At 47.4% G+C, this 143,436-nt stretch overlaps 2 protein-coding genes across 2 annotated transcripts; one reads left to right on the top strand and one right to left on the bottom strand.

The window, feature by feature from the left end:
- Positions 1–39,093: 39,093 nt before the first annotated feature.
- On the top strand, positions 39,094–106,754 carry MAST1 (microtubule associated serine/threonine kinase 1). Its single transcript, XM_055003408.1, has 27 exons — positions 39,094–39,176; positions 58,762–58,850; positions 59,929–60,004; positions 65,393–65,471; positions 67,028–67,188; positions 70,254–70,329; positions 71,873–72,082; positions 72,379–72,480; positions 73,432–73,564; positions 76,140–76,207; positions 84,770–84,855; positions 86,969–87,177; positions 91,734–91,872; positions 92,077–92,209; positions 94,141–94,306; positions 95,635–95,736; positions 96,033–96,155; positions 97,631–97,740; positions 98,524–98,687; positions 99,516–99,784; positions 102,244–102,447; positions 103,765–103,994; positions 104,105–104,227; positions 104,331–104,467; positions 104,805–105,006; position 105,242; positions 105,562–106,754. The coding sequence occupies exons 1-27, from the start codon at positions 39,094–39,096 to the stop codon at positions 106,662–106,664; spliced, it is 4,578 nt and encodes a 1,525-aa protein (XP_054859383.1). The 3' UTR covers positions 106,665–106,754.
- A 10,710-nt stretch (positions 106,755–117,464) lies between these two features.
- LOC129346119 (nuclear factor interleukin-3-regulated protein-like) lies at positions 117,465–135,914 on the bottom strand. Its single transcript, XM_055003409.1, has 2 exons — positions 135,819–135,914; positions 117,465–119,802 (listed from the first exon to the last, which is right to left on the bottom strand). The coding sequence occupies exon 2, from the start codon at positions 119,290–119,292 to the stop codon at positions 117,940–117,942; it is 1,353 nt and encodes a 450-aa protein (XP_054859384.1). The 5' UTR covers positions 119,293–119,802; positions 135,819–135,914; the 3' UTR covers positions 117,465–117,939.
- Positions 135,915–143,436: the final 7,522 nt, after the last annotated feature.

Below are 143,436 nucleotides of genomic sequence, written 5' to 3'. Positions count from 1 at the left end.
TGTTACTGAGAGAAGAAAGCTCGCTGCCAGTTAGTTGGATTAAAAGAACCTTTCAAGGCTGGGAGGAAACCACAAAGCAGAGGAATGGGTGCTGCTGAATGTAACTTTAAGCACGTTCCTAGGGAAGGGAGAGCGTTCCCCTCCCACGGAACCCAGAGATATTCTTGGTTCGAAACCCACAAGGTTGCCAAAAGTGACATCGGGGCACCATTGCTAAATGTTACATGGACCAGAAGAATGGGCAAGAATGAGAAGCCCATTAAAGAGATGTGTGGGAAAGGAAGGGAGATGTTCCTTCTAGAGATAGACCAAGGACAGATAAGATAAGCAATGGCAATCGGGTAATATTGTAATTGTGCTGTTGACCTAATTTGTTTCTTCCAGTAAGAATACCCCAGGACACTTGTATCATGAGAGGTGGTCGCCCGCTTGAGCCAATGGGGGCCACTGTATTTTCTGAGCCAGTAGAATAACAAATATTATAATTAATCAAAAGGTATTAATTGCTTTGCACTGCTATTGTAGCTTTGATGAGCGTTGGACATGAGGAGACGTTTTACTCTCTGTGTAACCATCGTTCCTCCAGCGTTTAATAAACGGTTATAGACCACTTCATCCACAGGACTCCGCGTCTGTCTCTTATTATGATTGGCTGAGGGACATTCGGACCACAAGTGTGGAACAATAATTAGTGTCAAGGAAACCCAGATCTCTCAGTGAGCTTCATGACAATGGAGGGATCCGACCTTCTCTCGCCAGGGGTCTTGGCAAGTCCAGAATTCTCATTTGCTTTGCCACACTGGCACCCAAGAATGGGGCTTGAACTCGCCGTCAAAAATACTGGCTTAGTACAACTGTCCAGGCAACCCAAACAGTCCCTTTAGAATGGTGATGTTTTTAGGCAGGGCTTTTTTTCTGGGGAAGGAGGTGGTGGAACTCAGTGGGTTGCCCTCAGAGAAAATGGTCACATGGCTGGTGGCCCTGCCCCCTGATCTCCAGACAGAGGGGAGTTTAGATTGCCCTCGCACGGAGGGCAATCTAAACTCCCCTTTGTCCGGAGATCAGGGGGCGGGGCCACCAGCCATGTGACCATTTTCAAGAGGTTCCGGAACTCCATTCCCCCGCGTTCCTGCTGAAAAAAAGCCCTGTTTTTAGGGAGTCTCTTTAGCTGACAGCCGGGGGTTGACCAAGAGATCTGCACAACAGGGCCAGCCGTGGCTGTGATTGGGAGTTTTAGGGGAACCTCCAGGTTTGCAGAAGAAAATTAAAATAAAACTAATTTGGTGATATCCCCTCCCAAGCAAACAGTGACTTCTGTGCATGCACAGACACCACAAGAAAGAACCTTTGGCATGCAAACCCCGGTGGCAAGCAATGGTGTAAGGAGCAGGCAAGCTGGAGTGAGGGGTTATGAAAGCGGAGAGCAAGCAGCACTGGGGGAAGCAGGGCGGGGTGGGGAGGAGGATTCCCCCTCCCTGTGAGGAGGCCTGGCTTGCACACGTTGTCATTATCGCCTTGAGTGGGGCCATGTGGCTCAGCCAGCTCCAGGGCCGTTTCAACCTCCCAATCTGCCCCAGCTAAAATTAACAGCAGCAGTGAGCTAGTTTTCAAGTTTCAGAGAACTTTTCCTCGGGCTTGATGCAAAAGGACAACAAAAAACGAGGCAGAAAGAGGGAGCGAGGAAGATGTTGCTGTTCGCGGGTATGGCAGAAGTCCGTGGCAGCTCCAGCATGGTATCAGGGTGCCTTTTGTAGGCCAGCTAGCTCTGTTTACACACTTTGCACGAGATCACAAGTTGCACAAAACCGTACAGGGACGGAAGAGCGACAAAGCTGCGTGCCACATCCTCCCTTTGAGGTTAAACGTCAGCCGTTACTCATATCTATCTCGAATGCTAATTGGAACTCCTAGGCCCAGAGAGAGAGAGAGAGAGAGAGAGAGAGAGAGAGAGAGAGAGAGAGAGAGAGAGAGAGAGAGAGAGAGAGAGAGAGAGATGCAAGTATTTAGACCAACAAAGTTGTTTTCAGGCCTGTCAGTTCAGCAGAAGGGGTTCTTTGTAGCCTGTAGATGATCTACAGATCTCTTGCATGGTTCCAGGAGTCCTGGTTCTGAACACGGTTTAGGCCCCGTTCGTTTTCCTCATGGGGCAGTGTTACTTCCGTGCTGCTTGGATTTGGGCTGCTGAAGACATTTTCTTTCTCTCTTTTAGACCAGGCTGTCTGGGGGGCCAGGACCCACTCGAGCCAATGAGCCAGTCTCGCTACCTCTGAGGCTTAGTTCTCTCTCGAGTGGTGAGCCGAGCTCTCATGAGAGAATGATCCTCTCGGCAGTTTTTTCTCCCTTCCATGCAGAAATCTAGACTGTGAGATAGTCAGGCTAGGCCAGTCCTCCTCTCTCGCACGCTAGTTTTCTGTGTACGGGGCTTTTCTTAAGAAAGATCACTGAACTGTGTGTGCAGGGCCTGCAGTTTGCAGTGGTAACATGCGTCAGACCGCCTCCAAGAAAATTGAGCTAGTAAGGTTCAGTAAAAAAAGGGTGTGAAATGTGTGCATATTGCACTGTTTCACTTTTGTGCCTGTGTGCAAGTGTTTAGCAAACCAACCTTTTGCATCTGGGTTGCAGATTTCCCCTTCCTTTCTATGTTGGTTTTTATCTGTTTACTCACACAAGATTCTGCAGACATTCAGCGGTGGGTGTTCTGTCCATTGCCCTTGGGCTTTACCTTCATTTCATGGGGTTTTTGAGAGTGCTGTATGTTTGTCCCACGTCAGCTGCATTTTCCTTCTTTATGTAAAACTAGCAACAAAGTCTATTGTGGGAAAAAAGACAATGGGCTCTAGAAAGGGGAGGGTGGGCAGGCAGGCATTCTCTCCACCGTCAATGATCACGGCTGGATGAAGGCAGGGGGGGTGGGCATTGCCACCTGCTCCACTCCTGAACCTGGCTGGGTGAAGAAGGGATAGGCATTGCCACCTGCGCCATGCCTGATACCAGCAAGTTGAGTGGGGGGTGAGCATTGCCTCCTGCTCTGCACTTGATCCAAGCTGGGTGAAGGGGGGTGGGCATTGCCTCATGTGCCGCTCCTGATCCCAGCTGGGTGAAGTGGGGGCAGGGGCAGGCATTGTCACCTACTCCTTGTTTGATCCTGGCCAGGTAAAGGAGGGCGGGCATAGCCACCTACTCCACTCCTGATCCCAGCTGGGTGAAGTGGGGGCAGGGGCAGGCATTGTCACCTACTCCTTGTTTGATCCTGGCCAGGTAAAGGAGGGCGGGCATAGCCACCTACTCCACTCCTGATCCCAGCTGGGTGAAGGCGGAGGACAGGTATTGCCCCCTTTTCCGCCCCTGTTCCCAGCTGACTAAAGAGTGGGCAGGCATTGCCACCTGCACTCTGCCTGATCCCAGCTGGGTGAAAGCGGGGGGGGGGGCAGGCATTGCTGCCTTCTCTGCGCCTGATTTCTGCCTGGGCTTCACACCGCGGCATGCTCTCTGGCTGCCTCATCTGGGCTTCCCTCCACAGCAGCGCCCTGTGGTGGTGCACTGGGGTAGGAAGTGAGTTGTCTTGAATATGTTTAGCTGTTTATATAGTAGGATTAGCAACAAATCCCATTGTTGGAAAAAATACAATGGGCTCTAGAAAGGGGAGGGTGGGCATTCTTTCCTCCTCCATCACTGCTCCTGGCTGGATAAAGGTGGAGGGGGGGCGGGCATCGCTTCCTGCTTCACACTTGATCCTGGCTGGGTGAAAGGGTGGGCCTCGCTTCCTGCTCCATGGCTGATCCCAGCCGGGTGAAGCGAGGGTGGACATTTCTACCTGCTCCGCTCATGAGATCTGCTCCTGATCTTACCTGGTTGATGGCAGGATGTGGACATTGCCACCTGCTATGCATCTGATCCCGGCTGGGTGAAAGAGGGAGCAGGCATTGCCACCTACTTTGCTCCTGATCTGAGCTGGGTGAAGAGGGGATGGGCATTTCCACCTGCTCCGCTCCTGATCCCAGCTGGGTGATGGCAGGGTGTGAGCATTGCCACCTACTCCACTCCTGATCCCAACTGGGTGAAGGCAGAAGACAGGCGTGGCTCCCTTTTTTGCCCCTGATCCCAGCTGGGTAAAGGATGGGCGGGCATTGCCACCTGCTCTCTGCCTGATCCCAGCTGGGTGAGGGTGGTGGGCGGGCATTGTCACCTGTTCTGCTCCTAATTCCAGCTGGGTGAAGGGGGGCTCAATGCCACCTGCTCCTCTCTTGATCCCAATTGGGTGAAGTTGGGGGGCAGGCATTGCCACCTGCTCTGCTCCTGATTCCTTCTGGGTGAAGGCGGGGGGCAAGCATTGCCACCTCTTCCGCTTGTGATCCCAGCTGGGTGAAAGCAGGGGATGGGCATTGCCACCTTCTCCGTGCCTGATCCCAGCCTGGGCTTCCTGCCGCAGCACTCTCTCTGGAGGTCTGGCTGCATCATCTGGGCTTCACAGCAGCACCCTCTGGTGGCACACCAGATTAGGAAGTGAGTTGTCTTGAATATGCTTCGCCTTTTCTGTGTAGGATAAAGGGCTACTGTCTGTGCCTCAATTGCTGTGGTTATTGCATTCAAGGAGTCTGAATACTCACTGGAAGAAAGAGATAATATGTTTATGGCTGGAGGTGGGTTTCTATTTGGATTATGGTTATTGCTTGTGTGGCCTCTTTCAGGTCAGGTATGTATGTGTGTGTGTTAAATGCAGTAATATCACTTGCAGAATGTCCTTGGTCCAATACAGAGGTAGTGGCCATTTTATTTTTTTCCCAATTGCATTCTCACCTGTCAACTGGGCCAGGATCCTCTCTTCAGTGGAAGGGGTCTGAATTTGAAGTCATTGTTCAATGCAATATCCTAAGGCTGGAAAGCAAGAATACAGAAGCCAGTACCCTTAAACTCCCTAGCTGGCACTAGGTGTCTCCCCCACCGCAAATCTACTGTGTGTGTTTTGTGCTTTCCAGTCGTCTTTGACCTATGGCGACCCTATGAATGAAAGACCTCCAAAACATCCCATCATTAACAGACTTGCTCAGATCCTGCAAACTGGAGGACGTGCCTTCTTTTATTGAGTAAAGCCACCTCGTTTTAGGTCTTCCTCTTTTCCTGCTGCCTTCCACTTTTCCTATCATTATTGACTTTTCCAGAGACTCTTGTCTTCCCATGAAGTGTTTCGTCAGTTTTGTCATTTTAGCTTCTAGGGAGGATTCAGGCTTGATTTGAGCTAGTACCCACTTATTTGTCTTTTTGGCTGTCCATGGTATCTACAAAACTCTCCTCCAGCACCACATTACAAATGAATCAATTTTCTTCCCATCAGCTTTCTTTACTGTCCAACTTTCACATCCATACATAGTAATGGGGAATGGCATAGTTTGGATTATCTTGATCTTGGTCCCCAGACAGACATCCTTATCTTTAAGGATCTTATCTAGCTCCCTCATAGCTGCTCTTCCGAGTCTCAGTCTTCTTCTGATTTCTTCATTGCAGTCTCCCTGTTGGTTGATGATTGAGCCAATGAATAGAAAGTCTTGAACAATTTCAATTTCCTCATTGTCAACTTTAAAATTATGTAATTTCTTGGCAGTCATTGCTTTTGTCTCCTTGATGTTCAGCTGTAATCCTGCTTTGGCGCTTTCTCCTTTAACCTTCCTCAGTAGTCGTTTCAAGTCTTCACTATTTTCTGCTAGTAATGTGGTGTCTTCTGCATATCTCAAGTTGTTAATGTTCCTCCCACTAATTTTCACTCCACCTTTTTCTAGATCGAATCCAGCTTTCCTTATGATATACTCTGCATAGAGGTTGAACATGTAAGGAGATAATATGCATCCTTGTCTGACACCCTTGCCAACTGGAAACCATTCTGTTTCCCCATATTCTGTCCTGACAGTAGCCTCTTGTCCAGAGTACAGGTTGTGCATCAAAACAACCAGATGTTGTGGAACTCCCATTTATTTTAAGACTCTTCATAGCTTTTCATGATCTACACAGTCAAAAGCTTTGCTGTAATCTATAAAAGATAAACTGATTTTCTTCTGAAATTCCCTGGTATCTTCCATTAACCATTGTAAATTTGCAATGTGATCTCTGGTGCCTCTTCCTTTTCTGAATCCAGCTTGAACATCTGGCATTTCTTGTTCCATATATGGTAAGACTTTTGGCTGTAGAATTTTGAGCATCACTTTGCTTGCATGGGAAATTAACACGATAGTCCGATAGTTGCTGCAGTCCTTGGCACCCCCTTTTTTTGAGATTGGAATGTAGACTGAGTGTTTCCGGTCTGTGGGCCATTGTTTTGTTTTCCATATTTGTTGACATATTCTTGTTCCATAGCTTGAAATAGCTATGTTGGTATTCCATCTACTCCGGGTGCTTTGTTTCTCCCAATTGCTTTGAGTGCAGCTTTTACCTCACTTTCTAGGATTTCTGGTTCTTCATCAAAAGATTCTTCATCAAAAGTATCTGTCATCATTCCATCTCTTTTGTATAGTTCCTCAGTTTATTGTTTCCATCTTTCCTTTATTTTGTCCTGATCAGATACTGTATTTCCATGTTGATCTTTCAGCATCCCAAGCCATGGCTTGAATTTCCCTTTGATTTCTCAGATCTTTAGGAAGAAGTCTCTTGTTCTTCCTTTTTTGTTGTTCTGTTCGATTTCTCTGCACTGGCGATCTATTAGATTTCTTTATCTCTGCATGCAAGCTGCTGAAAAGCTGCATTTAGAATTTTGATCCTATTTCTGTTGCCTTTTGCTTTTGCTTCTCGTCTATCTTTAGCAATTTTAAGTTTCCTCAGTCATCCATTTAGGCTTCTCCTTTATTTTGGCTACAGGAATAGTCTTTGCTCATTCTTCCTTGATAATATCTCTGGTTTCAGCCCATAGTTCTTCTGGCTCACGATCAGTTAAACTTAGTATTGCAAATCTGTTCCTTACCTGGTCTTTGAATTCTTCAGGAATATTGTTTAGATTGTATTTTGGCACTATGACTCTTTTAGTGTTTCTCTTGAACTTTATTCTAATTTTTGATATTAGCAGCAACTCATGATCTGTATCGCAATCAGCTCCTGGTCTTGTTTTAGCTGAAAGAATAGAGCTTCTCCATCTTCTGCTTCCAGTTATGTAATCTATTTGGTTCCTGTATTGGTCACCCGGTGATTTCCACATATACAATCGTCTTTTTGGTTGCCTGAAGCATGTATTAACAATGAACAGGTTGTTGGCTTCACAAAATTCTATGAGCCGCTCTCCTGCTTCATTTTGGGATCCTAGTCCAAATTTTCCAACTGTGTTTGATTCTGCTTTATCACCTCCTTTTGCATTCCAGTCACCTATGATTATCAGCATATCTTATTTAGGTGTATGATCAATTTCTTTTGGGACACTTGCATAAAAGTTTTCTCTTTCTTCCTCCTCAGAAATCATAGTTGGAGCATAAACTTGAATGATGGTTATGTTAACAGGCTTTCCCTGAAGTCTGATTGATATTACTTGGTCAGACTTTGCGTTGTAGCCCTTGATGGCTTGTGCTATGTCTTGCCTCACTATTAGAGCAACACTGTTTCTTTTGAGTTCATTTCTGCAGTAAAACATTGTGTGATTTTCTGACTGAAAATGTCCTGAGTTGGTCCACATTAGTTCACTCGTACCTAGGACGGCAATGTTTAAACGTTCCATTTCTTGTTTTACAATTTCTAGCTTACCTGTTTTCATACTTCTCACATTCCATGTTCCTATTATGTGTGTTGCACAGCTTTGGATATTCCTTTTGCATCTATTCATATCTGCAACTGGATGTCCTTTTGGCTTTAATCCAGTCCCATCATTAGGAATAGCACTATTCATACTTGTCCTCAGCTCTTCCCCAGTAGCCAATTGAGTGCCATCCGACCTGGGGGTCCTGTCTTCCAGCACTATTATTTCTTCTGCCTTCTTCGCAGTACTAACCAGGGTTAGTTGAAGTGATACTGTTGTCTGTGAAAGATCCTCTGCCATGTCACCTTCCACTACTGCTGCTGCCCAGTAGCTAACCTTGAAGGATTCCTCCGCTCCCATCGCCATTGGAACATTCAGTTCACTTCTGCCGATGTGACTGTTGATTCTTGAAGGGGGTGGAGGCATCTTAGTCTGGTGTCTCAGCTTTGACCATTCCGCCTTGAGTGACTCTTCCAGGAGTTTAGGCTCTTGACCAAGCCTGTGCTCCTGGCGGTGCTGCTCTCAGCTTCACTGACACACTCAAACCCCCTCACCGTGTTAAGGTGTATATCCAAGAGGGAGCCAAATCTCCCACGTGCCTCAATTCTTCCAGCTCTCAGGAGAGAAACCAGCCCTTCCTCTTCCACAAAAGCCCCATGCATGCAATATCATCCTTCTGTCAGACCCTGGCAGTTAAGTCCCTTCAAGTTCTGCACGGTTAACACACACAGGTGTTCCAGTTGAAGCAACTTTATTAGAGATCCATTCAGTTCAGGGTGTTCACACAAAGGTAGCAATTGGCAGAAGTGACTCTTCAAAAATGGACACTACTAATTATAGGGAAACTTCCCGCCCTTTGGGTCTGTTGACATTCTGGCATGAAACCCCAAAGAGTTACATGGGAACTGATTAGTTTAGGCTAGACAGAGTAATAACAACAACAACAACAACATTTGATTTATATACTGCCCTTCAGGACAACTTAATGCCCACTCAGAGCGGTTTACAAAGTATGTCATTATTACCCCCACAACAAAACACCCTGTGAGGTGGGTGGGGCTGAGAGAGCTCCAGAGAGCCATGACTATCCCAAGGTCACCCAGCTGGCTTCAAGTGGAGGAGTGGGGAATCAAGCGGAGGAGTGTTGAAATGCGGCATTTGATGTTAACATAGACAGTGAGTCCACAGATATGCCCATGCCTTTAATTTTTTTCACGATATACGCTGACCAATTTGACACATTGGGCTCTGAATGCATTCGATATATAAAGCTCCCAGGGTCACAATTATAATATTAACGTAGTCAGTATTTAAATGTCATAAGCCAGGACTAGGGCCTGCAATTCCAGAATTACAAGGAGTTATGGCTCCTTGTCTGTTTCTCTGTTCCATCTGCTCAGGTTTTTCACTTTCCAGATTCAGTGGTGTCTACAGATGGAGCAGTCACCGTAACTGTGGCTGGTCAGATGAAACAGAAATCACATCTGGAAAACTATGGTTTGCCAGCTGATTAAAAACCAGGTATCCTACTATATAAAAGGCTAAGCATATTCAAGACAACTCACTTCCTACCCTGGTGCACCACCACAGGGCGCTGCTGTGGAGGGAAGTCCAGATGAGGCAGCCAGACTTCCAGAGAGCATTCTGCGGCGGGAAGCCCGGGCAGAAATCAGGCGCAGAGCAGGCAGCAATGCCTGCACCCCACTTTCAGGTGCTGAGCAGGAGGTAATGCAGCCCTCTATCTCCTCCCTCCTCATCCCAGCTGGGTGAAAACGGGGACAGGCATTGCCTCCTGCTCAACTCCTGATCCCTGCTGGGTGAAGTTGGCGGCTGCATTAACTCCTGCTCAGCACCTGATCCAGGATTGGTGAAGAGGGATGGGCATTGCCTCATGCTATGCTCCTGCTCCCTGCCAGGTGAAGAGGGCGTGGCATTGTCACCTGCTCCTCGCCTGATCCTGGCCGGGTGAAGGGAGCGGGCATTGCCACCTGCTCCGCTCCTGAGATCTGCTTCTGATCTCACCTGTGCTTCAGCTGGGATCAGGCAGAGTGCAGGTGGCAATACCCGCCCACCTTTTACCCAGCTGTGATCAGGGGTGGAAAAGGGGGCAATATCCATCATCTGCCTTCACTCAGCTGGGATCAGGAGTGGAGTAGGTGGCAGTGCCCATCCCCTCTTCACCCATCTCGGATCAGGAGCAAAGAAGGTGGCAATGCCTGCCCCCTTCACCTGATGGGGAGCAGGAGCAGAGCATCTGTTGCACACAGGGCTGGGCACTGCAGGCAGGAGGCTCACTGGTACTGCAGGGCTGAACACAACAGGCAGGAGGTCAGTAGTCCAGAAGGCAGCAAACCAGGGTCAAGAAGTCAGGCTAAGTGTCAGGGCCAATATGCCAGTCAGAGGGAGAAGCAGGCAGAAGGGTAGTCAAAAGGCAGGCCGGGGTCAAAGTCCAATCAAGCAGTAGAGCAAGGCAAGGCAAGAGCGTCCAGGCGTAGGGCTCTGGTAGCAGGGAGTGGCGAGCTGAGTTGCTTCCACGCTTGGTTTCCTTGGCGTCTCCCTTTTATGCTGTCCTAATGAGGAACAGCTGTTGCCTCTCTCTCTAACAGCTCCGCTCGGTGCTGTGCCTGTAAACGGCCACTCCTTCGTCTCTCCAGCAGAGCTGTCTTGTCTCTAAGTTTCCTCCTTTCAGCTGGCCCCAGGTGCTCGGGTTTCGCTTTCGCCCTGGAGGAGTCTTTGTCTCTTACAGCCTCTGTGGAGGTTTCTGGCTGTTCTTGCTGAATTCCCTCTGGAGCAGCAGCAGTAGTTTCTGACTGCTCTTCCTCTCCAATAGCTTCTGCAGGGGCTTCTGGCTCTAGAGAAGATCCTGCTGGCCCTTCCTGCTCATCTTCTGAGGAGGACTCTGAGGCAATAGGTAAGGTGGCCAGTCGAGGCTGGGGCTGACTCATGACAGCATCAGGCAATGTCCATCCCCCTTCACCGATCCTGGATCAGGCACAGAGCCTGAGGTTATGCAGCCATTTCACCCAGCAGGGATCAGGAGTGGAGCAGGTGGCAATGCCTGCACCCCACATTCACCCCACTGGGATCAGGAGCAGAGCAGGTGGCAATGCCTGCTTCCCCCTTCACCTGGCCAAAATCAGGAGCTGAGCAGGTGGCAATGCCCGCACCCCGCCATCCCACAGGTGAGATCAGGAGCATATCTCAGGAGTAGAGCAGGTGGCAATGCCTGTACCCTGCTTTCACCCAGTTGGGTTCAGGAGCAGAGCAGGTAACAATGCCCGCCCCCTTCACCTGGTGGGGAGCAGGAGCAGAGCATGAGGCAATGCCCATCCCCCTTCACTGATCTTGGATCAGGCGCAGAGCAGGAGGTAATGCAGCCCCCTCCCCAACTTCACCCAGCTGGGATCAGGAGCGGAGGAGGTGGCAATGCCCTCATCTTGCCATCCCACAGGTGAGATCAGGAGCAGATCTCAGGAGCGGAGCAGCTGGCAATGCCCATCCCCTCTTCACCCAGCTGGGATCAGGAACAAAGCAGGTGGCAATACCCGCTCCCCCCTTCACCTGGCTGAGATCAGAAGCAGAGCAGGTGGCAATGCCCGCACCCCACTATCACCCATCACACAGGTGAGATCAGGGGCAGATCTCAGGAGTGGAACAGGGGGCAATGCCCTCCCCCTTCACCATAGTGGAGGGGCATTGCCACCTGCGACATGCCTGATTCCAGCAGGTGCAGAGTAGGAGGCAATCCCCCTGCATCCCCTTTGCCCGGCCTGGATCAGGCGAGGAGCAGGTGACCATGCCTGCCCCCCCTTCACCCAGCCGAGATTAGGAACGGAGTATGAGGCAATGCCCACCCCCCTTCACCTGGCTTGGATCAGGTGCAGAGTAGGGGGCAATGCCAGCCCCCCATTCAGCCTGCTGGAATCAGGCACGTAGCAGGTGGCAATGCCCCTCCACTTCACCCAGCTGGAATCAGGTGCAGAGTAGGAGGTAATGCCTATCCCTTCTTCACCCAGCCGGGATCAGAAGTGGAGCAGGTGGCAATGCCCAGGGCCGGCGCACCCATTGAGGTAGAACTGGCTCCCGCCTTGAGCTCTGAGGTGCTGAAGGGGGCGCCGGGGTGGGAGCGCATGCAATGCAGAGCTGACAGCAGCAGCGCTAGCGGCTGAATGGGAGGGATGGGAAGCTGCTTGCATGCCGCCCCGTTTGCCTGCCGTGCCAGGCCCGCAGGTGCTGCAGCCTGCCAGCCCTCCTGCCCCATGCTGCTGCCACCGCTGCCAACACACTCCCCTGGCCAGGCACAGCAGCCACAGGCGCGGCGTTGCAGGCGTCTGGGACGGCGTGCAGAACAACAAGAGCAGGAGGGCTGGAAGGACCAATGTGCAGCTCCCCAGCCATGCACCGCACTCGACTGGGAGCGCAGGCAGCTTCCACGTGCCGTCCCAGCCGCCCGCGTCACCAATGGGGCCAGCTTGCTGCGTGATGACATCACATGCAGTGCCATCATCATGCAGTCCGGGCGTGCGTGCGTGCGTGCGTGTGTAGGGGCAGCCTCTGGCTCCAGAAACCCTGGCGCCGCCCCTGGCAATGCCCACCCCCCTGCTTCACATGGCTGGGATCAGGCACAGAGCAGGAAGCAAGGCCCACCCCTTCACCCATCTGGGATCAGGTGTGGAGCAGGTGGCAATGCCCACCCCCTCTGCCTTCATCCAGCTGGGATCAGTGATGGAGGAGAAGGGAATGCCTGCCTGCCTGCCCTCCCCTTTCTAGACCCTGTTGTATTTTTCTCCACAACAGGCTTTGTTGCTAGTCATAATAAATCACAGAATTCTTTAATGATGTCTAAGTTGAGCCTTTATCTTTTCCAGGTAGGTCCTGCTTGGAACATGGCAATTTCCGATTCCTACTTCATCTGACTCCATTGTATTAAGTTTTGCTCTCTTTGGGAGACATTATGAAATTGTGAAGTGCATCAGTTTTGTGCCACAATCAGGCCGTAAAATAGAATTGTTGTGTCCGAATGGAAGGTTTTCTGTTTTTAGTTTGCGTCTCTTTTGCACTTGATTAATGCAAAACTCAGTGGTTCCTGGGAAAAGAGGGGTCTTGTTGGTATTGTGTTACCATTTGATCAACAACGAGTGGAGTGGTCTGATTTGAGAGAGGCTGTTTTAACAACTGTTTTTATGAGGCATAGAAAATATCACTCCTGCTCCCTAATTATGCAACAGTTTTAAAATTGAGCTGCAGATATAAATAGTACCCTTATAAACGCTGCATGAATGTAGCAGCGGTTCTCTTCGCTTGCATCGTTACCCATTTCCATGTGGTGATTTAAAAAATGGTAAGCCTTCGCCATAATCGAGCTTGGAAGTATTATCGCAGTTGTCCTTATAACAAAGGTAACCCTCAGCACTCCTGCCGCCCTCCTGTGACATGGGCGTGATTCAGTGGCCTGCCTCATGCCCCTTAATGAGCTCATGGGACACGTGAAGAATTGCACTGCAGAACTATTCTTGGACTCCCTTGCAGTGACTGATGTCTCTGGTTGCACTATGCAGTGCTCTTTGGGTGACGACCCACAACAGGGCCTTCTTGATTGTGGCACCAAAATTGTGGTATTCCCTCCCCAGGGAGATTTGACTATCCACTTCTATCATTATCTTCCGCCAGTGGGAGAAGTCCTTTCTGTTTTGTTTGGCATTCCCTTATTGACTCTCCCTCCTATTTACACCTTTGATTGTTGATTGTACGTTTGTGAGCATGTATTTTATTTATTTCATTTATTTGCCACCTGTCTCTGCAGTGGGAACCCAAACTCCTCTTTTCCATTTTATCCTCACAACAACCCTGTAAGGTCTGTCTGTCTTATCTGTCTATCTTTCAGTCTGTCAGTCATTCATTTATGGTCAGCCTTTCTCACTGAGGCTCAAGGAGTACAATCAGTTTCAAGGACAATTTCATAAACAATGCCATAGGGTAAATAAACACAAGTTTACAAAGACATAACATTAGCAAGAATCCAATACAGAGTTGAAGAAATATTGAAACAGAACATAAGCAATTTTAGGGCTGACAAAGGAACACATATTTAAAGCAACAGATAGTACATAAGGCAACATAGAGGTGAAGTCTATAGTCCCTAATTCATTAGCGAAGCATCTGAGACCCCCTCCCTACATTCATAGATCCAGAGGAGTTAGCCGTGTTAGTCTGTAGTAGCAAAATCGAAAAGAGTCCAGTAGCACCTTTAAGACTAACCAACTTTACTGTAGCATAAGCTTTTGAGAATCGGATGCTTCAATCTGACGAAGAGAACTGTGATTCTCGAAAGCTTATGCTACGGTAAAGTTGGTTAGTCTTAAAGGTGCTACTGGACTCTTTTCGATTTTACCTCCCTACATTATTATTTTTGAATAATTCAGTTTTGAATCGTTTGCAGAAAGCTAGGAGAGTGGGGGGGGGGGGCGACTCTCCTGACCTTAGCCAGGCCATTCCACAGGGTAGGGGTCACCACAGAGAAAGCCCATGTACTGGCTGCTGTTGATTTCACCGATGTGCAGGGTGGCACCTGCAGGAGACCCTGTTCAGATGAGCAAAGCTGCCACATAGGAACATAGGGAAGGAGGTGGTCCTGTAGGTATGTTGGACTAAGGCCGTGAAGAGCTTTGTATGTGATAACCAATACCTTGAACTGAGCCCGGTAACTGATGGGTAGCCAATGGAGTGACTGCAGGATGGGAGTGATGTTCATGCTCCTGCTCGCTCCTGATAACAGTCACGCTGCAGTGTTTTGCACAAATTGGATTCTTCTAGTTAGATGGGAGACCTATGTATAGTGCATTACAGTAGTCACATCTTGATGTTACCATATCATGGATCCAGGTAGGTTGGGCTGAGAATGTGTGACTGGCCCACAGTCACCCCACGAGCTTCTGTGGCAGAGGGGATTCGAACCTGGGTCTCCCAGATCTTGGTCTGACACTCTAAACACTACAGTACACTGGCTCTAAAATTTGGTTTAAAAGATTTCTACCAGTGTGTTGCCTTGAGGGCCTGAACTGAGGGAAATGGCAGGATAAAAAACCACTTTAAATAAAATAATAAGTCTTGCGCCATCAACACTGGACCAACTGGCTTGCGTTCGAGAATTGCCCTTTGATGAGTGCTCAGGAGGCCAGGGCACACCGCTTAACAAGGCATACGGCATGTGCCTTGGCTCCTCAGCTGCAATGACTCCAGTCTTGCTTTTAGGTTGGTATCTGTAGCAGGAAGTCCCTAGTAAGTAGAAGTGGAAGGAGAAACAGGGCAGTGGAAATTGCAACAGAGGGCAGCCAGATTCTGACTTCTGTGGGTCTGCTGGGATCAGAAGAAGCTCCAAAATGCAGAAGAAGAATTCTCCACTGACGAGTTCCCCTGGCTGATCGGGCCTTCTTCGCTCCATCCCACAGCTCCTGTTTTCCCTTCTGCAGATCTTAGTGGAGTATTCTTCTGCTGTGCCTTTTTGTTTGGAAGGTAGAAGCAGAAGGAAGGAGGGCGGTGGAATGTGAAGGCCTGATTTGCGGCTCCCTTGTGTGTTGCGGGCAGAGGGAAGCCCGTGTGTCTGGGAGCTACCAGTGCCCCTGTGCTTGTGGGTTCTAGATGACATCTCCAACTGAAGGTGATGCTGTCGTTGATAAATGCCTGGAACTGGTGCTGCTTGGCCTGACTTGAATGCAGCTCCTCTGGAGGATTACTTGTTCTGTGAAAGCCCCTCTCTGCCGCGCAGGGCACCCTGGCCTCCTTTGTGGGATGATCTTTCAGTGTCGTCATCCTTTCTCTCATAGCTCTCTGCAGAACTTTCATTTGGCTTTCTCTTGCATCCTCTGCCCAGGGCTCAGCCTTTGCCCTTTCTCGAGTCTGGGTGGTGGTGGAGGAGAGTGCCCTCAAGTCATAGCTGACTTACGGCAACCCCATGCTGGGGTTTTCATGGCAAGAGACTAACAGAGGCGGTTTGCCGTTGCCTGCCTCTGCAATCCCAGTCTTCACTGGAGGTCTCCCATCCAATTACTGACCAAGGCCGACCCTGCTTAGCTTCTGAGAGCTGATGAAATCAGGCTCACCTGGGCTATCCAGATCAAGGCCAAGGTTTGTGTAGCATCCAGATAAATTTGCAGCTTCTCTGATGTGCTGTGTTTTTGGGGCTTTTTTCTTTCATTGCCTTGGAGATTTTTGCTATGCCATAGCCGCAGGAGACAAACTGCATACATGTGGGAAATGGGGCAGCAGGTGTGGCAAACAGTTTAGCGCAATTATCTTACAGTGCAATGCCACATGCAGACAGATGCTGCAGGGCAGGGGGAATGCACACAAAAAGCTTTGCATTTGTTTGACACTGCCAATAGGCAATGTAGTACAATGGTTAGAGTGCCAGACTAGGATCTAGAAGAGCTAGGTTTGAATCGCCACTCTGTCATGGAAACTAGACAGCTGATTTTGGGCCAGATGCACACTGTCAGCCTAGCCTACTTTACAGGGTTGTTGTGAAGATGAATTGGAGGGAGGAGAATGGTGTAAGCTGCTTCAGGTTCCCCTTGGGGAGAAAGGCAGGGTACAAAGGAAATAAAGAAAGAAATCAGTGTTTACTAGGTGGAAAAGATCCACTTGGAGGCTTAATTCCCAAGAAGCGTGAGTGAGGCCACACTCCAGGGAAGCAGTTCGCCCGGCTTTGTGTGTACATAAAGTTATGTGTGTACAAGATACATATACTGCACTCCATTTGTTTGCTGTGGTGGGCGAGTCGAGCCATTTGATCAGAGCTGTTCACCTTCCCCCCATAGGCTTATCTGTTGCATTCTGCACTTGCCATGTCCCAGTATCATCTCTGGGGTTTGTGGCGTCTTCACGAAGTTGGCCTGTTTCGAGCATGCCTTGCAGTACAGCAAGCAAGCTCAGAGCATTGAAACATGCAGAGAGAGGGCAGGCGGCTTCCTTTGCAGCTAGGTGCTTTGGTACATTTGCCATCCAAAGCAGAGTTTATACATCTTCTAAGCCCTTTGAAATCGATGACCTTAGAAGGGCATAGCTCTACTGAGGAGGGCATTGTGAGTTATTTAATTATTTCTTATGGTTTGAAAGACATGGATGTGAGGTCTGAGACGCATTTGTGTTTATCAGAAGATGGAGACACTCATAGGAAATGAAGTACTGGGAAGAATTCATGGGAACATGCCAAAGTGTTCCCTGTGTTGTATGTGTCTGGTTTTGTGCTCGGTACCTTTTGTAAGAAATGGTATTTTTGTTGCGACGACTTCTTTAAGGTGGGTGGGTGGGAGAAGGTGGGAGAAGGTCCAAGTGCAAAGCAGCCAAAGAACACAGCCCAGATCAGTTCCGTGCTACACATCTGTTATATTTGAACAATGCAGGTGTGTATTGTTTAAGCCCTGTTTCTCTTAAAATAGACCTGAGTGGCAATTGCAGAAAGAATCTGCTGCTCTGCCCACAACTACACAGGCCTTTGAAGGAGGCCAAGGGCTAAGAGTACTTAAGGACAGTGTTCATATAGATTGGTAACTGCAGGGCTTTTTTTCAGGGGGAACGTGGGGGAACGGAGTTCTGGAACCTCTTGAAAATGGTCACATGGCTGGTGGCCCCGCCCCCTGATCTCCAGACAGAGGGGGGTTGAGATTGCCCGCCACATGGCGGGCAATCTCAACTCCCCTCTGTCTGGAGATCAGCGGGCGGGGCCACCAGCCATGTGACCATTTTCTCCGAGGGCAACCCACTGAGTTCCACCACCTCTTTCCCCAGAAAAAAAGCCCTGGGTAACTGTAACTTGGCTTTACCCAAGTATCAAAAATAAATCTGGCGTGGTGACAGGTCATTAACGAAGATGTTTACTGTTCTTGGGGGCGCATGTGGAAATCCACATCACACCTCCTCCCGAACTGATAATGAATCATCAGCTACCACACTTGGGCAACAGATGCCCAAGTAACTGTCGGCCCACGGAGTGACCACACCTCATCCAGTTTCTTTAATTTTTTTTTTTTAAAAAGCACTTTTTAAAATGCTGAGGAACAGTGACAGCCTCCTTGCTGATCCAAGCTGTGCTCTGGACAGAAATGCCCCGCGCCATCTGCAGCCTTTTGGCTGTCTCTTGAATTTTTCAGTGTTTAGTTTTGTGTGTGTGTATATCTCCCCACCACAAACAGCCCCTCATGGACCTGACTGTTAAAGAAATGCTGCAGTTCACAAGTCTTCACTGTGCTGCAACAGACCCGCACCCTGACCCCCCCCCCCAGAAGATTTACTGTGTCTTCTGCTGCCTTCCAGGCGAGATTACCTATCAAAGGAGAGAAATATTTTGTTTTTCGCATGACATTGTTTGCAAAGTTCTGTCCTCTTTTTAAAATTGGAATGAGACTGTTAAAGTATGATGGGGCTCTGGCTCGGGGGTACTGCACCTGGTTTGCATGTGCACGGTCCCATGTTCCAATCCTCCCATCTTCAATTAAAAAAAATAGTTGTAGGTGATGGAGAGCTGCTCCCTCTCAGAGCAGACCATGCTGCCCTTGAAAGGTTTATGGTCTTGACTCAGAATGGGAGCTTCACGCATGACCAACTTGCCATGTTTGTGTTATGTGCCATCAGGTCTCTTCTAACTTAGGCATCATTAGAATTCACAACCTTCAAATCGTTAACAGCCTTGCTCAAGTCTTGCAAACTGGAGGACATGGCTTCCTTTACTGAGTCTATCCATCTCATGTTGGGCTTTCCTCTTTTCCTACTGCCTTCAACTTTTCCTAGCATTGTTGTCTTTTCTAGTGAGTCTTGTCTTCTCATGATGTGAGTAAAGTACGATAGCCTCAGTTTTGCCTTTTTAGCTTGTAGGGACAATTTGGGCTTGATTTGCTCTAGAACCCACTTATTTGTCTTTGTGATCATTTGTGGTGTCCACAAAACTCTCCTCCAGCACCACATTTCAAACGAATCAATTTTCTTCCCGTCAGCTTTCTTCATTGTCCACTTTTCACATCCATATGTAGTAATGGGGAATACCAGAGTTTGGATTATCTTGATCCCCAGCTACGCATCCTTATCCTTAAGGATCTTTTTCTAGTTCCTTTACGACTGCCCATCCAGGTCTCAGTCACCATCTGATTTCTTGGTTGCAGTCTCTCTTTTGATTGGTGATTGAGCCAAGAAATAGAAAATCTTTAACAGTTTCAGTTTCTTCATTGTCAGTGTTAAAATAATGTAATTCCTTGGTAGTCATTAGTTTTGTTTTCTTGATGTTCAGCTGTAATCCTCAGTACTTGTTTCAAGTGTTCACTGTTTCCTACATAACTCAAATCATTATTTGTTTGTTGTCTGCCTTTCTCACTGCGGCGGCAGGTGAATTACACAGTGTAAATCAATCCGATCAACAACTGAGACATTCAAAAACAATAAAATAGGATATACACTGCAGAAATCTGAAAAGAAGCATACATTCAGGTAGAAGAATACAGAGATGGACCTTGCTGAAGCAAAACATAAGGAGTATGACGTGACATACTAAACAATGCAGAAATTACCCAGTAGGAGCCTATCTAAATCAACAGAACTCAGTAGTATAGTCTACAGACCCTGTCCCTTTACCAAAGTGTCTTTCTAAACCACTTCCTTACAGCGCTGCCCTATTGCCCAAGTAAAAAATGGTTAATATTCTTTCCACCAATTTTCAGTCCACCTTCATCTAAATCTAATCCAGCTTTCCTTCTGATATATTCTGCATATAGGTTAAACAGACAGAGAGATAATGTACATCCTTGCCAAATGGAAACCATTCTCTCTCCACCCCCCCGCCTCCCATATTCTGTCCTAACAGTAGCCTCTTACCTGAAGTACAGGTTGTGCATCAACACAGTCAGATGTTGTGGCACATGCAAGGGCTCAAATGCATGATCTTTTGTTGTTTCATTCATGTGTGCTAGTGAGTCTGTCGGATAATAATGCCTTTATGTCTCTCAGATAATAAACAAAATGTGAAACCCTGTTATCTTCAGATAGTTATGTTTCATTCAAATGTTTGCACCTTGGTTGCTTTGGAAACAATACTTTTTTCCCTGTTTGAAATTGTATCTTGCTAGGGTATATGGGGAATATATGAAGTAACACCCTGGCCTGGATAGCCCAGGCGAGCCTGATCTCATCAGATCCCAGAAGCTAAGCAGGGTTGGCCTTGGTTAGTAATTGGATGGGAGACCTCCAACAAAGACCAAGGTTGCAGAGGCAGGCAATGGCAAAGCCACCTCTGTTAGTCTCTTGCCATGAAAACCCCACCAGGGGTCACCATAAGTCAGCTATGACTTGAGGGCACCACACACACACATACATGAGGTAGTAGGTCTAGCAAATGGTCTACTTCTAGCATACTATTCTTAACAGAAAGATGAATTTATTGCCAAGTAGAAAAACTTAATAGGGTGCAAAAATCAGGAAAGGGAACAACATCGTCTTTTCATTCATTTTTGGCATGCATTAGAGAGCTAGATGTTTGCTTGTATTTGCTTTTGTACTTATTTACATTATTTTTAGTCTGCCTTTCTCACTCAGAGCCTCTCTACACAGGACATCTTACATGGGGCGCTCAAGTGACTTACTTTCAGTGTTAGGGTTGCCAACTCCAACTTGGGAAGTTTCTGGAGATCTGGGGGGTGAAAGCTGGAGAAACCTGGAGAAAGTGGGGTTTGGGGAGGGGAAGGACCTTGGCATGGCATAATTCCATAGAGTCCACCCCACAAAGTAGCCATTTTCTCCAGGTGAACTGATACCTGTGGCCTGGAGACCAGTCGTAATTCCGGGAGATCTCCAGCCACTACCTGGAGGCTGGCAACCCTATTCAGTGTGGTCTTTTATTCAAATGTACTCTGTTTCCCTAGCAGTGCATGTGTATCAACAATGAGTGTAAGATCTTTCACTTGATCCGACTCGTATAAGATGTCTTGTGTAGAGACACTCTGGAACTCAAGGCGGATCACACAGTGTAAATCAATACAATCATTTATGCCCCTCCTTTCTTTCTAAGGGGGGCCCAAAGCGGCTTCTCTTGTTCTGCCGTCCTCCATTTTATCCTCACAACAGCCCTACGAGGGCTGAGAATGTGACTTGTCTGAAGGGCAAGCTTTCAGGGCAGAAGTGGGGATTTGAACCTGAGTTTCCCATGTCCCCGTCCAACACTCTAACCATTACCCTCCCCCCCCCCCACGTTCTCAGTCATACCATTACTTCGGTACATGTTTTATTAACCTGAAGTTGTACAACTTTGAGAATGGTTTTTGTTTAGTTGGAAAATGAAGATTTAAACATTTAAAAACAAAACATTTATGGGAAAGCGTACCGTATTTAAATTACTGGGTTTTTTGTTAATGCCGTTGAGCGTCTTAAGTTTGACCGAGCTCAGGGCCTCCCTGTGTCCTAATCCAGCTCTGCGTCTGAAGGTTTTTGCAGTGAGCCCTTCATAATTTGGCTGCTAATGTTGATATTGTTTTGTTGCAAGGTTGTGATTGGGTTAATTTTCTCAGTTTTAAGATATACATCTGATAGAATGACTTTGAGGGGTTCTGTGTCATTTTGAATGCTATATGCAGGGGTTTTTTTCAGCTGGAATGCGGGGGAACGGAGTTCCGGAACCTCTTGAAAATGGTCACATGGCTGGTGGCCCCGCCCCCTGATCTCCAGATAGAGGGGAGTTGAGATTGCCCTCCGCGCCACCAAGCGGCGCAGAGGGCAATCTAAACTCCCCTCTGTCTGGAGATCAGGGGGCGGGGCCACCAGCCATGTGACCATTTTCTCCAAGGGCAACCCACTGAGTTCCACCACCGCTTCCCCCCCCCAAAAAAACCTTGGCTATATGCTACTGTGAGCTTGAGGTGGGAAAGATCTGAATGTTTGGAATGTTCATTTCCTTTGTTTGAAGAAAATGGTCATGGCCCAAAAAAAAGCATCAGAAATAGTCCATAAAGTCCACAGAATATAGTGGTTGTTATTGGTGTGCAGAATTTAGCTGTACAAATTTAGCTCTGATTTTAAAAACTGCAGGCTTTGTGCTAGATGATTACATCAGCCTACTAAAAGAAAGCATGATATGTTGAAATTATTAGTGGCTACCTTCGTGCCTTAGATTCTGCTCTAATACTTTTTTTCCGTGGAATGCTACCTGTTGTGGATCCGATCTTCAACAGCTTTATCAATCTGAGGACAGTAAGGGCTGCCTTAACAGTGATTTTTTTCCCCCTGCCCTCTAAACAGGCTGACATTTTTTGGTGGAGTCAAAGGGCTGTAAAGGAGGGTCTGGATCTCAATGCCTATCAACCTCCCCTCCCACTTTTTAAACATGGGTAGCTATGTTAGTCTGTAGCAGTAGAAAAGAGCAAGAGCCCAGTAGCACCTCTAAGACTAACAAAATTTGTGGTAGGGTAGGAGCTTCTGTGAGCCACAGCTCACTTCTTCAGTTAGTCTGCCTGTAGCAGTAGAAAAGAGCAAGAGTCCAGTAGCACCTATAAGACTAACAACATTTGTAGTAGGGTATCAGCTTTTGCGAGCCACAAATTTTTATTAGTCTTATAAGTGCTACTGACTCTTGCTCTTTTCTACTGCTATATTTACAGAGTGGTTTTTTGGGGGCGGAGTGTGTGAGTAGTCCCCTGAATATATACAAACCCCTAGAATTAGGATTGTCAAGTTTGCCATTAGAAAGAATGGAGGTGAATCCATGCCCAGTTGTTTATCTACTTTTTTAAAAGTCTTTAACTTCTTTTCTGCACCCGAATCTATATTTTGTAACATGTCAACTGCCAGCATGCACTCTGCCATTAAAATCTTGCACTTTTCCCTTCCAATTATTGTTCTGGCTTAGAACTTATTAAGAGGCACTTCTGTGTTTGATATTTAATTTCTTCCCATCTGGTGCAGCTTTACACTCATACATTGATGGGTATCCTGAACCGCATGGGAAAGAGAGTTAGTGGCAAAGGGAGAGCAATAGCAGCAGATTTCCAGTACAAAAACTAGTTGGATCTTGCAAGATCCGAGTCCAGTAGCACCTTAAAGACCAACAAGATTTCCATATTATAAGCTTTTCAAAGTCTATCTGAGAAAGGGAGCTTTGACTCTTGAAAGTTTATACCCTGTTGCTACTGGACCCAAATCGCTCTTCTGCACAGCTACCCACCTGAAACTGACTGGATCTTCTGTTTCTGCTACCATCTAGGTACCTGTGGCATGTGCAGAAGCAGTTTGTAGAGAGGCTGCCACCACCTGCAAGGCTCTGCATGTGTTGACATTGCACACCTCTCTGAGTGGGACTTTCCAAGTACTCTTGGCGGTGTGCTGAAAATTGGTACACTTAAGAGTAGTGCATGTGCCATCAGCTGGTGCACAACCACTTCTGTGTCTTGATGTGGATAATTGGCATGAGCAGAGACTGCTATTCTGGAAGGACAGAGTGACAGAGAGCGAGACCCTCAAGTCTGGAATGGGGGAAACACTTCTACAAGAACGATTATTGGGGAAGTATTGGGGTTATATTGGTCTTACTTCAATAGGTTCCTCTCTGTTAGCAAATGAGGTAGTGCAGAATAGCAACTTCAGTTTCCCTGCACCAGGCTAGCATTTACATGTTGCAAATCGTTGGGGCCAGTTATTTGTAAGGGTGTTTAACGATTTCTTTTTGTTACTGAGTTGACATGAACCCACAAGAGGAAATGCTGTGTTGAATTTGGAACTGGTCGTTAGTAAAGCTGTGGCAGATAAGATAGTTATTGGGGCTAACCATGGGTCAAGTGTTAACAGATTAGTTGAGCTTGATTTGACTGGAACAGTAAATGGAACTTGAACTGCAGACTGAAGTATTTTGAGATGCTAAGAAGGTTAATAGACACATTAGCAGAAGGATCCTGTGCTCTTGAATGCTAAAAGGCAGCCGGGATGTCTTCAAGTCAGCTCTGCCTAGATTATCAATGGCTTCCCTACCAAGGATAATTGCATCACACAATTTTAAATTTGACAATGAGGAAATTTGAAATTGTTCAAGATTTTCTATTCCTTGGCTCAATCATCAACCAAAAGGGAGACTGCAATGAAGAAATCAGAAGACGATTGAGACACGGAAGAGCAGCTGTGAGGGAGCTCGAGAAGATCCTCAAAGATAGAGATGTCTCTCTAGAGACCAAGATCAAGATAATCCAAACTGTGGTATTCCCCATTACTATGTACGGATGTGAAAGTTGGACAGTGAAGAAAGCTGCCGGGCAGAAAATGGATTCATTTGAAATGTGGTACTTGGAGGACAGTTTTGTGGATACTATGGACGGCCAAAAAGACAAGTAAGTGGGTTCTAGATCAAATCAAGCCTGAATTCTCCCTAGGATCTAAAACGACAAAACTGTGGTCACATCACAAGAAGACAAGATTCTCTGGAAAAGTTAATAATGCTAGGAAAAGTGGAAGGCAGCAGGAAAAGAGGAAGATCTAAAACAAGATGGCTGGACTCAATAAAAGAAGCTACATCCTCCAGTTTGCAGAATCTGAGCAAGACTGTCAATGATAGAATGTTTTGGAGATCTTTCATTCATAAGGCTGCCATAGGTTGTAGGTGACTTGACGGCATGTATCACACACACAGCTGTGTTAGTAAAATAAAACCAAAATCCAGCAGCTACTGAAAGATTAAGAACATTTATTTCAATATGAGTTTTTGTGAGTTACAGCCCACTTCCTCCATACGTGGCATCTGAAGACTTAAGCGGTGACTCACAAAAGCTTATAGTGAAATAAAATGTAAGGTGCTGTTGAATTTTTGTTTTGTTCACCATACAAAGGAAAATTCTAAACTTATCGCATGAAACAGCTTGGGATCCCCAAGTAAGAAGCCTTTAGTGTCCAAAAGGATTGTAGATTTATCTTCACTCATCCGGCACGGAGAGCAGATGAACCAAGCAGCTCTGTGCATGTTGTGCCATGTTAACTGCCTATAGCATCTACATTTTACCCCAAGCAGTGCAGCCACAGTAACGGGGCGGGGGGGGGGGGTGTCCGTGTGGTATAGTAGGTATTGGAAGAGCTGAGTTTGAACCGTCATGGTTCTTATGAAGCTCACTCATGTTTGGGGTGGAAGTAAATGTGGCTGTTTTGGTTGATAATTTGAATGCAACTGTCTACAAGGTGCAGAGCAAGTGCTTTCCTTTCTCTTTTGTCTTCAACGCTGGTAGCTTGCTTACCTCTTTCTCTCGGTTTTACATTGCTTTGTTTTGCTACACAAATTAATCCCTTGGTTCCAGCATCTAACGGACAAATTCATTTCCTCTGATGCACCTGGCTCCTTCCCTGTTAGGTTAAGTGCTCGTAATCTGAGAAGGAAGCTGAAGCGAGCAGCTTCCATGCTGCTTCCACCACTTGGAGGCCTGGTGTGGGGTCCCTTAATGGGATGACCCCTGCGGATCCATTGTGCTAACGGCAGCGTCTTCTCCTGAGGCAAGCTGCATGGTTTCTTACAGTAGGTAAAGGCACCTTGGCCGTTTTCACACATCTTACCTGCCACCGGAACATCACGCAAAACACCTGGAAGACAGCATCTTCTTGCGCGAAATGGTGCCAGGAAGACGCGGTCATTCAGGAGTTTTACGTGAAATCGCGTCTTCTTGGCGCAATTTCGCGCAAGAAGATGCTGTCTTCCGGGTGTTTTGTGTGATGTTCTGGCAGCAGGTGAGTCGTGTGAAAATGGCCCTTGTGCCAAGGAAGGTTGCCACCCTTCGTGGAACACATCCACGGGATCCAATACAGAGATGTAGCATGTAGTGACATTGCAACATAGCTTGGCATGAGATTCCAAGAGGACATTTTAAGGGGCTGTTCACTGGTAATGTCCAAATCTGCAATCCTCGAAGCTGCTTTTCTTTGGCTGTTTTGCAGCAGCCTGAATTGATACCTGGTGTGGGGCCACCAGATTCCTGAACTGACAATCTTTAGCACAAATGACGGACATATCGAATATGATGTCCCCCTTACTAGCTCAGGACACAATTCTCCAGGAGTCTCTTGTGCATAAGCTCTCCTGCAAGAGCTTTGCTGTTCCCCTGCGTTTCAGGACTTGAATTTATCCCTCTTTTGCTCAGCTGCCCCCTCAAAGATGGTCAGAAGCTCCTCCCTGAGGGTTCATCCGAAACAGGGGGCATCTTGGAACTCACTGCATATTCAGCTCCAGATTCTTGTAATCTGCAGAAGGACCAATAGAATTTCTGGTCCCACTCACTGAACGCTAGCAGCTTTCTCCCTTCACTCCTGTTGTCTCCATTTTCAAAACGGTTGCAGGCTGTTTGGCCTCTGTTTTTCTCGGTGCCTTTTGGTGCCTTTCTGGCACTCCCAGAAAAGGCACCCCAAAAAAAGGAAGCCAAACAGCCTGCAACTGTTTTGAAAATGGAGATGTGTGGATTCCTGGGGGAAAGCTGCCAGTGTTCGGTGAGTGGGCCATTGCTTTAAGGACGTGTGGAAAAGGCCATACTTGAGGAAAGATTGTCAGAAGAAGGAAACTCTGCCTCTTGAAAGCTGTTGGTCTTTAAGATGCCATTGGACTCAAGTCTTGGGGAAAGGTGCTTACTGCAGAATAAATCTTGCATATTGAAGACATTACCTTGAGTATTGAAGGTATTCCCACAAAATGGCAGCTAGGTTTGATGGCCGTGCCACAGAGAAGGCTGTCACAAAGAATTGCTGCAGAGAGTGATGCTTAATGTACTTCATGAAGTACAGATTAAGGGGTCAAACTAGGCATAATGGCATCCTTGAGTCCACCGTGGGAATGTCATATTGCCATTGAAAAGTGATTTTAAAATGCAATCAGGCCTTGGCCCTGCAGTGTGGTGGACTCAGGCACTCTTGTTCCCCCCCCCCCCACCATTTTAAGTGCTAAAATAGCTGCTGGCCAAAGTCTGTAATTGGTAGCTGCATGTGTGCGTATGCATGGCTGTTTGGGCACTTGAAAAGATATGGGATGGGGGTAAACAAGAGCACCTCAGCCCACTGCACTGCAGGCCTGATCCTGATTGGGTCCTTGTGGCATTTTGGTGATGGTGGAGAGTGCCCTCAAGTCATAAGTCACTGATGGCGACCCCTAGTGTGGTTTTCAAGGCAAGAGACTAACAGAGGGGGTTTGCCATTGCCTACCTCTGCAGCCCTGGTCTTCATTGGAGGTCTCCCATCTAATTACTAACCAAGGCAGACCCTGCTTAGCTTCTGATGAGATCAGGCTCACCTGGGCTACCAAATGGTAGCGCGGCATTCCCATGGTGGACACGAGGACGCCATCACATCTGGTTTGGCCCTAGGATACTGGAGCTGCTGTATGTTCGGAGTCAGTTGCTGGGTTGGGAGGTATTGTGCCTCTGGAGCTACAGAGTGACACTGCCCCATCTCCAAACGGTGGCTCAGAGAGCAGGAGTATGCAGCCCATTGGCTTATGTGTTCTTTCCCACTTTTCTACCTGTCATTTCGGGTGCAAGCTATGTTTAATAATGTCAGTCCCTGGCAGTTAGATCCCCAAGTTCTCCACAGCTAACACGCAGGTGTTCCAGTTGAAGAAGCTTTATTAGAGATCCATTCAGTACAAGGTACTCAGACAGCGCAGTTGGCAGAAGTGATGTATATGGGGCCAGCAATGTTAGTTACAGGGAATATTCCCGCCTTTGGGAAAAGGACCATTAATAAAGGGGGGGGGTTGGGGTGCGACATTGTTTTAGACTAGACAGTGAGAAAGATGAACTTATCTTTGGCTCTCAAGAAGGATACATCTTGAGCCAGTTTCAGCTGGCATTCAAGGACACGGGCTCAGTGGAGCACGAAAGAGAAAGTAAATATCTGCAAGATAACCTACTGGTATTACAGCAGTAAAGAACTTCCCATGCCCTCAGAGACCAGAGTCAGAGACAACATACATTCATGGCAGATATGCAGGAGGCATATATGACAACTATCATGCCTTCATGGCGTTTTGTGGCATGGAGGTAACAGTAGCTAGCAAAAAACAGTGGTACAGATGGAACACAAATTGCGGTGAGCTCTCAAAATGGGGGGCGGGGAATCTTGCTTCATGGATGTAAATGGGTTTGTTGCAAGCCACTTTAGTAGTGAGCAATGATATGAAGAGAAAATGGAAGGCAGAAATAAAGGAGGGTAAATGTGGAGAAGATAAAGAGTAGTTCAATAGGGTTTATGCCCTATGTTCTACTGTCTGCAAATAAGTGTGATGTTGTTAAAATAACTCTATTGTTTGTTGTATTAAAATTTTTAAAGAGCTTCTTTTATTTTTGACTTGTGCATTTAAAGCATTTATGTGCCAAAAAAGCTCGGTCTTATAAAATCCTCAGTTTTAGAAAAATTTCAAAACCTAACAAATGGGTCATGTACCCCTCTCCCGAGGTGAAACCTAAATCCAAATGAAAAAGAACTTCTTACAGTCTCCCCCAGTGATCCACAAACTGTGGGTGAGGAAGCAAAAAAATACTGAACCGTGGGGTTTATGGTTCGTTGCGTTTCATGAACCAGGAACTTTCACAAACTTGCCCCGGTTTATGAACTGGTTCATTTGGTTCGTGAAAACAGCACTTCCGGGGCAGCAGAAGGTCTGCAACACCCCCCACCCACCCACCGTTGCCTAAGAAACTGATAGATCAGCACCAGGCTGTCTGCAGTGAAAAACCGAGAAAGGAAACGAACTGGCCTAAAGTTCATGGTGGTTCGTCAGAAATGGGCTCTGACGAACTGCCGGTTTGTGAACCAAGAACTGGCCTGGTTCATAACAAACTTTGGTTAGTATTTCGGTTTGTGCCCATCTCTAGTGAGAACCCCAAAGTGCATTGCCACTCACTCAAAGGGGAGGCAATGAGACTGAGGAGGAGAAAGAACAAACATAAAGTCAAGCACTGAGATGAAATCGTTCTGAAACAAAGCATAACTCATTTACTTAGGATGTTTAGCAATGTGGAAAACTCCCTAATAGGAGCATGTCTACATCAGCAGACAGTACCCAACAGACTAGTGTACAGACCCAGTCCCTACCAATGCATCTCTCTGAGCTCCTTCTTATGACACAGCCCTGTAATCTGGGAAGAAAGCCCTCCTGAATAATTCAGCTTTGCATAATTTGCAGAAAGCCAAAAGAGTGGGACATTTCCTGACATCTTCAGCCAGGCCAATTCATCAGGACTATCGCTGTATCAGGCGGCACATATGCAGACTTGTCCTCACAGGTCAAACACCTGCAGACCTGTTCTCATCTCTGCTCATGTAAGATGCATTTAACAATGCATTTATTTAGATCTACTTTTCTTCCCAGCTGGGACTCAAAGCAGCATAGACCGTCATTCTCCCCTCCTCCGTTTTCTTACAACAACAGCCCTGTGAAAGTAGGATAGGCTTAGAGTTGTGATGGACCCAACGTTACCCAGCGAGCTTGAAGCGGGGATTCAGACACGGGTCTCCCAGGATCCTAGCCTGACACTATCCGCTGCATCATGGTGGACGCACAGTGCAGAACTAGATACAGTGTTTGCCAAGGGGACTGGCATCCCCCTAGTGACCCCCACCCCGCCCTGCTGTACCATTGAGTATGATTAACCACCCAAATCAGGCTACCCAAGAATGAGTTTGTACTTTGCATCTGGGGAGTGCTTTGGTGGGAGCAGAAGAATGCACGGTGACCCCAGTTTACATACAGCCCTGGGTGAGTGGAAATTGCTTACTCATGTGCCAGTCCATGTTTTTCAGGGCTTCCCTGTGAATACGTACCCATCAGGAAGAGAGAGTGAGCTAGAATCTTATTCCCTGCTGTGTCGGACCTTTCCCCCCCCCATGGGATGTTGTTGTTTTAAACCCATGGGAGCATTGGAAATGTTATCACCCACCTGCAATAGTAGACGGCATTCTGAAATCTTCCACTGCTGGATTCAGCCGTCTTAATCTTCTGCCTGTGGGGGCCAGGGCTTCAAGTCTATTTGAAAGGCCTTTCTGACCCCTTCTTCTTAAGGGTGTCATCTACCAGATAGATCAAGATGGGTAGCCATGTCAGTCTGTCTGTAGCAGTAGAGAAGAGCAAAAGTTCAGTAGCACCTATAAGACTAACAAAATTTGTGGTAGGGTCTGAGTTTTTGTGAGTCACAGCTCTGAAGATATCCAAAGAAGTGAGCTGTGACTCACAAAAGCTCATACCCTACCACAAGTCTTCCAGGGATTTCAGCTTGTTTGTCTGGAGCTCAGTGTTTTGGGTCTCCCTGATCACATACCCTGGTACAGAGACTCAGAGCCAAGCTACAAGTGACGCCTTACACAGGTTGGACACTTGTCAGCTTCCCTCAAGTTTTGATGGGAAATGTAGGCGTCCTGGTTTTACAGCTTGGCTCTCCATTACAGCTGCAGGACCAGGATGCCTACATTTCCCATCAAAACTTGAGGGAAGCTGACAAGTGTCCAACCTGTCACTTGTAGCTTGGCTCTCAGTGGCTCGTTTCTTTGTTACGGCTGAGCGTGCCTGGTGCTTGGCTCTCCCTCCCTATCGTAGGGCCCCATGATTGCGTGTTAAAGTTTGTAGTGTGCTCATAGCCCCCAGCTGCAAATACAGACATTTTAATAGTGGTGGGATGGGAAAGGGATTCTGGAGGGGGAAGTGGGACTTGCAATGCAACCCGTAATGTCCAGTATCCGTCTGACGCTGGCACTGCAACACTGATATGGTGGTGTGAAACTGTTAGAAGCGTTTGCTATAAAAACTTGCCTGTGAAGAAGTGTCAACACGAAACGGGATGGGACTAATTATGCTGGCAAACCCCGTAGGCGTGGCATTTTCAGCCTTGTTTCTTCACTGATTCCATCTAGCAAGTCTACATTCCTGGTTTGGATTTTGACCATCTGGCTTGTGTGCCTGTGTGCACCAACGTAAATGAACTGGTTTAAAGGAACTGGTTAATAATTGTTGTTGTAGAGTCTTCCCACCATTTGGATATTCATGTAAAGACTTTGTAAAGAGTGGTATATGTGTTGTTACCTTCATTTATTGTATTTATTAACAATCATTGGTAAGCTAGGCACTGTTGCACTTATAGCACTTTAAAAAGGTTTATAAAACTTTACAATTATTAGATTGATTGTTGTGAACTCTGGGATTTTTTCTTGGCTTAGATCCCCTAGAACAATGACATGGATGTACAGCCATGACATTTAACTCCTTCCTTTGAAGCTTCCAGGAGCGACCTTGCACTGTCTGAAATGTTACAGTTTAATCTTATGCCTTTTGTCCTGTCTAGCCTGATGTGCAATCCCTGGGCGAACTTCCCAGGCCATTTCCCGCGCAAACCTGTGGTCTAGGTGGGAGGGGGGAAATGATTGGGTATTTAGAGATGTACTTCAGGTTTTTATTCCTATCAAGGGAGCGTGTACTGCTTTCTTGCTTCTGAGTAATTCTATGGACATATATATGGAAATGATTGGATTTCTGAATAAAACCATTTAACCAAGAGCTTGGACTTCTTGCTGCAATGGTACAGGGATCTGTCTACCATATCCTGTCACCCATAGCCTGACAGTTGGCCTTGGTTAGTGATTGGATGGGAGACCTCCAACGAAGACCAGGGTTGCAGAGGCAGGCAATGGCCAACCATCTCTGTTAGTCTCTTGCCATGAAAACTCCAGCAGAGGCCACCATAAGTCAGCTATGACTTGATGGCATTTTCCACCACCATAGTGGGTATGCGTGATCTCTTGTCTTTTAACGAAAGCTGAAATTCTCAGGAATTCTGTGTGTACTGTGCCACTTCCTCTGCTTTTTATGTGTCGTTACAGAATCGTAACAAAAGCAGCTGGCCTTAACCAACTGCTTTTGCCAACCTTTTGACCAATTAGGGTGCGTAAATTCTGGTGCCGTCTAGTTGGTCCTACTCAGTTTTCTGAAAGGTGAAGGTGTCTATTCTTGGAGGGAAGAGTCTTGATGGCAATGGTGGGAGCTTCTGTCCAGGGACAACTCTGTTGCGTCTGAGTGGACAGACTGGAAGGCAACTGGATTTTTGAATGAGAGTGGGCCAAGCTACAAGTGATGAATGACACTTGCCTGGCAAGTGAACAGACTCACATGTATTCCTCCCTTGCTCTCCACTTGATCAAGTGTAGAGCAAGTGAATGGCAAGTGAACAGGGAGGAATGCATGTGAGTCTGTTCACTTGCCAGGCAAGTGTCATTTGTCACTTGTAGCTTGGCTCTCACATGCATTCCTCCCTGTTCACTTGCACTCCACTTGTGCTCCACTCGATCAAGTGGAGCGCAAGTGAACACGGAGGAATGCATGTGAGTCTGTTCACTTGCCGGTCAAGTGTCATTCGTCACTTGTAGCTTGGCCCCATGTTACAGAAATGGCAGCAATTTCTGGAAATAAATTGCTTTTCTGTTTGAGTGCATTAAAGAAGAGTTTTCTCTCCCTGAGACCCTGGAGATCCATTGCCGGTTAGGGCAAGCAATTTAATCTAGTTGGGCCAAGGCAACTTTATATGTTCATGTAGCCAGCCTCCCCACAGGCTTGTTTTAGCTCTCATTTTACATGCAGAACTAATGGGATCTTCCTTCCTTCCTTGTTTTTCAGAAAGACCTTCCTCTGCCCAGGAAAAGCAGCAGGTAAGTACAGTTTTTTTGTATCCATACAGGAGAAGACTCCCACCTACAGCCACCTTGCCCACCCACCCCTAGTTGGGGAAAATTGTGTTTGCCAAATGCATGTTGCTATTTCCCCAGGTTCCCAGCTGGCTTAAACAGCTGGCTGTATGGAGACTCCCATCGGTGTGGTGGGCATAATGTTGAAAAGCTCCTTCCTACACATGCTGCTGCCCCGTTGGCATGTTGTCTGTCCCTGGTGGTGGCAGGCCTGGTGCACAGGCGTTGTACAGGATTGGAGTGTGTCCTTGGAGTGTAGAACTTTAAACACGAACCCTGTCATATAGAGTACTACCATGGGAAAGAACCTTCTTCCCAACTTCCAAGAGGAGGGCATCATAATATTTTAACCGGACCATAAAAATGGTTTTACAGCTTACATTTAGTGTTATTTAAATATTCAGTATTGATATCTTAATACGCCTGATTCCATTTTTAAACACCTGCAGTGCTAGTTCTGACATTATCTGCGTTGTGGACAAAGAATCTCTTTTGGCTTCTTTTTCTAATTAATATGCTGTCCTGATCAGCTTGCCCAGATTCCCCTCGGAGGCCAGCTTTGCTCCAGTGGTCTCAAGTTACTGATCCATATGCAGTGGGAATGGTTTTGTATAGTTATCTGTAGATGTCTGAGTTGGGATGGCATAGAAGCGGAAAGCAGAGGTTGTTCCAATGGCTAGCTCTGTTAAATCATTCTTCATTCTGCATAAACAAAAATACTTTGCTAAGTGGTAAGCTGCAGTACTGCAGTCCAAGCTCTGCTCACAACCTGAGTTCGATCCTGGCGGGAGCTGGGTTCAGGTAGCCAGCTCAAGGTTCACTCAGCCTTCCATCCTTCTGAGGTCAGTAAAATGAGTACCCAGTTCCCTGGGGGTAAAGTGTAGATGACTGGGGAAGGCAATGGCAAACCACCCCCTACAAAAAGTCTGCCAAGAAAACGTCGTGATGTGACGTCCCCCCATGGGTCAGTAATAACTCGGTGCTTACACCTTTACCTTTTAACTATAAAACTAAATTTTCTGTATAAATATTGTTAGCATGAATTTTCATTTACCAATTCAGAGTTCTCCCAATATTTGAAAATTTAGCTGAAGAGTTTAGACTCTGTTTCTTGAAAGGTCACTGCCTGTTTTATTCCCCGTGAGTTGGATGAACAGTTCGCCTTGTAGGAAGGAAATCATGGAGTACATACTTTTTAAAAAAAAATTGTGGCCAAGCAAATATTCAGTAGTGCATTCACCCTCCTCCTGAAAAGGCAAGCGACTGTTCAATTTAGAAAATGGCTTGCCTCTCCAGGTGTTTGAGCTGCTGCAGAGAAAATGTGAAACGGCAGCAATCAGGCTGTGCTTCATTATACAATTACTTCTTGGATCATAGCAATCCTACTTTGTCTCCAACAGGAATGCCTAGGAAAGAATGCATGTGACAAATTCTGGAATTACAAATTCATGCGGATTTTCCAGGAAATGTCCTCTAACAGGCTAAATTCCTTGCAGCTCCTGGATCTCTCCATGAAATTTTTATTTGACGAGCCGCAGGAATGTGATGTTGTTGTGCGGGTTCTTTCTTTTAAAAATTATTTTATTAAAACAGAAAATGGCATTGGACCGTAGAAAGAATATCAAAAGCAGACTATGTGAGAGAAAATCATTAGACAGTAAGCATAATAACAAAAAATATGTAACCAAGTATTAAAACTACGTAATATAATATAACAAAAAGTAACATTAAAATAAACATAATAACGAAACCAGAATGTATATCAGATTATTAAAACTAATAACATTTCTCCTTGCCATTCCTTCACTTATTTATGTTAAAACACATTATACTTGCCATTTTATATCCAATATATTTTTTAAAAAACCCTTATCTTTCAGCTACATAATCAAAACTTTGCATTTTTCTTGACATTGGTCTCTTATGCAGATAAGAAGTTAATTTAGCCATTGTTTTTGTGCTGGTTGTTTCTTGGTTCTGCTCGTCATCATTCATTCTTGATCCTTGTGCCTTCAACCTTATTAAACATGGCAGTCTTTGCTCCTTTGATGTGTGTTGGTTGCTAGGCCGACAAATAGGTCTGAAATGAAGACAGGGATTGGAGTAATGGCTGTTGATGTCACAAAGGACACTGACGGCTCTCCAGAGCAGAATATTCTGTCATTCAGATCCTCAGGGATTTGAGATGTCTGTTTTGTAAGTTAAAGATGGCAGGCTTCTCTGACACAGACTGTTATTTTTTCTCCTCCACTTGCCAACAATCTTGTTCAGATTGGCAAAGCATTTAGTAGGTGGGCAGAAAGAGAGGCTTGTGGGTTCCAAAGTAACAAAGGAATGTGTATAATTAAGGCACTGAAAACATCAGATTTTCAATGTAGACTAATATTGGCTGTTCATACCAATCTTATATGAACAGTCAACTAAACCAGTCCTAGCATTGCCTGTGTGTTTAACTGGGCAGAATGCCTTGTCCTGCGTTGAATCCGCTCACCATGGGATATTATTGTGATGTGTAACAGGTTGTGCTTCTTAGGCAGAAAGCTGCACCCCACCCGTTGGAAGCAACTTGTGGGGGCTAGAGAATGAGGGAACCCCCCCCCCCCCATGCACAGGCACAGTTTGCTTAATTTTGCATTGACGTTTCTGCACGGCTTCTAAATCTGAGGTTAGTGCTTCCATCCCTGTAAAGCACTTTGCATCCAGGGCTGTTTCCACATGGCTTACCTTTGCTCGGAATGACCCGGAACATTGTGCAAAAAACGCGGAAGATCGATCTTCTGCGTTTTTTGCGCAATGTTCCAGGTCGTTTCGAGCAAAGGTAAGCCGTGTGGAAACGGCCCAAGTTCCAGATTGAAATAAAATTGAAGAGAAGGACAAATTTGCTGGGTAGAGCAGGAACGAAGGATTAAGGGTGTTAGGGACAGATAGGTAGGAACTGGGGTGGGGAGGGAGTGCAGGAGAATTCACCTAGCTCTTTACCTTCATTTCCAGGCATTTCTGTGTAACCTCCAGTAGAAACCAACTTCTTTTAAAGGGGAGATGGAAGTTGCCCCAGCCATTAAAAGCCTAGTCTTATGCAGAGTCACTCCAATCTAAGCCCATTAAATGCAGTAGAATTAGACTGGAGTAATTCTGTTACATAAACATATCCTTGCTGTGATCCACCAGGCCTTGTTTTATGTTCAGCATGTGCCCGGACACACCTCATTGCATGGAATGCCCACACACGGCAGGAGAGAAGAGAGAAGCCAAGCCGGAGCCCATATTGCAAGGATCATGTCTTTGGGCACTCTGAGTGTGTTTTTGAGATGCCTCTTAGTGTCTTAGTTATGAACCTGTGTGCATTGTGTATATTTCTATGAGGTTCTCCCCTCCACTGCAAATTTTCATATAAATGCAAATATACTTGTGTGTTACTGTGAAGCATGCATTTGTATTTCTATGGCTGGGCACAGGGCTTTTTTTCAGCTGGAACGCGGTGGAACAGAGTTCCAGAACCTCTTGAAAATGGTCACATGGCGGGTGGCCCTGCCCCCTGATCTCCAGACAGAGGGGAGTTTAGATTGCCCTCCGCGCCACCAAGCGGCGCAGAGGGCAATCTAAACTCCCCTCTGTCTGGAGATCAGGGGGCAGGGCCACCCGCCATGTGACAATTTTCTCCGAGGGCAACCCACTGAGTTCCACCACCTCTTTCCCCAGAAAAAAAGCCCTGGCTGGGGATATATGTTGGCTACATTCAGGTGTGTTTTTCATGCGTTCCTATGCATACTTACCAAGAAAAATAACTTTCTATCTGCATTCCTGAACCGAAGGTGCTAGAATAGTCCAAGCACATTACCGGGGGTAGGACAAGCCTAGGATCACATCCGTTTAGTGGACCTTGTATTCATTGTGTCCTGTGTGGTGGTGGTTTGTAGGGGTTTTGTGGTTCAAAGGCACAGCATTCATAGGCGAATCAAGTACCAGAGAGGGGGTTTGTGGCACCGCCCTCTCCTGGGACAGTTCCGTCAGGGATTCCTGGTTTGAAAGCACCCTTTTTGGAAATTCCCCTGTATACAGAGTAAGAGAAGGCTTCTAGGCCAGTGTTGTCTCCTCTGTGTCAGCTTTCCATGGGCACAGAGGCCTTAGTGTGAGATCTCTCAAGCGCACATTTCCCTGTAAATATTTTTTGAGTGCTATGGTTACCTGGAGAACAGTGCTGCGTGTCTCCACTCCAAGTCTGAATCAGTCCCTCCCAGGAGGGCCCACCTATACCTGAAGGGCTACACCCTGTCCTTAACTATTCCAGTTTTTCCTTTCATGCTGTGGGCAAGGGGTTGCATTTCTCTGCTATTCATTCCCTTCTTGTCATTCTTACACAAGTTGCATGTAAAAATGCAAAAAAAAAAATTGAATTCAGTAAAGATCAGCATAATTTTCTCAGGTATAAGCGTTTTTTGAGTCAAAGTGCACTTCTTGAGATACCACGTGAGTTTTGACACATGAAAGCTTATCTCTTGGAAAACGTTGGTTTCTAAGACTAGAGTTTTGTCCTACTGCTACAGACTAGCCTTGACCTGGAAGGCCCAGGTTAGCCTGATCTCACCAGGTCTTAGAAACTAAGCAAAGTCAGCCCTGGTTAGTACTTGGATGAGAGACGACCACAGAAGTCCTGGGTTGCTATGCAGAGACGAGCAACGGCAAGTCAGCTCTGTAAGTCTCTTTCCTTGAAAACCCTATGGGATCACAGTAAGTTGGCTATGACTTGACAGTACTTCACACACACACACACACTACAGACTAACATGGCTACCCACCTGAAACTATAACAATGTGCAGTTGCATAAAACCAGACACATAAAAAAGCCCAAACAGAACAAAATCCAGTGAACTGTGCTAACAGGTTGAGAATTGTTCTTTGATGACTTTTTGCCCGTGTGTGGCTGCCATCCCGGTTGAAAGCCAGCTACTCATGGCGACTCCCTGCTCAGGCAAACAAATCCTCCAGCTCACGTGCCATGAGTGGAAAATGCGATTTTAGCTTCTTCAGCCCTCTCCACGCTTAATGGCCTGCAGAATTACAGCTTCTGCTCACCGCAAGTGAGTTGAGTGACTTGCTTGCATTATAATGCTAATACTTAGCATTTATATCGTGCTTTAAAGTGTCCAGAGCACTTCAGGTTTTTTCTTTTTTGTTATCCCTGCCAACAAACCTGTGAAGGAGCATCATATATCTAAGAGCCATGGGGGGCCCCAGTTTAAAGATCAAAAATCGACAAGGGAGCCACTTTCAGGTTTGCAGAAAAATAGGAATATTTTAAAAACAATGGGGAGATTAATTTCCTCCAAATTAGCAAGTGTGTGTGTACGCAGAAGATTCGGGAAAAAAACATTTGGGTGCCAGTTGGCACCCAAGATGGCTGTGGCCCCCATCACAATGTGGGGGACAGAGTGTGGGATAGGAAAGGGGAGGGGGAGAGGTTGTAGTAGGGGCTGCAGTGGGTGGGAAGGAAACTCTGGTGGGGATGAGAGGGAAGGCAGCAGCGGTGGGGGAATGAAGGGGTAAAGGAATAAAAGGGAGGAAAGGAAGTTGGTCAGAAAGTAATGGGGAGAGAGGAAATGGTGGTCAACAAGGAGGGAAAGAGTGGGAGCTGGAGAGAATGGCTGAGGGGAAGGAGAGGCAAGGTGGGGGAAGTGAACACTGCATGCAGAGAGGGGCTACCCTGGGCAGAAGTGGGATTCCCCCTCCCTTCCTGACCTGTCCTCGCCCATCCACTTGTTATCCCCATACGGCAGTTGTGGGGCTGACACTGAGCAGGGCCTTGCCTGAGTTCCCCAGGAGAGGCCACCATGGCAGAGATGAGATACCAACTGTGATCTGTCTCTGGCAGCTCAGCTTTACATTGCACCAGCCATGAGTGGTGGCCACTGGGAGCAGAATGGGATCAGCCCTCGTGTGTCTCCAGAGGACTTTCTCAAGATTTTCTGTGCATGTTTGTTCATCTCCGGAGCAGAGCAGTTTGCAGTCAGTAAAAATGCCAGTGCAGCGACATCAGTGCCTGTCTCTGAATTAAAGGGTGATGCTGGTGGCTGCTTGAAGCAGTTTCTCTCCATGGCAGAGGCCTGCATTGAAGGCCCAGCACCCACTGGGCTGTCTTCTAGCTGTCAGCAGCACAGAAAAAGAGGTGAGGCACCATGTGCCTTCCTAGACATGCCCTGGTGGCATTCAGTCCAGGAAAGGGCATGGGGGTGGCGTCCAAGCGTCCACAATGAGAGACACCACCGTAGGGCATATAGAACTGCATCCTCACAGGAAAAGGAAGCACACTGTTTACATCGACAGCATGCATTCATGTTCGGTGCACCGATGTACCTGTGTGCACCCAGAGCACACAGGTGTTTGTGCACTGCAAATGTGTACCCAGATCCACTCCCAGAGGGCAGAGTGGCAGCCCTCCTGGCTTGTGTTGGCGCACACCCTGGCACGTGGACAGCGCCGCCCCCTCACGCCGCCCCCTTCCTGCTCTGCCTCTCTCTCCCTCTTCCCCCTCCACCCAGTCCTCCGTTCTTCTCCAAAAGGAAAAGCTCGCCACAGAGCTCCCTTCCCTCCCCCCCACCTTTTGCTCCTACGTGGGCTGAGAAGGCGCTTCAGCAGCCTACGGCTTTGTCCCCCCCCCTTGCCACCATGACCCCCCAGGGGGAGGATGTCTGAGTCCCTGTGGACAGCACTCTCCAATTTCTCTATGCCTGATTTCCTTGACAGCAGCATGTTTCGCCGCACCAAAAGGTACCGTGATGGGGAGGCTTGAGCATCCCTCCCTCCCTCCATCTTCCTTCCTTCTCCGTCCCTCTCTAGCCCCTCCCTGTCTCCATTCTTCCCTCTGCTTCCATCCTTCTTGCCTCCGTCCTTCCATTCCCTTCCCCTCCTCTGTGTTTCCTTCCCTTATCTTGATTGTTTCTCCATCCATAATTCCTTCCCAACATACTGCTTTCCTGCTAATGATGGCTACATAGATGCTTGCTGACGAATGGTACATGGATTCTGGCTGATGATTGATGCAAGGATGCTTGTTTTTTGTGCCTGCAGGGATGGGGGGCAGGGTGTGATCCCCTCCCCTCCCCATCATGGGCAAGCGACTCAGAATCTCCAGGGAAGTGGCGTGGGGGGGGGGGAGTTTGCAGTGGCTGGAAGGGCTGTGGCGCAGTTGGGGGAAGGGGAAAAAGATTCATAGGCAGAAGAGGATGCCATGGAAACTGCCAGGGACGTGAGCTATGCTGCGTAGGGATGAACGGCTTGCCCTGCAGGCAGGCAGGCAGATGGGCTGAGAGCACAGAGAGCGAGTGGTGGATGGCGATTGGGAGCCTTGGATGTGCAGGAGTGAGCAAAGGTGGGGGGGGGGTTAGTGGAGGGCAGGGTGGATGCAGAGCCTGAGGTGGGAGAATGCGGATGAAGTCTGGACTTTGGAAGGACACAGATGCCTGTGGGCTGGAGCAACGTGAGCTTGGAAAGGGTGTGAAGGAGGGCAGTTGAGCAGGGTGTGCCCCGTGGAGGCAGGCTGTCGGCTTGTGGTGCTTTGTTGCATGCTCCAGCGATGCACACACATGCAGCTTTAAAACTCAGTGCCAGCACCTGACGTCTTTTGCTAGCCAGGGAGGCGAGTATATGAACATTGGCATGAGATGAAGTGAGGTATAACGGTCAGAGCCGCCTCGTCGTTCAGCTCCCTCTTACACACCTGAATGCATCACAGTCCTCTTGTCTTTCCCTTCCCAGCGCAGCAGGGCTATGCTGTTCTGCCTGCATTTCAAAGTCAGATTAAAGGATATGCCCAGAGTAAACCGCAGGCGGCTGTGGCAGAGCTAGCAGTTAAAAAATTATTTCTCCCAGCAATGTAGGCTTGTTAGAAAAGGCTCACTTGAACCTGTTTCGGTGGGTTCAGTTAGAGCTGTTGTGGTCAGTCGTGTTGCTCTCGATGGTTCTGTATTACACTTACACAATCCCAGTCCGTGCCTTGGAATGCTGGTAAATGGAAGAAGAAGAAGGCGGAGATGGAGGGAGAGGTTTATAGGAGAAGGGCAGAAGCGTGCGTGTGTGCGTGCGTGCTGCGTGGAGAAGGTGTGTGTGTGCTATGTGCCATCAAGTCACCTCCGACCTACGGCGATCCTATGAATGAGAAACCTCCAAAATGTCTTATCATTAACACACTTGCTCAGATCCTGCAAACTGGAGGACGTGGCTTCTTTTATTGAGTCCGGCCATCTCGTTTCGGGTCTTCCTCTTTTCCTACTGCCTTATACTTTTCCTAGCATGGAGAGGGTGAGCATGTGTTGAGTATAAAGAGGACAGAATGTGTGTTGTCATGGTGTGTAAGCACATTTGTTTAAGAATTGTGCATTGAATTGCAGCACCGGAAGGTACCTTGATTTACATCAGGCTCTCTCCAAAAACCGCCATTCCCCCTCCGTTGGAGAATGTTCCCAGCAGAGAAGGGCAACTGCTGAGCTGACACAGAGGGAAACCAGAGGGAGCAGGTTTTGCCCTGTTGCTCCATCCGCCAGAAATGTGTGTTCTTAGCATAGCAGGAGTAACCTTACTGGACAATTCCATCCATGTAGTTTGAATGAAATAGTTATTTGTTCCCTTGATTTTATCCCTCCCACCCTCCAAGTAGCCCAGGGTGGCAGATAGGAGAGCTTCCCATTCTGTCCTCACAACAACCCTCTGAGGAAGGCTAGGCTGAGTGGGCAAATAGGGTTTAAGGTCCCCTAATGACAATTATGGCTGAGCAGAGAATTGAGTGGGTTTTTCAAAGAGCTTGGACTTTGCAACCCTCTCACTGCTTTCCCAATATTTGACATAGTTTTCTGAAACACTTGCGGGGGGGGATCACTGTCCTTCTCTGAGAGAAAGATAGACAGCTCTGAGTGACACCCCTAGGGTTGCCAGCCTCCAGGTGGTGCCTGGAGATCTCCTGGAATTACAATTGATCTCCAGGCTATAGAGATCAGTTCCCCTGGAGAAAATGGGTGCTTTGGAGGGTGGTCTCTATGGGATTATACCCTGCTGAGGTCCCTCCCCTCCCCAAATCCTGCTCTTTCCAGGCTCCAGTCCCAAAGTCTCCAGGAATTTCCCAATCTGGCGTTGACAACTCTAGACACACACACACACACGTCATACATGCATAACCTGGCCAATACAAATAAGCAAGTGTGGCTGCCCCTTTTGCATTGGAGCTGCGACGCTGGATAAGGTCAGGACTTTTATTAGCTGATTGTCTCTGTGCAGGTTTTTGCTCCAAACATGGAGTCTGATTGTCCTCTGAGTTCATCTCATAAATCTTTGCACGAGGCCTTACGTAGCGGCAGTTTTGCCCAGACAGAAGATCTTTTTTTGGGCAACATTTGTTTTAAGTTAGTGCTCAATATATTAGTCTTTGCGAAATGTTCTTATATGGTTCACTAGGCTGGACTTGGGTCTTAAAGATCTGAGTTCCAGTATTCCCACTCAGGCCTTGGGCAAGTCTGCAAATATTTTAAAGTATCATGAGCATTAACCGTTTCTTATTTGTAGTTCTGGATATGCAAGACAAAGAGTAGGGAATCCACTCGGTTTCACTTCTGTTTCAGTGCCACATCATGCGCTCTGTTTTTATGTGCATGTATAAGATGATGTTTGTATAAAATATGTCCTATGTTTTCCTCAAATACATGCAGATATGTGGACTGCATAAGGATGTGTGCCAGGGATCCAGGATTATCTGTGATTCCCCCACACATTCGCACAGTGGCAGTTGTGCACGTAATCATGAATATAATATTGGGAGCAATCATGCATATAATGCATAAAGCTTCCCACAGCATGTGAGTGACTTTCCCTGTAGTAGCTGGCCTGAGTCAGACAGTCTGGCTGCATAAGAGGATTGTGGGGATATTTCAGTTCCATGCAAATGAAGAGGAACACACACGGAATGCAGTGCTGGGTGCAGAATTCATCTTTTGGCTCTTCCTTGAAGCAAGGTTTTGGCCTTTACAGTTGCAACAATATACCTAAACACGTGTGAGCAAATGCACAGCGAATTTCTGGAGGTGGAGGAGATACGGATTCCTGACGGCGTGACATCAGTGCCTTACTGACCCCCCACCCCACCCCCATCGTGGCTAGCAGGAGCATAAAATAATAAAGGACGCAGAATGAATTATGCAAAATAAGAGAGTCTGCAAATGGATTTAATTTGCATAATTTATACAGGTCACAGTTCAGTGTTACTTGTCAAAAAATTATTTTGTATGTAGTGCACTATAATGGCCCTTGAATGTAATTGTGCCTATTATGCCAAGATGCCTTATCCTCTAATGATACGCATAACAGCCCAGTAGGGCAACCGTCTCCTGGCAGCTGATGGTTAAAAGGTGGGGCGTGCCCTTTGTTCCTGTTTTGTACAAGCGCAGGGTTCTGTTCTATGAGGAAGGCGCTTTTTGGCAGGCCATGCTTTGAAAAACCTGCACCAGGGGCAGAGGTCTCTAATACCAAAAGCAGCCTCAGAATTCATGCGCTTTGTATCGTTTTTGGTCATATAACCTTGTTTGAAAATGGGATCTTCTGCCCCTTAAAATTCTTGTCCAGGGTCCAGTGATCCCAGAATCGCTTGTACCAACAGAGCGATCCGTGGGCTTGGCAGGTGTCCAGTTCTCCATATCATTGAACTGTGAGTGATAGATCTGAGTAGCAATAAAGATTTGGTGTCTAGAATCCTTCACCAGCTACTAAAGTATCCTTAATAACTAGACAAGAGAAGTAGCAATAACAGTGAGGGAAAATGGCCCGCTTCTACAGGACGTTTGTTTCAGATGGTACGTAATAATCTTGTAATTCAAGAACCGTGTATCTCTGGGTTTGAAATACCTTTTAGAATCTGTGGCTCGCTACTAGAGATGGACACGATCCTGAATACGAACCAAAAAAACCCACGAACCAGCCCAGTTTGTGGTTCATGAACTAGTGGTTCATGGAAGCTCGTTTCCACGAACTTCCACGAAGTGGTCTACTGGTTTGTTTGGTTCATTTTAAAGGGTAATGCCCCTTTCCGTGCTGCTGCAGAACGGCAGGGAAAGGAGCATTTAAACCCCCGGATCAGCCGGCAGGCGGCGGGGGGGGATCCTCCCCCCACGGCCTGACAGCTGATAGTTTAAAGGGCCCCTTTCCTGCCGCTTGCAAGCAGCACGGAAAGGGGCATTGCCCGTTAAAATGAACCAAATGAACCAGTAGACCAGTTTGCGTGGTGGCCATTTGAGGGGTGGGAAGGCCCTTTTCGGCCTCCTCCGCTGTCCTGTGGGCCTGCGCAGCAGCGGAGGAGCCCAAAAATGCCCTTCCCGCCCTTCACAGGAGGAGGGGGGGAGGAGGTCGCGGGCCTGCAGGGCGCCGGAAAAAGCCGGAGCCACTGCTGCTGGGCCGTGGCCTCCACCACCCCAGCAACAGAGCCAAGGTAAGTGGGGGGCTGGGGCTGGGGTTTGTGGACTTTGGGCCATTTAAAGGGCTCTGCTGCTTGCAAGCAGCAGGTCCCTTTAAACTATCAGCTGGCAGGCGGTGGGGGGGGATCCCCCCTGCCGCCTGCCAGCTGATCCGGGGGTTTAAATGCCCCTTGCCCTGCAGCTGCTAAGCTGCCAGAAAGGGCCATTTAAACCCTACGAACCATGAACTGGTTCGTGTACTTGCCCCAGTTTGTGGGAGTTCGTGGTTCCTGGTTTGTGAAAACACCGAACAACGAACCAAATGGTTCAGGTTTTTTGTGGTTCATGCCCAATGTCTACTTGCCACTATTAGAACATCTGGATTAGATTCAGCCCAGAATCTATTTCAAACAGCAGAGTACAGTGCACTTATATGACCTATAGCGGTAGATTATAGGGGTGCTAGCTCTCATGGAAACAAAATGCTCTCATCTTCCGGTCAGAGGTGGAGAGACAAAGAAACTACAGACATCTAGAGTGACATTAAAATTTTAGTACCACCATCTCTTGGGGAGGGGAGGAGAAGAGGGTAAATGGGATGGAGGGAGAAAGCGATTTTGTTATTGCAGTGAGTCCCAAATGCTCTTGATGTGGCATGGAGACCTCTCCCATGGGTTTTATGTGACATATTGTAAAATATGTAAGAGTCTGAAATTGAACCTTCCTCTGACTGGGCGAGAAAGCCTTCCAGAACACATACTGAGGCTCACTGATGTCAGGCAGAAAATTCTCCAACGCTGTATTTTTTCATGGAAAAATGTCCTCCCCACATAGGTAAATATCATCTCTCAGGGCTGTTGTGAACAAATCAATGGCGCTAAATGTGGAATGTGAAGCATGGACAAACCCCAATGCTTACACAGGGTGCATTGCCTTTTTTTGCTAATGTAATTTAAATTTTGCTGATGTTATCTGAATATTGAATTTATGTTTTTAAATTTGAATTAGTCACCCCCGAGTGACTTTTTATTAATTATTTTATTTATTTGCTTCATTTATCGTCCATCTTTCTTGTTGAACTCAAGGAGGGAGGGTGACAGAATTATAAATAGTGCAATAAAGACCAGTAAACTATAAATGGGAAAGTATGCAACCAGTCCGTAAATGTGTGCATACTTCTGCATCACACTGTGTCGTCAGGGAACAACTCAGTTTTCCTTTGTCCATATTCTGCAAGAGGAAGGGGAGATACATAATTAGACCAGCGGTATGGTGTCCTTTGAGGATAGGGTGTTCATCCAGCCGTCTTAGAGGGGGCTGCCAGCATAGTTCTGTTGGGTCCATGGAAAACGGTCCCTGGTGTAGTGAAAAGCTGGTACTCGGGCGTACCTGAAATGGTGAACTGTTTCCCCTCTCTCACACACACAAAATCCACTTCAGTACAAGCTGCTGAAGTCATTTTGAAACTGAGTGGCATCTCCACCTATCTGGTGGCTAAATAAGTACACAATAATCCTACAGTCTGTTAATGACGTTACAATCACATCCCAAACTGCAAACCTGCCAGCTACACATATCAGGGGTGTACAGGTCTGTGAAGTGCACCTGATGCGTTCGATTGCCATCTCATGTGAACTGAAATTTTCCAGGTGCATACAGTTTCTGTTCATGCGGTTCTGGTTTGCATGAATGGAGGCTGTACCCTCCTGGGAAATCCGCTCATTGCCCTATTCACACAAGATGGAGATCATGCAACTGGTGAGCTTCCGGTTCACGTGAAAGGAACAGTTCAAGTAATATCTGTAGAGGAGCTTAATTTGTAGTCATTTTGCCAGTGATACCTTTTAAAGCAGGTTGATAAGCTCCCTTTTTAGATCCCAAAAAGGGAATTGTAGGCATAGCAATCTGCAAGGCTGAACAAAACTAAATAACAGATGTGGGCCTGGTTTAAATTGTTCCATTTTCATGAGGAAAAGCCAGTGGTTCACAAACCAAAAGTGGGTTGCAAATCTATTGCAGGCGGGTCTATAAGCCATGAGGGAGGAGATGAAACAAGGTGAGATGGGAGAGGAAGTTGGATACTAAATTTGTGTTTGCCTCTGCATGATGTGTGAAATTGCTGACTGATACTTCCTGATGCTCCTTAAGAGCTATACATTTATAAATGCTTAACATTAAAAGTGCTTAACTGGTGAGAGATTCTTTTGTTTGATGTTGAGCAGGAAGAAAATAGTGTGGAGTTATTTGGCAAGTGGGACCCCAAAAGTATAGGAAACGTACAGGAAAAGTATAGTGATAGAATTAGGTCACGTTTCAAACAGTTGAGAAACCCTGGTATAGCACGGAAAGTGTATATAACTGGAACAACATAGAATGGAAGGGGGACCTTTGCCAAACCAAGCCAAGAATGAACAATATCGGTCGGGAAGAAATGTTTTGTCTTTTTTATAATTAGGAAGAACATTTGGGAATTAGGACTGCTTGCTTCAAGTTAATCTGAGCAGTCTGTTGTAAAGCTCGAGTAGAGTAACAAATCAATGTGCAGTTGGAAGCATTTAAGATATGCGAGAAAAGGGGGGAAACAAGTGGCTAGAATCCTTCACCAGCTACTAAAATATCCTTAATAACTGGATTAGCAGAAATAGCAATAACAGTGAGGGGAAATGGCCCAGTTCTACAGGACATTTGTTTCAGATGGTCTGTAATAATTTTGGAATTCAAGAACCATGTATCTCTGGGTTTGAAAAACCTTTTAGAATCTGTGGCTCACCCCTATCAGAACATCTGGATTAAAATCAGGCCAGGACCTTTTTTCCAACACCAGAGTACAAACCGTGAACAAGAGAAGAAAGGAAATGTACGTGTTTAAAGTCTGTTAATTTTCTCTAAGACCAGCTCTGATCCAGAAACGAGTCAGGCGCGGGAGGAAAGTGTTTGAGGCCAGCAAGCAGAAGCAGACCGTCTGCGTCTAAATCCTAACAAAATGGGGGTCATGCTGGTTGGTAGGGCTGAAGTCCTGGAGGGCATCGCGCTCCTGCTTTTCATGGAGTAGCCTGAGTTCTGTCCGACTGTGTCAGGAGTGAGAATGGATCCAAGTTTCCTAATGGAGAAACAAGTGCTCAGTGGGGCCAGATGCACCTTTCACCATCTGCACTTGGTGTAGAAATTGGCCTCTGGCTTGGCTGATCTGGCCATACCGATTAAAGGCCACATTAAAGGTTATTACCTCTAAAGACCATTCATGGCTTGGAACGCACTTATCAGAAGCAGCCCCTCTCCCAGTACATGGCAGTGTGGCAGCTCTGTTCCTCTGATCAAACCAGCATCTTGGCAGATACCATGATCTGTCTGGACCAGAGCTTTTTTGTAGACTTCAAGATTGTAAATACCATGGATGGCCAAAAAGACAAATATGTGGGCTCCAGATCAAATCAAGCCTGAATTATCCCTAGAAGCTAAAATGACAAGATTAAGACTATCGCACTTTGGTCACAGCATGAGTAGACAAGATTCTCTGGAAAAATCAATAATGCTAGGAAAAGTGGAAGGCAACAGGAAAAAAGATGGCTTGACTCAATAAAAGAAGCCACGTCCTTCAGTTTGCAAGATCTGAGCAAGTCTGTTAATGAAAGGACTTTTTGGACTCTTTCATTCATAGGGTCGCTTTTTGGATAGGACTCTTTCATTCATAGGGTCGCTTTTTGGATAGGACTCTTTCATTCATAGGGTTGCTTTTTGGATAGGACTCTTTCATTCACAGGGTCGCCATAGGTCAGAGGCGACTTGATGGCACATAACCTTTTTTAATTCACCTTTCCCTGTAACTTAACAGCCTCCAAGCTATACGTCAGGTATTTTATAAATTATTTATGACTCCATGGATAAATATGGCTAGATCACATGTGCATTTTTTTATCTTGCCTGACAAGAAGATCTTTCATTTCTGTTGTTCAGAAATATTCTGTAGACAGTCAGTTCAGGGAGTAATATATTGGTTGCAAAGTAAAATGTAATGGAGGCAGTTAAAAAGGATATGGGCAGTTGAATCAACTTGATCTGTACAATGGATACAATAGCGCTTCTCAGGGTGGATTTTATTAAAACGGCCCTTCATCTCAGTGGAAGGTAATGCATTGCATTTGAGTAATATAAAAGAACGTCAAACTGTTTTGAAACTGTTAAGTAAAGAAAATATTTTGGACGGCACATAACACACACACAAACAAAATTGTATAGTGACCTTCCTCCTTTTCCAATGCCACAGGAAGGCAGAATTATTCAGAAGAACTTCTACAGATTAGTAGCAGTTTTGATGGCTATATTTTATTTCTTGTACGAATTCCAGTTGTCTGCATCCGATTTTATAGTGTTTGTTGTACCTGTCGATTTTTATTATTGATTTACTGGGTACGTATTTTAAGTAACATTGCAATTTGCCTTTTGTGACAGAGGCTGGGGTAAAATGCCTTAAATAAAAAAAGATAGAGGAAGGGTTAGCTCATGTAAAAAAGGGCACTTTTTCATGTAAAAAAAAATAGACCAATTTTATGTGTGTGACTGATGCATGAAAAAATACACATGGCTGATTTGGTCCCAAACATTTCCCCCAGTGTGCTAATCTTGTACAGGATGGTTAGTTTTTTTAAATGTGAATTTATTTATTTTTTTATTTATTTTATCATATTTATATTCCGCCCTCCCCGCAAGCAGGCTCAGGGCAGATAATGAGCATTCAGAATAGCAGTCTCTCACACAGACTGTCTTTAGATGTCATAAGTCATGCTGTTTTTTGCTTCATTTATACCCCGCGTGCTTACATCTTTCGCACTGCCTGTTTTTTCCTTACAACAGCCCTGTGAGGTAGGTTAGGGTGAAAGTATGTGACAGGCCCAAGGTCACCTAACAAGCTTCCATAACAGACTTAGAATTGAACCTGGGTCACCGAGATCCTAGTCTGTCAATCTAGCCGCTACACCTTACTGGTTCTCAGTATTGTTTAAACTGATTAGTGCAATAAATTCTGGTTAGTCTACTGATTTGTGTGTAAATGGCAACTTCTCTGCTTCTTGCCTTCCGCCACTTAGCAGGGAAGACATCATTGTGGGTAGGGGGCATCGGGGGACACAGAGCTGTTCCGCAGACTGTAGTTTGTGGAAGTCCAATACCACCACAAATCTCAGTTGGCACAAACTGTGGTTACCAAACCTAATTTGGAATTCTGGTTTGGTGCTAAGCAACAAATCCAAGTGTGACAGAGCGCCTGCATTCATCAGTCCCAACTGGGCCAGCGTTCGATCAAACCATGCTTTTATAAACCTGCTTTATTGTGCCATCTCAATGCAAAGTTGCAGAATGGCATTGTTCAGGGCGCCACTTTGAGATTGCCCTTGAACAACTCCTCATGGGACTGTGGAAATGTCTGAAGCCGTGGGTCACATGGGGAAATTCCATGACATGGTTGCATCCCAAACCCACATCACCCTGCACAGAAACTACAGCAGCACTGGTGTGATAAGGAAATACAATATGGATCTCTGCGGGGTATTCAACCTCTTCATTGTTACTTTTGCTGTGTAGAAAGGCATCACTCTACAGTAGTTCCCATACTGTGAACATAACATCTGCAGGAGATGGAAATTCAGCTGCTGCAGTTACAATCTCTGTGCGTGTAAAGTAGCTCCAAGCAACTAAAATTAGCCACAGCATATCTGAGATTAGGGGACAAGGACTTTCTTATCTTATCAAGGACTTCATATCTTACTTTGCACGTAAGATATGGTTTAAAAGCCCTAATTTTAGGCCCCTGGGTTTATCCATCTTGGACTGTATTGTTGAAGGTTTTCACAGCTGGAGAACATTAGTTGTTGTAGATTTTCCGGGCTGTATGGCCATGGTCTTGGCATTGTAGTTCCTGATGTTTCGCCAGCAGCTGTGACTGGCATCTTTCTTGTTCCGAAGTGTTTCCAATCTCCGGGTCTGTTGAAATATTTCCTCCCCGTAGAAGTGTTCGATATATTGTCGAAGGCTTTCACGGCCAGAGAACGTTAGTTGTTGTAGATTTTCCGGGCTGTATGGCCATGGTCTTGGCGTTGTAGTTCCTGATGTTTCGCCAACAACTAACCATCTTGGCCTGTCCACATTTTCTTTCAGTAAAAAAGTAAATAGGCGCCTCTATCTGATCTAGGAAGAGGAATCACGTCAATAGTGGAACCGCTCCTATTAATTCTAACTAGGCCAGCCTCACTGTGTGTTCTAAGCAAGCAGTTCGAAGGGTTCCAGTGAAGCACCGCACATGCAGCGTGAGAGTTGTGACTCACCAGCTCTTGTCTGGGGTCCTACAGAGTCCATTGCAAAGGAACCTGGGGTGTTCCTTTTAGATGGTACAGTACCCTGCACAGGTAGCAGCCTGTCTTCTCAGACCAGACCCTAGAACAAAGGCTGCTAATTACATCTTGTATTAACTAAACAGTTTGATTTTACATTTTTCTTTTATATGTGCACCATAGCTTTGAGGGCCATTCCAAACGGATGGAGGTGTCTCTGATCTTGGCTGCCACCTAAGAATGCATAACAACAGGGAGAGCACTGTTTACTCACACTCAGAATATGAATCCAAATTGCTAGTAAATGACACTTCTGCCACCAGGAATCACAAATGTCACATGTTGTGGTTATTCTAGTGTCAGACACATGTCCCCAAGTTCCTCTTACATACAAACACACACACCATTTTGAATTTCTTATCAGCCACCATTATAAATGTCTCTTTTGCAGGGAATATTTTGTCATTGTTCACAGACACTCTAGGACTCCTAGAACTAAAAAACAAGAACAACCAAAAAAGCTCTTTGTGGGCTCTGCGAAGTCCCACAACTGTATTCTGTACCAGTGCATTTCTTTGGCATTTCCTAAACTGCAGTTCTGCCACCTGGCTATTTGACTTCATGTAGGGGTGGGGAGAGTGTGTGACGTGGTTAGCGCTTGTAAAGGTTATTAGCAATCCCTCCTCCCCCAGTAAAAAACTTTTGTCTGGAAAGGTCTCATACGCAGAGTCTTCTACACGAGATGCCTTGACACATGTTCGTCAAGTGAAGGGAGACGCAATGTTAGCTGGGAAGCATAGTTTAAAAATACAGAGCCGGTGGAGATTGCTCCTCAAAGGGTTTGTTAATTTCATATTTGCCTCCCCAAACGCTCTGTCAATTTCACCTCTCCAGTCTAAAACTGTGTGGGATGGCAACCAGAGGGCAGCGAGGAATGGAAATGGGGTGCAGCTGCCTTCCAGAGCCAGGCTTGGATCTGGAGAGGTTCTAATGTACTGAAGTTTCCCTTCTGGTATTTCACAGCCCCTTCACACAGTTCCAGTGTATAGCAAAGCCTTTGCCCTGCCACCAGCTCTGTCTTTTAAACCACCCTTCCCGGCTACCATTGCATCTCCCAACATGTGTCAGATGTCTTGTGCAGAGAGACCCTAAGACTGGACACAGGCAGCAGTTTTACAGGAATTGGGGTGGGGGGGTGCTTGAAGTAGTCACCTCTGTAGTGTACACACTGCAGTTATTGGACAGGTGGAAACACCACCAAATCCTTTGAACAGAGATGACTGTGAGCACAGAGATACCCCAACACACTTTCATACCTGAAGGAGAAAATCCCAGGGCTTTTTTTCTGGGGAAAGAGTTAGGGGAACTCTCACCCGGGGCAACTCCCAGGAGGAGGAGGTGCGCCTCTTAATACATACGTGCATGCGCGCTCCCGGGGTAGTGTGATGACGTCACTTTCGGGAAGTGACGTCATCATGCAGGCATGGCCACCCTGGCAGCACTCCTGTGCTCCATGGGGGGGGGCACTCCCCCACCCAGCAGTGGCCGGATCCGGGCCATTTCGGGCCCAAAATGGCATGGATCAGCCTGTAACAGGCTGTTGCCACACAGGAGAGTGCTCCCATGCAGGGCAACAGCCCGAACCTGGCCGTTTAGGGCCCAATCAGGGCCATTCTGGGCCTAAATTGGGCCAAAACAGGCTGGAAACATCCCGGATCAGCCTGGAACGGGCTGCTGCCACATGGGAGAATACTCCGCCACCAGGCAGCGGCCCAATCCTGGCCGTTTGGGGCCCAATCCTGCCCATTTTGGGCAAGAATTGGGCCAAAAATGGCCAGGATCGGGCAGCAGCCAGGCGAGGGAAGTGTTCCCCCACTCGGCAGAGGACCAATCCCGGCCATTTGGGGCCCAATCCTGGCCATTTTGGGCCCAAATGGGGCTCAAAAGGGGCACAAGATCAGGACGCTGCCAGGTGGAGGAGTGTTCCCCCGCCCGGCAGAGACCCAGTCCTGGCCATTTGGGGCCCAAAATCACCAGGATCAGTCTGCTGGCGGGCGGGGGAGTGTTCCCCCGCCTGGCAGGGGTCCAATGCTGGCCGTTTCGGGCCCAATCCTGGCCATTTTGTGTCTGAACTGGGGCCAAAAGGGGCCCAAAATGGCCAGGATCGGGCTGCTGCTGGGGGGGGGCAGTGTTCCCCTGCCCAGCAGAGGCCCGATCCTGGCTGTTTTGGGCCCGATCCTGGCCATTTTGGGCCTAAATGGGCCCCAAATGGCCAAAACCGCCCCTAAACGCCCTGGATTGGGGCCGGGTGGAGGAACCTTCCAATATGTAATAGCTTGAGGCAAGAGAAAGCTGTAGGTTTGGAGTGGCATCTGCAGGGTCCAATTGAGGCCTGCTACTGGAAAATCCAAAGGACTCTCTTCCACCACTGCCCACTGTTCTGAGAAACTCGTTTAGGCAAGCCGGGCTTTCCTTTGGTGGACTGAATCTGGTAACAGCCACACTGATCCTTATTACCAGAAAAGCTTTTTATTGTTTTAACATGCATGGGCTCTGGGGGTCTTTAACCACAGAAGCAAAGAGCAAACTGCTACACAGCCTATTATGTACATACGCAACAAAAGTGCGGGAACAGAGAACCAATAGAGAACAATGGCGGAACAAAGGTCCAATCAGAAACTTACAACACAGCTTATCTCTAAATCCGGAGTGTGGGGTGAGTGAACATTACCCATAATATTGTTACTGTACCTGAGAGCCTGGCACATCTCCTTATATGCAGGGCTTTTTTTCAGCGGGAACACGGGAGAACAGAGTTCTGGAACCTCTTGAAAATGGTCACATGGCTGGTGGCCCCGCCCCCTGATCTCCAGACAGAGGGGAGTTGAGATTGCCCTCCACGCACTCTAAACCCCCCTCTGTCTGGAGATCAGGGGGCGGGGCCACCAGCCATGTGACCATTTTCTCCAAGGGCAACCCACTGAGTTCCACCACCTCTTTTCCCAGAAAAAAGCCCTGCTTATATGGAATTGCATGCTAATTTACCCAGGACCAAACTTACTTTTGCCTTCAAGGCGCCACAAAATTCTCAGGACACCACATGCCAAAAGGAGGCATAGTCTCGGGGGGGGGGGGGGAGGCCTTGTTGAACGGTGTGGGAATCCAAGAGCATTGCTGTGTCCCTGTGGATTGTGTCCCAGAGGCCAGGCTAGGTTATCCTCCGTTTTGATGCCCGTAATGGAACTCAAAATTCTACCATCGGAAGTGGCTGAGCAAAACTCTGAGGGCCGAGGTCGAGAGAAGTGCAGCATGGGGGTGAAGGCCACAGACAAGGTGTTTACATGTGTGCCCGTGTCAGCTGGTGCTGGGTCCGCACTCTTTGTCCCGATGGATGGCTCCTTGAAACCCAAGGATTTGGTGGGGGAGTTGTTACCCCAGCTGATGTCTAAATTCTCAGTTTCTGGGGGCAGAAGGGGCTCCTAAGACCCTGTTTCATTGGCAGCCACCAATTTCCTTGGCCCCAGTGTAAAAATCCCCATCTTCCATTCTTGCAAATCGGGCTGAGGGTGGCAATGGGATCTTCTGTCATTTGTCCCGAACTTTAGAGAAAGTCACAGCCAGCTGAAGTATATTCTGCCTGCCGAAACCCCTGAGCAAGTGAAGAAAGTCCCTGCTTCATTCCTTGAGGCCCCTGTGTGGGCCAGAGAACTTGGAGGGGGGCTTCTAGCAGCCACCATGAATGGCAAAATGTGTAGGCCTCTGATAGTGAATGAAGTCTGGCAAAAATATGATCTGACGCGAGGCAACAGGGCAGTTTCTACACAGAAACAGCCTAATATATATTGATTGCAGCAGATTTCGGAGCATTTTGAGAGCCAGTTTGGTGTAGTGGTCAAGAGCACGGGACTGTAATCTGGAGAACCGGGTTTGATTCCCCACTCCTCCACTTGAAGCCAGCTGGGTGACCTTGTGTCAGTCACAGCTTCTCGGAGCTCTCTCAGCCCCACCCACCTCGCAGGGTGGGGATAATAATGACATACTTTGTAAACCGCTATGAGCTGGCATTAAGTTGTCCTGAAGGGCGTTATATATATCAAATATTATTATTAATATGTCTGCTAGGCTGTGTAAGCATTACAGCTCTGGTTCAATTGCAGATGGACCTATGGGTGGGCAAGTGGCACATATGTGTAATCCAGTGCTTGAGCAAGCATGGTGGACTGTAAACTGATAAAACATTAGTAGTGTCAGAGTGTTCAACCCCCCCTCCCCCAACATTCAGTCTAGAGTTTGGAGTGCTTCAGACTTTAAAAAAAATTGTTTCAAGGTTAACCAAATTCTAGAAAGGCTGAATTCTGTGATCTGTATAAATTATGCAAAACAAGAAAAATTGCCTGTGTTCATTTTGCATAATTCTTATGTCAGTCAAGGGGAAGGGGGTAATGAGCGTGCAGGACTCGAAATCCTCACTCCCTGATTTAGGAAGATCCTATTCAGCTCTTCTCTGTCTTTTAAAATTCTCAGTTCACATCTGTCCACAGTTTATGAAAGCTAGGAACATTAATATTAATTTTTAATTAGCTTGCAAGACTCGTGACTTGCATTTAGGATGTGTAGGCTTCATGGCTGTAAAATCAGCTGAAATGTTAATGAGATCAGAGGAGGTCTCTGGGTGTGGACCACCCACTGGTCTTGCATAAAAGAGTTCTGTGCCCATTTTTCTCTATGATTAAAGTGTCTTCATCACTCCCCTACCCTCCACCTGTCTGTTCTTTCACTATTACAGACCTTAGTAGATCAAGATGGGTAGCCGTGTTAAACTGTCTGTAGCAGTAGGAAAAAGCAAGAGTCCAGTAGCACCTATAAGACTAACAAAATTTGTGGTAGGGAATGAGCTTTCATGAGTCACAGATATCTGAAGAAGTGAGCTGTGACTCATGAAAGCTCATACCCTACTACAAATTTTGTTGGACCTTAGTAGAAATGTTATAACTTTGCAAATAGAATAATTTGAGGAATTAGATAAACATGACAAAATTAAAATCCAGAATGGTGGAAACCAATGTTTATAAAAGGATGCCAGGCTGTTTGAGAGTTTACATGCCCAGTATGAAATTTATAAAATTCTAAGAAATCAATTGGCTTCGACTGGATTGTTCAGTTTTTCTTCTACAGCAGATCTGAGACTTGAAATGATATATGCTGGTTGATGGGTCTCTGTCCTTTTTGTCCTTTTATGTTCTTCTGTTGGTGTCACCCCCCTATATTACTTCAGGGATTAAGGAAATCTACAAAATTATTTCCAGTTTGTTTGGAGTGAGAGAATTAAAGGCACCCATCCTGTGTGATAGCTAAGCAGTTATACCACACAAACACACATTATAATTTTTGTGAGGATGGAGGACTTGATTGCATTGTATTGTGAGATATAATTCCTTGCTATCTCAGAGAGTGGTCTTTGTATGTGTTTAAACCTTTGTATCATTGTATCTTGATATTCTAGGATCTTTTACACCTGGTTGCAGATTTCCTCCTGTCCCCTGTACCTGGGGAAATAATCACTGCTTAAGCTACTAAAATGCATTGTCCTGCTTCCTTGAGAATACCAGGTGTCCCCGTTTCCTTATACCATTGCGTACTCTCTTCTGACTAACAGAACTGGACATTTGAATCAAGGATTCTTAGGTTAGGTTTGCACAGAGGAATCCAGTGCATTGGTGCAAAATTGGAAATGCAGCTTGTGGACAAATGAGGAACCTAGGGGGGTAAAAAGCGCTCCAGCTACCTCCACATCCAGCTACCTAGTTTGATTATTTATTTATTTATTTATTTATTTACTTACTTACTTACTTAGATTTATAGTCCGCCCTCCCCAACCACGTGGGCTCAGGGCGGATTGTGTTGGTCTGTTCTTGTCTTCCTTGTTTCAGCCATTGTCTGAGTTCTCTTTTTACCTTTTCAACACAACACAACTGTTTTTTCAATACCACCTTTGGCCACTTATCCAGGAATGACTGTGGAGGCTGGAATTCATAGCAGCAAGCTCATATTTTGCATGCACACGATCCTATTAACAGGATCTGTGGCCAGACACCTGGGAGACATCTCTGTCTGAAACCGTTTGCCAGTTGCAATAGACAATGTGCTAGATGAGCTAGTGGTGTGATTTTGTATGAATTGTGCTAAGATTTGTCATCTTCTTCATTGGTCTTGTGTATGCTTCCAGAAAATTAAACCAGCAAAATTTTAACTCCATCTGAAAAAACATTGGGGAGTATCGCCTGTGGCAAACCATATGGTGCTCAAAGGCATATCACAAAATAAAGCTGAACTTGTGGTGTTCTGTCTCTGGTACCTTTCAGACATTGTCCTTGCTTATACATTACCTGGAATTTAACATGATCGCTGCCTTCCCAATAGCAATTTCCATCCATTTGATGTGTGTGTGTGTATTAAAGCCCCCGTAGCCTCTCCCCTTCTGCTTCACTCTCCCACTCACCAGCCACCCTAACTTCATCTGCCTCCATCTTCATTCAGCATTTCTTCCTTCCCGCCACCTGCCCCCCAGCAGCCTCTCCTCAGGAAAACTTTGTGTGGTTCTGGCTGCCAGGATAAACCAAACCCAATTGTGTAGTGGCGGGGGGGCACTTCATTTTTCCATGGGAAGCAAAAAAGGAAGCAGGAATGGGTAAGAATATGTGGGCTGCCAGGAGGAGGAAAAGAGGAAATAGTGTGGGGAGGGGAATAACACGGGAAACCACTGGTGGTTGCTGGTAGTCCCAATCCAAAACAGCCCTGCCCTTCCCCTTGCCTGTTAGTGACAGAAATTAAGCTTCAAAGGCCAGCAATACTGTTGTGGTTGCTTAGCAACAGCCACTGAGAGCATTCATTTCTTAAAGCTACAGGTGGTGCTTACACAGTGTGAGATTATCAAGGACATTTACATAAACAATGCCATAGGGTAAATAAATACAAGTTTACAAGACATGGCATTAGCAAGAATCCAATACAGAGTTGAAGAAATGTTGAAACAGAACATAAGCAATTCTAGGACTGATATTAGACAACATGAAGCACAGGTAGCACATAGGGGCACATATTTAAAGCAACAGGTAATACATAAGGCAACATAGTGGTGAAGTCTCTGGTCCCTGACTCATTAGCGAAGCATCTGAGACCCCCGCCCTACAATACAAAAGCTTTTTTGAATAATTCAGTTTTGCATTGTTTGCAGAGAGCTAGGAGAGTGGGAGGTCTCCTAACCTCCTCAGTCAGGCTGTTCCACAGGGTAGGGGCCACCACAGAGAAAGTCCATGTACGGGCTGCTGTTGATTTTGCACATGTACAGGGTGGCACCTGCAGGAGACCCTGTTCAAATAAGTGAAGTTGCTGTGGAGGAGCATAGGGAGGGAGGCGGTCCCTTAGGTATGCCAGAGCAAGGCCGTGAAGAGCTTTGTATGTGATAACCAATACCTTGAACTGAGCACAGTAACTGATAGGTAGCCAATGGAGTTACTGGAGAAAGGGGGTGATGTTCATGGTCCTGCTTACTCCTGATGACAGTCAAGCCACAAAGTTTTGCACCAATTGGAGCCTCCTAGTTAACTTAGATGGGAGACCTATGTATAGTACATTACAATAGTCAAGTCTTGATGTTACCATAGCATGGATCCAGGTGGTCAGATCGTCCATCTCGAGGTAAGAAGCCATCTTCCAGACTAGAGTGAGGTTGTAGAAAGTATTTTTTGTGGCTGTCTTAGCTTATTTTTCTAGTAGTAGCACTGGATCCAGTATAACCCCAAGGCTCTTAACCGAGTCTGTATAGATCAAACGAACTCCATCAAAAGAGAGGAACCGAGCTTCTAATGGTCATATCAATCAAGAGTGGGTCTAAAATTTCTATCCTTAGCTTGAGGTGGTGTGTGCTTGTGAGAGAGTTCATGTTCTGGGGCAACAGACTTCAATTGGGTAATTCACCTTTTTGGGGTGAGATCATTCTATTGCCAATCAACGAACACGTTACCTCACACACCTTCACCTCATCCTACCTTTTTCAACCCTTCACAAAAGGATAACCTTGCCAGCCAATATGCCCTGTCCATGGGAAGAGGGTCATAGCTGAATGGTAGCGCTTGTGCTTTCTAACCTGATGGTCCCCAATTCAGTCTTCAGCATCTCCCAGATCTCAGGTGGCAATGCTAAGAATATCCACTTACCTCCAACTTTGGAGAGACTCTGTGAGTTAGCAAGGTGGGCAGTGATCTGACTTCATGTATGGCATATTATGAGACTAAGGAGACAGAAGAGTAAAAGTTCCAGTCGGGCCACTGATTAAGTGGAAGGTGAGACTGCCTGCTGGTGAACGATCATTTAGTCGTACTCAAGATAGTGGGAACTGGGCTAGAAAAGTGAAAAACTTGCAGCAGTTTGAACCCATTAGCCAAGTTGAACTGGGAGGAGAACTGATTTGGCCCTGGTGAGGCTGACTGGCCGAGCTTTCCAGTACTGACCGTTCAAGGGAAATCTGGTCTCATGTGTCCTAGTGCGCCCTGACGTAGGTCTGTCTTCTTTTCCTCTCCTCCTTTCCTCCTCTTTTTACAGCTGCCGTACCAGTAACAGGAAGAGCCTGATCCTGACCAGTACATCACCAACGCTGCCACGGCCTCACTCGCCACTCCCAGGTCATATTGGTGAGTTCGGCCTTCCCCGTTTTTCCTTCAGGACTCCTTGATGAGTCTTATACAGCATTGCATGTGGCCTACAAATGGAAGCAGACGCCTTGAGTCTCTGGCTCCCTGCTCACACAGTGGCTCCCAAGTTCTTCAAAGAAAGCTCAGCTGCCCGTTAGAGCCCAGTAACTACTGCCCGTATTTCCTTTGATACCTATTTCTGGTACAAGTCCTCCGTTCTTGATCTTCCCCCACCTTTTGAAATTTGAGGTTCCTCCACAACTGACCCAAGATTGCTTGAACACTCAGGGCTCTTTTATGGCTAGTCAAAGGCATATATATTTTCCACGATGTGGCAGGATCACCACATAAATCCAAAGAAAATACCTTCAATGTTAGTTTCTTCTAGCACATTGTTATGTTCGATTATCATATTGCATTGATATTCTTGTAATTTGAATTATCTATTGCAATCTCTGCATTATGAATTTTTTAAGAACATCAATAAAGGAATTTGGGGGGGGGGATAAATCCAAAGAGAAATCTCACCACCCCGCTTTCAGGGTCCATGTACCACCATCATGAAATCAACTCCAAAGCAACTCAGATTGGGTTACTCAAGAATCAATGTTGGCCTTGTCAGGGTTCATCCATCTTCCAGTGAACTTCTTCATCCTATCTGTGGTTTTCTCACCAATCAGTCTTTTCACTTGCCTGTGCATCTAAACCATCTGTCTGTCTTTTCCATCCATAACTTCAATAGTAGGAACATTAAATCACCTTTTCATCCATCCAATGATCATTTATGTAACTCCTCATCTTTTCCTCTGTCTCCTTAGCGAATCACTTAATACTTGGTCGGTGAACTGTTTTGGTCTGTCCATCTGTTCTGTTGATTTATTAAACTCTTTTTACCTGTCTTTATTTGTTTCTCTCTCCACCCAGCATTCTGTTTCTTAGCATCTTTGCATCTTCTGTTTTGATGTTGAACATGTGCCTTTCTATCTCTGGTCCTATGGGCTTGTTGTTAGAGTTGCTATGACAACTTTCCTCAGCACTGTGTGATTCCGTCTGTCCTCTTTTCCTGCCCTATTCACAGGTAGCAGCCCTCTTGACAGCCCTCGGAATTTCTCCCCAAACACACCAGCCCATTTTTCCTTCGCTTCTTCCCGCAGGTAAGAGCTGCTCCTCATTCTTGGGGATGCAGATATGAAATGGGTTTTGTGGCAGCTGCATGGGACGTCTTGACTCCATAAGGACTGTAATACGTGGAATCCCACCAGGGATAGCATCTGGTGCCAGAAGGGAGATGAAGGCATATGCAGCCACTATCTTAGCAGCCTGGCCTATCAGTAATAAACTTGCTTTTTAAAAAAGGATAAAATAAGGAAGTGTCAAGTTCCCACAAAATAAATCAATGTTCCAGCTGTCTTTTCATGGTTGGCTCCAAATAAAAATGTGGAAAATAATTTTCTCTTCATAGCATCTGAAAAAATGAGCTCTGGTTCATGAAAGCGCATGCTGGGATAAATTTTGTCAGTTTCTAAGGTGCCACTGGACTTCTGCTTTCTTTTGTTACAACAGACTAATATGGCTGCCTCTTGAGAATTTCCAGATGTAGGGCCAGCTAAGCAAAGGCCCAGGATCCACAAAAGGTCCGTGTTGTGATCAGAACAGTTGCTCTAGGAAGCAAAATCACCCACCCTCCTCCCAGGCCAGTTTCCCAATTTCTCATCTCACACACAACCGCGCCCCCCCCCAACTTCCAATTCCTTCATGGGCTTGGGGAACACGTGTGGTCTTGGCTGTCAGTCTGGCGTTGTTTGCTGTGCCAGGCCACACGGACAGAATGTGGTACGCAGGAACATGCGAGGCAGTAGAAGAATCTGCAGCTGCCCCTCCCACTCCCCATCTGCTCCCATTTCTTTTTATAGACACACACATACCACTCCTCCCTCCCACCTCCGCCCCACAAAAGCGAGGGAACAGACTGTGAAGTTCCACTTTGCATCAATAAAGTACCCATTAGATCCACCCTGAGCTGTTTACATCTCTGTGTTCTGTGATTTTTCTGCATGCAGTTAAAGTGCATGAATGGTTTTGTAAGGGGAGTGCAATTGAAAATTACCTTGGGCCATGGACCCTGCAGTGTCCCTCTTGTTACACTCTGTGTGTGTGTGTGTGTGTGTGTGTGTGTGTTCGTTCGTTCGTTCGTTCGTTCTTAGGTCCAATTTTAGAGGCAGGCAAACAGAAGTTACCTGTGGAACGCTGAACACACCCAGTGCCTCAGCTGCTGTGCTTGCAGTGTAATCTCTCTAGAGATCTATAGCCTGGTGTGTCGTTGTGCTCCCATGCTAACATTACACACATAAAGGCCAAGTTTGAACAACATTCTACATTGCACAAGTTCTGCCAGCGTCATGTTTAGATAGGCTTTTATGTTCAGTGCAAACTACTGAATACAATCTATGTGCGAGCAGGGGCTTTGTAACCTGTGGTATAAGGAGGTGGTAGTATTTCAGTAGTCACTTTCATCTCTTAAGAGCTACTTCGTGCATTCCAGTTTCCTGTGCAGAGATTAAACTGCATGTGCAAAAGGCTCAGGCAACTGCAGCAGGAAATGATGGACGCATGCATGCATTGCCCACTGATTCTGTGCAGGAAACCATGACTTACGATGCGGCTAGGTTTTAAATGTTCTCTTTTAGTGCTGTGGGATGGGGTGCAGGCCCTGGGCAGCAGCTTACCAAAACAGGTCCAGATTCAGTTTTTGCAGTGTCAGTTGACCAGTTTGCCAGGGAGCTCTGAGAGTCATTAAAACTTGGGCCAATGTTTGGCATCACGTTATACACCTTGTAATCTTAATAAACTAACACTGGCATTTTTTGAAAATTGGATTAGAAGATCAAGGCTGCAGAGAGTCCCAAGAAGTTTGAAGATCACACAGTGAAACATTTGATTGATTAATGGCACCATGTTCCTGATTTTCCTACATAAAACTCAGAGCCACTAACACTTGGCTTCCAGCTGGTCTTTCATCGAAACACCTTACTAGGCCAGGCCTAGGGGAACTGCTTTCTCAAGTACATGTTTCGCCTCCTCTGGGATTCGTCCAAACGCCACAGCCCATCAAATGACAGTTAGAGATTGATTAATTGTTCGTGGAAGGACTAATCAGATGTTACTGAATCTAGATGATTGACTGCGGCGGCCCCAGAGCTCCCACCAAGGTGCTTCTACCCCTCCATCATGTTGCCAGTTCACGTGGCTGATCGGATGCAGTTGGTCCCTCGGTTTCAGTCCAGTGTTAAGAGGATAAAGCATTCGTGTTGCTAGTGCACCACAGGCACTTTTCTTGACTGCCCATTAGGCTCCCTTGTGCATGTTGATTTCCCTCTGTGGATGTATGCAGGTGGGGAGGGCGAGCCATGCCCCTATGGTGGTGGAGGAGAATGCCCTCAAGTCACAGCTGACTTGTGGCAACCCCTGCTGGGGTTTTCATGGCAAGAGACTAACAGGTGGTTTGCCCTTGCCTGCCTCTGCAACCCTGGTCTTCCTTGGAGGTCTCCCATCCAAGTCCTAACCAAAGTTGACCCTGCTTAGCTTCTGAGTTCTGATGAGATCAGGCTCACCTGGGCTATCCAAGTCAGGACATGCCCCAGAGACATCATCACATATGGCAAAATTTCCAAGGGGATAAAGCAACTTCCCTGTGTGGAAACTGAGAGCCAGTTTGGTGTAGTGGTTAAGAGCGGCAGGACTCTAATCAGGAGAGCCGGGTTTGATTCCCCACGCCTCCACTTAGAATCATAGAATCATAGAGTTGGAAGGGGTCCTACAGACCATCTAGTCCAACCCCCTGCCCAGTGCAGGATCAGCCTAAAGCATCTCTGACAAGTATTCGTCCAGCCTCTTCTTGAAAACTGCCAGTGAGGGGGAGCTCACCACCTCCCTAGGCAGCTGGTTCCACTTTTGAACTACTCTGACAGTGAAAAAGTTCTTCCTAATATCCAGCCGGTACCTTTGTGCATATAGTTTTAGCCCATTGCTTCGCGTCCTACCCTCTGCTGCCAACTGGAACAGCTCCCTGCCCTCCTCCAAATGACAGCCTTTCAAATATTTAAAGAGAGCAATCATGTCCCCCCTCAACCTCCTCTTCTCCAAACTAAACATTCCCAAGGCCCTCAGCCTTTCCTCGTAGGGCTCAGTCTCCAGACCCCTGATCATCCTCGTAGCTTGAAGCCAGCTGGGTGACCTTGGGCTAGTCACGGCTCTCTCAGAGCTCTCTCAGCCCCACCCACCTCACAGGATGATTGTTGAGAGGATAATAATAATACTGCTCTGAGTGGTTGTGAAGATAATAATATCACACTTTGTAAACTGCTCTGAGTGGGTGTTAAGTTGTCCTGAAGGGCAGTATATAAATCAAATGTTGTTGTTAGGTTAATGTGTTGGGGGATTTTTAGTTTAGAAAGAAAAAAGGAGGAGCAAATGAAGTTCATAAAGCTGTAAATCGTGTTGATAAAATAGACACATTTTCTCTCTTGTACCCCAAAAAGTTGATTGGTAGCAGGCTCAGGATGGAGAAGAGAAACTGCTTTTTACGAAGCACTTAGTGAAATGATGGAATTCACAATTCTAACTCTTAGTAATGGTCACAAGGCTAGATTTTTAAAAAATGCTTAGTGAGATTCAGGACCCAGGAGACTTGTGGGGGGAGGGGTCCCCTCCTCCTTGCTTGCCCACCGTGCCAGTCCCTTGTCAGGCAGCCCTCTGCCCCTCCTTCCTCAGAATTAGGATATGAGACCAACTAGGGACTTGAGTGGCATGGAGGCACCTGTCTGGTGCGTCTGCTGGGGCAGGTTTCTGGATGCTTGGCCACCTTGCAGTGGCCACTCCCTGTACCCGGAAGGATCCCTGTTGGGGCTGGTGCCAGCTGCACTCCACTTGGTGTTGGGCTGCTGCCGTGGCACCACCATTGAGGCACTCAGCCAGGCGCTCCATTGCTTGCTGACCGTGGCCGCTCTCCGGAGCTGCTGCTGCCGCCTCCTACCCTGGCAAGTTGTTGTGGGAAGGGGCAGAGCCAGACACCCACTGAGGACAGTCTGGCAGTGTGCATGAAGGAGTTTGATCACAGCCTCCCAGGAGGTTGGCCAGGCAGAGTTCCTCTCATTGCAAGGAGCCCCGTCTGTCCACCAGCCTTCTCCCCAGTCTGCCCAGTCTGCCCCCTGCCTCTGCTCTGGCCACCTACCTGCATTCTTTGCGGGGCAGTGGCAGCAGGTGAGAAACAGCAGCCCATGCCTTCCACAGCAGCCCATGCCTTCCTCTTCCAGTTTCCCCATATACACCGAGGCGGATGAAAACTGCTGGGCAGTGGCTGAGTATTTTTTGTGCAAGTGCAGGTGATATCTCTCTGTTTAACGAGAAATTTAGGTTCCTGCCCTTCATTTTTTCAACATTTTTGGATTTTTCTGCAACCCAGGGGGTGGGGAGGGAAACTCTTTTCTGTCTCCATGGTCCACATCCACAGATCTAATATTCACAGATGGGGCCACGTTGACTGTTAGATATACTGATGATGAAGGGATAATCCTGTCAAGAGTTACAAGCGGTAGAGTCCTGCCATTGGGAGGGATCATCGAGGCCATTTAGTCAACCCCTATGCTCAGAGCAGGAAATCTGAAGCCAGAGCTAGGCTGTCTAAATGTCCAGAAGCAGCATATTTTCGAGTACTTCCATGTTTAGGAGCAGTATACCTGTGAGATCCTGCTGGTTGGGGAACAAAGAACAGGGCTTGCAAGCAATGGTGATGAATCAGAACCCAAGGTCTTGTGGATCCAAACTCTTTTCTTACACGGCATTGTCGAAATGCCAGTTAACCCTAGAGAAATTACCTGGGGTTTCCAGAGAATATAATTGCAGCCTGTAAAAGGACCAGAACCAATGGGCTGAAATTAAATCAAAAGAGTCTTCAGCTAAACCTGACAGAGTGGTCCCTCAGTGGAACAGGCTTCCCCGGGAGGTGGTGGGCTTTCCTTTGGAGGTTTTCAAGCAGAGGCCATCTGACAGTAATGCTGATTCTGTGAACCTAAGCAGATCATGAGAGGGAGGGCAGAATGGGCTGCATCAGTGCTTAGTTCTTGCAGCCTCTTCTTACAAGCCCACTTTGGGGTCAGGAAGCAGTTTTCCCACAAATGGAGAAGAAGAGAATGTTGTGAATGTCTTGCATTGTGCAGGGGGTTGGACTAGATGCCTTCCAACTCTATGATTCTATGTAATGAAACTTTAACATGAAAACTTTAACATAAAAACTTATTTTGGAAAACTAACAAACAGCTTGACATGGCTATGGAAGTTGAGTCTGAGATGAAATACACAGTTTGGCATTTGGTGTCGTGTGTCTTCTGCAGATCCTTCTACCCTGAAAGCCTGAAGATGCTGTTTTCTGCAAGTTGCATTTCACAAAAAATAACATAGCCAAGGATGGATTGTTACCCAACTGGTTTTGTCGTTCTCCAGAAGGCAGATGCACTCAAAGTTCATTTTGATCTTGGTTATTTCAGGGCAGATGGCCGGCGTTGGTCTTTGGCTTCCCTGCCATCGTCTGGATATGGAACAAACACTCCCAGCTCAACTGTATCGGTAAGAGCTTCTCAGAAGGGAAGAGATAACTGTATACAGGAGCTATTTAAGAGACACAAGCAGTGCTAGATCCAGACTAAATTTCCCACTAATGGAAGGGGTGGGGTCGTTTCCACCAATTTTCTCCTCCTGATGTGGAACTCCCCCCATTTTCCACTCATGCTGTTCCTGAGGGGCCCCTGTCCCCCAGGAGTGGTATTTTGGGGGGAATCAGTGGGCTGAAGTATGGGGTGGCAGCAGCAGGAGAAGAGACAGGAATGCTCTATTCTAGTAACAGAAGTGCCATGTGCAAGCAGAAAACTTAGTCTGGACCAGGGCTCATTTCGAGGGGGAATGCACAGGAACGCAGTTCCGGCAGTTCCCCAAAGAGGTCACATGTCAAGTGGCCCCACCTACCTAACTCTCAGCCATTTTGGGCCCGTTTTGGCCTGGATTGGGGCCAAAACACTCACCTGCTTATCAGCGGCCCTATCCTGACCACTTTGGGCTCCTTTTCAGCCATTTTGGGCCCAATTTCGGGCCTGAATGGCCAGGATTGGGTCCAAAACAGCCAGAATTGGTGATGTCAGGGAGTGTGGCATATGCAAATCAGTTATATGAATGACACACTTCCGGTGATGGCAAGAGGTGTGACATATGCTAATGAGTTATGCTAATGAATTCCTTCAGCTCTTTTTCTACGAAATGACCCCTGGTCTGGACCCAACCCGTTGCAATCACCCGCATCATGCAACTATAAATGATGTACAGGGATAAATAAATAGATAAAATTATGCACAGCTCAGTGGCTTTCCCAGTTGCATTCACTCAGGTGCCCCCACCCCCCATATAAACCCCAAGATTGCTCTGAGCATTCACTGGGCAGATATGGGGTGGGGCAAGACTCTTGGCTGTGTGAGCTGGGCAGCTTTTCTTGCTTCCGGCTGCCATGGAAAAAGGATCTGCTTGACATATCAGTGAGGCGATGCCCTTTTTTGAGTGAGTACCCTTTGCTGTAGTCTTTTAATATATATTCGGACCCCTTGTCAACTCTGATGTTCAGCGCTCTACTAGTTATATTATTCTGAAACACTTGTTTTCAAATGTTCTGGGCTGGCTGGAAGCTGTTACTAGGTTTCTTGCCTATGTTTTTAAATGATCTTAGTATTTATTGCTTTATGGACGTGTTCTGTTTCTGTTGTATTCACAATCCAACCAACCTACAGTTGACGGAATTGAAAATGAAGTAAAATTTATCATTGTAATAAGGTATCTCACAATGCAGGGAACAGAGGGGGGTGGTCAGCACGCTAGCATGCAGACTCCAGATCAAAATTCTGTGGAGTAATTCCCAACCAACTGTATTTAACTGATGGTTGAGATATCTTTTGCTTCCTGTGTCAGAAGGCTTTGCAACTCACGTAACACGGGGGCTGGCCACCAGCACGGCTTTTTGCTCCACAGACAGGGCAACACAGGTGCACAAAAGGCAGTTGTGTTCCATCCCAGAGCCAGCTGCGCCTCAGCATCAGCTAAAGCATGTGGGGAGGCCATGATGGTGCTTCTCTTTCTTCCAGTCCTCTTGCTCCTCCCAAGAGCGCCTTCACCAGCTGCCTTACCAGCCCACCATGGATGAGTTGCACTTCCTTTCCAAACATTTTGGCAGTACAGAGAGCATCACCGATGATGATGGCGGTCGGCGGTCTCCTGCTGTGCGACCCCGGTCCCGGAGCCTCAGGTGAGTGCGGAACAGCCAAGGATTCCTAAAACTGCAACATCTCTTTTTCACCTGGGTGAGAGTAAATTGTGTGTGCAGACTTCATCTCAATAATTTTCCTAGGAATATGGTAAAACTAGCAACAATGCCCATTCTGTGAAAAAATACAACGGGCTCTAGAAAACTGATTAGGCTGGCCCCCTCCTGGTGGCAAGCAGGCACTTCGCAGCGGCCTGGAGGCCAGAGCGGGCGGGCACTGAGGGGAGGTGCAGGGAGGAGTACTTAGGCCGTCGATTTGGCAGGCCCCCTCCTCGTGGCAAGTGGGCACTTCACAGTGGCCTCAAGGCCAGAGTCATCAGCAATGAGCCTGCGTGGATAAAAAGTGAGTCGTCGCCAGTACTGCTTGCCTTTCATATAGTAGGATGAGAGGCAAGCACTGATGTGTTGTGGCATGGTTAATTCAGAGCTGATCCTCATATTACTTTGGGTGTCTGTATTGATCCTTTTTTCTTTATTAAGAGTTTTATATAATAAGAAAAAGAACCCCGAAGCATAAAATGACAATTACACAAAAACTAACCAAACAAAAAAATAGCTATCAAATTGAAATAACAGACCATACAGACAAAACAGAAAACACAAAGAAAAAACTATAAACGCTAAAAGAAGGGTTCTGATTTTCTCTGTGATGGATATAAGTATCATTTTCAAATTTTCTCTTACTCTACGTTGAAGATAAAGGCTCTCTTTTTTCTAATGTTGAAATTCCTTAGTCCATGGCTGTGCAGATCATAAAAACAATTATTGGCTATCTCATGTATAAAGTCCATAAGGGGTTTTCATTTAACAATAAATAAGCTTATTGTCTTCTTTTTAATCAATGAGGTAAGTTTTGCCGTCATTGCAAATTTCAGCACCTTTATCAACCATTCCTCTGTTGCTGGCAGTGTTGGACTGTTCCTGTTTTGTGCATATAATAGTCTTGCTGCTGTAATTATATATAAAAACAAAGTTCCATAACTTCTTTCCAACTGAGTATCCATCATTCTCAACAAAGAAGTCTCTGGTTTCGGTTAGTCTTTAAAATCTTCTGAATTTATAATTGTATTTGTGTCTGTATAGATCCTGAGGGCTCTGAAAAATTGGTGGGTGGAGGAGTGGGGCAAGGTTTCCAAAGAGCAGTCTCCTTGTACTGATCTGTGCTCATAAAGTATGCCCGAACTGTGCTGGCTTAGTGATGGAGTTCAGTCTGGCTAGACACTGTTGAAAAGCTGCATAAGAAGGAGTTTGGGGTCTCTTGCTATGCCGTAGGTTCACAATTGCTGTGAAATCTTGAGTCACAGGGCAGCTAACATCCCAAGAGGCAGCTGCACTGTACTGTTGTTCTCCCTTTCTCAGAACAGTGTCTCTCTTTTTGCTTGATAAGCATTAGATCTCTAGCCCCAGTTCTTCAATGGATCTCATAAGAGAACCAGTTCAAGGTATTTTGTTACCCTTCCCTCCCTGGGCCTGCATAGCTGCCAGCCACATCCAAGCCACGCCCTTGCTGCAATGCCAGTGGCAGCAAACCTCAGGAGGGGGTATCAGCCATGATTGCCTATGAGAGCTGGGAGTGAGCCAAGATCCAGCACCAGCCCCTTATTGCGTGGCCCCAAAAAGACACTGAGGTGGCCTGGCCAGAGAATCAGCCTTGGCCCCAGCCACATCTGCTTGTCGTGGGCCCAAGAACCTATTTGAGCCAAATACTTCTTTCACTCAGTCCCAGGGTAACTTTTATTATTTAAGGGAGAATGAGCCAATCAAGTTTCATATTAATCCAAGGCAGCAACTACTGCTTTACCATGTATTTATAAATCCAGGTGTTTGCTTAACACCAAACCCAGAGTGTGTGTAACTGTTGTGAAGTCTACTTGTCCATTTCTCACTGGATCATGAAGGGGCTCGCCCGGCTAGAGGACAGTATATCCAAGTAGTATTGGTGCAGTGGTTAAGAGCAGCAGGACTCTAATCTGGAGAACTGGGTTTGATTCCCTACTCCTCCACTTGAAGCCAGCTGGGTGACCTTCAATCAGTCACAGCTCTCCCAGAGCTCTCTCATCCCCGCCCACCTTATAGGGTGATTGTTGTGAGGATAATAATAACATATTTTATAAACCGCTCTGAGTGGGCATTAAGTTGTCCTGAAAGGTGGTATATAAATTGAAAGTAGTAGTTGTTGTTATTAGTAGTAGTAGTAGTATTTTCTGAATACTTTTTATTTTATTAATAAGTTTTAAAACCCAATAAAAAGGGAAGAGAAAAGAGAAAGAAAAGAAAAAGAAATAAAAAAGAAGAGAGAGATCCCTGCAGTTGCCATGAAACTCACTGGGCAACTTTGGGACAGTTGTGCAATGTAATCGTAAAACTGTAAAAAAGAGGAGAGGAGAGCCATATATGCTGCTCTGAACCCCTTGGAGAAAGGATAAGATAAAGTAGATAGAAAGTGCAGCATCAAGTCCTAGAAAAGCCAGACAGGAGCCGTTTCCCCACATCTTAAACACTCACGGAATGCTGGCGGCTCTTTCACACGATTTCTGACATCACAAAAATGTGGCGCCAGGAAAACGGAATCATAACTGCCTGCCTCCATTTTGGAAATGTTGACGTCAGAAATCACGCAAAAGAGCTGTCAGTGTTCCATGAGTGTTTAAGATCTGGGGAAATTGCCATTATTGTTTAGTTTGATTGTTGTTTTAAAGGACCATAGTTTAGTCAAGAGTAATACCCAAACTGATAGATAGAAAAATGATAATATTGCCTGTCAGCTGCTTCTGTGCTGCCAGCTCTCATCCTTTTCTTCCATTCTGTGGCTGTCAGTTCTTCAACCTCCCCACTCCCCACCCAAAAGGCTCTCTGGCCCATTGAATGAAAATCGGAAGCCTTCGGTGGAAGCTCTGTACAACATCTGGCACGTCATTGGCAATAAATGCATGTTTCAATAAAAAATAATGAGAAGAATTCCCCTATACAGGATCCAGGAACGTGGGTGGTATAAGGGATAAGAAGAGATTCCCACCAGCCATTAATGCCTTTTTCTTCCTTTGCAGTCCGGGCCGGTCTCCTTCCTCCTATGACAATGAGATAGTCATGATGAATCATGTTTATAAGGAGCGATTCCCCAAGGTAAGAGCTCTTGTATTACAGACCCTCCTACAGGGACTACCTGACCTGGAAAGCTGAGAAAGGTCAAGTGCCATTCAAGCAGGCAAAGAGACTAGTATTTCACTGAACTACTGCCTATTGGCAAGGCCAAGAGAGAGGTTTCAGAACTGAATGCTGTTCCTAGAGGCAGGATCTCGTCAAAGAAGCCGTTTTCTTTGTCTCATTCTCTTATGAGTAGAACTATTACAATATTCCAAAAGATGTCGAGACAGATTGAAAAAGAGAATGAATCGGGACTGGAATCGGAACCAGAACCCAACAGGGTGCATTGATGCCTGAATACGATGTTCAGTTATTCCTTCCGTGAATAAACAGGACAGAAAATAGAAAGGTTCGTTTTTGTAGAAAAAGATGATAGGAAGACTAAACTAGAAGGAGAACCTCTGGGCCTGCGTGTTCATTGTCAGATGCTTTAGAGAGAGAGAAAAGCACTGGAGAAAGGTAGATGATTGATCACTGTTTCCATCTTGATGTTTGGGCTAAGGAATAGCCTGCTAGAAATGTGGGGGAGGGCGGAATAAAAGTCGAAAATAAATAAATAAAAAAATAAAAAACAAGTAATTTCCCTGAACAAAAAGGTTCTTATGAGCCAGAATCTATCTATCTTGTCAGTCCTTGGCAGTTAGATCCCCAAGTCCCTCACCACAAGCACCCAGGTGCATTGGTTGAAGTAACTTTTATTAGAGATCCATTCAGTACAAGGTGTTCACACAAAGGTAGCAATTGGCAGAAGTGACTATTCCAAAAAGGGCACTACTAATTATAGGGAAACTTCCCGCCCTTTGGGTCCGTTGACATTCTGGCGCAAAACCCCAAAGAGTTACATGGGAACCGATTAGTTTAGGCTAGACACCGTACAGAATGAAATCATCTCAGTCTCTGAGAAAAGATACATCGCTCGCTGCCTGCAGTTCGCATCCAAGGACACTTGCTTTAGAAGTGAAAGTAAATAATTACTGTAGATAACAACTCCACTAGCAGTCAACCCCCCCCCCCCCCTTAGCACAGGAAGGCCATTTCCACACACGTTGAATAATGCACTTTCAACGCACTTTCACAATCCTTTGGAAGTGGATTTTTTGTTCCACACATGGAAAATCAGTTTCAAATGTTCACTAAAGAGTATTGAAAGTGGATTATCCAATGTGTGTGGAAGCAGCCTGTATTTCATGTTAGCAGTTTACACACGCTCAAACCCAGTGTATAAGATACAACTTCGGCACAAGATGCAAAACACATTAATGGCAGGTATGCAGGTATGCATACATGACAATCTCTCTCTCTCTCTCTCTCTCTCTCTCTCTCTCTCTCTCTCTCTCTCTCTCTCTCTCCCTCCCTCCCTCCCTCCCTCCCTCCCTCCCTCCCTCCCTCCCACAGAGGGTACAATGGATCCAGAATTCCTTGTCTCTTACCTTGGCATTGGGAAAAGGTGCAGGGCCTACCACAGGGTACTTGAAAAAATCCTGTATTCCCTGACACAAATCTTCATTTCTTACTCAAACAGGCCACGGCTCAAATGGAAGAGAAGCTGAAAGATTTCACCAAGACCTACGAACCAGACAGTGTGATGCCTTTGGCTGATGGGGCGCTGAGTTTCATACACCACCAGGTCATTGAGCTGGCCCGAGACTGTTTAGCGAAGTCCCAGGAAGGCCTCATCACCACCGTCTATTTCTATGAGCTGCAGGAGAACATGGAGAAGTTGCTGAAAGATGTGAGTACAGCATATCTCATGCAAAGGATGGTGTTTGGCAGGACGGGCGGAAGCATACTATGCTAGTGTAGCCCTCTAGGGCTTGGAGGAACTCTGTGGAGAATGCTGGATTGGGAATGGATGGTGATAAGTTCTCGAGAAAGCAACTGGAGTGAGCAAAGTGAGCTATCTGGGACCCGGGAGCTTTTGAGTCTAAGGGCCCTGGAGGGATGTGACTTGCGAGCGCCGCCGCATTCTGGGGAGGCAACCCCCTGCTATGTCCTTCTCTGACCAGCTGCCTGTTCTGTTACTTGCAGGCCTACGAGCGCTCTGAGAGTGAGGAGGTGACCTTTGTCACTCAACTGGTGAAGAAACTGCTGATTATCATCTCCCGTCCAGCCCGGCTGCTCGAGTGCCTGGTGAGGCATTGAAAGATCACGGTGGGGCAGGGATTGCAAGAACTTCTAGTAGAGACACTTCCCTGTAGGGGAAGGAGTCTTCTGCTGAGACAAGGCATTTCCAAAAATCTCAGGTTGAGAAAGGGGGCTTCAGTCCATAAGGAAGTGTCTCCACTAGCAGAACAGTTGAATCCAACCCCAAATCCATATTCTGGATGCCTGTTCAGGTCTTTTTTCAGCCCATCACATTGAGCATGACATGAACATGTCATAGCAATTGCACATGACTCCCAAGAGCAACAATAGTGCAATATCTGCATGCCTCCAAGTGAGTGGAGGTAGAGCAGAAGTACTCTGGAGGGGGGAGAGAGCCATGCTGCTCTTCTCCCTCCCACTTTTAAAAAAATACTCTGCAATGTGTACTGCATCAAAGACGAGCACAGAGCCGCAAGAACCACCTAAATGTAAATTTGAAAAATGGTCGGTGGGGAATAGTGCTGCTTTTTACTAATTGGTTGACTACTGTGTGAGACATGATGGCGGACTTGATGGACCGCTGGGCCGATTCATTTGGGCTCTTCGGATGTTCTTAATTACATCACAAAACAGTGTCCAGGTTGAAGCTTGCAACAGGTTTGCAGTTACTTCACAATATAACAGTAATAATAATGGTAACAATAGTTTAGTGGTTAAGAGCGGCAGACTGTAATCTGGAGAACAGAGTTTGATTCCCCACTCCTCCTCCTGAAGCCAGCTGAGTAGCCTTAGTCACAGCTCTCTCGGAGCTCTCTCAGGCCCACCCACCTCACAGGGTGATTGTTATGAGGATAATAACACACTTTGTAAATCACTCTGGGATTTGAACTCGGTTCTTCTCCAAGTCTGACGCTTAGACAATTCTTTATGACTTCTATTGTAAATGCAAAGACTTTACGGGATGGTCCTAATTCTGTCTGTTCTGCTGCAATTTAGGAGTTTAATCCCGAGGAGTTTTACCATTTGCTGGAAGCTGCAGAGGATCATGCGAAAGAGGGTCACCTGGTGAAGACAGACATTCCTCGCTACATCATCAGCCAGTTGGGGCTCACCCGAGACCCCTTCCCAGGTAGCGCAGCAAAAATAAACCCCTCTAGGCAAGCAGGCAGCCTTGTATCTGTGCACCTGGGCCACAATAAGTGTTTTGTGGTAAATTGTATGCGATTCCATGCATGTATCAGCATGTGTGCCTTGTAATTTCTGTGGGTACTTGCAAGTCATCTTTTGTTTTGGGTGTTGAGTGGCCTTACAGGCTGGTGTTTATTTTTCCAGGCACCTTTTTCCTGCTGAGGCCATTCTCATTTTCTCTGCAATGCTCAGGGCAATATATATATATATATATATCCGCGTGCCAGTTTGTAAGGCCAGGAGGTTTGCCTGTTAAGCAAAAATCCAAATAAACGAGCTAAAGGGTTTGGTGCCAAGACAATTTCCATGAAGCTTTGGCTGTTTTCAAGGTCTTAATGAAGAAGTAACTCTTATGGGGGCAAAGTTATTAGGAGGGTGCCCCGCAGAAGACTGAGAATGACACGGAATGAACTGTAGTGCAGGACTGGCGTGAGCCCCCCACCCTTCCGCATACAAGATATTTGGTGAGGACTGTTACGCTTCTGCTATCTCCCAGCAGAACTTTGCTTGGCTCCCCAAATAACCTGGTGGTGGAAAGTGCTGTCAAGTTATAGGTGACTTATGGTGACCCCTACTGGGGTTTTTAAGGCAGGAGACAAACAGCCGTTGCCTGTCTCTGCATTGCCACTCTGATCTTCTTTGGAGATCTTCCATCTAATTACTAACCAAGGCTGACCCTGCTTAGCTTCTGAGATCTGATGAGATGGAGCTTGACTGAGCTATTCAGGTCAGGGCCCAAACAGTTGAACCCCTGGAAATTTTTTCTTCCAGTCTCTTCTCTTCACCTCTAATGCACTGGACTGGTCTCAAGTAGGTAGCCCTCTTGGTCTGCAGTAGAACAGTAGGATTTGAGTCCAGTGGCACCTTACAGACCAACGAGATTTTTCAAAACTCCCTTCAAATACAGTCAAAGCTGCCATCTTCAGATACAGACCTGACTGGTCTCTGTGCCAGAGCTAGCTTATTCTTGTCTAATTTTCACTGAGGTGGCAATTCCACTTCAGACTGCCAAGTGGAACCTCTTGCCACTGAATGTCACTCCTCACTCACTCACTCACTCACTCACTCACTCACTCACTCACTCACTCACTCTCTCTCTCTCACACACACACGGATATCTGAGAGAATGGTTCTAGGCTAGCGTTCTCCCTGAAAAGCAAGTTTTAAGAGCTGGGTCCAGATTCCCTGCAGACCAGCAGCAGTGGTGGCAATCTGTTATTAAAAAATAAAGTAGCGCCATCTTGATTTCCCTGTTTTTGCTTCTCCGCGTGCTCCGCAGAATACTCTGGGGTATCCTGACCCAACTCTTCAAAACAGTGAACATCTAGTTTGGCCCTCAGTCGACAGATACAAGCAGCTCTTTTTCTTCCTGATGGCACGAAGAACAAAGGCCTCTCAAGTGCCTCTGCCTTGTGATTGAAAGCACCGAGAGTAGCAGCAAAGTGTCAGGAACCGTTTTCCTGTTCTCGTGTCAAATCCACTATCGCCTCAGCTTCGTGCCTCATAATTAAACTTCTTGCTTGTTTTACTCTAAATTGGAAGCTGATTGCTGAAGTGAGCTGAAAAAGTTAACTTTTTGGATGCTTTCATTTTATGAATTTGGGTGATGGACAGATCCTGAACAGGGTGGATCTTAAGCGGGCGCTGCTTCTTGCTTCACCCTGGGTACTTTGAGAGCCAAACTATACACAATGAAGGAAATCTTCGGCTTGTGTTTTCTGTGAGGTGGGGTGGGGGGGCTCCAGATCTGATCAGAGCAGCAGCACAGAGGGAGGTGTCTTTAACCTATCCTCTTGCAACAAAATCAACCCCCTCTCCAGTTGCTTTTCTTCCTACGGGAGAAGAGATATTTGGACTTGTCCTGTCATATATAGTTTGGCGCAGAGGCAAGATTGCAATGTGTCAAGAAGCATCTACCTGGGTTCGAGATTTTGATACTCAGGGGCATATGATAAACCTTGTCCACGTTTGGGGTGCTGAAGGGCTTTCTACAATTGCACATCAATATGGAAAATCTGTTTTGCAGATGAATTTCTGTGCCAGCCTCTTGACACACATTTTCATGTCTGGAAGCTGTCATATGTTTTTGGCTTTGTCTGTAAATGTAGAGTGTGCATGTGCGTTTGTGTGTCTAAGGTTTCACCGTTCTGTCTGTGTTCCAGCATGAGTGAAACAGACGTTAGGCACATGCCTGCAGACACACAGAGTTGTGTGTTAACATGCACGAGAGCACGTTTTGCTTGTGATTTGTGTTAGGAAGCACATGAATTGCCTTTGATTTGCCAGCTAAATGTGCATTAGCATGCCTGTGATCGCATGTATATCTCTCGCCTATGCATATTGGCATGCTGAGTTTGTGCCTATGTCTACCACATGCATATGCATTCGTGCGCATGCATGGTTGTGCATGTGTCTAGGTTTCGCCCTTTCTGTGCTTTCATGAATGACAATGGGGATGCTAAAGCCTTGTTCCCTTGGCTCTCCCTTTGGCTCTTTCCAAACCCTGTTGTCGTCAGATGTGCTGTATGTGGAAGAGCACGATAGCGGAGGATCCAACACACCAGAGACAGAGGAGTTCACAGAGGTCAGTACGCTGGGCTCGGCTCTGCCAGCCCCACTCCAGCTCTGCACCATCTACCCCAGCTTTTCACACATACACATACACAAATCCTTGACTCACCTTTGCCTTACCCCTGTTTACTGTTTCCGCCGCTACTGTCTCAACCAACACCACATGGATGATGCTGGGGAAAGGAAGAGAATGGAAGCAATTTGCCACGGCTAGACCTCAGACTCACACCTTGTCCAGTTATTTGCTCTTGTCAGATATTTGCTCTTGCACAGGAAACTGGGTTCAGAATTAGGTTGCATTCCCACAGCGAAAATTCTCCTTTTCCCTGTCATTTCAGCTTTAAATATAGAGGGTTTTGTACTATAAACCAACAAATGTTGAGGAAACAGGTAAAATATTTTGCAGTAACATATGTAATCCTAGTAAAACCGTTCTGCTTTAATTAATACACTCAAATGTATATCAGTTTTAAAACATACCAAAAATATCATACAGATCAAAGTAGGGAAGTAGTTAGAAAAATGTTGTGTAGACCCGTGGTTCCCAGTCTTTCAGAATGGTGACCCACATGTCCAGATTTCCTTGATGACAGTGACTCTAGCACCCGAGGCAAAGTATGACCTTGGTGCCCGTCTAGTCCAGCATTCCATTTTTTACAGTGGCCAACCAGATGTTTTTCAGCAACTAGCAAACATCACATCATACTATGAACCCCAGTCAAGGGGCGTTCCCAAGGATACAGCCTTTGCAAAAGGGGGGCTACATTCCAGATTAATCCCCTTTAAGAGTCTAAGAAACCCACTCCAGGACACAGCATTCAGGATACATTTTACCTGATTCTTTAGCAATCAACATGCATATGCAATGAAGAAAAAAACAACTAACATATGACATGGAAGATAGTATTTCCAGGGCCAGGTCTTAGTTTTCAAGGTACTAGTTGCCAGAAGGCTCCCTCCTTATTGCTACAAAGAGGTGGGAGAAGCAAGAATGTGAAAAGCTGGCATGGAGAAAGAGAGCAATGCAAAGGGAAGGAGTGGCCATGGGGGTGTGCGCTAGCCTGTGTCCCACTTCCAGAGGCTTCACAACCCGCTTTTGGGTCCCAACCCACAGGTTGAGAAGCACTGGTGTAGCCCAAATGTGTTTCAACTACTTCCAGTGAATTCCTAAGCAGAGCCACACCAGTCTAAACCCATTGATTTCAGTGGGTTTAGACTGGAGTAACTCTGCTTTGGATGTCACTGATCCTCTCTTTCTGTGGTCTCTAAAAATGGTACTGATTCGTTAAAGCATTTGGACTTCCAGTGGAACATCCAAACGAGAGTTTTGAGTATACCTTCTTTTGTCACCTGCCATTTTCTGTGTGTTTTTCCTCCACTGCACCACCAGGGGGCTTTTAAAAAAACAGTCATTGCTGCTGCGCTACGGTACAATAATGTCACCATGACCATTTTTACATAAAGCTGGATGTTCAGAAGTCCTAGTAGATTGCATCAGTTATAATGTTATTGCAATATAGAAATCTTCGCAATTACTGAGTGTTCTTAAAAACCTTCTAAAATCCTTCAGGTGGCCTGGCTGGGAAAATGGCAGCAGAGAAGGGTTGGTGGAAGGAAAATGATGCTTGTGGGGCCAGGCAAGACCTTTGAAAACACACACTTTCCAGTTTGGGTAACTGGCTAACACATTTGATCTGCATTCCCGGGAAATAACCTACCAAACCAATTTTGAAAAAGAACAAACCAAGGACAGGGAAAGACGAGAAAGTGGAAAATCAGAGAATGTCAACAGGTGGATGCTCCAAAAAGAAGGGGGAAAGCTTTCATTTGCAAGCCGTGATGGATAAAAACCTCTGTGAATGGCAACCTTCTTCATTTTATTCTCATCTAGGGGCTTGTCCCTACAGCTGTGTATTTGTCCTAGAAAAAAAGTGTTCTTCTAGTGGCTGCAAACCCAGGCAGATCTGTAATTCAGGAAGCTACTCTGCTGTGCTCTCTTTCCTTCTCTCAGAATGGCCAGTTGAAGCTTGGCTTATAATGAGCTAATGAAGGTACAGCCTCACAACAGCCTCTTTCAGTGGCTTAGCTAAATCCCCCTCCTTCAGTGAGGTGACACCAGGGGTCTCGATACCTTTTCATAGCTGCCCATAGCTGCTGAACCTGGCAGAAGCAGTAGTTGAGCGATCCAAGCCACTGGTTGAACTGGCATTGCTTTAAGGGGTGCCAACAAAATAGAGACTGACCCGCGGGGTATTCCTTGCAAAGGATTGGTTTTCTGATTGCAGGGCACAGCTCTTGGGGCCAGCCGTGCTTTGGGGCTGACCTGTGGCAGCAGGTGGATGGGAAAAGCCACAGCCCGAGGCCTGGGAAGTGGGTGGAGTGGAAGCAGAGGAAGCCACGTGGTGTTTTTCATCTGCTCCCAGGGCCAGTCACTGTTTGGAGCAGCACCTCTGGGGCCTGTTACTGCTGCCAGCTGAGTCCAGCTGAAGTGGCTTGGTGTCACCCCAGGAAGAAGTGGATGTGCTTTGCTTAGGGCAGCAAGGTACTTCGAACCAGCCCAGCCCCCTCCCGTTTTTGAGATGAAAGTCAAAAGATACAGGCAGGGAAATTGGCGAGGGAGGGAAGATTCACAGAAGAAGACCTGTTGAGAAGGAGAAAAAGAGGAATGGCATGGGGAATAAAGGAGAAGGAACCCAGAAGGGTTTGGAAGGATGGTAGCTAGACAGGAGGGTTAGACGTGTGAGAGGCAGAGGAGAGGGGAGAAGGGTTTGATAAGGCATGCGGTGGGCAAATGGGGGAGAGAAGAACGTGGCACAGGATAATGGGAAGAGGAAAACTGGCCAGAGAGTGAAGGTGGGAGGGAAATGGGTGCAAAGTGTAGGCAGGGAAGGAGATGGAGCTCCCAAGATGGACAAAGATGCACTTTGGTCTTAAATCTTGCAAGGGCCCCATCATAAGAATGCTTCCTGAATGTTAACAGCATAGTGGAGGATCGATTGCTGAATGTGTCTGTTAAATGTATGTTTCATTTTTCAACCACGAGGTCCACATAGCAGCTTGCAGCATTTCAAAATGACGCTTTAACTTCCTTCTCTCTCCCCCCACCTAATTCCCAATATGCTGGCCTTTGCTTAGTTTTTGTTTACTTGTTTGTTCAGAATTTTTTTTATGCTGCCCCTCCAGGAACATGCCCAAGGCAGCTTACAAAATAAAAATAATAAAACATGAAAATATAATAATTAAATCCAGCAATAGGAGGGGCGGGGGGAACCCAGCCCAGCATAAAAACATAGGATTAGCAACCTCTTAATTAAAAGCGTGGGTGAACAGAAATGTTTCGGCCTGGTGCCTAAAAAAAGCAACGTTGGTGCTAGGCAAGTCTCAAGGGGAAAGGCAGCTGAGATTCTTTTATTTAGGACAGCTTTTTAATGCATTTAAATGTGTTTTAACTCTGTTTTAAACTTGTTTGATATATTTATGTTGTTTATATTTTACATTTTAAGTCAGCTTGAGCACTTTTGGAGAAAGGAGGTGGATGGAGGGAGGGATGGAGGGATGGGTGGCAGGCATTCCACAGGTGAAGTAGCACTACTGAAAAACCATGTCTCTGGTTGTCACCGGAGGGCTTGCTTATTTATGACTGAAGTGAGAATCTACTTCAGTAGTTGTGAGCAGAGAAGCAGGTGCAGGTCTTCATATGAGCCATTATTGAACCCCAGAACCTATTTGGAATAGTAGTAGTGGAAGCTTGTTCACCCAAAGTAAGCATTAAAGAGTGTGTGTTTGCTTCCAGATAAATCTGAGCCCTGGTATTTCTGCATTTAAAAATCAGGTATAGGAGCCAGGGATTGATAGTTACTGTGAATTAATGATCTTGGAGGACAAGGGTGTGAAACTGTATATGTGATATACGCCAAAGGAAGGAGGGAGGGGAAAAAATCTCTCACTGAAGACTGGCTCTAAGGTTAAAAGGGAGTGTTTGTGTGCAAGGGTGCACAGATAAGCATCCTTCGTACCACCGCAAAGGCACCTCTTCTCTCTCCCTTTTAGAGGCTCAGCAAGGCTTGGAAGCATCATTAGATTTATTCCGCTCTCAGTCAGTGGTGTTTTAGGGATTTCTAGTATTGAACGTGTGCTGGTTTTAGCTATGCTTGTTGAATGTGAGTAGCACGTTTTACTCTTGTGTTTCAAATCATTGAACCCGTGATGAGCTTTTGGCATTGGTGTGGGCAGATTCCAAAGATGCCAAAATGTAAAGGAAGAAGTGAAATGGCAGCTTGGAGCCTCCTACCAATTCCAGGCGCTTTTATCATAAGAGTAGGAAACCGGGGCAGTAGCATCCCCTTATTCTATTCTGACTATGGGCTCCACTTATAATTGGGAAAGGGGCAAACTATCCGGCGGGTGGGGCAAAAAGTTATTTCTAGCCTTATTGATCTGCAGAAATTGGGGGTTGTGGGGGAGAGATTAGCAGCAGCTCTGGACAATGTAAGTAAATGCCCAACTGTCTAGCTCACAGCAGAGATGTTTGGAGGGTGTGTCTGTAGCCCTGTTCACAAGTTACAGCAAATGCCTGAACAGTCTTGTGTGCAGAGTGCACTTGATTGTTCTTTATGTGCTTGTTGAATAATTCTCACGTTACATTCGACACACGTACAGCTGAACATGTGAAACGAGCCCCACATTTATCCAGGAACTGGCCCCTGATGTCATTTGTGAAGTGGACGTGTCTTGGCTCTTTCTTACAAACAGATGCATGCAAACTGGACATGAGTTCACTGTGGCATGTGAACAGGGCTTGCGTGACATGTTGTTCTTCCACCCTCTCATGGAACATTTGGAGCTTTGATGTGCAGGAGAGGGGCCATGGCTCAGTGGCAGAGCAACTGCTTTGCCTGCAGAAGGCCCCAACCTCAAACCTCAGCATCTCCTGGAGAGCTGCTCCCAGTCTGAGAGCTGCTGTAGCACAGTGGTTAAGTAGTTCACCTGCAAATCAGCACTCTACTGGTTCGAATCCCATGACTGCCATGAGCTCAGTCCAAGCTCCCCAGCTGCATTGTGGGGATAATAATAACACTAACTTTTTCACCGCTCTGGGTGGGGCACTAATCTGGCTAGAAGAGTGGTATATAAGTGCAGTTACTACAACAACAACAACAACAACAATACTTTCCATGGTCATAGATCCAGAGGAGTTAGCTGTGTTAGTCTGTAGTTGCAAAATAGTAAAGAGTCCAGTAGCACCTTTAAGACTAACCAACTTTATTGTAGCATAAGTTTTTGAGAACCACAGCTCTCTTCGTCAGATGCATGTGTCTGAAGAAGAGAGCTGTAGTTCTCAAAAGCTTATGCTACAATAAACGTGGTTTATCTTAAAGGTGCTACTGGACTCTTTACTATATTACAATACTGACCTTGATGGACCAACGGCCTGATTCAGCGTAAAGCAGCTTCATGAGTACGGTTGTGTTTGTTCACAGCTGGAAGGACAGAAAGGGTGATCCTTGTCTTTAGACAACCTTGGGCAGAGAACAAGAAAAAGTGATAATGCAGTGGCTTCTCTGCCCTCTGAGGCTGCAGTTCCACTGGTGCAGTTTGCCAGGCAGAACTGGAAACGGTCTGGTTTGGCAGAGAGAGGGAACCATGGCCGGGCTTCTCTACACTGCAGTGGTTCTTGGCTGCATCCCGGCAATGGGGAGTCAGAGATGGATCCTAGTGGAACAGAAGAAAGCCGGGAAAAGAAAATCCCTTCTCTAATAAGTGGTTGCAAGTTTGATAAGGATTGTTAGTGAAAATAGAATGTGTTCTTTAAAGTTTACTGCGTGGAGTGTGTATATGTACATGCAATATGGCTATTTTACTAGGAATCAGAGAGAGAGAGAGATGCTAGCACAATACACACACCCCTCACATTTGTTTTTTCAGAACCTCTGGGATAGGGAAAGATAATGAAAACATCCATGTCTATAAAACAGTACTAAAGACATCACCATGCTGCTTATGCCTAGAACCGTTTGTCCTTCCTGATCGTTGTTGTCAAGTATTCATCAGCCTGACCGAGGCCTGCTAGGCTGGGGAGGAGGCTTCTTGCTAAGGTTGCCAACCTCCAGGTAGGGCCTGGCAATCTCCTGGAATCACAGCTGATCTCCAGAATACAGAGATCCGTATCTCCAGGGCTTTTTTTCTGGGAAAAGAGGTGGTGGAACTCAGTGGGTTGCCCTCGGAGAAAATGGCCACATGGCTGGTGGCCCCGCCCCCTGATCTCCAGACAGAGGGGAGTTGAGGTTAATGTCAACTCCCCTCTGTCTGGAGATCAGGGGGCGAGGCCACCAGCCATGTGACCATTTTCAAGAGGTTCCGGAACTCCGTTCCCCCGCGTTCCAGCTGAAAAAAAGCCCTGCGTATCTCTGAACGAAGTAGCATTTTCAGGAACTTCTCAGCTTGGTGTTGGCAGCCCACTTGCTCAACACAGCCTGTGTTGAAAGACGCCCCCCCCCCCTGTAGGGGCTTCTGAATCTGAGAGTGGCGTCACACCACTTAGAAGTCTTAAATTCTGGTGAACATTGTGGTTTCCTGTGGTTGCTCATTCTTGCAGACACGGCAGCGTTGTGGTGGCCCCTCGCTTGGGCTTCAGAGATTTCCCTGCTCCTGGGTGCATATTTCTCTCTCTCTCTGCTTGTGCTGGTGTGATTCCATGTATCTATTTGCTTCTTTTATACCCCGCCTTTCTTCCCAGGGAAAACCCAGAGCAGTTTTACACCATCTTCTCCATTTCAGCCTCACATTTCTTGGATTCTCTTTTCCTCAAATCAGCCAAGCTGTCCTTGGTATTAATTTTTTTAAAAAATGTTTAGAAAGATGACCTGTCATTAAGATGGTTCCCCAATGTTATACACAAAAAGTTTTCACTGTATACACTTGTAATTTGTATGCAAATATAAGAAGACTCTCTCTTTTTCTTGATGGCACAACTGCGGGGGGTGGGGGGGGGACCTTGTCTATCTTTTGGGTGAAAACAGTAAATGTTGAAACAGTTTTTTGTGTTTATTTTAAGCTAATGCCCTGCTGTCTCTTTGGAAAGCATACAGGAACTTCCTGTGGCCACCTGTGAAGACACGGACTAGTTCCTCACCCACACAAGATCAAATATGGCCCTTACTTAACTGGGCAAGCTGCTTTAGAATCATAGAACCACAGGGTTGGAAGGGACCTCTACGGTCATCTAGTCCAACCCCCTGCACAATGCAGGAAATTCACACCAACACCCCCCCTCTCCACACACACACACTCACACACACACAGTGACACCTGCTCCATGCCCAGAAGATGGCAAAACACCATCAGGATCCTTAGCCAAACAGCCCTGGGGAAAATTGCTACCTGACCCCAAGGTGGCTATCGGTCTTACCCTGGGCATGTAAGAAGGGGCCACAAGAACTAAGCACTGTTCTTGCCCTCCCTCTCATGACCTGCCCAGGTTCAGAGAATCAGCATTGCTGTCAGGTGGCCGTCTAGCCTCTGCTTAAAAGAGGAGAGCCCACCACCTCCCGAGGAAGCCTGTTCCACTGAGGGGCCGCTCTAACTGCCAGGAAGTTCTTCCTAATGTTTAGCCAAAAACTCTTTTGATTTAATTTCAAGCTGTTGGTTCTGGTCTGACCTTCTGGGGCAGCGGAAAGCAACTCCGCGCCATCCTCTATATGGCAGCCCTTCAAGTACTTGAAGGTGGTTGTCATGTCACCTCTCAGTCATCTCCTCTCCAGGCTCTGACAGTGGGCTTCTTCCCATTCCCAGAGGGCCTCTCAAAAAGCAGCCTTTCTTGTTAAAAAGGCATTACCAGGCTACCGGTACACACCAGTACACACCTTTCCATATCAGTTGCCCTTTCAGTTCAACCGCGCTGCAGCTAGGAGCCACTCCCTCATGGAGATGCAACTGCCATAAAATAGTCGCGATGTGAAGAGGGCATTGCTGTATAGTTGCAACGTGTTATCAGACACTGTGCATGCAGAAGAGCCTCCTGCCATGAATGTGGGAGATGGTACCGCCTGGATCTGCTAGTCAGGAGTTTTCTTTTGCTGGTTGCAGAGTTGCTTTTATAAATTAAGGGGAAAAAATAATATTTAACACTTGTAGGCAGAGCTTTTTTTCTGGGAAAAGAGGTGGTGGAACTCAGTGGGTTGCCCTCGAAGAAAATGGTCACATGGCTGGTGGCCCCGCCCCCTGATCTCCAGACAGAGGGGAGTTGAGATTGCCCTCTGAGCTGCCGGTGGCGCGGAGGGCCATCTCAACTCCCCTCTGTCTGGAGACCAGGGGGCGGGGCCACCAGCCACGTGACCATTTTCAAGAGGTTCCGGAACTCTGTTCCACCGTGTTCCAGCTGAAAAAAAGCCCTGCTTGTAGGTAGCCTTTGCATTGCTTTTACGAGTATTCCAGGTGCCTTCACAACAATCATCTTGTGTGTGGCTTGTACCTTGTAAGATAGTTGTGTGTTGTCCCTAAACAAAACTGCAGCAGCAAGGACTGAATCTAGTGTCTGCCACTCATCCCCTTGAACCTAATGTGCTTGCTGTTACAGAGTCGTGGGATGACTCCAAAGCCAAAGAAGCCACCAGGAGAAGGGGACTTTGAAACGATTAAACTAATCAGCAACGGGGCCTATGGGTAAGTTGGATATCAACCTGCTTGGTTACATCTGCACAAAAGGTCCTTCTTGTTTCTGGTTCCGCTCCAAGAGAGGGCCAAAGATCCTGTTGCCATGTAGAAGGCAAAGGCCAGTGCACCATGTTTATCACATAATATGTAATACTACAAGAGGTCCTCATAGGCACCCAAATCATGCGCCCTCCCCATCTCCTGTTTGAGATGAAAGAATCTGGAGAGTTGCAGGCCAGTGTAAGCAGCCACATGACATGTTAAGTTGTGGGGTGGGAGAGGAGGAAGCAATGACACCCACCACTCTGTCCCAGCAACAGTGTCGAAAAGAGAGAACAACTTGTGGCTCTTTACCCATCACGGTGGGGTAAGACTGCACTGAGCACACGGGCAGCTCTAATTCAACCCAATCTCGTTAGAAAATGCCAGTTTTTCTGCCTACTATACAGAGAGAGAAGAAAAGTTCTAGTAACGAGTGATGGGGCCGAGAGCCCTTAAGTTCACCAGGTTTTGGCCTAGGAGAATGTCTGACCCGGTAGTGCTTTATAGATGGGCATCAGGGAACCATTCAGCGCATAAAGCTGCCCTCTGTTGAGTCCGGAGCCTTTGGTGTATCCAAGTCAGAATCGTCTACTCGGACTGGAAGCAGCTCTCCAGGATGTCAGGCATATAATCTTTCATTACTAAATCTCTGAGCCAGCATCATGTTGTCGTTAGAGTGTTGGACTAGGATCTGGGAGATCCAGGTTCAAATCACCTCTCTCAGTTTCACCTACCTCAGGAGGGTAAAGGATCAGAAAACCATGTATGCTGCTTTCAGGCTTCAGTGTGGAGGAAGACACTGTAAATAAATCCTACTATATAAAAGGCTAACCGTATTCAAGACAACTCATTTCCTACCCTGGTGCGCCACCAGAGGACGCTGCTGTGGAGGGAAGCCCAGATGAGGCAGCCAGACCTCCAGAGAGTGTGTTGCGTTAGGAAGTGCAAGACGGGATCAGAGGCGGAGCAGGGGGCAATGCCTGTCCTCCCCACCCTGCCTTCACCCAGCTGGGAGCAGAGAAGGTGGCAAAGTCCGCCTGCCCTTCACCCAGCTGGCATCAGGAGCGGAGAAGGTGGCAATGCCTGCCCACCGCCTTCACCCAGTTGGGATCAGGCGCAGAGCAGGTGGCAAAGTCCACCTGCCCTTCACCCAGCTGGCATCAGGTGCAGAGCAGGTGGCAATGCCTGCCCACACTTTACCCAGCTGGGTTCAGATGTGGAGCAGGGGGCAATCATCCAGCTGGGATCAGGAGCGGAGCAGGTGACAATGGCCATCCCCTTTACACTCAGCTCAGATTAGGAGCAAAGCAGGCAGCAATGCCCGCACCCCACCATCACCCAGGTGGGATCAGGCACGGAGCAGGTGGCAACGCTCCCCCCCACTCCGTCTTCACTCAGCTGGTATTAGAAGTGGAGCAGATGGCAATGCCCACCCCCCTTCACCCAGCTGGGATCAACTGCGGGATAAGAGGAAATGTCCACCCACCCCTTCACCCAGCTCAGATCAGGTGAGAAGCAGGTGACATTGCCTGACACCTTCACCTGGCCTAGATAAGGTGCAGAACAGGAGGAAATGCCCGCCCCCTGTTCAGCCTGCCAGAATCAGGAGCAGAGCGGGTGGCAATGCCCCCCCCCCCACACACACACACTTCACCCAGCCAGAATCAGGCGCAGAGTAGGATGCAATGCCCATCTCTTCTTCACCCAGTTGGGATCAGGAGTGGAACAGGTGGCAATGCCCCCCCCCTCGCCTTCATCCAGCCAGAATCAGTGATGGTGGAGGGAATGCCCACCTGCCCCCCCCCCGCCCGCCCTCCCCCCCTTTTTAGAGCCCATTGTATTCCCCCCCCCCCCAACAACGGGCTTTGTTGCTTGTTAATAATAATAAACTGGCATTGCTACGGATTGGACCTTCTGTATGCCAAGCAAATGCTCTGCCGCTGAGCCACAGCTACAGCAGTGTCTGATGACTCCTAGTTTTTACTGCTTGTGATTTGGAGAGGGGTATGGAGGAGGTCTTGGCTAGAGCCCAGGAAGCGACTCCCACTGAACACGTCTCCTCTGCCTCTTCCTCTCTCAGCGCTGTCTACCTGGTGCGGCACAAAGAGACTCGCCAGCGCTTTGCTATGAAGAAGATCAACAAGCAGAACCTCATCCTGCGCAATCAGATCCAGCAGGCCTTTGTGGAGCGCGACATCCTGACGTTTGCAGAGAACCCTTTCGTGGTCAGCATGTTCTGCTCTTTCGAGACCAAGCGCTACCTCTGCATGGTCATGGAGTACGTCGAAGGTGCGCTGCCTCCGCTCTGGGGATGGGGAAGGCCCCATGGCACAGGCACCTAGGCTGTGCCAGGGCAGTGGGTCACAGGGAAGGGGCTTTGGCTGGCTGCCGGGTTGTACAAAGGAAATTCCCCCAACAGCACATGACTAAGAACTTCCTTTATGTGAGGCTAGGGATGACGGGCTGTGGCAGATAGATCCCTGGACCACTGCAACAAGAAATCCAGGCTCTTGGTTAAATGGCTTTATTCAGAAATCAGATCACTTCCACAGATATGTCCATAGGATTACTCAGAAGCCAGGTAAGCTTCTAAGCAGTAAGAGCAAGATTGACAGGAATAGTGACCTGTCGGAAAATCCTTTCTCTTAACACATGAGTTTGCTCCTTCCCCCTCCCAACAGTAAAACAGGACTTTTGGCGCGAACTCGTCCTGAGAACGTCTCACGTATTTGTACTACCAAGGCAGGACACTGAGAAAGCAAGAGGTCAAAGTTGAAACATAGCAGTGCATGGGAGTGAGCGGGATACAAGGTCAGAAGCACTGAAAGTTAACTACCGTTAGTTAGATAAGGCACCTGCAGTAAGCCTGTGAAAGAAACAGTTATGGCATTGGCAATATGACATCAAGTTACAGCATGAAACATTGGTTCAGAACAACAGGTCGGCATTAGCATTGCTGACAACAACATCAGCATTGGCATGGATGGGGCTCAGACATGACACTTAAAACATGTCAAATATCAACTGAATTTACCATTTACGTGTGTAACTCTAAGGTCTGTTTAGATTAATGTACCACAGCCTTGCTTGCACACGAGACCATTTTCTTTCTTTCATTCATTCACTCACTCATTCAGGAAGTGTTTATGCTGCCTCTTCAAAAACCTACTCAGAGCAACTCACAACTAAAACAATACAATAAAAGATACAGCCATTAAAATCTAGCCATTAAAACTGGGCTGGAGCATAAAAACAAGCCACTCAAAATGGGTGGTGGTGGAGAGCGCCCTTAAGTCAGAGTTGACTTATGGCAACCCTCTAATGATTTTAAGTAAATGTGTGTATGTGTCTTTAAATGTTTGGTGTCGCATAGATGAAGAGTGGCGGGTGAAAGAGAGGGACGAGTGAGTGAGATGACTGGTTGATGACTGAGAGGGTGGGCGGAGTGAAGGCGGTTTTAGACTGAGAGTGGAGAGAAAATATTAAGTCAGGGCAACAGAGGCAAGCTGTGTGCAGCCTGAGCATGTTTAAGCATTTCTGTGAAAAACATTGAGTCTGGTTTAAGCAGCAAGCTGTGTGCAGCCTGAGCTTGTTTATGTTGTCTGAGAGACGTATCACCTGTGTGGAAGCCTGAACTGTGTGATTGTGAAAGAACATTCAGTCAGGAGAAAGCAGGCAAACTGTGTGCGCGCCTGAGAAAAGGTCTTTCTTGTAATTGAGAGAGAAATTAATCTCAAAAGCAGGCAATCTGTGTGTGAAGCCTGAGAGAAGATCTGTGTGACTGGGTTTAAGTAAAGTACGTTTAAGAATTGAGAACTACTCTTTTGAAACCATCAAGTTTTAGAAATAATATGAAACCGATATGCTTCTTATAAAAATAAATGTTTATTTTGTTTTTGTTTTATATCCCAGAGTATCTGTCATTCCTATATCCCATGTCCGGGGTCTTAGGTGCAGCCCCCAGACTTGCCGGGAGAAGGAGACGGGAGGCAGCCGGGGGACAGCCGCCCTGCCACCCCAGCAGACGCCCAGGACAGGAACCTGCCCACACGGGAGGGAGGGAAAGAGACACCCAAGCCCCAAAGGGTTAGAAGGGGCAGGTGGAGGCCAGCTAGCCCCACTCTCCAGTGGGAATCTAGGGAGCCAGGCAGGGAGAGTGGGAACAACCCAGAGGGGGAGGGCGAAAGCCATCGGGACAGCCAGCCAGTGGGTAGCCAAACGGGAACCTTACCTGCCAGGGAAGAGAAGCAGCCACAGCAGCACAGAGCCACACCCCAGTCCACAGCCCAGCTAGGAGGCAAGGGCCTGCTCCAGGGGATGCCAGGAACAGAACCGCCCCAGGTGGAGCTGACTGCAGCACTCTGTGTGAGAGGCTGGGCTGCTGGCCAAGGAGATGCAGCTGTGCCTGCTTCAAGCAGTCAGCCCAGCAGGAGACGTTTGGCAGCCTGCCAGAGGGTGTTCCGGCCCAGTGCTTCCAACCGAGCCAACACAGGTGTAGCTGCCCAAGCCAGCGAGGGCTGGAGGTAGAAGGCAGGAGAAGGGCGTGGCTGACAGGTGGCTCAGGGGAAGGATAAAAGGGAAGTCCACCCACAGGGCAGGGTGGGTTGTATAGGAGTGATGGAGTGGAGAGGAGCGAGGGAGTGTGAGGAGGATAGTTGATGAAGGAGGAGATGGAGGAGATTAAGGGGGATGACGGGAGCAGGTTGAGCAGGCCAGCGAGTGGACTGAGAGGGAGTCTGGGTGATGTATACTGCCCCTCCTTCCACAGAGCAGGGTCCTGCAGTATCCCTGGCACCCCTTTGAGGTCAGAGCCAGGCATGCCGGCTCCCTGCCCAGCAGTGCCCACGGCAAGCCCTGACATCCCATTCCTTTCCTCAGGGCCAAATAGAACCATGAAGGAGCCTGACGCTTGGGCATGTTACTAAAGGGGAAATTTAAATAAAATATCTTGTAATATAATATTCCTGGTGGCAGCAATCTACCCAGAGGGTGTAAGAGAAAGATTAAAGGCAAAATCTACTCAAGAGAAAGGGTTGTAACAAACCTGTTATGGGGGTTTTATGGCAAGGGACTAACAGAGATGGTTTGCCATTGCCTGCCTCTGCAACTCTCATCTTTATTGGAGGTCTCCCATCCAATTACTGACCAAGGCCAACCCTGCTTAGCTTCTGACATCTGATGAGGTCAGGCTTCCCTGGGCCACCTAGGTCAGGGCACTAAAAATGGGGCAGAACATTAAAGAGGACAATCTTTAGGGTAGAGTGGACCAAAAATGTTTTTTTAAACTTTAACCCCTTATTTCAAAGCCTGGGTAAAAAGGAATGTTTTGCCCTGGCTTACCTCTTTCCCCATTGCAAGGTGTTTAGTAGAATTGAAAACGGTCATCAATATCATCTGACGTCAGGGCAGGACTTTGACAGTGTAGCAGAAGAGTTTGGAGCACAAAGCCGAATGTTTCAGTCCCAGCGTCCCTCTGTAGCAGAGGGGAGATCTTAGGCAGATGGTGAGAGGGCAGCCAGCGCTCGGCTCTCGGGGCCCTTTCTTACATGCCCAGGGTAATGCCGATTGCCACCTTCGGGTCAGGAAGGAATATTCTGCAAGGCCAGATTGGCTGCAGACCCTGCAGGTTTTTCGCCTTCCTCTGGGAATGGAGCAGCAGCCATTGGGCAGGGGGAGGTAGCTGTGCCTTTCTTGCATTATGCGGCAGGTTGAACTAGATGAGCTTTGGGATCCCTTTCAGCTTTATGCTTCCATGTTTCTATGTGATGCTGCAGAGTTCTGGAGGCATCTCTTAGAACCATGGGCCATAGGAGGTCTGCTTAAATGGGAGTTACTCCGGAAAGGGGATGTGTGTACATAGAGTTAAGAATGTAAGAGTAAACATGCTGACTCAGACCAGAAGTTCGTCCAAGCCAGCATCCAGTTTCCAGTGGGGCCACGGAGAAGCCCCCTAGCAGGCCCTGCAAAGCAGCCCTCCCCTTCACCACGTGGCTAGTCCACCTCACCATCAAAGGCATGCTGCTTCTGAACCCATTCCATCATGAACCGAGCATCCATAATTCACTCTGGCCCATCCCTCCCTAAATCAAAAGTCAGTGGCCATCATCACATCTTGTGGCAGTGAGCTCCACATGTCTATCCCTTGTGTGAAGCCCTTTTGTCTGTCTCGAATCTCCTAAATAACCAAAAAGAGAAGCCCACCGTAACCTACTCCAGTCTAAGACACAAGTTTATATTATATATGGTGAGTAAAAATTACAATATACGATTCAAAGAATCAGGAGCAAACAAGTGTGTCCTTCATTCTGTGGGCACAAGTAATTCATACATACAATCCTTTCCAGTAGACCACCTTGGTCTTTGCCCATGAAATGAATGATACACAACTTCCCTGTGGGTTTGTTGCAGGAGGTAGCAAAAGGAGAGGCTGTGGCCAGGCCTGTGAGCTTTCCTACTCTTACCCTGGAGCATCACAAGCCCTTGTTACCAGTGACATGCATGTAGGCCCCCCTGGATCCCTTGGTAGTAACATCAGTACCAGTGAAAAAGACATTCAGGTTGGACACATCTGGCAAAAGTGCGTTGGATGGTTTTTGAAAAGGCATACATGCAGTTTGTAAAGGCAAAAGTGACTCAAAAGAAGCTGTACAGTGGAAATTACATCTCTACTAGCTTGTAATTGACAGGCGTGTACCTTACAATCCTTGTTTCTGTGGAAGTCTGATAATTAAATAGTTTTAAATCCATTGCAATTTCAATCAAAGCTCAGATCAGTATGGGTGTATCAGTTGGCCCAAAATGCCAGTCCTAGCCCTCTCCCTAAACATAGGCCTTCCTTCCAGCAGGTGGGGACTGTGCCACACTGCTGAAGAATATCGGGGCACTGCCTGTGGAGATGGCCCGCATGTACTTTGCAGAGACGGTTCTCGCCCTGGAGTACCTACACAACTACGGCATCGTCCATCGGGACCTGAAGCCAGACAAGTAGGAGAGGAAGAGCGTTCAGTATGGGAGGCAGAGGGGCAGCTCCCTCCCAAGGTTCTGTTCCCTTAAGGGAAGCAGCAGCATTCTTCGCTGGGCTGCTCTGATCCCTCCCCCCGCCCCAATTCCTCTGTCACCTCTTGAGCAAGGGGGTGGCCATGACACGTTTGCCGGTCTCTCTCATTTGTTCTCTGGTTGTCTCCTCAGCCTCCTCATAACTTCCATGGGACACATCAAGCTGACAGACTTTGGTCTCTCCAAGATGGGGCTAATGAGTCTCACCACCAACCTCTATGAAGGCCACATCGAGAAGGATGCACGGGAATTCCTTGATAAACAGGTGGGAGCAGGGATGTATGGGATAAGATCTCAATTCGCTGACCACAATTTCTCATCTTCTTCCCTTGTTTTAAAACTCTAGCCTGAATCATAGAGTTGGAAGGCATCTCTAGGGTCATCTAGTCCAACCCCCTGCACAATGCAGGAAATTGACAATTACCTCTCCCCCACACAAACACCCAGTGACTACTGCTCCATGCCCAGAAGATAGCAAAACACCATCAAGATCCCTAGCCAACTGGCCTGGGGAAAATTGCTGTCTGACCCCCTAGGTGGTGATGGCCATTACCCTGGGCATGTAAGAAGGGGCCGTGAGAACTAAGCACTGATAATAGCCCTTCCTGCCCTCCCTCTCATGATCTGCCCAAGTTCAGAGAATCAGCATTGCTGTCAGGTGACCATCTAGCCTCTGCTTAAAAACCTCCAAAGAAGGAGAGCCCACCACTTCCCAAGGAAGCCTGTTCCACCAAGGGACCGTTCTAACTGCCAGGACGTTCTTCCTAATGTTTAGCCGAAAAATCTACACTGTGAACTTCAAATCCGTATACTTCCCAGATCTGAAAGCCTGTCTGCATCGAAAATACTTTTCTATGGAATGTTACCGTTTCTGCCTTTTGCTGTTTTGGACAGGAGGCGTAAGAACTCCCATTCGAATTAAGACATTGTGTATGGGGGGGAGGCAGTTGCTGCAGCCCTTCCGCATTCGCTTCTGAAGAACCCCCCCACTGTATTAAACCTCAGAAGAGCCCTGCCGGATCAGACCACTGGGCCATCTAGTCCTTTTGTTTAACAGATTTACTCTGGTGGGCCGACAACAGAACGTGCAGTCCAAGGCCTTCCCCTGATGTTGCCCTCAGGCACTGGTATTCAGAGGTCTACTGTCTCTGAACCTTTACTACCTCTGCATTCAGAGGTAGTAAAGTTAACGATAAATTCCTGTCGGTGCTATAAACTAGGATTATTAATCGATTCGACCAAAAGAAAAAAAATCCAGAAATGTTACTTGTCTTGGAGTGAAAGAGGGAAATGTTTCACCCAGGAAGTTTTCCTATTACCTGTAGTCACTGTTAAGAATGATCAAATAAACACTTTAATTAAAAAGTTTTTCTTAATTCCATATTATGATTATTATGGTTGTTAGGAGTTTTAGGGATCAGTTGTATGCAGGTCTAATCAGAATCCCACGCAGGTCCAACGCGTCTTACTCTGGAAAAAATGTTCTTAGGATTGCATTGTTAGTCACAGACAATAAAAATGGGCAGAGTAAATTATCTAAGAAGAGGAGCCAAAGAAGGTGATTCCTCTTGGTTTGTTTGAGCCTAACTGCACAAGACGCCTGACACGTGTTCTTCATGTGTCGAGTCTCTCAAGGTTCCCTGGGTAGTGTAGTCTTACAAAGAACAGCCGGTCCATGTGATTCTCTGCTGGGGGAAGAACAGTAGGGGGCAGGATTTGCTCTCTGTCTCTTGCAAAAAGCCTCAGCTCGGGTTTTCCTCCAGGAGTTTGGAGGGGCGGGGGGCGTAACAGGAGGCAGGAAATCCAGGGTGGCTTTTTGCAAGAGGAAAAGGGAGAGAGAGAATCCCCTCCACCGCTCTTCACCCTGACAGAGAATCCCATCAAGCGGCTGTTCTTTGTAAGTCTACACTACCCAGGGAACCTTGCAGGACCTGGGCGCCTCATGTAGTTTCCCTCTTTGTCTGTGTTTGTGTGCATCCTCCTTTTGGAGAACTCGAAAGATCTGACATGTGGTTCCCGATGTTCTTCCATCCTACTTAGGTCCAGGCTTGGCTAGGCTTAGCCCTGGTTGCAGCATCCAGGGTTCCACAAAGTGGTCAGTGGAATTGACCCAGACTGTGTGTTAGGTAAGGAGCCTGAGGCTCAAGGGCCGTTGATAGATCTATGCTAGCTAAATGGAAATTGATGTTTCGGCAGGTGTGTGGCACTCCCGAGTACATTGCTCCTGAAGTGATCCTTCGCCAAGGCTACGGGAAGCCAGTAGATTGGTGGGCTATGGGCATCATCTTGTATGAGTTCCTCGTGGGCTGTGTGCCCTTCTTCGGAGACACACCTGAGGAGTTGTTTGGCCAAGTTATCACCGGTATGTGGAAAGCTGGTGTTGGTCACTGTGGCTCAGCCATGAGTTACTCACTGGCCTTAGAACTGGCTGGAAGTATGGCTAAGGGGATGAGAGAGCCCCTTTTCTTTTCTGCCCCTGCATGAGGAATTGTGGATGTGGAATGGTATGGGGCTGATCTTGTGAGATCTGAGGAGCTAAGCCAGGTCAGAACCTGGACAGGGGATCACCAAGGCAGTCTGCAAAGGAAGGCAATTCCAAACCACCTCGCCATTCACTTTCCCTGAAAGCCTCTTACAGGGGTCACCATATGTTGGTTGCAAGTTGATGACACATACACACATACATATGAGAAACTGGGCTTGGACAGGGCGGGGTTCTGCCATCCTGGAAAAAAGATGTAAGGAGGGCCACAGGAAACAGAGAGTGAAGTTTTGGGACGGAGGTTCCTCTGGGCTGCCTGCCTGCTTCAGGTTGGAATCATTTTCGAAATACGGATTTCTATATATAGCTATAATGTTTAAACTGCAGCTGGATATTATTGGTAGATAGTACTAAATGATATGGAATGTTAGATAATGGTATTTATCATTAGATAGGTATTATTATTTTATATATAGTTTAGCTTGGTTAAGGTTTTATTTAAGAGGTAATAAAGGGAATGGAAAACTGTCGGAAGTCAACGGAAAAGGGGGGGAAAGGGTGGGGGGGGTATTACAATATGATGGAAAGTTAACTGTGTATGTTTTTATATTTGTATAATGACCCACCCAATAAAAAATTATATAAAAAAATAATAATGTTTAAACTGCAGCCACAGCCACCTACTTGTTATTTATCGGAAGCGTATATAAAAACTGCCTTTCCGATAAAGGTGCTCCAGCCTATCAACACATTAAAATCAATTTAAAACAGAGAAATGAAAATTGCCGCCTCAACACTAAAAAAACACAAATCCAAACCGTCAGAACCCAACTGACCAGTTTTGAGAGTTCTTTGAGTTCTGAAGCCCTTCTGGAAAACAGCCGGGGAGGAGGACGTCCTGCGTATCTTCTAGTGGCAGCCCATTCCACAAGACAGAGGCCAGCTCCCTGCCCAGCAAAAAGAAGCTCCGTTGTGGAGCGTCAGCAGCAAATGGGCATCTAGTAGGGGGAAGCAGGCCTTCAGATTTAAAATATGAACACCCACTCTGTGTTGGAGAAGTCCCATGCTGCAAACACCAGCATAGCCCAACACCCCAGATTAGGTTTTCCCTCCGGGGTTCCTCCTCTGCTCGCTTGGGTAAAGTGAGACAGCCCTGGCAGAGGTTTCTGCAGCAGATGACCTTCTTCCCTTTGCGTTGCGGCTTTCAGATGACATCTTATGGCCGGAAGGGGAAGAAGCGCTTCCCGCGGATGCCCAGCACCTCATCTCCTGCCTTCTGCAAACGAGCCCCCTTCTCCGTCTGGGTGCAGGTAAGCCCTGGTGCTGGTGGACGGGCTACCATGAGAGATGGTCCTGAGTTCTTCTCTTGCTGACAAACGATGGGTTTGATAAGGTCCTTGGGAGCCTTTTCAGAGCACTCCAGAAATGCCTGGTTTTCACTGTGTAGCAGCAGAACCTTTCCAGGCAAGAATACCCTGCCACCTACCCACCCACCCGCTTGCCGTGGGTGGGTGGCACAGCTTGCCGTTCTGTCCTGGTCCCCGGCTACCGCTGCCCCCCGTTTGATTCGTCCTGGAGAGAGCAGCCTTGTCAATTGCTTCTGCAGGTGGCGCTTACGAGGTGAAGCAGCACTCCTTCTTCAAGGACCTGGACTGGAACGGTCTGCTGAGGCAGAAAGCCGAGTTCATCCCCCACCTGGAGTCGGAGGAAGACACCAGCTATTTTGACAGCAAGTATTGCAGAGGGGGGCATGTCAGTCGGCTGAGGCAAAAATAAATTAAACAAATGGGAGTCTTGAAGCACCTTGAAGGCGCAGGCGACTCTAGTCCACGACGCTGCTTATTCTGTGAACCCAGGCAGATCCTGAGAGGGAGGGCAAGAACAGTGCTTAGTTCTTGTGGCCCCTTCTTACATGCCCGGGGTAAGACCGATAGCCACCTTGGGGGTCAGGTAGCAGTTTCCCCCAGGCCAGTTTGGCTAGGGATCCTGACCGTATTTTGCCTTCTTCTGAGCATGGGGCAGGGGTCACTGGGGGTTTGGGAGGGAGGCAGTTGTGAATTTCCTGCATTGTGCAGGGGGTTGAACTAGATGACCGTAGAGGTACCTTCCAACCCTATGATTCTGTGATTCTAGTCAACTAGTCCACAAATGATCCCACCACAGATAGGAAGACAATGAAAATCTTGCTAGTTTTTGGGTGCCGCTAGGCTCATAGGTAGTTTTGGCAGCAACTGCTGCCCCTTTCGACTCCCAAATTCCACATTAACCAACTGATCGGGGCTGGCTCTCCACTTCCACCTTCTGCTGTCCACATACCACTCTCCCCAGCCACGCCCCATGAAGGGCCACCCACCCCCCTTTCCCCTGCAAAAGACTCCCTTTGTATTCAAGGCATGGTGGTGAGAGGAAGATGGGGGTACCCAGCATCCATGGGACTTCCTTCCTCAGGAGGTTTACCAAAGCACAGATCTGATGATTCTTTCGAAGACAGTGCAGCCCATAATATCCTCTAGCCAGTTGGCATTATTGCCGCTGGAATGATCTCCTTGCCCAGGGTTCTTGAGGTGTAACTGACATGGCTGTAATCAGCTAAAATGTGACAGGTTTTGGGTTCAGCAGCTGGTATTTAGCTGAGTTTGCATACTAATAAGATTTTATTTGAGTTTCTGTATTTTTCCTTCTAAGCTCTTGAGGTAGGCTAAAAAAGAAGGAAAATAAAATTGAGGCCACCCTTGGTCTGCCCATCAACGGAGGCTGGCCCAGAGCTTTAAATGGTGCTTAGTGGTACCGGTGGGCTTGAGTTGTTTCTGGAAGAGGAGGGGGCTGTGTGTTTTCTGTTCATAGACCTGTTGTTGAGAATCTTACTTCTCAACAACAGGTCTATGAACATTGCCAGAAAGGGGGGCTATTTATACAGGAATGCCTCTTTTCCATTCCTGGTACCAAGACACCATTCCTCTTCTGAGTTTCTTTTTTAGAAGTTCTCTTCCTGTTTGGAATGGGACTTTTTACCTGAGTTCATGAACACAGATGTTGGTTTAGTTACCAAAAACTGATCAGCCTGCCTTTCTCCTGACCCAGTTGGAGTCTGAAGGGGGCTTCTCTTCCAGCAGTTTGGGCCAGGCCTTGCTGGGATGGGGAGAGACCCCTGGGGTGACACCAAAGCCCTCTGTGAGCTCCAGCAGGTTTTTTGTTGTCGTGCAGCCCGCTCTGACCGCTACCACCATATCAACTCCTACGATGAGGATGACACGACCGAAGACGAGCCAGTGGAGATCCGGCAGTTTTCATCCTGCTCCCCTCGATTCAGCAAGGTGGAGTCCTCGCTTGTTGCAATTCAAGTTTTCATGTATATATTTATTTCAACAGCTTTAACCCAGCGGGTATCCAAAGTTACTTGCATCATTCTCTTCTCCTCCATTTTCATCCTCACAACAACCCTGTGAGGTAGGTTAGGCTGAGTGGGAGTGATTGACCATGGCAGAGCCTAACCATGGCAGAGCAGGGACTCAAACCTGAATCTCCCAGATCTTCATCTGACACTCTAACCACTACACCTTCCTGGCTGTCAGCCACCTCTGAGAGAGCCAGTTTGAAGTAGTGGTTAAGAGCGCAGGACTCTAATCTGGAGAACCAGGTTTGATTCCCTGCTTCTCTGCTTGAAGCCAGCTGGGTGACCTTGGATCAGTCACAGCTTCTAGCTCTTTCAGCCCCTGCCCACCTCACAGGGTGATTATTGTTGTGGGGATAATAATAACACACTTTGTAAACTGCTCTGAGTGGGCATTAAGTTGTCTTGAAGGGCAGTATATAATCGAATGTTGTTGTTGTTGTTGTTATTAAATAAAGCTTTTGCACTGGCATTTGCACAAATGAATAGGCAGCAGGGTTGAGAGAATGGTAGTGCCTCGAGCTAATTATCGAGGAGGGTGCCATTTGGATTTGTTTGTTGGGTTTTGTTTCAGGCACCCATAGTTTCTTTGGTTGGCCCGGAGGCTCGAGAGGTCATTGTACGATCCAAACACACTTCTGCAAAGCCCTTTGGGTGTGCAGCTGCCTTATCCGATGCCTTTTGTCATCTTTCTCATCCCACCCAGGTGTACAGCAGCATGGAGCACCTGTCCCAGCATGAGCCGAAGCCCCCTGGAGTCACAAAGCGAGACCAGAGCAACAAACACAAAGATGAGAAAGTGAGCAAGCGGGAGAGCTTGGGCAGCTTCACCCTTCGTGACAAGAGCTGGCGCACTAACTCTCCAGAGATGTGAGTCCCACACAGTGAGCTTCCTGTGGCAGCCGCTTCTTTTCTGGACTCAGTGGAAGTGATGGGGAGAATTTGGGGGATATAGTTCCTGCCTCCTGTCTGAGAGATGAACACGGGATTTCTAGGATGTTCAAGGGATCAAGCCACACCTTCTGTCCCTCAGATTTCTGGGACTTGGCGGTTCTTAGCTGGTGTCAAGGAGAAGCAAGTCCTTAACATCTTTTCACACATCCGTGGGGTTTAACAGCATCATCTGATTTTTAAAGGCTGGATTAATTCAGCATCTCCCTAACCCAGTACATCAATTAAATCTATGCATTCTATTGAAAGAAATTTATGTACTACAAACACCCCAGAGCCCTGTTAATCGATTGAGGGAGATTATATACAATTTGAAAAACAAAAGCTGTATTTCCTTGTTGTGGGGAGTGGAGAGCTATTTTTATCCATCTTATTCTTTTCCATTCTTTATTACAACACGAGTCAAGTCCAGTAGCACCTTAGAGACCACCGAGATTTCGAGAGTCAGAGCTCCACGGGCTCTGACTCTCGCAGGCTCACACCCTGGAAATCTTGTTGGTCTCTAAGGCCCAACTGGACTCAGATCTCGTTGTTCTATTGCAGACCAACATGACTACTCACCTGAAACTATTACAGTGACATATCGGGAACAGAAGAGCTTCAAAAATAGCCCCAGCCCCTCCCCCCCATTAAAATTTCAACTCATTAATTAAAATAAGATCAATTAGAGCCATAGTTGGTTAGGCTTCAGGTCAGTGTTGAAACAATCATTTGGCTAAGCCATAACGATCAAAGTCTGTTTCGCAGGAAGCGCCTCTCCGCCTCAGAGTCGTCCTACACAGAGAGTGATTCCAGCCCCCCCTTGGGCGCACGCCGGCGCTTTTCAGCCCTGATGGACACCAACCGTTTTGCCGTGCCGTTGGAGACTGACAGTGAAACGCTGGCCAAAGGGCCTGTGAAGGCTGCCACAGAAAATGGGACCGCAGGGGCCACCCTGGAGGCTGAAAGCAAGCCAAGCGGCGAGGGAGCGACTGCCGATGTGGGGCAATGTCCTGCTGTTGGGGAGGCTGAGGCAGGTGAGCAATGCCAAAGGTGAGGCAGGAGGGCCTGTTCAGGAAAGCTGTTCCTCTGGTTGGTTAAGGAGTGACAGAGGCTACCATGAAATAGGTCACTGTCGCTCTTCTTGCTTTTTTCTCAAGGCAAAAATTCCTTCCATCTCCTCCATTGGGAGATGCATTTTGGCCCAAAAAGAGACCTCACACCTTTTGGGGAGGAGGAGGAGAAGAGGGCACAGTGGAGCCAAAGACATTTAAACCTCTGCAGAAAGGTTCCAGCTTCTCGAGTTGCATTTTAAGGGAGATTCGGATCCAGTAGCACCTTAAAGACCAACTAGATTTCCAGGATACGAGCTTTTGACAGTCCAAGCTCCCTCTCAAGCAGTCATTTCGCCTGTAGCGTTTTATGATGCAATAACAAAACCGTTGCTGATGGGTTCAGGAGAACTCGTGCTTCACCTGACTTCATCAGAGTGGCAAAGTTTTGTTTCTTGGAAGATGCAGTTTCTCTTTCTCTCTCTCTGTCTCGTTTCCCTGGTAGTACACCTCTTGCAATCATGAGCACTCTGTGCAAAGTGACTGACTCAGTGTCAGGAGCAGATGTTGCATACAGGCCTGGGCAATAGATGTTTTGGTGCATGACTCAGGAGATCAGAGTGTTGATCCTTTCCCCGTGAATCCCAGCCATCGGTGCAGCATCCCATCTTTCACAGTAGGCCTTGCGCAGGAGATTTTCCCAGTTGATGGGATGCCCTGTGGGGCAGGTCTGTCCATTTGGAGCCACCCTTAATGGTGCCCAGAATCTGCCACCTTGGGGCAGCTGCTTCTTTTTACTTTTTGCTTCATGGTAGAGCTGAGCGGCCCCCTGGTGTGCCACAGAAATGAGGGAATAATTGTGAAGCCCTTTAAAAACAAGACGTGCAAGTGCTAAAGAAGGGTATGGAGTGACACCCAGTAACTCCCAGGCGTTTCATAAACCATTTTCTCTCCCAGGTTTGCGGGGCGGGGATAACTGTGTTCTTTGGAGGGTGTGGTCTCCCCCCCTTCCCCAATTCAGTGTAGGAAGGCTTATTTATCCCTTTCTTGCAGCAGAATTTCCTCTCATCCGTTCTATAGTGTTGGGGTTTGTGTGCCGCTGGTACTGGACTGGGGCCACAAGTGCTGCTCTCATGCTAAGAATGAAACAGGTGGGGGTGAAAATCACTTGATGAAGCCCCGAGAAAATGTCGTCAAGCAAGTGCATCGGTATTTTTATTGGCTGACCCACACCTGCGTGCCACAAGCTGGTCCCTCCGCCAGATCCTCCACACTTGGGTTGCAACTGAACGCCCTGACCTCTTTCTTGTTGAGCCCCTGTCGTCCCAGCCGTAACTGCTGAAACACTCTGAGGAATCACTAGATTTTCAAATGAGCAAATGCTGCCAGTATTTCAGTTTCCTTCTACATTTGTAGAAACATCTTCTCCGGGCCAGGCTGGCGTGTGAGGTTGTTTTCACATTTTATTGGAAGTGTCACGGGCGCAGATGTCTGGAAAGTCCTGAAATACACAAGGCACGTCTAGCAGCACAACCCCGTAGGGCAGGGCTCTGTCTCAGCAGAATGGAGAGGCCAAGCTGCAGGGTTCCTTGGCTTGTGGCATGCAGCACCACAACAGGCAGCACACAGGCAGTTGCCCCCTGCCCTCCCGCATAGCATTTTTGGAGGGAGCGGGACGGAGATGGGGGATCCCTCATATCCTTTTGCGTGACATTATATAAGTTAGCTGAAAACAAAAGGGTGGAAACTTCAGGAGTAACAGCGGGGGAAAGGGGGTACAAAGGTACCAGAGGTCTATAAGAAAGAAGGCAAAGGAGCATGTAATGCAAATCACAAATTAGAAAAAAATATGTATTTATAATTACAGAATTGCAAAAAACCTCATGAAACATCATAGTGCAATTGAACAGATGCTATAGAGAAATGACTAGGAAGGGATGGGGTAGCAGTCTCCTAGGTAGTGTGGCCAAGCTTGGCAGCCTGAAGGATCCAGCCGGGCGTCTTCACTCCTGCAGCAGCCCCGGTTGCCCCAAAGCCGCCCTGCCTGGTCTGTGGGTTTGGATTGCCAGTGAGGAGGGCTGATAGCTTAGCAGTAACAAGGTCAGGTGTGCTGACCGGTGAGCAAGCCATCTCTTTCCCCTTTTCCCACCGTCCTTCACCAAAGTGGCGCTTGGACCCAAGGCCTCTGGGTGGCACAAAACATCCCTGTATATCCTGCCTTTTGTGTTGAGAATGTACAGATTTGCCCTGTGAGGCAGGATGTCTACTGACTGTTTGCAAAGGAAAGGTGAAGCGTGGGCAGAGCGCTTGAGATCTCCTGGGGGGTGGTGGGCAGTGCCAGAGGCGGTGCCCGGTGGCCCTGGTGTCGATGCGGGGGTCCCTGGAGGGGGGGTCCTGTGGTGCAGGGCTGGTGTCATCACCCCTCTCTCTCCACTCCCCAATAGGCGATAAATCAAAAGCGGGGGAGCTGCAGCCCCCAAAGGAGCTGGACCCATCAGCCCCCAAAGCTACCAATGACTTGGTGCTGCGTCGGGCCCGGCACCAGCAGCTCTCAGGGGACTCCACGGCTGAGAAGCGCAGCTCCCGCACAGGGGGCAAGGTCATCAAATCTGCCTCCGCTACTGCGCTGTCCGTCATTATCCCCACAGGTACGGCCCTCCTCCTCGTCGCCCCCTCCGCTGCACCCACACCTACACCTGCGGACTCAGCACTGCACTTTGGACCTGCCCCTCCCCGTGCCCACAAACCACCACCGATCTCCAGCGGCACCAGGATCTTCTGCCCCACACACTCACGGCCCCTCTTTCCCCACAGCATCCTTCCCGTGTTTCACCCACCTGGCGCAGAACTATCCCCCCACCAGACTGGCATGATTCCAAGGGGGCATTCTGGTAAAGACCGTCCAGCCCCCATGAGAGTCGGTTGTCCACCTTCGAGTAGGAACATGCTCCCATTGCCAGCTGTTCCCCCCCCCCTCAAACAGGCCCCCTAGTGGATCCTTTCCTTGCCTACCCTGCATGCTGCACCCACCCTCTGCTATAAGTAATGTAGTCGCTGGGGCTGTGCATATTCTGCAGTAAAGACCCTGCTGCTGGAAAAGTGGTACTCTGCAATCTGCATTAATTATGCAGATGATACATATTTGCACGATCTCTCTTATTTTGCATGGTTATTCTGCAGGTTCTGCTATTTTGCACCATTTGTTCTGCTTCTGCTGCCTACGGGAAAGGGAAGGAGCTAAACAGGGTACAGAAGGGCCCCTCCGTCTTCAGGCTGAGAAAATCTTATTCAGCCATTGCCTCTGGCTTCTGGGATTTTTGCCAGCTGTTGCCCACATTTTGCAAGCGTATCTTCAGAACCATAAGGACTAGAATCTTGTGTTTTATTTTAAATGAAACGGGAGATTCTCGAGAAGCTGCGTTCTGTGCCACATTCCATGGCTTAGAATTGGTGCATGCAGCAGCCCTGACAATTGCCGCTCTATGGCAAGAGTCAATACTCTGTGCTTAAGACTACACATGGAAAGATTGTAATGAAGTGCTGTGGCTGGGTGCCATCTTCCCTGTCCAGCTCAAACTGTACCCCTGGGCATCATGTGCTTTCGGAACAACAAGGAGAGCTTATTTCTGCCTTGTCCGACGCTCATCCCAAAGGCTCGCTCTTAAAGCTACAGTTGCAGTTCTTCAAATTTACCCCGACTGAGCCCTCCCTGCCTTAGGGCTTAGGCTGCTCCCTTTCTGCCAACAGGGGCTGGGAAAGGACTGAGATTGATCAGAGTTCAGAGGCCTTTGTTAGGCTAGCTGTGAAGACAAGAGTGCAACAGGGGGCTCGAGCAAAGCAGGCTGGGAGCCCGGGCTCCAGGGCTCTGCTGTCAGATCTGGGAGGCAAGAAGTACTACGCAATGCTTATGCCGTGCAGCTGTGGGGACCTTCCTGCTTACTCCTTGTTCTTCTCTTCCCTTGTAGTGGAACAGCACAGCGGCTCCCCCTTGGCCAGCCCAATGTCTCCCCGGTCGCTCTCCTCTAACCCGTCATCCCGAGATTCCTCGCCATCACGGGACTATTCACCAGCCGTCACCAGCCTGCGGTCGCCCATTACCATCCAGCGTTCTGGGAAGAAGTATGGTTTCACACTGCGTGCCATCCGGGTGTACATGGGGGACAGTGACGTGTACAGCGTGCATCACATTGTCTGGGTGAGTGTCCCTGCTCTCCGGCTAGGCAATGCTCAGCAAAGCAGAGATGCCGTGGGTACACGCAGGGAAAGAAAGAGCCTCGGGGTTATCTCTGCGTCTTTTCCTGTCAGCATGTGGAGGAAGGTGGTCCAGCTCACGAGGCAGGCCTGTGCGCAGGAGACCTCATCACCCATGTCAATGGCGAACCAGTACATGGACTGGTGCACACTGAAGTGGTGGAGCTCATCTTGAAGGTATGCGCAAGGGGTGGTGGTGAGCAGTTGCCAGTCTGTGTAAAGCCTGGCCCTCAGGGCTTCTGCTGCAGTCTCACAGCCAGCTTCCCTTCCCTGTTTCTAGAGCGGGAATAAGGTGATGGTGACCACTACCCCTTTTGAAAACACCTCCATCCGGATCGGGCCAGCCCGCAAGAGCAGCTACAAGTCCAAGATGGCCAGGCGGAACAAGAGGAGTGCCAGCAAAGAAGGCCAGGAGAGGTGAGGGGTGCAGAAGGGAGGGACTGCGGCTCGCAGGTAGATCCTCTGCTTGGCATGCAGAAGACTCCAGGTTATTTCCAGTTAAAAGGGCCAGGCAGGAAGTGATGCAAAAGATTTCTGCCTGAGATCCTGGAGAGCTGTGGCCAGTCTTGAGCAGGCAATGCTGACCTCGAGGGACCCCGATGGTCTGATTCAGAACAAGGCAACTTTTTGTGCCTTCAACGGAAAAGCAGGAGGGGAGCTTGAAGAGCGGGGGCATTCCAGTGGTGGAGCAAGGTGTGTTGGGCGACCACCTTCTGGTTAATCGCCTCCCTTCCTTTTCTTCCTTCCCCGGCAGCAAGAAACGCAGCTCCCTGTTCCGTAAGATCACCAAGCAGTCGAACCTGCTGCACACCAGCCGCAGCCTATCATCGCTGAACCGTTCACTGTCCTCCAGCGACAGCCTGCCCGGCTCGCCCACCCATGGCTTGGGTGCCCGTTCTCCCACCCAGAGCCTGCGCTCCACCCCTGATTCAGCATACCTAGGTAGGCATCCTGGGGTGACAGGAGGCGGCAGAGGGCCACCTGCTCCTATGGGGAGGAGAAGGACAAACCAACTGGGGAGCAACACAATAAAGCAACCAATCAGTAGGCTAAGTACCTGTCAAAATAGAAAAGAGAACTGGTGAATCATTTTGAACAATGTGCTTTTACACACTTGCCTTCATGTGGACTTCTTCTGCATCCATAATCTGTTAAAGTAACAGTGAAATGGACTATTATATCAAACAAGAGGGTTCGTATACTTACCAGTTTCATGCAACAAAAATTATATTTATATTTATGTGTATATTTATTAATGTGATTTTGTAATGTGATCTCTATATATTTATACCATCAGTTATACTTATTGAACTATATATGGTAGGCACTTTAAGCACAGTTGCACTTTGATTATATTTATCGACTTTATCACATTGATTGGTTGCTTTATTGTGTTGCTCCCCGGGTGGTTTGTCCTTTTCCAGGAGTTGTTTGGGCTCCTGGGGAGTCCCTTCCTTTGAGTGGTCCTATGGGGAGGAGGGCAAACACTCTTCTTTTTGTCCCCCTTGCAGGTGCTTCTTCGCAGAGCAGCTCCCCCGCCTCCAGCACCCCCAACTCGCCAGCCACCTCATCCCACCACATGCGCCCCAGCACACTGCATGGCCTGTCTCCGAAGCTGCACCGGCAGTATCGCTCCGCCCGCTGCAAGTCAGCAGGGAACATTCCTCTCTCCCCTCTGGCACACACTCCCTCCCCCACACAGTCCTCGCCGCCACCCCTACCTGGCCACATTGTGGGCAGCTCCAACACCACCCAGAGCTTCCCAGCCAAGCTGCACTCCTCGCCCCCTGTGGTGCGGCCCCGCCCCAAGAGCGCCGAACCCCCTCGCTCACCCCTCCTGAAGCGGGTGCAGTCAGCAGAGAAGCTCGGCTCCCCGCTCAGCTCGGAGAAGAAGGTGGTGGTGAGGAAGCACAGCCTGGAGGTGGTGCACTCCGAATATCGCAAAGACTTCTACGGCGAGCCTGGCCTCCACAGCCTGGCCGAGTCAGATGGCGAGAGTCCTGGTGAGTCAGGGGCTCCAAAGCCGCTGGCCACCAGGCGCCTCGGCCGGCAGGAATCCCCGCTTAGCTTTGGGCCGGGGGATGGGGAGGTAGCTGCAGAGGTCGGCACCAAAGCAAGGGGGCCAGAAGCTCTGCTTGGAGACTGCAGGAGGAGCCAAGCGGTGCAAACCGAGGAGGCGTTTGCAGGAGCAAACCGGGCCCTGGCTAAAGCCCTCAGCCCTGTACAGGAGCACGAGCAAGGGAGGAAGGGCAGTGGGGAGGCAGAGGTGGCCCCACGGGGGCCCGTCCCCATTGTGTTGGAGCCCAAGGAGAGCCAAGAGCACGATCTGCGGGGCAAGCCTGCTCCAGAGCCCTCCCAGGATAAGGCTGGGTCACCCAAGGAGAAATGGATCTTGGAAGTTGTGGAGGAGCACACCACGCTGGGAACTTGCGCCAAGACGCCCAGTTGCCTGTGCCCAGAAGGGACCAAGAACGGACTGAAGCGAGGCTCCTCGGAGGCAAAGGGGAAACGAGGGAAAGAAGAGGTGCCTATGTTGGGGGCGGGAAGCAAGTGTGCAGGAGACACCCCCCGGCCCTCGCCCCTGACGCTGGAAAAAAAGGGGGCAGCACACTGAAAGATCAGGGGGGGGGGGGTCGCCTTCCCTGCTGTACTGGCCACCAGGACTACATCCCCAGAGCCCCTTCCTTGTTGTTGCCTTCCAAAGAGCCACGTAATTCATACTGGAGGGGCCCAGCTTTGAGCTACCTGTATATATGAAGGGCAGAGGCAGTGACAGCCCCCCCCAACACCCCCCCGGCCATCTCCCTGTGAATGGCATGTCCTGTGTTAGGCCTTGTAAAGTACCTATACATATCTCTCTCTATATATATTATATTATATTATTTATATAAATATATATATATATATATATATATATGAGCAAGACTATGCTATACATGAAAAGGTTAATACTGTGATTCCCTCCCACCCCCTTCTGCCCGTGCATCAGGCTACTCCGTTGAGTCTGTATGAAAAAGGGGATAGATCCATAGGGAAAGGATACTAAGAACTTGGAATGCATATAGAAAGCTAAGTTTGAACGCAAAAGATTTTCCTAACTCACAGAGTGCAAAAACCGAATTATAATTCTCGTTGCATTTGGATCTTTGCATGCAAAACTGGGCATCCAACTCTTCGTGTGAATTTGTCATTGATTCATTGGGATTTGGATGTGGCAGAGAGTCCCGAGGAGGGAGCAGCATAGCTCAGCAGGCCGTGCTGGCCCTCTAGTCACACCGCCAGGCTGTGCTGGCAGCAGCTGCAGGCAAGCAAGCAAGTGCCATCCTTCACAACCAGAGCAGGTAGTCTGAGCCGGCTCTCCTTTCCATCATCCGTAGGGGAGCTAAAAGAGTGTGGCCAGAGGCCTGGAATCTGCCGTTTTGCTTTTCAAGAGACTGGGGGGGAAAGAGGGGACTTTATTACATCCTGCTAAAGTGAGCCATTGAAATAGCAGATTGGAATTTCTAGCCCTGCCAGTTGTTACAGGGCTTGTAGATCTTTTCCAAACACAACAAGAGCTAGGTTTTTTTGACTTGATGCCTGGGAAGAAAAAGGTACCTTCCTTGCAGCCCTTGAGAAGTCCAAGGCAGTCTTCCTGTCAAGATGGAAAGTCAGGTGGTGGCTTTGGGGGCCCAAGTAAAATTGGGAGAATGGGAGACTAGAGCTCTCTTGTGCTAGGTGTTCATTCCAGTGGGGTCAGATACCATATTAAGCAGTAAAAGGGGGTGCCTTTTAGATAGTCACTGCAGCCACTGTGCCTTGGGCTGTCCATGTGAAACAGCAAGGCAGGCCGGTCCTTTGGCTGGCACCAATGATCCCCAAAGGAAAGAAAGTGCGCCCTGGATGTTGTACTCTCCTATGGCTACCCACTTCTTCACCACTCCCCTTTGTGAGCCCTGCATTTCCCATTTGAGCTCAGCCAATCATGCCCGCCCGTGACTCTTGGGCTGTGAGTTCGAACACTTCCCAAAAAGCTTCAATAAAGTTGATTGAGAACAGGCACGTCATGTTGTGTAGTAAGCTCCGGAGCATGACTGAGCAAGTGCATTGGAGGTGGCGGAGGAAGTTTCCAAATTCCTCATTTAGATTTTCTTTGTCTGTAGACTACCTAGGAATCCTCAGAGCAGCATAGATGGGGTGGGTGGGTCATAACGGTCCAGCCACTGATGTCACCTCCCTACAGCTAGCTGCAAAAATACTATGGCAACGGCACTCCTAAGCAGTCCTTTGGGCCTGGCATGAGTGTGGGGTTGAGTGAAGGGTGTGTCAGCATTTTGATATTTAGGAGCGGAACAATGACTTACGAGCATGTCCTACAGCTGTTAAATGCACAATTTTGGGTTACCAGGGCAACTGAAGGCTAGTAGCACCTCAAAGAACAACAGAATTTTCCAGGGTATGACTCACAAAAACTTATACCCTGGAAAATTACGTTGTTCTCTAAGGTGCTGCTGGACTCCCAAGTTTGTTCTCCTACTGTAAACTAACATGGCTACTTGCCTGAGACTGCCTTTGGAGCTTCTGAGGCTCAGATCCTGACAGAGGGAGGTGAAGCAAAAGCAGTGATACACCATGAGAAACTAGCTTTACCTCCCTTTGCTTCTGGCCCTTCTCCTTTGCCTGGAGATCCTGAGAAGGTAGATAATTTGGGGTCAGCCCCAAATTAACACGAAGGGCATGATCATGCCATGCCCGTTAGGCTTCTACCAAATGCGGTCTTGATGGTAACATCACAGCACTAATACCGTTTCTGCTTGGTCCATCTCCCGTTGCCTTTTCCAGTGGCACTCTCCCATTTCGGTTACCTCTGGAAGGAGAGAGACTCTATGCAATCACAAGCTGTTGGCAGAAGCCTCCCCCCAGTTCCATTCATTCTGTTCCTACACCACCACCAATGTGAACAGTCGCCTCCCTCTTTTCTGAGGACAATCACTTGCTTTCCTAAAGAGATCTGGACCCGGAGTCATCTGATTCGCCTGCCACTCCTGGGTGAGGTGGGAAATCATACGGAGTTTCAGGGGAAAGTCGGATCTTCCTTTGAACTTGAATGACTCGCGTTATGCCATGCAGGGGCCCATGTGAGGTTTGTTCAACTGGCCTCCTGCTTCCACACAGCATAAAGGTAATTCATGTGTGTGAGAGAAAGAGAGAAGTACCTGTACACCAGCAGGATGAGAGTTCAGTGGCACCTTAGAGACCAACAAGATTTTCAGAGTAATCTTTCAAAAGCCAAAGCTCCCTTCTTCAGATACTGAGCTTTGACTCTTCGAAAATCTTACTGGTCCCTACAGTCACTGGACTCACATCCTGCTGTTTTACTTCAGACCAACACGGCTACCCACCTAAAACCGTACCTGTAGGCGTCCTGTGGCAGTCTGCCTTGTGAATTACTGGGACACAATTGGAGCTGGTTGGCTGCACTTGCGCTCTCTCCCTCTCCCCCAAATCATGCAATCTGGAGTCGTGGCTGTGTGAGAGCTTGATCCTGGTACGTCTGCAAGGCGCAGCAAGTGTCATTTGAGAACCAGAGGGGGCATAACTCTTCACCTGGAGAGGATGCAGGATGCATTTTCCCTAATCCTGAGCTACTGTATTCATAGCCCGGCTGCTCCGCAGTAGTGAGGAAGGTATTTGGAAAGCAGAGGGGTGTGTGTGTGTGCAGGTGCGGGTGGAGATCCAACTTGCATGAGAGCTTGATGAGGGACCCTTAATATGTTGACATCCATTCTGTAGTGTGGACATCAGCCTATCGCCCACCTCTCGCACAAGGAAACGGGTAGCTGGCAGCTGCCGTTCTGCCTGCAGCTGTGACCTGTGGCTATTGTAACTGCAGGCTGATTAAGAGAGACACATTGTTATGTTAATAAACCAACCTGTACAGCTTGTCCGTTCTTCACGTTCTGTCTTATTGTATCCTTTTGACAAGGTGGGCATCCTGGGTGGTCTGTAATGAAGGACTTTTAGATTTACATACATCCCTCCCCCCCCCTTAGATGGTAATGTAGACTTCAGCTGTGAAGTTACAGCTGCCTCTGGCTCAGGGCCCCCGAGGGCCACCCCAAAGTCCAGGCCTGATGGCACAAAGAGAATGGGGATTCTCTGATGCCACCACACAAATTCCAGAAGAGAGAACCAGGCCATGAAAAGCAGGAACGGGGGGAAGAGAATCCTCAGTGCCATTAATGGTATAAATGTGATAATGGTTGTAGCCCCAGGTGCACATAAGCAAAGGCCGGGGGGGGGGGGTGTCCCTGTGGCCCAGTGCCTTCTTGCCATGTGCTGCCCAAGTCATGTGGCTGTGGAACAACTTCCTCTCTCTTTCCTTCGAACCTCCTCCCTCTCGGATGGGCCTGGCTTCTCGCCAGCAGCCTACAGCCTGGTGGTTACATAACAGCCAGAGCATTGTGCCAAGAGGTTAGTGTTACAAACAAGGCAGCTGTTGTGCATGTGAGGCTTGTCTCACACGGCCCCATGTGTCAGGACAAGGAAACTAGAGCAAAGTCACCTCCAGTGGGGTGAAGGCGCACCCACGCCGGATTTCTTGCCATCGGTATGTGGTTGGAGTGGCTGCTGCACAGCTTAGTCAACATGTTGAATCAGTAAGCAACAAAGCAGGCCCAGATTGTCCGGCTTTGGTAAATCTGTGCCTCTGGCTGGGGGGTGAGGGGGCTAAAGAACTGATGCCAGAAAGTCAGCCTTTGGAAATAATGTGTGGGTAACCTGGTCGTGTAGACCAGGGCCTTTGAAGTTTTCCACATTTGGAACCTGCTGAACTGCAAGGAGACAAGTCAAGGGTCAGAGCCACAGAAGATGTCTCTCCACCACTGTGTGGCGAGGCAAGAGATGTTCCACCCTCACTATGCTTGCATACTCACAGTGGGTCCTGCCAAAAAGAAGTTAAAATGGTTCCCTAGGGGCTGGCAACCTGAAAGGTGGAGCTCCACAACCTTCCCAAGGGCTTAAACACTAGGAACCTTGGCCCAGTCCCTCCTTGGCTTAGGGCTTCGTTCGGAACAAATGTTTAATTTCCACAGTGCTTAGCTACTGGATAAGCACATTTCTCCATCTGTCAGACAATCATTGGTCAGTGCCTCGTTCCCACCTGCCCAGCTTCCCCCAGTGGAACTCTTCTTCACCTGTCATGCTCAGCCATCCTCTAGAGGAAGACCGCGCATGCCGGAATCCTGCAGAGAAGGGGCTGATCCTCTCCAGTCTCATGGGAACAATGCGGATATGTCTCAGCCCCACCCATCCCACCCCTGCTCTGTCTTTGAGTTCCTCCATCTACATCCATGGCAAGGAATCGCCGCCCCTCTCCCTCAGAAGGCGAAAGCAGTCTTATGATCATGCCTGCACCATCCCCTCTTGAGGCTCCCAGGCACAGTTCTGCCCAGAGGAAAAAGGACCCCTCTCGTGAGGGTTTGATGGGTTTGTGCGCCATGCCCTTTGCAAGGGCCATTCATGAGTTCCCCAGGAGCTCCCTGTGGCTCCCGCACATTGGCATCCAGGGCAGTGGAAATGATGTGCTGGTCACCGACCATTTCTCTTGTCAAATGCCAAGTGGTCAGCCTTGAGCCAACCCTGTCCCCCCAAACCTATTGACTGTACTAATCTCACACTGTGTAATCCTCCTTGAGTCTCGGTGAGAAAGGCAGACTATAAATGACATAAAATAGAATAATAAAACTTCCCATGAGAAATAGAAGATGACTCTTTGGTGCAACACTTGGAAGCTATTGTTGCAGGCTCTTCTGGCTTGAATATGCCAAACCCTTTAAGGATAGAGTCTCACAACCAGGATTATACAGATGTGGAATCCCTCCCACCCTCCCCACATACTTCCAGTGCATGAAAGAACTGAAAAACTGCTTCAGCAGCTGAGAAACACACAGCGCATGGGGCAATAAACCAGCAAATTAATGTGGAGTGGTTAGCATCATGTACTGTGCGTCTTCTGCTTTCTCATGAAGTAGTGAAGATCAACAAGCAACTGGCCAGGCATGATTTGCATCTCATGTTTATCTCCAGTTCTGGCTGTCGGAAGGTGCCTCTACCACCACTTGCATCAAGTCTTAGATGCTGAATCTTCTTTTCAGTGCCCTCGTTCCTGCAGGCCCACTGTAACCCATTAACTCCCTCCTCCTCTCCCCGAGTTTGCCCTCGTGGAGGGGCTGTAGCTCAGTGGAAGAGCACCTGCTTGGCATGCACAAGGTTCCAGGTTTGATCCCCGGCATCTCCAGATAAAAGCGGTTGGTGGGTGATGTGAAAGACCTTCTGCCTGGGATCCTGGCGAGCTGCTGTCAGTCTAAGTAGACAATACTGAGCCTGATGCACTAACAGATTCCGTATAACACACCTTCATGTGTCCACGTGACTCTGAGGCAAGAACACCCAGGCAGAACGTTGGAATCCATAAGGCCAACACTTCTTTACAGCTGATAGTTACCAGATGAGTCCTCCAGGACTTACGAAAGCAGGGCCTTCTGGAGGGAGATGCCCTCTTAGTGCTGAAGGCAGGGCTGTCGCCATCACTTACCATGACTCAGCGATACCTGGTCAACAACAGCATCCCAGCAGCAAAGGTGACCAGCCAGTCACGTGGCAACCAGCAGCCCGTGAGGATGACATCATTCCATTACTAGGTCACTGAATCATGGCCCAGCTTAGTTTCCAGAAGGCAGGGGGGGCAGTGGAAGAACGGTGATAAAGAACTTTTGTACGTGTTTTGCATGCTTGGAAGGCTCTTCATTTCCAGGTCCACTTTTCTTCCAGGTCACTGTGTCTGAACTCACCATCAGGCTAAAGTGATACACGTGCACTTCCCCCTCCCTTTCTCTCCCCCTTGCCTCTAACATCCCCTGTTGGGTTCAAATAGTGCAAGGGAGACCAGTTGCATGGCTCCACATTTCAGCTTTTATCATGAACTTCAGAGTTTTCCCTACCCCACTGGCCCTTTCCACAGAACCATATTGGCACAGTGAGAATGTGAACTGAACGTAACTGGGCCATTGGGCCTGTGTGATGTCTTTACCAAGAAAACAATTCAGAACCCTGCCTCCATTACTCAGCTGCTACTCAGAGACTACTCCCACTGGCCTATCCAGTACTCTGTGAACATCATAGCCCCAATGGGTCTGTCTAACCAGCCATTTTATGTCCCTCAGATCCATCACATTCACGAACAAGAGGGCGGTTGGTCTTCAGCTTCGGTACACAGCTATCATGACATATTATCCATTGTGCAAGAGGTTTCTTTTATGTGTGCTGAGCCCACTACTAATCAGTTTAATGGGGTGCTGTCTTATTGTGAGACAGAATTTTTGAAATCCTCTAATCATATTCCTCCTGCCATATTTTTTCCTAACCTAAAAAGGCCCAAATTCTTAACCTTTTCTGGGCAAAGTATTCCAAATATGGACCATTTCCCCACATATTCTCCATCAATCGCCTAACACTCCTGGGTCCTCTTTCTGGTACCTGTCCTAGCCCTTCCGCTCATTTATCCCCTGCACCAGTACAGAAAGCAGTATCAAAATTGGGGGGGGGGGGGGGGTATCTGTGAAATGGGGAAGACATTCAGGTTACAAGTGGTTGAGTTGGGCCACTTCATCTAGCCAGTTACTTAAAAACACACAAACACACATAAGAGATAGAACCTCAGTGGAAGAAAGCAAGGTGCATGTGTGGGAGAATTCATTCACAATGCCATGCTCTTTCAGAGATTTCTATAAGATTACTGGGCAGTTTTTCCATCTAGAAGATATTATCACAGATGCTTGGTTTTACAGTTCTCAAAACTCTGAATTTGTGTCTGCAGAGATCACATGCCTCTTCTTCACAGCAAAAAACGTTATAAAATAAACATTCAGAGTTGAGAAAAAGGCCTTAATCCCATTGTTCCTTTGCAAATCTACGTACACAAAATCAACCCCTTACCTCTTCTTAAGTGCTAAGTTCCAAAAAATTCAATGAACAGAAGATTGTTGGGAGTGGAATGGATTTGCACAAGAAGCTAAGTGTGAGGAGGGAGGGGCAAGCAGTCAAAATGAAAGTGGAATATTTTGAGCAGAATACTCCACAAGTCTTTGGATCTTTGTGTGTATAGCCTGAGGTTTATCATATTATTCTTTCCCTGTATAACCAAATCAGTAATTTTTGATATAACTGTAAAACTAATCTGAAAAGTTGTTATTCTAAAAATGAAACTTTCATCTGGTTGTAGATATTCAGATTATACCAGAAAGAATGAGTCTTTATGTAGAAAACCATGATTTAAAGCAAGTCTTACTGACTAGTGATTTAAATCGATTTGATTTAAATCAAATCCACCCTGGAATAAAACACACCAATTTTTATAAATGAAAAAAGAGCAGTTAAATAGAGTCAAGCGTTCTCCCATGGGCTACATTGCCTGTGAAGGGTCCTCTCCCCAATTCTCAAGGAAGACTTTTACTCCAGCCGAGACTTTCCCACACGTCACTTCATGCTAGACAGGCCAACCCTGTGCTATGACATGATTGAGGTGAAATGTAAGTGGTTTTCTTAACAAAATTTGCAATATGCATGCAGGAGGGCATTTACAGAAGTCTCTTGGGGGTGGTTAAACAGAATGCTGAAGAACTTCCACATCGGAGAAAGTTGGCTTCAGCCAGCTTTATTCGAGGAAGGAAGACATTTGAGTGGAAATTCAGCCAACTGTCTTCCTTCCAATACTGCCCGGGGCGCAAGGCTGTGGATGCCAACCACCACCTGGCACATATTATTCAGTCTCACTGAGTTCTAAAATTCAGGTTTTCAGTTACAAAAGGGTGAGGCATTTAATTTGCTTTATGCCAAATCTCAGCTCTGATTTGTATTTCATTTGTCTACAGGGAGGGCAACAGGTTTTGTTTTTCCTGACTGGTCCTTTCACAGGCACCTGGCACACACAAATTAAGTGGGTGAGGCTTCTCCATCCACCACTCCCTCATCTGCAGCGTAAGGGATGCTGCCAGTGGCCCAGGGTCAAGGCCAGGAAATGTTATTTGCTCTTTTGCCTGCTCTCGGTCTCAGCCCAACGGCCAGCTGTGGAGGGGTAGGGTGGTAGTAGGGTTGCCAGCTCCAGGTTGGGAAACTCCTGGAGATCTTGAGGGTGAAACTTGGAGAAAACTGGAGAAAGTGGGGTTTGAGGAGGGGAAGGACCTTGGCATGGCATGATTCCATAGAATCCACCCCCACAAAGTAGCCATTTTCTCCAGGTGAACTGATCTCTGTGGCCTGGAGACCAGTTGTAATTCCGGGAGATCTCCAGCCACTACCTGGAGGCTGGCAACCCTAGATGGTAGAGCCCTTGGCTGCTTGGAATCTGAATCTGGCCAGTGTCCTTGTAGGCTGAGAAAAGCAACACGGTGCCCTCTCCCTCCCTCCCCTCTCCCAGCTGCCCCCTTTTTAGCCCAGGCCAGTGCTGCCATGGCAACGCAGGCTGGGCCTTCTGACGGGTGCAGAACTCGCTCTCAGCCACCCTCAAGCATTGTGTGTGTGTGTGCGCGTGCGTGCGTGCTGTGTGAGGAGGAGGGAGCCGATGACCTACTTTTGATGTCACTTTCTTCCTGGCCTTGTTAATCTTGGATAATCCAGCTTTGACCTAGGGAGGCAGCTGGATGAGGAACTACGGGGCTGGGCAAGGAGGGGTCTCCAGTCTTTGCTGTCAGAGAGAGGCAGAAGGCCAGAGGACAGGATTTGGCTTAAGGGCTATGTTTGGTTGCATGGCCAAGATGGCACAATTGCGCACACACTGCTCTAGAATGGGAAGCGATGCATTGCCACAGCATGTGAAGACCAGAAACATTAAAGGAGCTCAGTTCCTTGGTCAGATTTCTAAAAACTACTCTTCCGGCATCCCAGAAGATCAGTTTTTGTAGCCAACTCAGGCCTCTCCCCCATGGAAATGTGCAAATACATGCAAATACATGGTGCTCATCCTCAAGGACCAGTTCAACAATATCTTACATTGATTCATACTCAAAAAGGGGGGGAAAGAGGGCTTGAAAGAGATAGTAATCACAATAATGGAACCTCCATATTCAGAGGCAATATATCTCTGAATACCAGTTATTGGAGAACAAACCATACGAGCGGGGGGTGCAGCTCTTACTTTTCTGAACTTCTTGGGAACTTCCTAAAATATCCTGGCCACACTTGGAGAGGGGATGCTGGGCTGCCAGTCTGATCTGGAGCACTTTTTTAATGATCCGAAACCAGGACTCGGGGGTCTTTATGCAGCCCCTTCTTACATGCCCAGGGTAATGCCGATCACCACTTTTGGGTCAGGAAGCAATTTGGCTAGGAATCCTCTTGGTGTTTTGCCATCTTCCTGGCATGGAGCAAAGGTCACTGGGGGAGTTTGGCAGGGGGGGCGGAAGTTATGAATTTCCTACATTGTGCAGGGGGTTGGACTAGATGATCCTGGAGATCCCTTCCAACCCTATGATTCTATTAGCCTGGGATTTTCCAGCTGGGGACACCATCCCCTTCCTTGCAAAGTAAAAAAAATGGTCCACTCTAGAATCCTTTTCCTGATAAGTACTTTTCCTGATAAGATCACTTTCTCTAAGTGATATAAATGTTACGTGCTTTACAAGGGCTTGGACCAAGCTGCAGTTGTCAGAATCAAAATCCATCAGGCAAGACCCAGCCCTCAATGTGCACATGCCCCTATTCATCGTCATTACACACAAGCACAGACTCCCTGAAGCATCTCTGATCCAAACACCTGCTAAAGAAACTTGCGTGCAATTTTCTGCTCCCAGAGGGAAGGAAGGGAAATTATGGAACCTGTGGGTTCATCCCCACCGAGCAAAACAGAGGGGGACTTTGAGGTGCGAACTAGCCTGACGTGGCTTCTACCTAGATACACAGAGTAGGCCACAAGGGGAAAGAATGGTGCGAGCTGCTAATTTGTTTCTAGGCTAAATTTCAAAGTGCCCCGTGCAGAATGTTCCAGGCAGCTTCAGGACCTTACAGAGTGCCTCCTCTCAGGAATCCTTTTCAAGCATGAAGGTCTTCTCATGGCTTGGACTGTGCTGGGCCTGCCTTGCTTATTTTGCCAGGTTCCCAGGGAACACGTGCTTGGCCTTTGGCTGTTTTTTGGGTATCTTTTAAGAATGGCATATTTCAGTACTAATATTTCATAACATCCACATAGTTTGCACAAACTTTGATGCTGTTTGGCCCCATTATGGAGCCGTCTTATGGAAAGGCATAACACAAGCACAAGAAATCCAAGCACTCTGGTGAATCCGGAGACAGCATATGCCCCACCCCTTCTTGGCAATTTCCCCCCCCCCCCCATCCCAGTAACACTCAGCAACTCCTAAGTATTTTCTAAAGTCTTCTGTCCATTTATTTCAATATTTGAAACACAAATATTCCTGTTAAAAGTGTTCCTGACACCGAGAATGATGTAAACGTCTCTGATCCACCATCTGTCCCAGCTGCAGATATCTGGGAATGGGTGAATCAGACAACTTTTCAGCGTTTCCGTTTGGAACCAATCCCCAAAATGGTCTCAAGTACCAATGCCTTGCAGCGGCTGAGCCCAGTGGGATAAATTCCTTCAACGCACAGAATCCTCGGCCTGGCAGAGCGGAGAACCCTGCGCAGTTCTGCAAGTCTCTCTTCTCGCTCGGCCCCATTCAAGTTCGACCAAGCCAGAGGCCCTTCATGTCCCGCACCTGCTTAACTGTATTCTTACCCTGGGATCTGAGAACGCTCGGAATCCAAGACTCACCTGTCGAATTTTTTTGCACAAAACATCCGCTCCATTTTAATAAAATACAAAAATCCCATCGTAACTCACACCTGAACCTCCTTCAAGTGGGCCTGAGGCCACTGTCATGGCAACCATCCTCCCACCCGCTGGCGTGCTCCTTGGGTACTGAATTGTCTGGGTGTAGCACAGCAGCAGGGCACAAGAGTCTCTCCAGAGTCCCAGCCGAAGCAGGCTGTTCCTTGAGAAGCAACGCCTGCCGTACCAGGGCCGACATCTCCTCGTGCCGGTCACTTTCCCAGTCCGGCATTGTGGGGGTCTCCGGACAGCAGACGGTTGGCACAGGGCTAGGACCAGGGAACAGCTCTTGAATGCCACTGCTGTGTGCCCTGCACTTGAGGCGAAGCTTGTGTGGAAGAGCTGCTGTCTTAACGTCAGGCTGGGCATCCGGGAGCCCCGTGAAGGGAGCAGGCGAGCATCTCCAGCTGAGCTCCTCCCCACTCTCCTCACTGGAGTAGCCCTCAAAGGGAGAGGTGGGCTCTCCCGTCTTCTGCTCGCTCTCTGCCTCAGCCAGGCCCCCCTCCAAATAACCAGCAGCCATGCTGTAGCTCTGGGATTTGGGGCAGTAGCCAGGGTGAGTTTGCGCATCCTCCGGCTGGCAGCAGGTGTTGCTTGCTGGGCTGGGGCTTCTGGGCGTCTCAACAGCACAGCCTTCTGCCTGCTCCTCTTGGTTCGAAAGCAGAGGCTGGGGTGGGGCCACAGCCGTAAAACCGTTGGCGCTGAAGAGGATGACGCCCCGAGGAACCGGGCCCTTGAGCTCTGAAGGGGGCTGCAGGGGGGGCTCCCCATAGGCCTGGCTGACCACCTGGACTTCACCAAGCATCTGAGGCACAGGGCTGCCCCGTGACGAACCGTCCGACATATCAGAGAGGGATCCTCGGGGCGAATATTTGGCCACTGACGCACTGATGCTGTCCCGGCTTGACTGCTCCGTCTCAGAGGAGTCCTCCGAATGGTGGGACCGGGACAGAATGCCAGAGTACATACCGTTTTCGCTGGCCCCGTAGAAGTGCCCAGCAGAGGTTGGGCTGGCTGTGCTCAGCTGCTGGCTCTTCTCCATGAAAGCCGCCGTGCTGATGAGACCAAAGCGCAACTTGAGCTGCAGCAGCTCGGTCTTGAGCCGCACATTCTCCTCGTTGAGCGCCATCACCCTGTTCTCCAGCACCAGGTCGTTAAAACGCCGCTTCTCCCGGGAGCGCTTGGCCGCCTCGTTGTTCTTCCGGCGTTTCTCCCAGTAGCTGGCATCCTTCTTCTCATCAGAGATAAACTCGCGCTTTCGCCTGCAGTTGGCACTGGGCTTGCTCTTGAGTGCCCGGGCTCGCTGAATCATGCCGTCGTGCGGGAAGCCAGGGAAGTTCCCAGCCACACACAAGGTGGGAGAATTGAGACTTTCCATAGTGCCAGGGAGAGCGACAAGAACTACCCTCCACCTGTGCAACTACCAAAGGACAGACGTCTGTCTGCTGTTAGAATGTTTCTGTCTCAATTGCTGTGGATGCCAGAACTGAGGCTTCTTTCTAGCTCTACAACCAAACGGTGTTACCAAGTGGTATTGCCAAGGGAGTTGTTTCCAATATGGCCCTGAGCCATCTTCCTCATGCCACAGTTCATGGGGTTCCAGGCACCCACCAAGGCCAGAGAGACTGCCCAGCACAGAGAGACCATCTTCTAAGACACCCACCGCCGCTGGCTCTCCTTCAGCTTTCTTCAGCTGGAAGCCATAGATTTGCAAGTCCCTGGCTTAACACCGGCAGAAAATCTTTCAGTCCACTGGAAACATGTGGGTCTTTGCAGCTGTACTTCTGCAGGCTCTGAGAGAAGAGATGTTGCCAGACGCCAGGAGCAGCAAGAAGTGAAGAGAGTCAGCGGCAACAGCTGTGTCAGGCCCAGAAGGCAGCAGAAACGCCTGGAGGAGGAAGGGCATAAAAGAAGGGGGTTACATCTCTGCCGGGTGCTGTCACACACCTCCAGCTCCGTTTACATAATCTGGCAGGTTCAGACAACATTGCAGCAGCCAATGGCAAACATGGGCCACACCCCACATTCCAGCTCTCTCCAGAAAGGGCTATGTGGTTGCACACAAAGGGTGGAGTCACCCCCCCCCTCCAAAAAAAAGAACAGCACTCTCACACATATATTTTTTGCATGGGGCATAGATGGCCAAGTGCCTGAAGCACAATACACAAACCCGCTTTATACTATACAGGCAACACAAATATATAGTACAAACTCTGTTACAAACAAGAGAAACAGTACATACAAAGAGAGCACTCACACATAGAGAGAGAGAGCGCAAAGAAAAGGAGCGATACACAAATGTCATGCTAGCCAGGCCATATGACCCTGGAAGGTAAGAGGATCGTGTCGGGGGGCAGATTTCGGGTGCCCTCACAGATGGCAGCGCAAGGCAGGCAGATCAGAACTGCCAGGCACAGTCTATCCAAGAAGGTCCACAAGCACCTGGGAGTTCATGACCGGGAGCCATGCCCAAGAGGGTTGTGACTGGAGAGTAATTAGTAGAAGGAGCTGGGTCCCTCTTGAATCCTCTGCCTCAGAAACCAAAAAAATGTCTTGGGATGGAGCCACCTTTTACCTCCACACACAACCAAACTCACACACCTCTTTTTCTTTCACACACTAACCCCATCTCACCTCACACATTCAACCACATACACCAATCTCTCCTTCCATCTTGGAATTACACAGGGGCGACACTCTTCTCGCAAGTCCTGATGTGTACAACGCAGCCACCTCTCACTCACTGATGCGCTCAGACAGACACACACACGCTGCCTCGTAGTTCATTCTCAATCCATCACACGCACAGAGCTCCCTTGTTCCTTCCTCTCTCACAAGCAACTAATCCTTTTCTTCCTCACCCACAAACACAGCCACTCCCTAGCTCTGACTGTAAGCTAGCTCTGTGTATGTATGGGCTGGGGGGGGGGGGGCATTGATAGATAGCTAGAAAAACAAAAAAAAGTGCTTGTCTCCCCCCATTTTGAGGAATGAGGCCAACAAGGCAGGTGGGTTGTGGAAGGAAAGCCATGAAATGGCAAGAGTTGTGCTCCTTTTCCCCACCGTAACACATGCACAGGAATGCCGAGAGAGCCAAGGCCATGTGTACCAAGCGGCACGCTCCCCCCCCCCGCCCGCCTCTGGGCCCCTCCCCCTTTCCTTTCCCTTGCATGTGATCTATGCACATCAGGCGCAAGCAGCAGGAATATAGGTCAGTAAACACTGAATATTTATCAGGCGAGGTAGTCAAAACAGGTCTGATGATTGCAGATTGCGCAACCCGCTCCAGAAAGCGAGCAAAGGCATGATGCCAACAACCTACTGGCCTATAAACCGTTCCCGCACAAGGAAACAATAGAAGCAGGCAGGCGGGGAAGATGTTGCCTGGAAAGGGTGGGGGAGGCGGCAGCAAGCAGTCTGGGGCTCATCTGTGAGGTCTTTGCTAGGCCTGGCATGCTGTGATGCCATGGGGGTAGGGTTGCCAGCCTCCAGGTGGTGGCTGGAGATCTCGCAGAATTACAACTGGTCTCCTGGCCATAGAGATCAGTTCCCCTGGAGAAAATGGCTGTTTTGGAGGGTGGACTGTATGGCAGTATACCCTGCCGTGGCCTCTCCCTTCCGCAAATCCTGTCATCTCCAGGCTCCACCCCCCAAATCTCCAGGAATTTCCCAACCTGGACCTGGCAACCCTACAGTGAGGGCCACAGAACAGCACATACGAAGAAACCAGGTGGACAGAGCGTCCCACAGCCAACCTCTCTGGAGGTGGCTGTCTGCCTCGGTTGTTGCTAAGGGCCGCTTCATGTGTGACGTTTCCTCACACCGATAATTTCTATGTAAGAAATGATGAGTACGTGCTTGTGATGTGTAAACACTTTGCATTTCAAAAAGAAAAGAAAGCCAGAAGGAACCCAATAAGCACTCACCAAAGCTTGGAGAGAAAAATCTGAACCAAATATTCCCATTCTTCGCAGAAGTCGTTTGCCACAAAAACGTAATTAAAAAAATGAAAAACTTTCTCTTCTTGCAAAATAATTCTTTCCCTCCCACTGTGAGTTAAAAAAAAAGTTTTCACTGAAGAAAAACACACGGTCCAAAGTCAAAATGTCATCAGATTATTAAAGGAGACTGTGTTAGGTAGCCAGCCTCCAAATCTGTGCCCCCACCCCCAAAACACTCTGTACTAGACCCAGAAAAACAGCCCTTGAAAAATGATCGGGTACAGTGCAGAGGTCAGAGCACGGGGTGTATTGGTACGCAGCGATGGTAAGGCCGTGGGCAAACAGCTGGGAGCAAATTCTATTTGGAAGGTTTGAGAGAGATTTCTAGGGGTGGGTTGGGAAGTTAAATGGGCCAGGAACAGCACCAGGCGAGCGGAGACAAGTGTGGGTGTGAGCAACGGGGGTGGGGGTGGGGGTGGGGGTGGAGACAACGGGAGACCTGACATCCCACACTGCTACTGGTGTGTCTTAAGTCTCTTGCTGCAAGAGAGGAAAGAATATTATGATGCCTGAGCAAAGGGAAGGGAGGAAATTCTCAATTCTGACGTTTTGTAAAAGATAATTTTGCCTTTCCTTTAACACAATGATAGAGTCTCCCACTTGCTGCCACGGTTGCTACTACAAAGTTGTAATGTTAGGAACACATGAAGTTGTCTTTCGACTGTCGGTCCATCAGAGTCAGTCCTGGCAGTGGCTCCTCGGGGTTTCAGGCAGAGGTCTTTCACATCACCTCCTACCTGGTTCTTCTAGCTGGAGATGCCGGGGATAGAACCCGGGACCTTCTGCATGCCAAGGAGGTGCTCTAACAGTAAGCCACAGCCCCAAAAGTGTGGGCAACAGGGTGGAGGCATCGGGATCTATTGATCTTCCTGCCTCCAGCTCCCTTCACTGCCGTTGGTTTGCAAGGGTCAGCCTGCTCCAACAGCCCTTTCCCTGCCCCCACACTTCGCTTCTCTTTCTGGGTCAGGGCAAGAAAAACAGTTTCCAACTAAACAACCTGAATCACACACCCTGATCCGCCCGCAGGGCTTGGCCTCGTGTCTACCTGGCACATGGAGCCACCAACGGGAAGGCCTGGGTGTGTGCAAGGAGGATGCTGCAAGCCCCGGCACGAAGAGCACCATGACCTACTTCCCAGTTTGTGTCATCTTCCCGGGGCAGAAAGACTTCCACAGCCTGAAAAGAAGGTCATCCCCACAGACTGATGTGCTCCTTGAGCCCTGGGCCTGTACTTCAGAGTCAAATCACTCATTACACTTTTTCTCAACCACAGTTTTTGTGCCACTAAACACCAGGAATCAGTCCTGGGAGATAGGAAGTAACAGACAAAACTGAGCATAAGCAGACTGCTTTCATTCAGTGGCGAGCTGTCACACATCTGGGGTTATGGGAAATGACCTCCACGACAGACTGCAGATAGCCCAAGCCCCAACCCTCTCGCCCACCAGTCATTTTAGAACTTAAGCCCTGTCTAGAGACTCTCAGACAGAAAAGGCAGCGAGGATGAGAAAATTCTGAAAGTAAAGAAATGGATCAGAAAGGACAGAACAGGTTTGGGAAACGGCAAGAAAGAAGGTTGGGGGAGGGGGGTCTAAGGAACAAGCCCTACAAGGAAAGGTTGAAAGAAATGGGTGTGTTTATCCTGGAAAAGCTGACGGGGCACACAGTCTCCTTTTGTCTGAAAGGCTGGCACACAGATGAGGGCGAAGACTTCTTTGGTGCCACTCGAGAGAGCAAAATTGGATTTCATGGGCTTCAATTACAGCACAGGGGAGCTTGGCTAAGCGACAGGAGAAACTCTTAATGGTAACGACGATTCAGCAATGGGGGCAGGAGGGGGCAGGAGGGGGGGCTCTCCCTTGTTTGGAGGTCCTCAGGCCTCTCGTCTCTGGAGAATGCTCTAGCTTTGGATCTGTCACATCGAGGGCGGGGGGGGGGGGGCTCAGACCGGGAGGCGCATAAGATTCTCTTCCAGCTACAGTTGAAAAGATCAAGAGTCCAGTAGCACCTAAAGTCTAACAAAATTTGTGGTAGGGTATGAGCTTTTGTGAGTCACAGCTCACTTCTTCAGATACAGCTAGAATGTAGCTAGCTGTAGCTGAAGACATGAACTGTGACTCACAAAAGCGAGTAATATCCTGCCACAAATTTTGTTAGACTTTTAGGTGCTACTGGACTCTTGCTTTTTTCTATTGCTACAGGCAGACTAACATGGCTACCCATCTTGATCTGTTTCCTGCTACAGGGCTCTCTGTTAGGGAATTCTAGTTTCCTGTTTCCCTGGATAGCCCAGACAAGCCTGATCTTGTCAGATCTTAGAAGCTAAGCAGGGTCAGCCTTGGTTAGTAATTGGATGGGAGACCTCCAACAAAAACCAGGGCTGCAGAGGCAGGCAATGGCAAACCACCTGTTAGTCTCTTGCTATGAAAACCCTGCCAGGGATTGCCATAAATCGGCTATGACTTGAGGGCACTCTCCACCAAAACTAGTATTCCGAGATATATTGCCTCTGAATATGGAGGTTCCATTTAGCTATTGTGATTACTATCTCTTTCAAGCCCTCATTTTTATCCTTTTGGATATGAGTTAATGTAAGGTATTGTTGAACTAGTCCTTAAGGCAAACCATCTCTGTTAGTCTCTTGCCATGAAAACCCCACTAGGGGTTGCCATATGTCAGCTATGACTTGACAGCACTCTCTACCACCAGATGCAACAGAGCACAGGTGGGGAGGGGGCACTCGTTAATGGGACTGCCACTCCATTGCATTCATAAGAGACCACATTTGTGGTCATTTGGAATTAATGTCCTGTACTGTGAGCTTTCCATATAGAATCATAGGGTTGGAAGGGACCTTCAGGGTCATCTAATCCAACCCCCTGCCCAGTGCAGGAAATCCACAACTACCGGCCTCCCACACCCCCAGTGACCCTTACTGCACACCCAGAAGATGGCAAAACACCGTCAGGCTCCCTAGCCAAACAGCCCTGGGGAAAATTGCTACCTGCCCCCAAGGTGGTGATTGGCCTTACCCTGGGTATGTAGAAGGGGCCACAAGAACTAAGCACTGATGCAGCCCTTCCTGCCCTCCCTCTCATGATCTGCCCAGGTTCACAGAATCAGCATTGCTGTCAGGTGGCCCTCTAGCCTCTTGCCAAGATCCAATCATTTATTCAGATGGTGGACATCACCTGTGGAGCGATAAGATCACCCTGCCAAAGGGAGAGGAAGGAGATGAAGGCTCACTGACAGACCGGTGATATGGGCGAAGCCTTGGAGGGGGGGGCTTGAAAGTGTCCTTCCTTGAAGAGATTTTAGACCGTCCAGTCTGAGGCTGGACAGACCCCCCAGTCTGTCCAACTGTGGGGTCGGTTGCTGCAGCGCCTTATCATGACAAGCTTTCCCTGTCGATTTCTGCACGTTAAACCTCTTCCTAACACCACAGGAGCAGGAGGAGGTAGGTTTTTCTTGGGCAGCTGGTAATCCTAGCTGGAGTAGAGTTGCCAACAACCTGGAGGGGGAAAATGTCCTCCCTCCTTAACAAAGCCGTATTGGGATGTTTTTGACCTTCAAGCCCTGAAAAGCTTCAGCTGCCTGTTTCCTCCCATTAAACCTCTGCTGAAGGGGCAGGACATTTTTTCTCCAGGTTTTTGGCAACCCTGTGTTGGAGGCGGAACAGCAGTTGAAGAAATAAGGCCTTCCTTATTACACCAGAGCTGCACAAGTCAGTGGGCACTACTAAGATGCCTCCGGCACCCTCATGCCAATGCCCTGAAAGATACTATTAGGGATGACAGCCTCATTGTTCCTCTGTGCTTCAGCCACTGCCTGACAGTAAAACAGTTTCCCCACCACTTCTTTTTCACATTAGGAGAGGTTTTTTGTCTGCTTTCATTCCTACAACCTGGGATGCTACTGACGTGGTGGGTGCGCAACAAATTGTCTGGTAGCAATTTTCCCTGGGCCAGTTTGACTAGGGATCCTGAAGGTGTTTTGCCATCTTCTGGGTCACTGGGTGTGTGGGGAGGGGAGGTACTTGTGAATTTCCTGTTTCGTGCAGGGGGGTTGGACTAGATGACCTTGAAGGTACCTTCCAACCCTATGATTCGATGATTCTGTCCTATGATTCTGCTCTCAGGACAGAGCCGACTCACATGCCCTAGAAGCTGCCCAGGGTGTTTCCATCTGGCTTGTTCTAGGAGCTTCATGGTCAGAACTTCTCTCCCAGGCATATGCTAGCCCCGTTTGGATCAAGACCACAGCACACCATCAAGACACATTACACTTCCCCAGCAGGGCAAACAGCAGGTCTCTGGGGCAATTTCTGGCCAAGAAAATGATGCGGGGGAGGGGGGTTAGGACTTAAGCCCACCCACCCCCAGAAGCCATGGGTCTGACATGAAAGGGGAGTCAAGTTCCAAGCACACAATCCAGGTGTGGGTCTAACTGGCAGGAGCAATGGCAACTGCCAAAGAGTTAGCAATAAAACCCCAGGTGCTAATAGCCGCAGAAGTCAGATGGAAAGCGCCACCACAAAGACCTACAGGAATCTCATGTCACTGGCCCAGTCCTGCTGTAGCATGAACCATACGAAAATCAGCATGTGGTAACAGGAGAGGTCAGAGTGTTAGAACGGGATCTGGGTAAGCTTGTGCCTTGTTGTGAGGAAAAGCGGGAGACAGGCAAACCACACATGCTGCCCTAAGCTCCTTGGAGAACCGCAGGATTAAAAATGCAATAGATAAGACAGAAAATAACTGTGCTTATATGCTGCTCTTCTAGACAGATTAGTGCCCCACTCAGAAAGGAGGAAAAGATCAGTGTTATTATTATCCCCACAATAAAGCCAGGGCTGAGAGGAGTGGCTTGCCCAAGGCCATCTGCTGAGCTCATGGCAGTAGTGGTATTTGAACCAGCAGAGTGCTAATTCGCAACCTAACCACTTAACCATGACGCTATAGCAGCTCCATGAAATGTCCCCAGAAAATGGAGGCAATCTTTCCCTGTGGAAGGACATGTTTCCTATCTTCACTAGGGCTGGCACCTGAAAGCAGAATTCTGTTCCCTTGGGTTCCCCGACCGTGTCTGTTACTGCCCTCACTCTTTTCCACGTGGAGCTCCTTGCTCCCCAGGATCATGGGGGGAGTGGGGAGTGGGGCTGTCCCCTTGGATCTTCAAGATACAGCCCTGCTCAAAGCTAAAGGACAGGGCCTTTTTTGTGGTGGTACCATGTTTCTGGCACTCTCTAGATATGGCTGCCTACCAGACCTGGTCAACCCCTGAAAAAGCTTGTTCCACAAAACCTGGAGACAAATATTTTGTGGTTTTACAACAGGTTTTCATTACATATTGTTTTAACCATGTTATCTGTGCGATGCTTTTAATATTTTTATTTATGTAAGCCATCTCAAGGGTAACTTTGGGCTGGCTATGTTTTTATAAGTAACTGGGTTCTGATTCCCTGTTTCGTTTCTGGACAGAGATTTCAGTACCCCGACAGCAATGGCGGAATCCCCTTGGGAGGGTCGACCTCCGTTTGCCTGTGGGTGTGAACTCTTCTCCAGACTTCCTCCTGGGCTCCTGATCTTGTTTGTTCTGCAGCTACAGGCCCTTCCTTGAAGACCGTGACTCACCCCTCGAACACCCGGTTCCTCTTCTCTGTGCTCCATCTCTGCAGGTTTTCCTGCAACTGCACAGTGATGTAACATTACTCCAAGACAGCTTCCCATGCCAGTACTGGAAATGAGCCAGGGTCGCACCTTTTCCTCCTCCATCTTCCCTGCATCATTACTGGGGGGGGGGGACAATATTCTGCACAAGCAAACTCCAGACATGAATAGTAAGACAGGCTTCTCCCTCACCCCTTTTAACAAGCTGCACAACAAAAAGAAACTTGAACTGATACAGCTTTCCTTGACATGGGATTGTAATGATGGCGAAGCTGCACCCGCTGAATTTCTGCCCACCAAGCACCTGCTAAGTGTAGGGGGACAGCCAGGGCTCATTTTGAGGGGGAACACGCAGGAACGCAGTTCCGGCAGTTCCCCAAAGAGGTCACATGACAGGTGGCCCCGCCCACCTGACTCTCAGCCATTTTGGGCCCATTTCGGCCTGGATTGGGGCCAAAGTGGCCTGGATCAGGCCTCTGATGAGTGGTGGATCACTCTCCTGCTCAGCAGCGGCCAGATCCTGACCATTTTGGGCCCCTTTTCAGCCATTATTAGCCCCTTTTTACCATTTTGGGCCCAATTTCTGCCCCGAAGGGCCAGGATTGGGTCCAAAACAGCCAGGATAGGTGATGTCAGGGGGTGTGGCATATGCAAATCAGTCATGCTAATGACACACTTCTGGTGATGGCAAGGGGTGTGGCATATGCTAATGAGCTATGCTAATGAGTTCCTCCAGCTCTTTTTCTACGAAGTGACCCCTGGGGACAGCAATCCTATAGCATGCTTGGAGGCGGGCAGAGACAGCACAACATAGACTGCACAGGAAAGGATCTCAAACTGTATAGTCATGAGGGAGGACATGTGGCTGCATCTACACACAGTGGAATATTGTGTCATCCTTGCCTCATAGCAACCTTTGCAAACGGATTTTCCTGCATGGGCAAGACAATCCAGACAGGTTGATCAAGACGGGTAGTTGTGTCAGTCTGTCTGTAGCAGAGCAAGAGTCCAGTGGCACCTGTAAGACTAACAAGATTTGTGGTAGGGTAGGAGCTTCCTTGAGTCACAGCTCACTTCTTCAGCTGCCTGAACTGAGCTGTGACTCACGAAAGCTCCTACCCTACCACAAATCTTGTTAGTCTTATAGGTGCCACTGGACTCTTGCAATCCAGGCAGGGAATGAGTGCTGGAGCCAACTCCAGCCTGCGTGATGCAGCCCAAGTTTGCTTAGAGTGGGTTGTGAAATCGCAACTGCTCTTTTATGCTATCAGATTTAACTGTTTATTTCTGTATTTTTAAATTGATGTGATTTGCTCTGAGCCTGCTTGCGGGGACAGCGGACTACAAACTGAGTAAATAAATAAAATAAAATAGGGCTGTGATCTCAAAGACAACAGCAACAGTTTCAGCAAGCTCAGGTGAGGGTTTCACAGTCCTCTGCCTTTAATAGCAGACACCAAACCCATAAAGCTGTTTGGCTTTGTTGAAGTGAGCAGGTATAATCACAGAATCATAGAATCACAGGGTTGGAAGGGACCTCTAGGGTCATCTAGTCCAACCCCCTGCAAAATACAGGAAATTCCCAAATACCTCCCCCCCACCCCCAACACATAAACACAGTGACCTTTACTCCATGCCCAGAAGATGGCAAAAAGGTAGATGGAAAGCTCTGACCTGGATGGCCCAGGCTAGCCCAATCTCATTAGATCTTGGAAGTTAAGCAGGATCAGTCTTCTTTAGTACTTGAATGCGAGATTCCCAAAGAAGTCCAAGGTCACTACACAGACAAGGGCAAACCACCTCTAAACATGTCTTGCCTAGAAAACTCTATGGGTTTCTACAAGTTGGCTACAACGCGATGGCTAAATGCATTCAAATCAAAGGGCCCAATATTAAAATTGCTGACTATAGGACATGAATATAGATATATACATGGACCTGGATAGCCCAGGTGGGCCTGATCTTGTCAGATCTCAGAAGCTAAGCATGGTTGGCCTTGGTTAGGAACTGGATGGGAGACCTTCAAGGAAGACCAGGGTTGCAGAGGCAGGCAATAGCAAACCACCTCTGTGAGTCTCTTGCCATGAAACCCCCACCAGGGATTGCCGTAAATCAGCTATGACTTGAGGGCACACTCACCATATATATCAATACAGAATATTCAGACAGGGTCGCATTAAGAGCATTGTTTGATATTTCTGTATGATATTAATCTGAATTAAGGCTATATTTGGGGCTGTGATTATTTTTAAACTAAGTATGTTAGTATACTGATATATATTCACGTCCTCTATTCAGCAATTTTAATATTGGGCCCTTTGATTTGGATTCATTTAACTTTCTAGTTCTTAATTCATTTTGGGGGGTTAAGTTCCACCCCCCTCCCCAGCTGCTTTTTTTTTGTCTTTTACAATTTGATGGCACCTTACACTTACAACAGATAGAAAACATTTCATCTGCTTAATTTCTAAGAGCCAAGAAGGCTGGTAAAGGCATTGGGAAGGCTAGAGAATGAGGAGCAAGCTGACGCCAAGCTTGCTCATACTGCCAGCTGGAAGTCAAACATACCAAGCCTAAAAAACTGTCTGGCATAGAATAATGAAGTTCTGGAGAAGCATTGGGGAAGAGCTGCCCTGGCACCTTGCTCAGCCACAAAACAGCAAGCCAAAGTGCTTAGTTCTTGTGGTGCTTAGTCCTAAACAGTTCTCACAGCCCTTTCTTACATGCCCAGGGTAATGCCAATCGCCACTTGGGGGACAGGAAGCAATTTTCTTCAGGCCAGTTTGGCTAGGGATCCTGATGTTGTTTTGCTATCTTCTGGGCATGCAGTAAAGGTCACTGGGTGTATGTGTGCGGAGGTAACTGTGCATTTCCTGTATTGTGCTGGGGTTGGACTAGATGACCCTAGAGTTCCCTTCCAACCCTATGATTCTATGACGCCTTACCCAGCTCACATGGCTGTTGTAAGAACAAAATGAATAACTCCACAGGACCCACAGGAAAGTTAGGATAGGATTCATAAGCAAACAACAGTAAGTCGCTAAGGCCAACTTGCTCACAAACTGGAGAAAAAAATGTCCTTCTGCCCCTTTAATAGAGGCTGAATGTGTGGAAATGGGCAGTGGAAGCTTTTCCTCAAAAGGAGATAAAATCACCTCACCTGGCAAGCAACATGTCACTAAACCTCAATTAGGCAGCTTGACCTATCGGCCTTCGTGGCTGTGAGGGTTTTTGAACTTGGGTCTCGATCCTAGCTGCTACATTATGGCTCGTTCCCACTTGAGGGAGGTTTGTTGTTGCCGTCTGGGCCTCCAGACCCCCTCGAAGACTCTCCATAGACTTCCGCATCCTTCTGCATCCTCCTTCCATCCTCAGCGTGGCCCAATTTCCCGGAAGAGGCCAGAGCCCGCAGTGTGGGCCCCCTCCCACGGGCCTACGTACCTTCCAGAGACTAATTTCAAAATGGCCCCTCCTCAATTTTCATATTTCAGTGCTGACTTCTGCGCATAATAGAAAATAAGACAAAATGTCCTTGGAATCTCCGCATTTCAAGGAATCCAAAGGACACAGCAAGCCTGCTTCGTGTTGAAATACGTGTCTATTCATATAGAAAACAGTTCCAAGTGGGTAGCCATCTCGGTCTGCAGTAGAACAGAATTTGAGTCCCATGGCACCTCAGAGACCAACAAGATTTTCAGGGTATGAGCTACATGAACAGCTTTGACTCTTGAAAGGCTCATACCCTGAAAATGTGGTTGGTCTCCAAGGTGCCACAGTTCTCAACCACAGAAAACAGGTGAAGAAACTGGGCTTTTAATTTTTTTACTGGCCCTACAGCACCTTTCCCAGTAGCCTGCATTAAGCAGAAGCAGCTTCTCTTGGGATGAAGATGAAAGGAAACCTTCACCAGGTTATTTTTCCAGGGTCCAGCTGCTATTAAAGACACAGGTGGGGTTGCCACCTGACCAAACCACAGGCTGCTCCGCTTTTGTGCTTCGAGCAATAGGCAACACTTTCCACCCTGCAGAGTATTACAGCTGCTTTGAAAGACAGAAAAGTAGGAGCCAATTAGAAAAAGAAACTGGCAACATTGGCAAATGGGCCATCAAGAGATGAGCACACTGTTGTCTCTTCCTACCCGGCCACCATTTTTGCCCATTCCAAAACAATATTTGCTCCCAGTGGGCCCTTTTTGCCCCAGCCCTTGGCCAAACTGAACTCAGCCTCCTGAAGGGTGCAGAAAGCCCAATTTTTCTCCCCCATGGATGCTGGAAGCCGGGACGAGGGCTAGAGGATTCACATGCTGACGGAACACGCCAGGGTGCCTGAGTTCATGGGCTGCAACACCCATTGCATTGTGGGAGAATCCTGAGATGGAGAGGAGCCAAGGAGGACGGGATCTAGAACTCTTCAATTATGTTCTTCATTTGGCAGGAGAGTGTGATGACCAAGGCAGATCAACCTTTGAATTTACCTGGGAAAATCTCAGTGGGCTGCTGCCTATGGCCCACCCACCCATACTGTGGTGGGGCCAATAAGGAGAAGCGCAGCTCTCTGGCTCTCCTTCAGAAGGGGGTCTGGCAGCTGGAGAAGGCGGACCCTGCTCCAAGGCTGTTTTGGTTTTCTGGGCCACCTCTGGTGAGGGCCAGGAGTCCAAGGATGGTAACAGAGCCCTATTCTGAGCAACAGAAGGGAAGTCTACTAGAATGGCAGCTGGCCACCTCGGTCAGAGCCCTGGTTCCAGCACTCGGAGGAGGAGAAAGGTTGTGACTGGAACAGATAGGTGGGCTCACACATAGCCTTTCCCCTTCTGCTGGTTCTGCCCTCATAGAATCATAGAGTTGGAAGGGGCCATACAGACCATCTAGTCCAACCCCCTGTCCAGTGCAGGATCAGCCTAAAGCATCTCTGACAAGTATTCATCCAGCCTCTTCTTGAAAACTGCCAGTGAAGGGGAGCTCACCACATCCCTAGGCAACTGATTCTACTTTTGAACTACTATGACCGTGAAAAAGTTTTTCCCAATATCCAGCCGGTTACCTTTCTGCATGTAATTTAAGCCCATTGGGTCCTACCCTCTGCTGCCAACTGGAACAGCTCCCTGCCCTCCTCCAAATGACAGCCATTCAGATATTTAAAGAGAGCAATCATGTCCCCCCTCAACCTCCTCTTCTCCAAATCAAACATTCCCAAGGCCCTCAGCCTTTCCTCATAGGGCTCAGTCTCCAGACCCCTGATCATCCTCGTCGCTCTCCTCTGCACCCTCTCGATTTTGTCCACATCCTTTTTGAAGTGAGGCCTCCAGAACTGCACACAATACTCCAGGTGTGGCCTGACCAAGGCAGTATAGAGAGGGGCTATGACCTCCTGCAATTTCGACGCTATGGCCCCTTTGATACAACCCAAGACTGAATTAGCCTTTTTTGCCACCGCATCACACTGACTGCTCATATTTAGTTTACAGTCCACTCTTACCCCAAGATCCCTTTCACATATACTACTGCCCAGAAGTGTATCCCCCATACAGTATTTGTGCTTCCCATTTTTGTGGCCCTCTGCCTCTGCCCATGGAATCACAGGCTCCACTCAGCAGGAGGGGCAAGCGGGAATGTCCAGGAAGCCCTGAGGCAGGCTGGGCCATGTAGGCTCCACTTGCATCAAAATTATGCTGCGGCAATGACGACTGCAGATGAAGGCTTTGCCAAGCTGTGATGCCCCTGTGGCCTTGCCAGCACCACATGGGGCTACCAGTGGCCTCCTAAATCAATGGCCAACTTGCACATGGCTCCTTGCCAGCCCTCCTTAGCCAGCAAACCATGCCAGCCCACTATACCTTCAAAGATCACTCCCTATGGCTTAACCAGCCCTGCTCAGTCGTGAAACTCACCACGTGTGATCTCAGATCAGCCACTCTCTCCCAGTCTAACCTACTTTGCAGGGCTGTTGTAAGAATAAGGTGGAAAAGTTGTGCATGTAGCACCCCACATCCCTTGAGGGATGCACTGATACAAGAAGTTGTCTGCCTAGCAAAAGGTGGCGTTTCGTAACCTTTCAATGCATGCTTTTGAGTGGAAGATATGAAGAACTAATGCTAAACCATATTAGTAATTGTGAATATCAATCTAGGAGATCGTAATAATTCTTCCTTAATTAACAAGAGAGCCCTAGTGGTATACTTGTATTAGTCACAAACACACCAATCGACAATAACCACCTCGTCTCCAAAATCTATCTAAATACTTCTGTATATTTACCCAAGCCTATTTGTGAACTGTGGGTCACAGACACGAGTTTGCCCCTCTGTCATTCTCATTTTTGTGAAACAGGATTTTATGGATGTATTCTTGTAGAAGAGTCATTTGCTGCACTTTAAAATCAGCCACTCCCTGTTAAGCCATTTGGAAAAACAATACTTTTAAGGAGGACCAAAGATGCAAGGTTTTGAGCTATACAGGATTCTTTATCAATCAGATTAGTCACAATTTTTTTAAAAAAGAAAAAAGACATGTCCAGATGTGAACATGATGAACAAAACATCTGTTCATCTTTCTAGAAAAAATATTTTCTTCAGCTCTAGACTGCTGAAGTGTTCTGTGTAACTTGAATGTTCCTAAGCTGTACGCTGATTACTAGTTGTTCCTAAACAAGTGGTTGGGGCAGTTTTTCAGCCCTCCCCCACCCCCAATTAGCAGAAACAGATTATACACAATAAATTAAATACTGCAAATGAGCTAGCTTTATCTGTCTATCTATCTAAAACATTTACTAGCTACCTTTCCACCTTAGAGGTACTCTAGTACAAAACTGTGCTCATTCTGGCCACAGGATTTTGCAATACTGGCGTGCAAAATCTGAGTTGTGTTGGTACAAAATTTTGATTTTTAATGTTGGGTTTTTATACAAGACGGCAAGGGTGGGCTGACTTCAGTGGCCTTTTTAAAAAGGGAGGGAAAGTCCCAGTGATTCACTGATGTGTTTTAAATGTACAGAGCAAGAGGGCATGCTCAGGTTCCTTTAACAGTTACAGCAAAACTGTGTAACTAACGTGTGTTAAAGGATGCTAAATATGCATTCTTGCTTAAGAACATGAGAAATGCTTCACTGGATCAGCCCAAAGACCCTCTAGGGCAGCATTCTCTGTGAGCACCTCAGCCCCAGGAAGAGCTTGGTGCTCTGCCCAAAATTGGTCACTGGTCCACTGGGGGACTAATGAACCTTCTGTCCTCCTTTACAACATGGAATGTGCATGGTTCTGTTTATGCATGTGGGAAGTGCAACAAACATGTGTGTGTATATATATGCTTGGGACAGGGAGGAGGGAAAGAGAACCTGTGTGCTGTGTCAGACAGTCCCCAGATTACACATTTCCTTGCACACATTCCTGTGGTCATGTAGACAACTTCATTGGGAGATGAAGTTTCCACCCGATTTGCAAATCACACACCAGAGCTTAACTCCCGGCTTCCCTAGACCTGCTTTCTCCCTCCCAGATCTCAGGTGTGCAGCAGCTAGCTCTGATTCCTCAGGTGCATGGAAACAGCAGTCTGCTCATGCTCAGTGGCACCCATCGCATTTTTCAAAGCCCAATCCCACACCTTGATGGCCTTCTTCAAACTAAAGCCTGTGTTTCCCATACAATTCTTTGGCCAAGGTAAAAGAAAAAGGAATTCAAGTTCCATCTCCAAAATGGTATCTGAAGAAGTGAGCTGTGGCTACCACTAATTTTGTTAGTCTTATAGGTGCTACTGGACTCTTGCTCTTTTCCATCTCCAAAAATGTTCCCTTCAACCATTTGCAGGGGGGCTTATTTCCATCACAGAGTTCCTGGCTGCCTGGCACAAACATACACACAACACTCACGCCCTGCAAAAGCAAAGGGGGTGGGGGGGGGGAGAAAAGTAGGTCAAGCTGGAAAGGAGAGGAGGAGCTGGAACGGTTGTGTTGTTATGTGTATGTACGCGCTTGGGAGGGGGGGTCATCCCTGGGGAATTTGCATTCATTTCCAAGAGGGGTCGGGGGTGCTTGGCCAGGAGACACACCCCCCCCGGATAATGCACCCCAATTGTGGATGCACGAGACGGACACGCGCAAAGGTTGCCCAAGAGGAGAGCGCGCCACGCTCCCCGCACGCCATCGAGCCCTCGCCCCCAAACAAAGCGCGCACGTCCACATGCACAGACGCGCGCGGGGGACGCGATGGCTCCGGGCAAGGGAGCCCCTCTCGCCGCACTCACCGGCCAGCCGGGCGGGTCCCTGGCGGTGCCGCTCTCGCCGCCGCCGCCGCGCGTCCTCCCGGCGCTGCGCCGCCGCCGCCCTCCTGCCTTCCCCGGGCCGGCCAATGTGTGTTAGTAGGTCAGCCGGTTGCATAAGCGCCTCTGCGAGCGCCTCCGTCACGCTGCACACAACACAACGCGGCGGCAGGGGCGGGGGGAGAGGCTGGGCCGGAGCCAGGCGAGAGCCACGCGGGAGGCGCCGGGGAAGGGCCGGAGCCAGCCGCGGCTGCCCTGCGAGCGCGAAGCCGGGCACAGGTTCAGCCATCGCGAGGGCCCGCCTCGCGTTTCCATGCCCCGCCGGGTCGGAAAGCACTCCAAAGGTTGCCAGCTCCAGGTTGGGAAATTCCTGGAGATTTGGGAGGTAGAGCCTGCAGAGGGTGGGGTTTGGGGAGGAACCTCAGCAAGATACAATGCCAAAGTACCCCCTCAAAGGAGCCCTTTTCTCCAAGGGATCTGATCTCTGGGGCCTGGAGATCAGTTGTAATTCCGGGAGAGCTCCAGCCACCATCTGGAGGCTGGCATGCATAGGCCAAGCCCTCCTGTGACAATACTTCAAATAACCAGTAAAGATTACAAAGGTCATTTGTGGCAGAGTATGAGCTTTCATGAGTCACAGCTCACTTCTTCCGAGCCTGACTCAATAAAAGAAGCCACGTCCTCCAGTTTGCAGGATCTGAGCAAGTCTGTTAATACTTTAGAAGTCTTTCATTCATAGGGTCGCCATAGGTTGGAGGTGACAGCACATAACACACACACATAGGTGCTACTGGACTCTTGCTCTTTTCTACTGCTATAGACAGACTAGCATGGCTACCCATCTTGATCTACAAAGATCATGAATATTATATTCCATAAAGTGCAGTAAGTCAAGCAAGTTCACATTCACTTAAAGTGCCAGTGTGCCATAAATACGTATATACGACTGCCCCACCATCATCGTATCCCTATAAATCAATAAATACATATGTGAATGTGCATTTGCTTGACTTATTTCACTTTATGCAATAAAGTCAAGCAAATACAATATTCATTATCTGCAATCTTTATTTGTTACTGGTTAATTGAGGTATTGCCTCAGGAGGGCTTGGTCCTTGGTATTAGCTACTTTTGTACCTGTGATGCTTCCTCTTAGGTGTATATTCTCCAGGCAATGGCTGGAGATCGCCCAGAATCACAAACGAGCTTCAGGACACAAAGATCAGTCGCCCTGGAGAAAGTGGCATGTTCAGAGCATGGCCTGAGTGGCTTCACATCCAAACTGAGACACCCCCCCTCCACAAATTGCCCCTCCCCAGCCTTTGCCTCTAAATCTCCAGAGTTGGCAACTATAGCCACTGGGCAGGCCGGTGCACTCCGCATATGCTTATGGGTAGGGCCAGTTCTCCAACCAAGCCTCCTGGGCAGCTGCTTGGGGTAGCACCGATGAACTGTAACAATAACATTTGGTTTATGTACTGCCCTTCAGGACAACTTAATGCCACACTCAGAGCGGTTTACAAAGGGTGTTATTGTTATCCTCACAACAAAACACCCTGTGAGGTGGGTGGGGCTGAGAGAGCTCTGAGAGAGCTGTGACTGACCTCCCCAGCACCGCAGCACAGGAGGGGACTGGCAGCATCCCTTCTTGGGACTACAATGCTGCGGGCATCCAGGTCCACACCAAAGCAGTCAAGCCACCGGTGGTGTGGACCCAGGAGGGGTGGAGGGTGCCTTGTTTGGAGTGACAAATCTTCTTGCGTCAGCTCTGCTGAAGGGCATATAGTCTGGACTTCTGCTTGCAGAATGCAGGCCTAGCCCTAAAATATATCGAACGGTCCCTGCAATAAAAAGTAAATCTTTTAACATTTCACAATCAAAACTATGAATGATATCAGATCATCATCACTCATCATCATCATTTATAGTCCGTCTTTATCACTGAGATCTGAGGCAGATGACGTACTGCAAGTGAATACAGTATAATCAATGGCGAGGACATCCACAGAGTGAAAATACAATGTGATCAATGGGACAGTCAGTGAAAAGGGGTACAATAGGGTATGGTAACCGCAAATCTGAAAATGAGTAAATGAATACATAGGTGAATTAAAGAATAAGCAATTAACATGACATTGGTAGCAATGTCCAACTGCCCAGTGGGAGAGTATCTACATCAGACAGTACCCAATAGTATAGTATAAAGATGTGATTGGTCTTAAATTCTACAGATTCTTCATATTTTTAATCGCGAAATTTTGCTAAAGCCAACTCGCAATGCCATTATGCACAGCTGCATAGATTTATTTATTTATTTTATTTCAGATTTGTATTCCGCCCTCCCTGCAAGCAGGCTCAGGGCGGATAACAACATATAATAACAGATAAGACTATAAATCTTTGAAGATGTTTAAAAACTACATATGCATGCAAATTTGCAAAGCTTTACAACCAGCAGAAATCCAATACAGAGTTGAAGAAATGCTGAACAGGGCATAAGCAGTTCTAAGCCTAGTATATTAAACAACACAGAAGCAACCCAGTAGGATCATACATACAGCAACAGACAGTACATCGTAAAGTCTATAGTCCCTACAAGCATCATCAGAAGAAATAAAGTAAGTGAATCATTTCAAAAATAAAGCAAGAGGGGGGCGTGGCGTTGATACCTCCAGAAATGAACGCGTGTTGAAGGTGCTCAGTTCCTCCTGGCACTTAAACCTCTGAAATAAAGCCTACAATGTTGTACCTTTGAAAATTATTATGCACAATCAAGAACAAAAGAAAAAAAGACCCATCCAAAGCAGCCAAGAACTTACAATGGTTCTTTTCGTCAAGAAAAGTGCCCGCGCCAAAAGAATACAGTGGCAAAGAGCAATCCAAAATGGCGGATGGACAAGCTACTGATGCCGTAGCAACAGTAAATTCTACTGAAATTACTTTAGATCCACAACTTCTGAAGCTGGAATAAAATATCTTAAAACAAATGGCTCAGCTAATACAACCTCTAGCCGATCAGCTTACTGAAATAAGACTGGAACTACAAAACGTAAATCAGAAAGCTGAAACGGCTTTAGATATGAGCTTAATGATTCAAAGAGGTATAAGAGATCTTCAGAAAATAACTGATAATCAGCAAGAAAGGATTCTTGAAATTAGTGCTCAACAGAGAAATTTTAAGCTCGGGCTTAGATGAATCGCATACCCAGAACGAAGATCTTATTATCTTCATTACAAACGGGCTTGCAAAACACCTCAGACTAGAGGATGGAATCGCCCCGCTTATTACCAAAGCATATTGTGTCGGCACAGCAAAACAAATTAAGAATAAAATCAGTCCAAGAGATATCATAATAGAAATACCTGATTATAGAACGCGAATGAGAATAATTGAGGAAGCCAGAACCAAAGGATCAATTCCTTATAAAGGAGCACCAATTTATGTTTTTACTGACCTTCCAAAAGAATCACTAACAATAAGAAAAGAACTCAAACCTATAACTGAGTCTTTAAGGAAAGCAAATACACGCTATAAATGGATAAATCACACCAAAATTTTGGTGATTCGTCAAGGGAAGCACTATATAGCTTCGGACCTAGATACAGGAATGGACCTTTTAAATACTCTAGGGCTGGAAACACCGATGGAAACTAACAGACTTAGAAAAGAAAATTGACAGCTTTTCCTTCACCCCAGAAAGGAAGCAAGATTCCTATAAGACATAATTAGTCTTATTTAAGGACCAAAATTTGAATATTAAAAGGATTTTGTTGTCATTCTCTACATAGTTTATTACTAGGAGGTTTGAGGGGAGGGAGGATATGGTCCCTTTAACACAGCTCCTACTTCTTATTTTAATAGCTCCTCAGCTTTGGTTTCTTTTTCCAAAAACTAGTGTGTCACTTTAACACGCTAGTTCAAGAGAGCTATTCTAACTCAAATTTAGTTAATATTATATAAAATTCAATCAAGTAGTTTATCTGGTAAGAAATAAGATTATTTAGAAACTAAAGAGGGGTAGAGGGAAGAGGAGAGGGGAAGGAAGAAGGTGGAAAGGGAAAGCAATCTGTAGCAAATAACAGTTAATTGATAATTAAGTCGAGAGGGGAAGGGAGGGTTAAAGGTGTACAAGAGGGTAGAGAGAGGTGAAGAGGGAAAGTATTAATCTCCATAGAAATAGTAGAAATCTGTGTATAGACTATAGTAGTATCAAGCTTTTTACTTTCTAATTGTTGCTAAACTCAAATCTTTGATTCTATTTGTTAACTTTAACTCAAAGATATTAACTGTAGGATAAGCTTATAAAACAAATAGTTTTGTACACTTTAATAATTATAGTGTATTACTAGATTTGTTATCTGAGATGAGATTAGGGTTAGTGTTATCTGTTAAAGGGAGTATTATAAAAGGGAGGGAGAGGTACTAATTCTCAATTACTCATTCTAATCTATTAGTTAATAAAAGGAGGGGGAGGTGTTTTTTTAGGATTAAGTTAAAAAAAAATTAAGCAATTCAACCCAGTTTATAAGTTATTAACAGTTACTGTGTAAAACTACTTATTAGTAATTGTTGTGTGTTATTTAGGTGTTAAGAGTAGGGTTGAAACAAAATATTTACTAGATTTAGAAATTCATTAATCATATAATTGATTATTAACTAATAATAATTATATTTGTAATTAATGTTCTAAATTATAAATCGTTATATAGATTGCTTTTTCTTCGCGTAAGCTTTATATAGTTTATTAACATATCGCAAAGTGAGAATTATTGTTAACACTACAAAGACACTAATCCCATTTGTATTTTACTTTAAATATTTGCGTAATTAATCTTGGTTAAAATGTGCTCTAAAATTAGAAACCTCTTTTAACATACGTGGATTGGGAAACCCTATCAAACAAAAGCATACTTTATCAATCCAGCAAAAACAAACTCACCAATAATTCTGCTACAGGAAACACACTTTCGGCCTAAGAGTACCAACATATTGAAAGCAAATTGGATTCACTCACAGTTCCATGCTACGGGAACCTCTAAGTCAAGAGGCATAGTTATATTAATATCTATCTTAAGAAAACACTTAAAGACCCTAAAGGTAGACTCATCTTTATTAAAGGCTCAATAGAAGGTCAATTGTATATATTCGCTTCTTTATTCATACCAAATAAAAACCAATTAAATTTTATTGAAGAAATATTTAACAAACTATCGCTCTTTCAGAAGGGTCACTTAATCGTTGGGGGAGATCTTAATTATATAACCAATTTTGAATTAGATAAATCAAACTTTGGCAAAAGAAACATTCAAAAGAAAAACAAAATAACAAAATTAGCCACCCTAGTACAAAATAATCATCTTACAGATGTATGGAGACATTTTCACGGTAGAAAAAAAGATTTTACTTACTATTCACTGAGATAATATCTATACTAGAATTGATTACATCTTAATTTCAAATCCTCTGATTGAAAAAAACAATTAGTACTGAAACTGGAACTCCCTCGGTCTCAGATCACTCATGGGTCAATTTAACACTCTCCAGTGTCCCAGAAATACAAGGAAACAAACAGCAGTATTTGCCTAAAAAATTACTATATGATCATTATACTTCAAAAGAAATAGAAAAAATACTAGAAACAACCATTGCCGAAAATCTATTGAAAGAAATAAAAGCTAACATTCTTAGGGATGCTATTAAAACAGTAGCTAGAGGCCACATGATCGCATTATATTCATGAATAAATAAAGAAAAGAAAACACAAAAACAAGATTTAATTGACTATAAAATCTTTTGAAGTCCTGCACAAAAAAAAGGCAGTAAAAAAGTTTATCGCAATTTATTCGCCCAATGTAAACTATTAGAATCGATGGAGGTTAATGATATTCATTAAAATCTTTTATACATCAAACAAAAATACTGGTTTAATACTCCTAAAACTTTACGTCTACTCTCAAACAAAATAAAAAAGAGCAACAACCAATATCAACTTTCTCCAAGATGAGAACAATATTCTTCAATCTAATTCAAAAACAATAGTAAAGATTTTCAAAGACTTCTATACTCAGCTGTACTCATCAAAAAATCCTAATCAATCTAAAATCTTTATTTCAATCACACAGGAATGTTAAAAAATAGAAGATGAGCATCGGGCACTTGTAGATAAACCTATACCACAGCAAGAAACCTTAGAAGCTATAAAGAATGCTAAAAACAATAAAACAGCAGGACCAGATGGTTACCCAACTGAATTTTATAAAAAATATGCAAATGTACTATCTAAACATTTAACAGATACGTGCAATTTAGTTTTAGAATCTATCAAAATGCCTCCCACTTGGAAGATGGCAACTATAATTGTAATTCCCAAACATGGAAAAGACCCATTAAATGCGGCTTCGTATCATCCCATATCTCTACTTAACCAGGATTATAAATTCTTTACATCAATTCTTGTAAAACATTTAAATTCATTTATCTCTTAATTACATCCATACAAATCAATCTGGCTTTATTCCAAAACATGACATAACTGACAACATATATAAACCATTAAAGAGTCCAGTAGCACCTTTAAGACTAACCAACTTTACTGTAGCATAAACTTTCGAGAGGCACAGTTCTCTTTGTCAGATTGCATCTGACAAAGAGAACTGTGCATCTGACAAAGAGAACTGTGGTTCTCAAAAGCTTATGCTACAGTAAAGTTGGTTAGTCTTAAAGGTGCTACTGGACTCTTTACTATTTTGCTACTACAGACTAACATGGCTAACTCCTCTGGATATATAAAACATTAAACTTAATAGACCAATTCAAACATAATCAAATAGAAACCATCTTTTTGTCATTAGACATTGAAAAAGCATTTGACTCATTAGAAATAAATTATACAAAACACTACAGTTTATGGAATTTGGTGAAAAATTTCTCAACACAATTGAATCCATCTACTCTCAACCCCTAGCGAATGTCAAGTTAAATGGACAACTTTCAGATCCCCAAAGAGGTACCAGACAAGGATGCCCCCTCTCCCCTATCCTTTTTGCAATTGCACTGGAGCCATTAGCAATAGCAATCAGAGAAAACGAGTATATAAAAAGAATAGACATTGGCCCACTATCTTTTAAACTTAATTTATTCGCAGACGATACTTAACAAACCCACTTTCCTCATTGTTGCATCTCCAGCCCTTATTAACAGAATTTGGCTCAGAATTTGGATTAACTATTAACCAATGAAAATCACAAATTCTTCTAATCAACACAGATAGCAACACTGAGAAACAGACTAATAAAATATACAAATTTCAATGGGCTTCAAAACAAATAACTTACTTCGGAATCAACATTTCCCCAGATCTCAATGATCTTACAAGGCTGAACCATCAGAGAATCATAACACAAATTAAACTTGATATTAGTAATTGGAATAAAATAAGACTCTCATGGTATGATAGATTCCACTTGATTAAATCATTTATATTACCCAAAATTCTGTTTGTTTTTAGAGCTATCCCAATTAAAATAACAAAGCCACAATTACATCACTGGCAATCTTTACTTAATAAATTTCTGTGGCAGAATAAACCCCCGAGGATTGCTT

The sequence above is a fragment of the Eublepharis macularius genome, chromosome 19 (genome assembly GCF_028583425.1).
Source record: "Eublepharis macularius isolate TG4126 chromosome 19, MPM_Emac_v1.0, whole genome shotgun sequence".
Lineage (NCBI taxonomy): Eukaryota > Metazoa > Chordata > Lepidosauria > Squamata > Eublepharidae > Eublepharis > Eublepharis macularius.
Note: the sequence above shows the minus strand (reverse complement) of the source record. Positions and strands in the feature narration are given on the sequence as shown.

What these genes read in the sequence shown, in the direction of transcription:
- MAST1 (XM_055003408.1), top strand. Translation starts at nt 39,094, where the DNA reads ATGTCTGAGTCCCTGTGGACAGCACTCTCCAATTTCTCTATGCCTGAT. An exon ending in TGGAGAAGTTGCTGAAAGAT is followed by an intron (nt 72,083 to 72,378) that starts GTGAGTACAGCA and finishes TGTTACTTGCAG; the next exon opens with GCCTACGAGCGCTCTGAGAG. An exon ending in GTCCGTCATTATCCCCACAG is followed by an intron (nt 102,448 to 103,764) that starts GTACGGCCCTCC and finishes CTTCCCTTGTAG; the next exon opens with TGGAACAGCACAGCGGCTCC.
- LOC129346119 (XM_055003409.1), bottom strand. Translation starts at nt 119,292, where the DNA reads ATGGAAAGTCTCAATTCTCCCACCTTGTGTGTGGCTGGGAACTTCCCT.